The 121896-nt window shown below is 44.1% G+C and overlaps 5 protein-coding genes and 1 long non-coding RNA gene across 10 annotated transcripts in view; 1 reads left to right on the top strand and 5 right to left on the bottom strand.

Annotated features, from left to right (window-relative positions):
• LOC109896298 (protein O-mannosyl-transferase TMTC1) overlaps positions 1–46033 on the bottom strand; it is a 100178-nt gene extending 54145 nt beyond the window's left edge. Inside the window, exons 1-4 of the mRNA XM_031831833.1 lie at positions 45618–46033; positions 41454–41631; positions 30018–30091; positions 29713–29889 (exon numbers count right to left, since the gene is read on the bottom strand). Coding sequence (XP_031687693.1) covers positions 29713–29889; positions 30018–30091; positions 41454–41631; positions 45618–45910 — 722 coding nt within the window. The 5' untranslated portion in view covers positions 45911–46033. The remainder of the gene's footprint in view (positions 1–29712; positions 29890–30017; positions 30092–41453; positions 41632–45617) is intronic.
• On the top strand, positions 16807–19195 carry LOC109896723 (E3 ubiquitin-protein ligase TRIM39-like). The gene is made up of 2 exons (XM_020491040.2): positions 16807–16966; positions 17114–19195. Exon 2 carries the CDS (start codon positions 17116–17118, stop codon positions 18751–18753), a length of 1638 nt encoding a protein of 545 aa, XP_020346629.1. The 5' UTR covers positions 16807–16966; positions 17114–17115; the 3' UTR covers positions 18754–19195.
• An 11435-nt stretch (positions 46034–57468) lies between the features above and the next one.
• LOC109896300 (importin-8-like) lies at positions 57469–74952 on the bottom strand. Of its 2 annotated transcripts, none has more exons than XM_031831835.1 (25): positions 74791–74952; positions 73752–73833; positions 73298–73454; positions 72880–73038; positions 72506–72662; positions 72286–72375; positions 72081–72175; positions 71866–71950; positions 71567–71701; positions 71015–71114; positions 70757–70833; positions 70498–70614; positions 70312–70401; positions 69480–69645; positions 69209–69369; positions 68358–68483; positions 67458–67533; positions 66895–67020; positions 66653–66750; positions 66469–66564; positions 66019–66239; positions 65504–65706; positions 64510–64734; positions 64299–64428; positions 57469–64002 (listed from the first exon to the last, which is right to left on the bottom strand). In XM_031831835.1, coding segments are annotated over exons 1-25 (3057 nt in total). In that variant the 5' UTR covers positions 74875–74952; the 3' UTR covers positions 57469–64001. The 2 variants fall into 2 exon arrangements, with proteins under 2 accessions (XP_031687695.1, XP_031687696.1); XM_031831836.1 differs by having other exon boundaries at positions 63281–64002; positions 67467–67533; positions 74791–74921.
• Positions 74953–79737: 4785 nt separating this feature from the next.
• On the bottom strand, positions 79738–81240 carry LOC116375262 (uncharacterized). Of its 2 annotated transcripts, XR_004210992.1 has the most exons (3): positions 81164–81240; positions 80911–81094; positions 79738–80808 (listed from the first exon to the last, which is right to left on the bottom strand). It is a non-coding gene; the product is annotated as an uncharacterized LOC116375262 (long non-coding RNA). The 2 variants fall into 2 exon arrangements; XR_004210991.1 differs by having other exon boundaries at positions 80911–81234.
• Positions 81241–96395: 15155 nt separating this feature from the next.
• Positions 96396–104031, bottom strand: LOC109896725 (caprin-2). Of its 2 annotated transcripts, none has more exons than XM_031831837.1 (21): positions 103899–104031; positions 102862–103096; positions 102671–102733; positions 102486–102572; positions 101671–101906; positions 101443–101525; positions 101155–101295; positions 100999–101039; positions 100624–100857; positions 100435–100473; positions 100226–100354; positions 99944–100028; positions 99801–99853; positions 99544–99672; positions 99311–99430; positions 99063–99209; positions 98792–98942; positions 98402–98515; positions 98027–98067; positions 97841–97907; positions 96396–97735 (listed from the first exon to the last, which is right to left on the bottom strand). In XM_031831837.1, the coding sequence occupies exons 2-21, from the start codon at positions 103081–103083 to the stop codon at positions 97155–97157; spliced, it is 2763 nt and encodes a 920-aa protein (XP_031687697.1). In that variant the 5' UTR covers positions 103084–103096; positions 103899–104031; the 3' UTR covers positions 96396–97154. The 2 variants fall into 2 exon arrangements, with proteins under 2 accessions (XP_031687697.1, XP_020346632.1); XM_020491043.2 differs by having other exon boundaries at positions 98339–98515.
• Positions 104032–109049: 5018 nt separating this feature from the next.
• LOC109896726 (SIN3-HDAC complex-associated factor-like) lies at positions 109050–121669 on the bottom strand. 2 transcript variants are annotated; one of them, XM_020491044.2, is made up of 6 exons: positions 121380–121669; positions 113040–113167; positions 112354–112453; positions 112004–112115; positions 111616–111766; positions 109050–111307 (listed from the first exon to the last, which is right to left on the bottom strand). In XM_020491044.2, exons 2-6 carry the CDS (start codon positions 113165–113167, stop codon positions 111118–111120), a joined length of 681 nt encoding a protein of 226 aa, XP_020346633.1. In that variant the 5' UTR covers positions 121380–121669; the 3' UTR covers positions 109050–111117. The 2 variants fall into 2 exon arrangements, with proteins under 2 accessions (XP_020346633.1, XP_020346634.1); XM_020491045.2 differs by lacking the exon at positions 121380–121669 and adding an exon at positions 121269–121371.
• Between the last annotated feature and the right edge of the window lie 227 nt (positions 121670–121896).

A 121896-nucleotide genomic window follows, 5' to 3' on the forward strand; every position in this document is an offset into this window, starting at 1 on the left:
AGAGAGAGAGAGAGAGAGAGAGAGACAGAGAGACAGAGAGAGAGAGAGACAGAGAGAGAGACAGAGAGAGAGAGAGAGAGCGAGAGAGAGACAGACAGAGAGACAGACAGAGAGAGAGCGAGAGAGACAGACAGACAGAGAGCGAGAGAGAGAGAGAGAGAGAGAGAGAGCGAGAGAAGGGAAAGCAGGGAGAGAAAGGGGCGAGAGATTCCGAGAGTTGACGACGCTCACACAGACAGAATTCCGAGCACGGAATGTAAAGAGACACGTCGACCTTGGGAAACATTACGGATTTGAGCTCTGCTGAAAAGACAGATTTCGCGCTGTGTAGAGGAATGAGATGTAACAGACAAACTACAAACACAGAGACAGGTATGGTTGCGTTCTCAGACTTGGGCCTCTCCCTCTCCCCAAAGGCCTCATGGGTAAGAAGACATCACCACGCATCCAAACAACAGGATGTTCATTTGTCATGACAACTGTGACCGTGGTTTCAGGAAGGGATGAATGACGAGGTGGAGGGAGGGGGTAGTTTGGGGGTGGAGGGGAGAGACATTGAGATGTGGTTGATTGTTCAAGAGTAGAGTTGGCGCCACCTCCTCACACTGCTTAGTGATGCAGTGTGTGTGTGTGTGTGTGTGTATTGTCTGTCTTAGACATTATACACCAGGGATCAGTTACACACCATGGAAACATAGACAGACAACAGACACACGTCTCTATATGAAGCACACACACACACGGGCTTGCAGGAAAAACCCTCCAAAACCCCAAGGAATGAATAACATAAATAACCATCACTGTGTAACTACTCTCTGCTGGGTGAATAACAGTTCATTTACAACAGGCTATGCTCCAGGCGGCAGGAGCGTTGGGCCAGTAACCGAGAGGTCGAAACCCCGAGCTGCCCTTGAACAAGGCAGTTAACCCCCAACAACTGCTCCCTGGTCGCCGATGACCTGGATTACGGCAGCCCCCCCGCACCTCTCTGATTCAGAGGGGTTGGGTTAAATGTGGAAGACTCATTTCAGTTGAATGCATTCGGTTATACAACTGACTAGGTTTCCCCCTTTCCCTTCCAGTCATTTCTGTAACTCTCCTGCTCGGTAGTGGTATTTCTATCTTCTCCTCCCATGCCATTAAGTCTGTCATCCTCACGTGCCACTGTTATTTATGCCCCACTCCCCTCCCCTCCTATCAGCTCAGTGGGGAAAAAGGGCCTGGGGTAAAAGTGTTCTGTATAGGAGCTCTGGACCAATGGCAGCGCATCTCTACCTTCATACTGACCTTCAAACCAACCACACTGTGTTTAAGGTACAGAGGGAAGAATTATATTCTGTCACACACACATATACACACAGGTCTGAGTACTGCTCTCCACACATATACACACAGGTCTGAGTTCTGCTCTCCACACATATACACACAGGTCTGAGTTCTGCTCTCCACACATATACACACAGGTCTGAGTTCTGCTCTCCACACATATACACACAGGTCTGAGTACTGCTCTCCACACATATACACACAGGTCTGAGTTCTGCTCTCCACACATACACACACAGGTCTGAGTTCTGCTCTCCACACATATACACACAGGTCTGAGTTCTGCTCTCCACACATATACACACAGGTCTGAGTTCTGCTCTCCACACATATACACACAGGTCTGAGTTCTGCTCTCCACACATATACACACAGGTCTGAGTTCTGCTCTCCACACATATACACACAGGTCTGAGTTCTGCTCTCCACACATATACACACAGGTCTGAGTTCTGCTCTCCACACATATACACACAGGTCTGAGTTCTGCTCTCCACACATATACACACAGGTCTGAGTTCTGCTCTCCACACATATCAAACAGGTCTGAGTTCTGCTCTCCACACATATACACACAGGTCTGAGTTCTGCTTCCCACACATATACACACAGGTCTGAGTTCTGCTCTCCACACATATCAAACAGGAATGAGTTATGCCTCTCTGCATGTGGGTGGACGTGTTTAACTATGCTTGTGGAGACCAGAAAGGTGTGTGTGTACCTTTTCCTGTTCATCCCCAGTAGATGCGATGATACTCTGACACTTAACACGGTCTCATGTTACAATGGATTACGTTCTACATAGGGCTATCTTAGATGACAGCCCTGCACGAGGGAGGTGTGTGTGTGTGTGTGTGTGTGTGTGTGTGTGTGTGTGTGTGTGTGTGTGTGTGTGTGTGTGTGTGTGTAAGAGAGTACAAGGATGCAGGATTAATGGTTGATGAAGTGTCTGTTGGCTTGGTTGGCACACTCTCCTTTTCAGGGGCGACTGGACAAAGCAGTCTCCAGGGTCTGCCCTGTCTGACTTCTGTTCCTGTGGTGTGATGGGTGATGTAATGTGAAGGGCTACTCACACAGCTACAGTGGAGTAGAGGCCAATACAGGCAGGCCTTTGTCGCATCATGCAACGTGTGTGTGTGTGTGTGTGTGTGTGTGTGTGTGTGTGTGTGTGTGTGTGTGTGTGTGTGTGTGTGTGTGTTAATCTCTTGGTAGCCCTTCCCTGTGTCTGCTGCCTAATGTCTGCCCCGCCCCTTCTACCTGCCCCATCCCATTCCTTCACTACAGAGAGGGGTTCCTGCCCCCCTCTTCCTCCCCCATAGAGGCCCCTCCACTGCCTACAGAAACACAATCATCTCCCAGGCTATTCTCCTCAAGTGGGGAATAAATAAATAATCCCAGAACACAAACACAATAGAACAGGAGTCCAGTGAAACTGTCATCTGATTGGACCCTGCTGCAGGAAAGGACGCAGTGCTGTAGTAGCTTCTGTAATACATCTGAACACACCATCCCCCTGTGTCTGTTCAGCAGAGATGCAAACACACACACACACACACACACACACAGATGACAAGCGTGCACACACACACACACACAGATGACAAGCATGCACACACACACACACACACATGGATGACAGGCACACACACACAGATGCATATACGCAGAAGCTTTTACACACATGATTATTTAACACACACAGAAAAAGGGCACGGTCTCTGGTCCGGAGACACTGGCTGACACAGACTAGGTGCTGTTTGTACAGCAGTCATGCTCCATCTCTGTCCCTGGTCCGGAGACACTGGCAGACACAGACTAGGTGCTGTTTGTACAGCAGTCATGCTCCATCTCTGTCTCTGGTCCGGAGACACTGGCAGACACAGACTAGGTGCTGTTTGTACAGCAGTCATGCTCCATCTCTGTCTCTGGTCCGGAGACACTGGCAGACACAGACTAGGTGCTGTTTGTACAGCAGTCATGCTACATCTCTGTCCCTGGTCCGGAGACACTGGCAGACACAGACTAGGTGCTGTTTGTAGAGCAGTCATGCTACATCTCTGTCCCTGCTGCTTCTCTGTGTTGAATAAGTGATGTGTTCCTTGCTTTATAATCGTACGACGCGGAGTTCAAACAGGAGGGGAGATCAGAGACTGGGTGCTACGGCAACCACCCCGCGGGGCGGAAGTACCGTATGGTGAGAATACGTTTCGGTGGAGACCGGAAAGACAACGTCATGCAGTGTTAGGTCTTGTATTAATGGTGTGAGGTAAGGCATGGTCAAACCAGTGTTTGGTAACCTGACAGTCAACCAGATTCCTCAGTGTATCTTAATAGTGTACCTCAAAACACTTAGTCAAGGAGTAGAAGGAAAAGACAGATGGATAGGGAGTACACAAACACACACTATGAAATAGCTTTGGAGTGAAACACACAATAACCACACACACACACACTAACCACACACACACACTAACCACACACACACACACACAATAAAACACACACACTATAAAACACACTACAAAATAGCTTTGGAGTGAAACACACATTAACCACACACACACACACACACACTAACCACACACACACACAATAAAACACACACACTATAAAACACACTACAAAATAGCTTTGGAGTGAAGGAGGAACATAACGTGATCGAGCAGAGAAGGGGTGTGTGAAACCTATACACACAGACGCAATCTCACACACCCAAGAGACCACTTTTATCCTTCAAGAAAGGGATAAACTACAGCAAAGCAGTGTGGTTTGGATGCTGAATCATTGAGCAGTGACAGAGCAGACTATCCTGGAGGGAAGAGGAGAGGAGGAGAGGGGGATTGGGAGAAGTGGGGACAGTAATACGAGAGCTCTTAAATCCATGATGACTGTTTCCTTTGTTCAAATCCTGCAGGAGATGTCCTGACAAACAATCTCCTCTGTTGCCGTTGCTTTAAAAACACACTCCCCCCCCCCCGCCTTGTTCATTATGTCATAATCAAGATTAGGTTGCAGAGCTTTGAGAGCAGTGAAGCACAGAAATACATGTAACTGCAGCAGTACCCCAAACAACACTCATCCCCCTGCTAGATAGGGTCAAAGTCTGAATGATATAATCCCCAAGATAAAGATTAGGATTGGGCATCCTTACAGAAATACAAAATTGTTTTACTGTGTGTGTGTGTGTGTGTGTGTGTGTGTGTGTGTGTGTGACATGAGGTCTGCCATAGGCTTGACTGCCAATGCTGACCAGTCATTTATCATACACACACACACACACACACACACACACACACACACACACACACACACACACACACACACACTTCTTGCTTACCTATCAACTCTGCACAGACCTTTTAACGAGACCCTGAGGCCTATCAGTGGAAGTATAGAGGGGCATCTCTTCCTTATTAAAACACATCTCTCCCATGTTCCCTCAGCTTAGCCTCAATCTCACAATCAGCCTGTTTACTGAGAAACTTCTTGCTTTGCGTTTTTTTTTTTAATCACTCCAGTTCCTCACATGGGCTGGAACTGAATGCTGTAGGAGAACTAAATTGAGAGGGTAGAGTGATTACAGTCGCTCGCACGTACGCACGCACGATTCATAACAGTACACGTAGCGCTCTACTGCTAGTCAGTTCCATTATTGACCAATCAGCGTACATTCAGAGCTAACCTGCAAAACTGAAATTAACACAGCTTCATGACAAAAGGCCCACAGCCCCAAATCACGCAAGACCAGGAAATGGGTTCCGCTATGCTGAGCCTACTGCTTCACGCTCATGAGGACAGTGGGCTCCATTTTGGCTCTGATTTAGGCCATTTCCTCTCAGTGAGGAGGTCCTGTCATAGGGAGAGGGTTACTATGTGCTCCATTCTGTGGCTGCAGGATTCTACCTCATTCGTAAGGCTCCATGTGTGGGTGAGTGTGGGTTGGAACTTGAAAGAGGTGTTGTAGTTTGGTCGTAGGCTTGCCCAGGTAATTGGCGAAGGTGGTTGTGTATGAGAGAGGTTTTGTGTACACACAGTAGTGCGTGAGGGTGTTAGTGCGGATATACCTCCGCTTGCCGGGGAGGTATTGCTCCAGCTACAGTGTGTGTGTGTGTGTGTGTTTCTGTTCCCTGGGTTGTGTGAGGCAGCATAACAATGACAGCCCATCACAGCTGTGAGATAATAGGCAGGGGGAAAGAGTGCAGGGATACATGTACCAATCCCCTTCACCTCGTTCACCAGGGGATTTAAAAACAAAACGCTTTTCACATCAGTCTGATGTCCGCATTAATTCACTTCTGTCCATAAGCCACTGGAAAGCTCCTCGCATTTCATGGAAATATGGAATTAGATGCGAGAGAGAGAGAGAGAGAGAGAGAGAGAGAGAGAGAGAGAGAGAGAGAGAGAGAGAGAGAGAGAGAGAGAGAGAGAGAGAGAGAGAGAGAGAGAGAGAGAGAGAGAGAGAGAGAGAGAGAGAGAGAGAGAGAGAGAGAGAGAGAGAGAGAGAGAGAGAGAGAGAGTGAGAGAGAGAGAGTGAGCAACCTGCACATGTCCTCTCTGCTTATTGTTAAATGTATGGTTATTTTGACACTTGATTATTGTTGTCACTGTTGTCCCGTTGACAACATTGATTATTATTATGTTAATGATGCAAATCTCCAAAGTAAGCTTTGGCAATATGTACATTGTCACATCATGCCAATACAGCAAATTGAATTGAATTGAGAGAGACAGAAAGAGAGAGGGGCAGACACAGGGGCAGTCACAGGGGCAGTCACAGGGGCAGTCACAGGGGCAGACACAGGGGCAGACACAGGGGCAGTCACAGGGGCAGACACAGGGGCAGACACAGGGGCAGACACAGGGGCAGACACAGGGGCAGTCACAGGGGCAGACACAGGGGCAGACACAGGGGCAGACACAGGGGCAGTCACAGGGGCAGACACAGGGGCAGACACAGGGGCAGAGAGAAAGAGAAGGGAGAAATGGAGTGACAGAGCCAGTGAGGAGAGGTGACCGTGAAGGAGACAAAGTCTTGTTTAATACATGTCATGGAGAGAGAGAGAGAGAGAGAGAGAGAGAGAGAGAGAGAGAGAGAGAGAGAGAGAGAGAGAGAGAGAGAGAGAGAGAAGGTATTGTAATGCAGAGGATGGTGATGGTGCTGATGGCCAGGGTCAGCACCTCTCTAGTCCTCTTTAGGAATAGGAAGGCAGAGGAACGTGCCAGGAAAACCAAAAGACTTGGGCATTCAGGAAATGGTCACCCATGAATTCAACTGACAAATGTGTTCCCATCTGCGCCTGCAGTATGTCTTCCATAGATAGAACTCAGGGACTTGAGTTAGATGATTGCTAAAGCATAAAGACCCCTCCCCGTCTGTTTCCCTTTCTCTATCACCAGCAGGATTCTTGGGGGTGGGGGTCCTATATGCTCTATGCTTTTGCAATCATCTCACTCAGGCATGAGTTCTATTTACAGAAGCCATGTAGGCAGTCACAGTAGGTGCTGTTATGTGGCCGTCTAACTACAACGTCCCTCTATAATGTCTCTAATAGGTGCACACTGCTATGGTATAGCAGGTAGGCAATCATCTGAACACACTCCCCATCACACAGCACGGTTCACTCAGTTTCTCCTTTACCTACATAACCCACTTATATAATCATCTCCATCATTTCACATCTGCACTAACATCTTTAACAATGAACATTACACACACACACACACACACACACACACACACACACACACACACACACACACACACACACACACACACACACACAACTGTATAGAAAGGATAATGATGTTCTACAGAGAGGCAGTGTGGTACCAGAGTGGAAGTGAATAGGCTGCTAAGGAAACGGACAGGGCTCCATGCTGATTGTATTAGCATGTTAATAGTATTCAGTTCTATTTCAGCCTGCTGGTTATTAATACTGAGGCCCAGCGCTGAGAGCAGCCCCTTCATTAGTAACTCTGCAGATACCAGGGACCAAGATGTACTGACACACATGCGCGCATGGACACACACAGAGATGAATAATGACACACGCACACACACTCACGGATGGACAAAGACACACACCCGAATGAAGACAAACACACACACACCGACAGACATGCATCAAATCTTAAATCACACACACACACACTTTCAGTGTGCTTGACCTAGAGGAGAGAACAGATTCCTTGACATGGAGCAGCAGATGGTTTTCCTGCAGTGTGTTCTCTCTCTGGGATATGACTTATTCAGGAGTGACGGACAGTCAGCTCATCCACCAGGAGAAGACAGAGACCATCGGGGAGGTGAAGTGGTGGTCCAGACCAGAAAGACACAGGAAGAATAAGAGAATGAGAAAGGAAAAGAGATGGGGAGAGGTTCTCATGGGAATCTATAAGCTCAGCATTCAGATCCTGACTTTTTCGCACATTTTGATATGTTACAGCCTTATTATAAAGTTGAAGAAAGTTTTTTAAAACATTTTTTGCAAATGTATTAAAAATGTTAAACTGAAATATGACATTTACATAAATATTCAGACCCTTTACTCAGTAATGTGTTGAAGCACCTTCAGGCAGCTATTACAGCCTTGAGTCTTCTTGGGTATGACGCTACAAGCTTGGCACACCTGTATTTGGGGAGTTTCTCCCATTCTTCTCTGCAGATCCTCTCAAGCTCTGTCAGGTTGGATGGGAGAGGTTCTCATGGGAATCTACAGTATAAGCTCAGCCTTCGTATATGCACTGTACACCCAACACCCAACGCTCCACACACAAAAACACAGGTGCTCAGCTTTCCAAGCACATACTATTCGTACCAGTCGACAGTTGTGCATGGGAACGAGATATACGCTTCAACACTAACCCTCCCACTACACCCCCCACCTGGGACAGATGAGCCAATCAGCTGTGTAGGAATGAAAGAGAGACATTCTGGTCTGCTACAGAGCCTCAACCCTGGCCAATAGGATCAGTACAGTGCCTTCAGAAATGATTGATACCACTTGATTTATTAAACATTTTGTTGTGTTACAGCCAGAATTAAAAATGGATTAAATAGATGTAAATTTTTTGGGGCAAATTAATTGAAAATAAAATACAGAAATATCTCATTTACATAAGTATTCAAACCCCTGAGTCAATACATGTTACAGCTGTGAGTCTTTCTGGGTAAGTCTGGAAGAGCTTTGCACACCTGGATTGTACAATATTTTTATTCTTCAAGCAATTTTCAAGTCTTGACATAGATTTTCAAGCCAATTTAAGTCAAAACTGTAACTAGGCCTCTCAGAAACATTCAATGTCGTCTTGGTAAGCAACTCCAGTGTATATTTGACCTTGTGTTTCAGGTTATTGTCGTACTAAAAGGTGAATTTGTCTTGCGGTGTCAGTTGAAAAGCAGACTGAACCAGGTTTTCCTCTAGGATTTAGCCTGTTCTTAGTTTTTTGTTAAACTCCCTAGTCCTTGCCAATGACAAGCATACAATTCGAACTTCTACTTTTAAAAATCCATCTTTCCAGAAACAAGTCTCTCACCGTTGCCGCCTGCTATAAACCACCCTCTGCCCCCAGTTGTGCCTGGACACCATATGTGAATTGATTGCCCCTCATCTATCTTCAGAGCTCGTGCTGCTAGGTGACCTAAACTGTGACATGCTTAACACCCCGGCCATCCTACAATCTAAGCTTGATGCCCTCAATCTTACACAAATTATCAATGAACCCACCATGTACAACCCCAAATCCGTAAACACGGGCACCCTCATAGATATCAACCTAGTTTTCAACCTAGATCTCAGCGATCACTGCCTCATTGCCTGCAACCGTAATGGGTCTGCGGTCAAACGACCACCCCTGATCACTGTCAAACGCTCCCTATAACACTTCAGCAAGCAGGCCTTTCTAATCGACCTGGCCCAGGTATCCTGGAAGGATATTGACCTCATCCCAGTGGTATCGGATGCCTGGTTATTCTTTAAAAGTGCCTTCCTTATCATCTTAAATAAGCATGCCCAATTCAAAAAATGTTGAACCAAGAACAGATATAGCCCGTGGTTCTCTCCAGAACTGACTGCCCTTGACCAGCACAAATCATCCTCTGGCGTTCTGCATTAGCATCGAATAGCCCCCGTGATATGCAACCTTTCAGGGAAGTTAGGAACAAAAATACAAAGGCAGTTAGGAAAGCAAAGGCAAGCTTTTTCAAACAGATATTTGCATCCTGTAGCACAAACTCAAAAATGTTCTGGGACACTGTAAAGTCCATGGAGAATAAGAACACCTCCTCCCAGCTGCCCACTGCACTGAGGATAGGAAACACTATCACCACCGGTAAATCCACTATAATTGAGAATTTCAATAAGCATTTTTTTACGGCTGGCCATGCTTTCCACCTGGCTACCCCTACCCTGATAAACAGCCCTCCACAGCAACTCGCCCAAGCCTCCCCCACTCCTCCTTCACCCAAATCGAGATAGCTGATGTTCTGAAAGAGCTGCAAAATCTGGACCCCTATAAATCAGCCGGGCTAGACATTCTGGATGCTCTCTTCTAAAATGATCTGCCGAAATTGTTGCAACTCCTATTACTAGCCTGTTCAACCATAGATTGGAAAGCTGTCGCAGTCACCCCCCCTCTTCAAAGGGGGAGACACTCTAGACCCAAAGTGCTACAGACCTATATCTATTCTACCCTGCCTTTCTACGATCTTCGAAAGCCAAGTTAACAAATAGATTACCGACCATTTCGAATCCCACAGTACTTTCTCCGCTATGCAATCTGGTTTCAGAGCTAGTCATGGGTGCACCTCAGCCACACTCAAGGTCCTAAACGATATCATAACCGCCATCGATAAGAGACATTACTGTGCAGCCGTATTCATCGACCTGGCCAAGGCTTTCGACTCTGTCAATCACAACATTCTTATTGGCAGACTCAACAGCCTTGGTTTCTGAAAGGATTGCCTCGCCTGGTTCACCAACTACTTCTCAGACAGAGTTCAGTGTGTCAATTCGGAGGGCCTGTTGTCCGGACCTCTGGCAGTTCAATTCTTGGGCCGACTCTCTTCTCTGTATACATCAATGATGTTGCTCTTGCTGCTGGTGATTCTTTGATCCACCTCTACGCAGACGACACCATTCGGTATACCTCTGGCCCTTCTTTGGACACTGTGTTAACAACCTCCAGACGAACTTCAATGCCATACAACTCTCCTTCCGTGGCCTCCAACTGCTCTTAAATGCAAGTAAAACTAAATGCATGCTCTTCAACCGATCACTACCCATACCTGCCCGCCCGTCCAGCATCACAGGGCGGGCAGAATATGTGGACAACTACAAATACCTAGGTATCTGGTTAGACTCTCCTTCTTTTTAGACTCTCCTGTAAACTTTCCTTCCAGACTCACATGAAACATCTCAAAAAATTTTCTCATTTCAAAATTAAATATAGAATCGGCTTCCTATTTCACAACAAAGCATCCTTCCTCATGCTGCCAAACATACCCTCGTAAAACTGACCATCCTACCAATCCTCGACTTCGGCGATGTCACTTACAAAATAGCCTACAACATCTACTCAACAAATTGGATGCAGTCTATCACAGTGCCATCCGTTTTGTCACCAAAGCCTCATATACTACCCACCACTGCGACCTGTACGCTCTCGTTGGCTGGCCCTCGCTTCATACTCGTCGCCAAACCCACTGGCTCCAGGTCATCTACAAGTCTCTGCTAGGTAAAGCCCCGCCTTATCTCAGCTCACTGGTCACCATAGCAGCACCCACCCATAGCACGTGCTCCAGCAGGTATATTTCACTAGTCACCCCCAAAGCCAATTCCTCCTTTGGCCGCCTTTCCTTCCAGTTCTCTGCTGCCAATGACTGGAACGAACTGCAAAAATCACTGAAGCTGGAGACTCATATCTCCCTCACTAGCTTTAAGCAACAGCTGTCAGAGCAGCTCACAGATCACTGCACCTGTACATAGCCCATCTGTAAATAGCCCATCCAACTTCCTCATCCTCATCCCCATACTGTATTTATTTATCTTGCTCCTTTGCACCCCAGTATCTATACTTGCACATTCATCTTCTGCACATTCTACAATTCCAGTGTTTAATTGCTATATTATAATTATTTCGCCACCATGGCCTATTTATTGCCTCACCTTCCTTATTTGCACATGCTGTATATAGACTTTTCTACTGTATTATTGATTGTGTGTTTGTTGGTTCCATGTGTAACTCTGTGTTGTTGTATGTGTCAAACTGCTTTGCTTTATCTTGGCCAGGTTGCAGTTGCAAATGAGAACTTGTTCTCAACTAGCCTACCTGGTTAAATAAAGTGGAACTAAATTTAAAAAAAATACCCATAACATGCTGCAGCCACCACCCTGCTTGATATATGAAGAGTGGTAACTCAGTGATGTGTTGGATTTGCCCCAAACATAACACTTTGTATTCAGGACGTAAAGTTAATTTCTTTGCAAAATTTTGGGAAGTTTTACTTTAGTGCCTTATTGCAAACAGGATGCACATTTTGGAATATTTTTATTCTGTACAGACTTCCATCTTTTCACTCTGTCATTTAGGTTAGTATTGTGGAGTAACTAAAATGTTGTTGATCCATCTCAGGTTTTCTCCTGCAGCCAATAAACTACGTAACTGTTTTAAAGTCCCCATTGGCCTCATGGTGAAATCCCTGAGCGGTTTCCTTCCTGTCCGGCTGAGTTAGGACACCTGTATCTTTGTAGTAACTGGGTGTATTAATACACCATCCAAAGTGTAATTCATAACTTCACCATTCTCAAAGGTACATTCAATGTCTACTTTTTTTACCCATCTACCAATAGGTGCCATTTTTTCCGAGGCATTGGAAGAACCTCCCTGGTCTTTGTGGTTGAATCTGTGTTTGAAATTCACTGCTCGACTGAGGGACCTTACAGATAATTGCATGTGTGGTGTACAGAGATGAGATGTTAAAACACTATTTTTGCACACAGTCCATGCAACTTATTATGTGATTTTGTAAACACATTTTCACTCCTGAACTTGTTTATTTATTTAACAAAGGGTTGAATACTTATTGACTCAAGACATCAAGACATCAGTTTTTCATTTTGTATTAATTTTGTAACAATTTCCAAAAACATAATTCCACTTTGAATTTATGGGACATTGTGCGTAAGCCAGTAACACAAAATCTCAATCAATTTTAAATTCAGGCTGTAACATAACAAAATTAGGGAAAAGTCAAGGGGTGTGGATACTTTCTGGAGGCACTGTAGATCAGCCAAAGGTAGAGGCCCAGAGGCTGTGATAAACCCTTACAAAATCCGATATATGCAAACACTCCTGTATAGCACAAACTGAAGTTCACTCACTCAATAACTGAACTTACTGTACATTGTGTGGTTGTGCAGCAGAGAAAAATGTTTGAGCAACTGAACTTGAGGCCGTCGATAGGATTACAAGTCAAATCTGAGATCGGCAAAGCGAGGGCGTGTTGAGGTAGTTAGTGGTTTACTGCATGTCTACACCAGGAGAAAAGCCATTACTGTAAGGCCACACACTCTGTTCTAATCAGTCGATAACGAGGCCGAGCCAGTTGTGTTAGTCAATTCTGTTTGGCCTCATTGTTTTTGAAATGAGCCTACTGGCTTCATTTGACTTGGACTCAGGATTTCTCTAAAACAAGAGGCCAAACGAGAATTCAATTAACTGCCAGAGTGAACCATCAACTCTCATCAATGACAAATGAAAGCTCACCGCCCAGAGAACTCTAAGCCACTCAGGGTCTGGTTTGGGTACACTGAAAGGTGTATGTGTGTTATAGTATTATTTTCACCACTGAAGTAATACACATCTCAGCTCCACAAACTGGGTGGTTCAAGCCCTGAATGCCGATTGGCTGACAACCGTGGTACATGACAAAACATGTATTTTTACTGCTCTAATTAAGTTGGTAACTAGTTAATAATAGCAATAAGGCACCTCGGGGGTTTGTGATATATGGCCAATATACCACGGCTAAGGGCTGTGTCCAGGCACTCCACGTTGCATCGTGCATAAGAACAGCCCTTAGCCGTGGTATTTATTGGCCATATATCACACCTCCTCGGGCCTTATTGCTTAAGTACACCTCTAAGAAAGGATATCGAAAGGAAGAGCAGAGAGGAAGAGGAATAGCAAGATGCGGAGGGAGGGGAGGGCAGAGGGAGAGAGATATACTCATAAATCTTTGAGAGCTATGTACACATAGGCTCCCTAGTTGCTAATTAGGAACGTCTAGAAGATACATTGAGCAGATGCTCCGCTGAGCTACGAAAACAAATCTCTCTCTCTCCCTTTTCCTCTGGGTGTGATACAGTCAATTGTGCTGAGTCACAGAACATTGTCTCAAAAAGGCATAATCACACTCACACCCCAGGTCATTAAGATTTGATGAGAGCGGGGTCTCTATCTCTGCCTGTCTGTCCAGGTGTGTTGTTGTGTGAGCAGCTGGGCAGGCACAGTCATCTAATATCCATAGAGTAACCGAGAGATGGCAACTCCATCACTCAGCAGGCACCACCAGTCCCTATCCATCCACTTTACATTTAGTCACCCACACACAGACACTGACTTCGTTTACAGTGAAGGGGAGGGAATAGAAGAAGAGACAGGGGACATTTTTACAATACACGACAAACTAATAACCCCATGACAATTCATAGACAGATCTAATGCATAAAGTATATCATATTGCAGATTTCTGCCGAACCCCTTTCAGAAAACACTTCAACCTTGTGCTCAATAGAAACAGTAAAATCCCTTTAAACCTCACGGTGCAGTAGAAATGGTACAGCAATATCGTACAGGGAGGACTAGTAATGCACCTTTTGAAGGAAAACTTTCAAGTTGAACACTGGAGAAAAATCATCTCTATCTTATAAAAGAAAAAGCACGTGTCATGTTTTAACAGATTTCAAGCTATTCTTATAATTTAAAGTTAACTTTTGTCTCTGAAGTGTCTAAGGACACTTGAGAGTTCATCCATATAAAGGGTTAACTCCATCCCGCTTACTGTTTCAAAGTGCATAGCAATATTGTGTGAGGCAGAAAGACATCATTTTACTCTGTGAAACTGAGACATACAGTACATTGTGTACGGGAGCATACTATCTCAATCTCTTTGGAAATCTCTTAAAACGCTAAACTTGATCAACTTTTAATAATACCGACAGAAGGAACAAAGAATATAGCCACAAAGAGGTGAGTAGAGAGATCGCAAGGACGTTTTATGTATTCTCTTGTCTTCTTAAATTTAGAGTAGCTACAGTATTTGGGTTAAATTATCTTTGGTAAAAATGACTCATTTATATGCCATGTAAAGAAATAACTTATCAAGATTGATCCCATATGTGACCCCATCAGAATAAAACCTCTCAACTGGAAACTATATGAAAAGCAGTACCACAGGGTACTCCAGTAAATGCCTTATTGTTTCACCTCTGGTCTCTGTCTAGATACGGAGACACCTCCAGCAGTCGCCTGTCTGAAGAGCCGTTCCTGTTCTCTGTCTGTCTACATGTGCTTACTGAGCCGGTCACCACTTCCTGTGGACACAACTTCCGCAACGCCTATATCAGCGGGTATTGGGATGCCACTGACCTATGTAAGGAGTAATTCTACAGAAGACCTGAGCGTCGTGTCAACACAATGTTGAGTAGTTGTAGAACTTTTAAAGATTTAAATCAGAGGTAAAAATGAGTTCTCTGCCAAACCTGGGAAGTGTCCTGTGACATCTGCACTGGGAAGAGGCCCTGAAGTCCTGTCTGGTGTGTAAGACCTCTTACGGCGAGACTCACCTGGTGCCTCAGAGAGTCTCAGCCTTAGAGAGACACTGTGGACACTGATCAACCCTGTGGAGAACCTCGAAGACAGGATGTGTAAGAAGCACGACAGACCTCTAGAGCTGTTCTGTAGGACTGACAAGATGTGTGTGTGTGTGTGTGTGTGTGTGTGTGTGTGTGTGTGTGTGTGTGTGTGTGTGTGTGTGTGTGTGTGTGTGTGTGTGTGTGTGTGTGTGTGTGTGTGTGTGTGTGTGTGTGTGTCAGTTCTGCACAGACCACATGACAGTGTCCCTCTAGAGGAAGAGAGTGGAGAGAGGAAGGCTCAGCTTAGGAAGACTGAGGTAGAAGTACAGCAGATGATCCAGGAGAGACTGCAGAAGATTCAAGAGATCAAACACTCAGTAGATCTCAGCAAGAGAGATATTTACATTGATCCCCCCCCCCCCCCCCCCTCTTTGTTTTTACACTGCTGCTACTCGCTGTTTATTACCTATGCAGTCACTTTACCCCTACCTACATGTACAAATTACCTCGACTAACCTGTACCCCCGCACATTGACTCAGTACCGGTATGATTAGTATTTAAACTACTGTCCTCTGAAATCTTACAATCAAATAAAACATTTGACACGCTGATTTCTGTCTTAACCTTGCAAATAAATGATTGTATTTACTGAAAAGGAAAACTTTCAAAAGGATATGAACCTGAATAAAAACAGGTATGTCGTTGCATATGTCGTTGTCCATATGTTTCTATGTTCAACATTCCATAGGCTAAAGACAATGGGGCATATACACTCCAAATCCTAAGTGGATGATGCATCCCTGTGTATATACTGTTATGATCGCAGATCTTCTGTGCTGAATGGAAAAGAGGAAGAGGAGATCCCTTCCACCGAATGAATGTCCGTTAGTCATGTAGAGAGAGTTGGGGTGCACGTCTGGAACAGAGAACAGGCCGAGGCAGGAACTGAACACCGCATTATCGTCAATAACAGTCTATCTAGAGCTCATCTCCATGTGGACTAAAACACTTTAGTAGAGGTCAAAGCAATGACGGTGGATAAGAACAATTAAAACAGTGAAAGATCATGTTTAACCTCATGGCGCAGTAAAAAGAAAGATACATCACACAGCACTATTGCACAGGAAGGAGCTTAGTAATGTAATTGTACTTTTCAGGGAATCTTAATGAGGGAGCTATATGTTTAACAGCAGAACAAACTGTCTCAAACTTTGAATTGCTCTTTAGGAGACAAAAAAAAAACACACACCAGTGAAAATAACACAAAAAGCACTTTGGTGATCACTTAATTTACTATCTAGACTGGTGAAAATGATGAAAACCTGCTCTGTTTTAACTGTCCTCTCGGAGGTCACTCTGTCTTGGTTGACTTAAGATAGTAAAATAACGTAACAAGAACGTTTGTTATCACTACATCGTTTATAGCTGAACAATTACGCGGACTAAATTGACCTGTAAATGTAGATTGCTGTCGATTTCAAGCAGTCCCGATGATTGCTCTTTTGGTCTAAGTGTGGAAGAGAACTTGGGAGAGTTCAGCCGTGTAAAGGGTTAATACTGTTCCAGGAAGAGAAACGCTGCAGAGCAGAATCCGGTGGGGAGGAGCACTTCAACTTCACTTTACTGAACTGAAACTCAAGTGGTGAGACGTACAGTATATTGTGTACGGGAACAAACTCTCTCGAACACTTTATAAATATTTCTAAAAAAACAAGCTTTTAGGCCTAATTTGACCCCACAAATGGAAAGAACAGAGACAGCACCCACACTCACATAAACACAGGTGAGTAGAGAGATAGACATGGACAAGTCAACCTAAACTCAACCGTGTTTAAATATGATCCAGTTTCTTTATCTCCAGTATGTTAATATCAATCCCATAAGAATTCCAGGAAATGCTTTATGGTTTCACCTTTGGTCTCTCGTCTAGATATGGCCACCTCCAGCAGTCTCCTGTCTGAAGAGCAGTTCCTGTGTTCTATCTGTCTGGATGTGTTCACTGAGCCCGTCTCTACTTCATGTGGACACAACTTCTGCAAGGCCTGTATCACAAAGTACTGGGATACCAGTGACCTGTGCCAGTGTCCCATGTGTAAAAATACATTTGATACAAGACCAGATCTGTTCATCAATACGTTCATTTCTGAGATGGCTGCGCAGTTCAGAAAGAGTGTTAGGGAATCTAACAGCAACCAAGGCCTCCACCCTGACCTACCAGGAGAAGTGTCCTGTGATGTCTGCACTGGGACAAAGCTCAAGGCCCTGAAGTCCTGTCTGGTGTGTCTGGCCTCTTACTGTGAGACTCACCTGGAGCCTCATCAGATATCCCAAGCCTTAAAGAGGCACAAGCTAATTGACCCTGTGGAGAAACTGGAAGACACAATGTGTAAAAAGCATGACAGACCTCTAGAGCTGTTCTGTAGAAGTGACCAGATGTCTCTTTGTGTCTTCTGCTTGAAAGCAGACCACATGACTCATGACAGTGTCCCTCTAGAGGAAGAGCGTGGAGAGAGGAAGGCTCAGCTTAGGAAGACTGAGGCAGAAGTGCAGAAGATGATCCAGGAGAGACTGAAGAAGGTTCAAGAGATCAAACACTCAGTAGATCTCAGCAAGAGAGAGTCAGAGCGAGAGATATCAGACAGTGTACAGGTCTTCACTGCTCTGGTGTGCTCCATTGAGAGAAGTCAGGCTGAGCTCATTGAGGTGATTGGGGAGAAGCAGAGAGCAGTAGAAAGACAGGCTGAAGGGCTCATTAAAGAGCTGGAGCAGGAAGTCACTGAGCTAAAGAGGAGAAGCACTGAGCTGGAGCAGCTCTCACACACTGAGGACCACCTGCACCTCCCCCAGAGCTTTCCATCCCTCTGCACCCCTTCAGACACCAGAGACTGGTCTGAGATCAGTGTTCACGGTGATCTGTGTGTGGGGACTGTGAGGAGAGCTGCGTCTCAAGTGGAGGAGACCATTATGAGTGAAGTGAAGAAGTTGTGTGACGCTGAGCTGAAGAGGATTCAGCGGTATGCAGTGGACGTGACTCTGGACCCTGATACAGCACATCCCTACCTCATCCTGTCTGAGGGTGGAAAACAAGTGAAATATGGAGACACAAAACAGAATGTTCCTAACAATCCAAAAAGGTTTAATAATTACTGTGATGTCCTTGGGAAAGAAATATTCTCCTCGTGGAGATTTTATTATGAGGTGACTGTCAAAGGGAAGACTAAGTGGGATTTAGGAGTGGCCAGAGAGTCTATCAACAGGAAGAAGAAAAACATCCCACTGACACCTAATAATGGATACTGGACTGTACGGCTGAGGAATGGAGAGTACAACGCTCTAGCTGGCCTTGGTGTTCCCCTCTCCCTGAGAGAGAAGCCCCATAAATTGGGGGTGTTTGTGGATTATGAGGAGGGTCAGGTCTCCTTTTATGATGTGGAGGCCAGGTCTCATATCTACTCTTTCACTGGCTGCACCTTCACAGAGAAACTCTATCCATACTTCTGTCCCTGTAGTAATGATGGTGGTGAAAACTCTGCCCCTCTGATCATCTCTCCTGTCAATCACACAGCCTGATTAACAAGACTCTGAAATGTATTGTTGGAACGGGAACTATTTTTTCATAACAGATTGCATTTCTACATTTACAAATCAGTTTATTTAGTTAAGGTTCATTACACATTATTTGTATTTTGTCATTGGAATCTTAGAATCAGAATTGTATTTGATCTGTCTTAAGTATGAATAAATGTTCGTATTCAAAATGAAAAAGTACCAAATGTACTCTACACATTGCTTTGATTAAACCCATTTAACGCAAAAGCTGACATTTGAGAGTGAAAGCTAACTCTTCTTCACAGTCCAATGTTCTCTCTACTCTCTCTCTCTCTCCTCTAATCTGTAAGAAGGGTTCGCAAGAATTGATGGCAATGCCTGAAAAATAAATGTGTTGCCTTTAAAATGTTTAATTATGAAAAAACAAGCTTTCTTTACTGCTAACAAAGATGTTCCTTAAACATGCGCCATGTCTTATTTCAACACTGCAGAATCAACATATTTAATTTCTATGTTCAACAATGTATTGGCAAAAGGCTGTGGAGGCATGGACACTAAAGATGAAGTGGGTGTTGTATCACTGTGCATAGATCATTATGAAAATAGAGAGGGTTTAGAGTACGGTTTTATTTTGACCAGCTGTTACAATGCTTTCCCCGAATGTGTCAAATGTCAAAACGTCTGGTAAGACGAGGGGTGGGGGTGTGTGTCTATTTGTCAATAACAGTTGGTGCGCAATGTCTAATATTAAAGAAGTCTCAATACGGAAGTGGTCAGATGACGCAGATGCTACACTACATGACTGTTTTTACTAGCACAGACTGGAATATGTTCCGGGATTCATCCAATGGCATTGAGGAGTACACCACCTCAGTCACTGCCTTCGTCAATTCGTGCAATGACGACGTCGTCCCCACAGTGACCGTACGTACATACCCCAACCAGAAGCCATGGATTACAGGCAACATCTGCACCGAGCTAAAGGCTAGAGCTACCGCTTCTAAAGGAGTGGGACTCTAACCCGGAAGCGTATAAGAAATCCCACTCTGCCCTCGGACGAACCATCAAACAGTCAAAGCGTCAGTACAGGACTAAGATTGAATCTTACTACACCGGCTCTGATGCTCCTGGATGTATTTCAAGGCCTACTTTCAAACTCACTGCCTCTTTGCTTGACATCATGGGAAAATCAAAAGAAATCAGCCAAGACCTCGGGGAAAACATTGCGGCCCTCCACAAGTCTGGTTCATCCTTGGGAGCAATTTCAAAATGCCCGAAGGGACAATGACCCCAAGCATACGTCCAAAGTTGTGGCAAAATGGCTTAAGGACAACAAAGTCAAGGTAGTGGAGTGGCCATCACAAAGCCCTGACCTAAATCCTATAGGAAATGTGTAGGCAGAACTGAAAAAGTGTGTGTGCCAGGAGGCCTACAAACCTACAGTTACACCAGCTCTGTCAGGAGGAATGGGCCATAATTCACCCAACTTGTTGTGGGAAGCTTGTGGAAGGCTACCCAAAAAGTTTGACCCAAGTTAAACAATTTAAAGGCAATGCTACCAAATACTAATTTAGTGTTTGTAAAATTCTGACCCACTGGGAATGTGATTAAAAAAATAAAAGCTGAAATAAATAAATCATTCTCTCTACTATTATTCTGACATTTCACATTCTTAAAATAAAGTGGTGATCCTAACTGACCTAAGACAGGGAATTTTTACTAGGATTAAATGTCAGGAATTGTGAAAAACTGACTTTAAATGCATTTGGCTAAGCTGTATGTAGACTTCCGACATCAACTGTATATACACTAGGCGGTGTCAGAGGCACCCAAGTCATAGACTGTTCTCTCTGCTAATGCACGACAATTCTAGGACCAAAAGGCTTCTAAACAGCTTCTACCGCTAAGTCATAAGACTCGTGAACAATTCATCAAATGGTCATCCGGACCTTGGCAGCAGCTAATGGGGATCCCTAATAAATACAAATCCCCATATTTGACAAAAGAAAAACACTGAGCAGATCTCCCAATTAGACATGCCCTGATGGCCTACAGAGTCATGTAAGGGAACACCCCCCTGAAATGCACTGTGCATTTGCAATATGTTTCAATGGGCATTTACAATCACGGATTTGTCATGCTCAAAAATACTGCAGAAATGCGAAATTGACTGGCCCGATGAACTCAGGATGGCCGGGCAGTGTTTCTGGTTCCTCTCCATCGCTCGTTGGTGTTGATTTCAGAATGTCATTTTGGTGATGGTACCTCACTGTTTAAACATATTGCAAATGGACAAAGGTCAGCCAGCAAGTCACCGTCCATCAGTCAATTAGATATCATTCTGACACTAAACTGATACAAACTGACACCACACCCACTTTTCCCAACTCGTTTAGAAGCCAACTATCACATATTTCAGAGCAGGCCCAAAATTCACAGCGCCTTCTGTTCAAACCATAATAAAAACGTAAAACACGTAGTTACGTTCTAGCTGCGGGTCCAGTTCAGCCAGTATGTGTAGGCCTAACTAAGGCGACCCCGAATCCCAAGTTTTGGCTCGATAGGTCATTCGGTGCCCGGGCAAGACCTTAATTGGTGCTGAAAATCCCCCTTTTTCCATGCCTTGCTACGGGGTCCTTGAATGAGCTATCGGACAGAAACGTTAGGGTCCGTCTCTATGGGCCGAGGCGGTTGATAGGCACCTAGTCTTGCGACTCTGGGACATTTCTAAATGTCGTCATTTTCGTGATGTCAAAATTAATTGAAGTTATTGCAAATGTTTCTCTGTCTGAGAACCGTCTAGAGCCACATAACTCACCACGCACATCGGCCTGAGCTCTAGAACAGATTTCTAAAGTTTCAGAACTCTAGATCTGACGGTTCTTTAATAGTTTGAACAAAGGTAACTATTGCAGGCTCTGTCTGTCTCTACGCACCACACTGTGTCCCTCTGTCCTAGCTGTCTGTGTGTGATTTTGTTCTTGGAAATTTTATGGGAGACATGACTGATTTACAGTTCGTGGGGGTTGCCTAATCACACATATGAAGTTTTGAAAAGATCTGACCTTTTTAACCCTTCGAAAGGGGTGACACCATTTAAGGCACTTTTGGTTGGCACAGGAAGCTATAAATAAACAGATATCCTGATTGGGGTATGCTTTTACAGAATCCTGAGTTTGAAGTGTTTACGTTAAGAACCGACCGATTTACACAGGGTTGAATGCACTATTATCACAAACTGCTGGTTGGGTATGGAAAAACACTTTTAGGGGGATTTTAACCACTTCCGGTTGGAAGCTTAGAATCAACACAGGTAGACCTCATAGTGGCCTGATGGATTGTCATCGAAGACAGGTTCATAAGACATTCATAACCCACATACGCTTCAGGTTGAACTTAGGGGTGCAGGCAATGTATTCCTATGGGGAGAGAAGTCATTGAAAACTGTTTGATGTAAACACCTTCTTTTAACTGTTAAGGGTTAATGCCACATGGTCAAGGTTAGGCTTGCACAGATCGGGAGTTGTGCTAATTGTGCTTCTAACCCTAACTGTTCTCCCACTGTCACCCAAAAGCACCTGCAATTTAGGGCCAGGCTTCATTATGGGCCTAGTTTTTTCATGGTCGCTGAGCTCAGACCGAGGAAGCTACGGTCTTGCGGGGCATCTCGTTGAACTCGGCTCAGCCGAGAGATTATGATAATGCCATTGCAGGCTCTGAGTGTCTTTAAGCACCGCACTTTGTCACTCCATCCTTGCTGTGTGTGGGTGTGTGTGTGTGTGTGTGTGTGTGTGTGTGTGTGTGTGTGTGTGTGAGAGAGAGCTTTTCTTTGACATCTGTGGTGAGAAATTACTGATTTACAGTTCATGAGGGTTGCCTAATAACACATGAAGTTAAGATCAGACCTTTTTAAACCTTCCAAACAGCACCTATGACACCATTTTAAGGCACTTCCGGTTTACACAGGAAACTGAAAGTGAACACATATCCTCCTTTGGGTAGGCACTTATAGAATATTGAGTTAAGTCTTTATGTTAAGAACTGACTTATTTACAGAGGGTTGAATGAGTGTGTGTTATTTCAGAAAATCACAGAAATCTCGCATAGCTCGGAAACACAATTCAAAAACATTCGTCTGAACACGCTGCAACTGGATCTGTAACTTAAAACAAAAAATTTTAAATGTTGGAACATCACCAATTTGACATTGTACGATTCCTCTTAAATTACGATAGATAAATGGCTGGTTCTTTTTTTATTGACACCGTAGGTTCATTTACTTTGACGTGAAGCGGGAAAATTATTGCTCTATTTTCATTTTTGACCTTTAATCCCAGAAAATGGCCATAACTCAAAAACCGTTGAGGCCTGGGCGCCATCTCGTTCGGGGCCAACTGCCCATTATGCTAAACCTATGCTCACCAAGTTTTGTCTTCAAAGACTTTTCCGTTTAGGAGATAAGACCATGTCGTGATTGGTGATGTTTTGTTCATTTGCAATATGATTCCACTCGCCCTCTTGTGGGATTTACCGGGACAGCGGAAAAATTATCCAAATTTGAACATTTTATAAAACGGAAACCGAATGTCTGAGAGACTTCGTTTGATGACTTCCTGGAAGATTCGGCCCTGCTGCACAGCCCGACACCGTCAGAGAATTTTAGAAACGTTGTCGGACATCGAGTAAGGGGACCGTACATTTGCAATGTGGACGATAATGTTCCCTTAATGTAAGCTACCCAGCAGGGCGCGCACACTCACTAACGCTATCTCCAGTGCTCCATTTCATGGGGACAGACAGACTCTCTTCAGAGGCTTCTTCACGTTCTAGAAGTTTCAAAGGGTTCTGTCTGAGTAAATAGAATCTTCAAAGTATTTCATCTCAAAAGAACTCAATGAAACATCAAAATACATATCTCCAACACACATTTACACAAGGACACACACACACTTCAGGGACTTATTTTATACTCGGTCTCATCATAACCATCATTTCCATCAACTTTTTAAACAAACTTTTTTTTTAACACACATAAAAACACACCAACAAAATCCCTTGGGAACATTGTGCCACATGCACCGACTACAAAGACTCCTGTGAGTGGAGAGAAAATGTGTCACAATAGAAATCGTGTGAGTTCCTCTGTCAATTAGAGGTCTCTTCAGAAGTACAAGCAAGGCAGGGGGAGCAGAACACCTACGGAAAGAGATCCTAACAAGAAACACAACTGACAGTTGTGAACCTCCCCTGAGGGACAAAGCCCCAAATTGAACACACTCTATCATGAATACAGCAGATACACACAGGCACACACAAACTTGCATTAAGTTGTGTAGGTATGCAGGTTTATGGAGAGATCTACTCAGAGTTGAACTCTCTGGTCAGCCATATGCTTTCACTCATACCGTACAACACACACACACCCCCTCTGGACCCGAGCTCTCTCTGTCTGAATATTTTTAAAGCAGAGGGCCCCAGTCAGAAACACATAACCCAGTGTGATGGGCCCCTCATATCTCCTAGCCCGTCTGTAAACATGCCTGGAGGAGATGACATTATCAGGCAGAGCTAACACAGACCTAATGGAGCTGGAGGAGGGCTAACTCACAGGGCAGAGACACGTCCCATAAACAATGTCTACGGCTGTGTTTCAAATGGCACCGTATTAACCATATAGTACACTCTCTGTATATAGTAGACTCTGCTTATAGTGAATGTGGATATAGTGGTCAACTACTTATAGTGATTAAATTCTCCTGCACGGATGTGAACACTGTATGAGGAGTTCTCTGTATTGCCATATGCAGGGCACTTTTCGCAAGGCATACACAGTACATAATGCTTGGATGCTTGGAATAAGAGCATGCAGTGTGATAAAAGTACTGTAACTGTAGTGTGAAATACTGTGCTCTCAACCCAGACAGGGTTAAAACATCTGTTCTCCCATCTGATTGGCTGCTCTCCAGTTGTGTGGGCCGGCGATAAACGGGTGCCAAACAAATTAGGCAGGAGAGAAATAGCTCACCCCAACAAAAATCACCAGACATCTTTTTGATGAGGCATTTACAAAACAATCTCCCAATTAGTGTTCAAGCCTCTGGCCTGTGTGTGTGGGGGGGGGAGGGGGGATTGAATATTTGAATGACAATGCAGGGCAATCGTCCATCTAAAAACAGGTCCTCGCACCCCACTGGGCCAGATACACCGGAGAAAGACGTGATGGCGATCACTCTGACATTATTTTGCTCTCTTCATCTTCATCTTTCTCTCTCTCTTATTCCCTCTGTAAGAGAGAATCTCTCACTCCCTCTCACTCACTCGCTCTGCCTTTCTTCTCACTCTTTTTCCGTCACTCTCCGTGCCTCCTCTCTGTCGCATGCTCCCTTTCTTTCTTTCTTTCTTTCTTTCTTTCTTTCTTTCTTTCTTTCTTTCTCTTTCTTTCTTTCTTTCTTTCTTTCTTTCTCTCATCCCTCATAGTCTTTCTCTCCTCCCATTGTCATGTTGGATTGTTTAAAATCCCAGTTCTGGACCGCTTATCACCAGAGTATGTGAACGGAACTGGAGCGAAGCGAAGAGTGCCCAATTTGACTGGAGCGCGGAGTGAGATTACAAAAAGGTTGGAGGGTCGGCCTTCTCGCCTGCTTCAATTTTGCTCCAGTAGCGCTCACTTCATGAGCTCAGGGCATGCCTGGCCCAGCATGCATGTTTAGTCTGCTTGTGTGCTGCTATAGCCCCTTACTTTAACTACTGTCATGGTGTGCTAAATATTTCCCATAAAGAAACTGATAAAACACACAGGTGCTAAATCAAGGTGACTTACAAAGATGAGGACCAAGAGCAAGAGAGGGATTGCGGCGATGTAATGTCCATAACTAAAGAATCATTGTCTAATCTGAAAAGACACCTATCCTGAAAGCATGATGGTGTACTTACTACGTGCGCATGCTAAAAGAAAGGAACGAGGTGAGTAGCTAATTAAGTGCAAAGTATTTACAAACTAAAAATCTGATCTCTTAAAAGTTTTGTTCATTTTTGTTCGATTATCTATACAATAGGCCATCATTGATTTTGGCCCAATAGGCCTGGCATATGCCCCCTTTCAAGGAGCTTTCTGTTTTGATTGGTTTATTTGGCCTAAAAACCTTTTTGGCCTACCTATAGGCATTTCTATAAAAAACTCTATCTCCGCCCAGCTTGGCAAGAGTGCCCAAAAGGGTGTTTAGCATCTCCAGTGGCTCTGCGAAGGCGGAGAGGATGCTCTCTGCTACTGGCCTGACCATCACATGAGCCTGAAGCCACAAACTGGTTAAACTCGTGTTTCTAAAAATGAATTCAAAAAGGCACTGAGCCTAATAAAACATTTTTCATTTAAATTTGGATTTAATGATTTAATACCACAAAATGTTGTTTAAATTGGGAAACGCTTTATGTCCCTACCAGCGTACTGTGTCGCACTTGCAAATGTTTCACAATGTATTTCTTTGTAGGCTATAGCCTTGAAATCATACAGCCTGATTCATTCCTCTTCGTTCCCTCTTAGGCTCCCTGTCTGGCTCCTGACCTATTTAGAGTGTTATATGCGGTTTAATATGACATGTAGCCTATTTGAAATGATGACATTCACCTTTTCATGTTTATCAAAATAGCCTACTTTTCATTCCAATCATATGGTTTGGTTTCAATACTTCAAAACCAAATGGTAGGTCCAAGCAGTCACAGAAATACATAGGCGTTGTTTAAATTGTGATTTTAATGAATGGAGCGAATTTGTGGCGTCAGTCTTTCCCCCTGTGAGCACAGACTGGTTTTTAGCAGCAAGGTTGGAAAGGACTAGGAGCGGTGAGCGAGCAACGCTCCGTGAGCGATGAGCGGGATTTCCCACCGCTCATCACCGTTCACATACCCTGCTTATCACAGACAGGTCTCCAAACAGGCAAGAGAGCTGTGGCCCAAGGGCTCTCATTACAGAGAGGAGACAGAGTGCACACACACACACACACACACACAGAACGCACGCACACACACACACACACACACACACACACACACACACACACACACACACACACACACACACACACACACACACACACACACACACACACACACACACACACACACACACACACACACACACACACAGTGCACACACAGTGCACACACAGTGCACACACAGGCTCACATACTATCTCTGTCTTTCTCTCCCTCCTTAATTCCTTCCCTCTCTCTCTCTCTCTCTCTCCCTCTATTTCCCCCCCCACTCCCTCCCCCAGTTCTATCAGTTAGTCCAGCCTGTAGATACATGAACAGCTGTTGGTGTTTAATTAAGGCCCAAATTAAATCAGCATCTATTAAATCTTCCCAGCGTATCAAAGAGCCAGGCACGGGACATGCGTGGGGAGAGATCTAACGCACCCCCAACATATCCCTAACCTATCTCCAACGCATATCTAATGCATGTTGACAGTCCAGAACAAAGGGCGACCGGAGGGAAGGGGGGGGGGGTGAAAATGGACAGGAGAGTGAGAGGGACAGAAAGATAGAGCGAAGGAGAGAGGAAAAGCGGGGGTCTGGCTTGAAATGCTATTGGATCTTCCTCGCTGAATTCCGGAGATGATCCGCATTTCCTGTTCCCTGGCACCAGTATCAAAGACAGTACAGTGAGGCGAGAGGCCGGAAAAGAGTGCGTATTCAGTGAATACTCTCTCCCTCTCCTCATCCTCTCTCTATGCCTTCTGAAACACATCCGTACACATAGTCTCGGTCTCTCCCTGCAACAGGGCCTGTGGAGCTCACAGCAGACACATACAGCTCTTTTCTGTTCGGTCCCTTTCTGCTGGGTTCATTCACAGATCACAGCTTCACTCACTCACACACACACAGTCTGAGGTCTCCCAAACCGCAGGCCCCGTAGCAGATACTGTAGGCCTTCAGAGAAGAAATATGCTGTGCATGCGGTCAAATGAGAGATTCCATCTACTGCACTAACACACACGCCATCCATCAGAGAGCGTTCTTGTCACCACTAGTTGAGACACTGATAGGGCTCTGGGCTTGTATTTGAGGCTTTAACATACTGCAAAGGATTACACAAAAACACACACACACACACAACCATTATTCTTTCACATCTGTCTCTCTCCCTCCCCTCACACCAATTCATCCCTCCCTCCTTCCATCTCCATCATGTTGTGTTGTGATGTCATAGCCACACCATAGAGATGGTGGTGAGGTTGGTGTTTGGTGAGTGGGGGGGAGGGTGAGTGAGAGAGTCCAAGCTCAGCGTCAGTGCTTGGTTTGGGGTAGGACTCAAGACTGCAGTGCCTAGTGGTGGTGGTTAGAGGTATGGAACTCCACACATGAAAGAGGGGATGGAGAGAGGACTGAGGCCCAGGAGCGGTTTTGGTGGCTGAGGACAGGGAGCAGGGATCGGGGTTGTGGCCCAGGCACGGTGCCTGATTGTGGATATAACTCTGGGCGTTCCCTGGTGGGTGGAGGGAATTGAAGTTGTGTGTGCAGTTTGTGTGTGTTTTCTGGCTGGAGACACAGATGCATTTTACTGTGCCATGTAAACACACAGCCAGGCCGGGCAGCAGGCCAACACAGCTGTTCGGGTGTGTGTGTGTGTGTGTGAAGATGGCTTGATTGCCTAAGAAGACCATTGTCAGCTTGTGTGTGTGTGTGTGTGTGTGTGTGTGTGTGTGTGTGTGTGTGTGTGTGTGTGTGTGTGTGTGTGTGTGTGTGTGTGTGTGTGTGTGTGTGTGTGTGTGTGTGTGTGTGTGTGTGTGTGTGTGTGCGTGTGTGTGTGTATGTGTGTATGTGTGTGTGTGTGTGTGTGTGTGTGTATGAGCTGGTTATATGCCAGCCAGTTCATTTGGTGGATCAACCACCTAGAGAAACAGAATAACGTGTGTGTACAGTAACAGTATGACCAAATGTTGGTATGGGAATGTCCTGGTTTCTGCCTCTCTGGGGTGTATATTACAAAGGATTGTAACACAGGATCAGACAAAGGGAGAGACGGGTGAAAACTACTGCTACATAGACAACTTTGTGTGTGTGTGTGTGTGTGTGTGTGTGTGTGTGTGTGTGTGTGTGTGTGTGTGTGTGTGTAGTCCACCCTGCCTAAGCCAGGTCCAGATGTTTTGGGGGGCCTCCACCCCATTAAGTGTTGGAATGTGCTGGAATTAGCCTGTGTTCAGTGGGCTGGCCTCTAACACATTAAAGGACTTAACAGTGAGGGGGGACGTTTGTGTGTGTATTAGGGGGTTGTGTTAGGGTAACTGCCCCAGGCATCTGTCATTGAGCCATGTGGCTGTGGGACTTGAGTGTGTCTGTGAGAGTGTGTGTCTGTGTACGTCACTATCCATGTGTGTCTCTGTGTGTAAATGTGCCCCTTAGTAGTTGGATGTTTTTCTTTGTGTTTGCTCATCACACCCGGTCCTGCCAGAAATCTACTCTTGGCATTGTCTCTCCCTAAGCCATGTCCTGTGTCTCTTGTTTATGTCTTCCTCTGGATGGACATGCTAATCAGATATAACCTCTTAATATATCAGTGGAGCGCTCAAAGTGTGTGTGTGTGTGTGCTACCGCTGACTGACAGTCCTGGACTACAGGCCTCTCATAGAGACTCACTGCTAAGCCTCTGTAATAGCCTTCAGAATTGTTGTAGTATTACAACAGCTGTACTGGTCTGATAGTGAATGAGTGCACCACTAACCCCTACTGTGGGCTGATGAATGGTGAACAGCACTACTGCTGCTACTTACTTGTAGCTTTGTTTTTTTCTCTCTCTGTTGCTCTGGACTAAAGCTGCCTGCTAAATAGTTAGTGGTGACTTCAATGTTGACTCCTATAGCTTTAAGACACTGTTCTGTTGCTAAGTTGTAGTACAGTGTTGTTGTTTTGCAGGAAATACAGTGTTACTTGCTTTATTGTTCTATTCCCGACACACACACACACTCACACACACAGACTTACAAGAGGAGGGGCTTGCGGCAGAGCACCAGGGCATCGTAGAACACACACACCCCGAAGACGGTGATGCCCGTCTCCTTGACCAGCATGGCACAGGTGCCCAGCAGCAGACTGGCACCCAGCACCCACACAGACACAGTGGAGGGCAGACAGTCTGCAGAATCACACACACCCACACTCCTGGAGAGAGAGAGAGAGAGAGAAAGGGGGAGATGCTATTAAGTAAAGAGAAAATGCCTCCCAGTGTAAATAAAACTCCACACAATCCGCCCTCCATAGTAGTGACAGAGAGAGAGAGGGTTTCTCACCTAATATAGGAGAGAAAGGCCAGGAGGAACAGCATGCAGGCCAAGACATCCGCCCTGCCCACGATACCAGACACCTGAAACATACACAAACAGAGTTTACATTAGTCCTGTGGCTCAGGTGACCCGCACAACCTGTAGACGAGTGACAGAGTAGAGTGGGTGTCCATAGGGAAGTCTATTTTGTTGCTAGGTTACACTGAGACACATAACTCTGTGTTATGGTACAGTCTGTCAGAGAAAGGTCCAGAGACAGTTCAGGGCAGGTTGGAGATGACAGTACGACATTATTAATTTCTATATATTTACCACAAAGTGGCCTGATGTTTGAGCCTCTTCCCCAAGAGAGAGACCTAGTTAGGTGGTAATACTTAAAGGTGTGATATGTTAGCTGGTGATATGTTAGGTTGTATTATAGTTCTGTTTGGGTCTGGGGTGTGTTAAGTTCTAGTGAGGTCTGCAGTTTTTAAGTCTCTGCTGCAGAGAGGTGGTTAGTCAGACTGGATGAGCACACTGACATGTCCAACTGGGACTGAGATAAAGAACACACACACACAGAGACATAGACAGAGAAAGACAGAGACAGAGACAGAGAAAGTCAGACTCTAAAAGATGAACTGGGTCAGATAGGAGTTGTGAGATCATAAATCTCACAACATAGGAAGACAGGGGGATGGAGAGAGGGAGGGGAGAGGAGTGGGATAGCAATAGATGAGGAGGACAGGAAGAAGTAGATTGATTGCCACCCTCCAGAGAGTCTGTAAATATAACAGTTGGGTCCCAGAACCTTTTAATCTAACTGGCAAGACAGCCAACCTCTGTCACTGTGTGTGTGTGTGTGTGTGTGTGTGTGTGTGTGTGTGTGTGTGTGTGTGTGTGTGTGTGTGTGTGTGTGTGTGTGTGTGTGTGTGTGTGTGTGTGTGTGTGTGTGTGTGTGTGTGTGTGTGTGTGTGTGTGTGTGTGTAAAGGTACAGGGACCTCGGTTTGGTCTGCACTGTGAACCCGAATGAATAAATACAAACTATATTTAGAAAGGCCTACACTGCATTGTAGACATCTTTCGTAATTCTGAGCTAAAAAAACAACAACAGTTCAGGCTATTCCTAAAAGAAAACTAGAGCCTATGTGCACGTTGTAATCACTACTATAGGCCAAAACTAGTTTTGTGCGATGGCGTGGTCGTTAAACCAGGAGTCTCCATCATCCTTTAAATCTCCAGTTTGGGAACATTTGGGCTTCCCAGTAGATTAGAGCGGTGATGGGTAGCAGCCGCCAACACATCAAACACATTGACACATTTATGCAGACGTCACCCCAGTAATCCTACCTCCTGAGCAAGATGGAAACGTAAACAATATCATAAAAACACAACTTAATCTCCCCTCTGCATTCAAGCAGCCCTTCGCAGCTAATTCTGACCAAAGAAGTTACAAGAGCGATAGGTAGCCTATGTTAATAGCCGTGGATATGAGTGCATTATTGGTGGTTGAGAAGAATGGGGGGGGGGGGGGGGGGGGGGGGGAGTATTCAAGTGCTCGAGTCAAGCTACGAACTTCGCCCCCATTTCAGAAAACAGGTAGTATCCGCTCTATATAAGCAGGCTAAAGCCAGAGTTCTGAATGAATTGGCCAATGACCCTGTGTTGCGCTTACTGCAAATGGATGGACCTCCAAGGGCTACTTAACAGGCAGGTTCCCAATGGCCCAGAATAAAGCAATAACATTGCAACATGTGTAATGGAAAGAGATATTTTCAAAAATATAGACAACATTTTTATCCATTTGACAAGGGTGGATTTTTATTTTGTCAAACTTTCTTTATTGTGACAAAATGAAGGAAATTATTTATATTTTTTTATACTGTATATATAAATTATGTTTGGAGAATAGTTTTGAAGGTACACGCGAGGTCATCACGTAACTATAAACTCCACTTTACATTTAATTCTAAATGCCTGCTGCTTACTAAATACATTTTTTCCAACTATATATACAGTATATCACAAAAGTGTGTTTACATTTTTGTAAATATTTGAGTATATATTTTCATGTGACAACACTGAAGAAATGACACTTTGCTACAATGTAAAGTAGTGAGTGTACAGTTTGTATAACAGTGTAAATTTGCTGTCCCCTCAAAATAACTCAACACACAGCCATTAATGTCTAAACCGCTGGCAACAAAAGTGAGTACACCCCTCAGTGAAAATGTCTAAATTGGGCCCAATTAGCCATTTTCCCTCCCCGGTGTCATGTGAATCGTTAGTGTTACAAGGTCTCAGGTATGAATGGGGAGCAGGTGTGTTAAATTTGGTTTCATCGCTCTCACACTCCCTCATACTGACTGGTCACTGGAAGTCCAACATGGCACCTCATGGCAAAGAACTCTCTGAGGATCTGAAAAAAGATTTGTTGCTCTACATAAAGATGGCCTGGGTTATAAGAAGATTGCCAAGACCCTGAAACTGAGCTGCAGCACGGTGGCCAAGACCATACAGCGGTTTAACTGGACAGGTTCCACTCAGAACAGGCCTCGCCATGGTCGACCAAAGAAGTTGAGTGCACGTGCTCAGCATCATATCCAGAGGTTGTCTTTGGGAAATAGACGTATGAGTGCTGCCAGCATTGCTGCAGAGGTTGAAGGGGTGTGGGGTCAGCCTGTCAGTGCTCAGACCATACGCCGTACACTGCATCAAATTGGTCTGCATGGCTGTCGTCCCAGAAGGAAGCCTCTTCTAAAGATGATGCACAAGAAAGCCTGCAAACAGTTTGCTGAAGACAGGCAGACTAAGGACATGGATTACTGGAACCATGTCCTGTGTTCTGATGAAATCAAGATAAACTTATTTGGTTCAGATGGTGTCAAGCGTGTGTGGCGGCAACCAGGTGAGGAGTACAAAGACAAGTGTCTCTTGCCTACAGTCAAGCATGGTGGTGGGAGTGTCATGGTCTGGGGCTGCATGAGTGCTGTCGGCACTGGGGAGCTACAGTTCATTGAGGGTACCATGAATGCCAACATGTGCGGCAGGTTAGAGCGTTGGACTAGTAACCGAAAGGTTGCAAGTTCGAATCCCCGAGCTGACAAGGTACAAATCTGTCGTTCTGCCCTTGAACAGGCAGTTAACCCACTAAGAACAAATAATTATTTGTTCTTAACTGACTTGCCTAGTAAAATAAAGGTTAAAAAAAAAACATACTGAAGCAGAGCGTGTTCCCCCTCCCTTCGGCGACTGGGCCGCAGGGCAGTATTCCAACATGATAACGACCCCAAACACACCTCCAAGACGACCACTGCCTTGCTAAAGAAGCTGAGGGTAAAGGTGATGGACTGGCCAAGCATGTCTCCAGACCTAAACTCTATTGAGCATTTGTGGAGCATCCTCAAACGGAAGGTGGAGGAGTGCAATGTCTCTAACATCCACCAGCTCCGTGATGTCGTCATGGAGGAGTGGAAGAGGACTCCAGTGGCAACCTGTGAAGCTCTGGTGAACTCCATGCCCAAGAGGGTTAAGGCAGTGCTGGACAATGATGGTGGCCACACAAAATATTGACACTTTGGGCCCAATTTGGACATTTTCACTTAGGGGTGTACTCACTTTTGTTGCTCGCGGTTTAGACATTAATGGCTGTGTGTTGAGTTATTTTCAGGGGACAGCAAATTTACACTGTTATACAAGCTGTACACTCACTACTTTACATTGTAGCAAAGTGTCATTTCTTCAGTGTTGTCACATGAAAAGATATACTCAAATATTTACAAAAATGTGAGGGGTGTACTAACTTTGTGATATACTGTATATTTATGTCAAGGATTGTCCTGACTTTCAAGAATACCAGAATTTATTTTCTGGTTGGATGGCAAGTTTCACCATCCACTTATTTCAGATGTCCAATAGTGCACGTTTCAGCACGGACCATGGCGATATGTTGGCGCAGGATAATTATTAGAACATGGCTAATATTAGTCAAATACTGCATTCCATACATGCTGGCTTTCGCCGAATATACCTGGGACATGAAACAGGTGGGAGGACATACAGTCTGTCACAAATGTATTAATGCACAATTTGCCTAAATGGGTAATGGAAACACTTCAACCACAAACATTGTATTCGACATTGTAGGTTTTTGCAACAAAAGCTGTTTGTTTGTTTCTGTGGCGTCATTGTGTCCAGCTGTTTTTAAATCGACAAGATAGTTAAATGGAAACGTACCCTAGCAGACAATTCATTGTCACATCTATTTTCTATGCAAACGTAAATTACGAAGAAAAAACTCAAATCACTGGACAAGTTAATGGAAATATAGCTAGTGACTGCCCATTGCATTACCCAGGAGTGGGAAATGAGAAGTAGCCTGCCGTGCTACAGACACGCCTCCTTTATGAGAGTCACACAAGAGCGCATATTGTTCTCTACCTAAGAAAAAAATTATAGCATAATAAGACTGAGCCATGTTTACATATTGACTTCACTCGCATATTTCACTAATTTGAGTGTTTGAGTAATCATTTGTTTTTATTTAATCAAATACAAGTGTTGGTATTATTCCTGAATGTGCTCTCATTAGTCATTTTTTTTGACTCATGATCATATATGGAATCAGGAATACCAACACTTTGTATTTCCTAAATAAACAAAAATGACCTACAGTAACTGTTGGTGTTTCATTTTCCTGCTGTAGAAGCTCATCAGTAAAGCAGGGAGAGGAGCCCAGTATTTTATATATTTAATTCATGAGGAAGAAGACAAGAGTCTTCCACCCTTCCCTGTCCTCACTCTCTCCCTTTCAACTTCTTCTTCCCTCCCACCCCCTCATCCATTGCCCTTCATCCGTCACTTCCCCCCCTCTGTTCTTTCTCTCCTTTCATCTTCCTCTATCCATCCCTGCCTCCCACTGTGACTGAAGGTGACTCAGCAGTGTCATCTCGGTAAACACACACACACACACTTTAACAATATATCTCAACTCAAAAACACTCCCAGCCCTAACACTCACTTAAAATATCTAAATGACCTACCCCATGGAGTACCAGCTGTGTGTTTGTGGGCACACGTGTGTGTGTGCAGTGAGAAACACATATCATGGTACATTCTGAGCCACACCCCTATAGGGCTGCAACTGTTTCTAATAGAATGTGCTTTAGAGACACACCCTGCCCCTTGGAAAGGTCTAATGGGACATTTGGTACTGATTTACACTGTGTGTGTGTGTGTGTGTGTGTGTGTGTGTGTGTGTGTGTGTGTGTGTGTGTGTGTGTGTGTGTGTGTGTGTGTGTGTGTGTGTGTGTGTGTGTGTGAGAGAGTGTGTGTGTACACGTGTGAGTGTGTGTGTACGTGTGGGTGTTTGTGTATTAGCCTACATAACCCCACAACCCTTCCTGGTATGAGGCACGGCGTGAGGCGAGAGGGTTCCTCATGACCAACTCAGGATAATGCTGTTCCCTTAGGGGGGGGTTGAGTACTTTATCCTGATCACACACACCCCTATTACAGTAAAGTACTACCCTACCACACACCCCTATTACAGTAAAGTACTACCCTACCACACACCCCTACTACAGTAAAGTACCACCCTACCACACACCCCTATTACAGTAAAGTACGACCCTACCACACACCCCTATTACAGTAAAGTACTACCCTACCACACACCCCTATTACAGTAAAGTACTACCCTACCACAGTAAAGTACTACCTTACCACACACCTCTACTACAGTAAAGTACTACCTCACCACACCTCTACTACAGTAAAGTACTACCCTACCACACACTCATATTACAGTAAAGTACTACCCTACCACACACCCCTATTACAGTAAAGTACTACCCTACCACAGTAAAGTACTACTTTACCACACACCTCTACTACAGTAAAGTACTACCCTACCACACACCCCTATTACAGTAAAGTACTACCCTACCACAGTAAAGTACTACCTTACCACACACCTCTACTACAGTAAAGTACTACCTCACCACACCTCTACTACAGTAAAGTACTACCCTACCACACACTCATATTACAGTAAAGTACTACCCTACCACACACCCCTATTACAGTAAAGTCATACCCTACCACACATCCCTACTACAGTAAAGTACTACCCTACTACACACCCTTACTACAGTAAAGTACTACCCTACCACACATCCCTACTACAGTAAAGTACTACCCTACCACACACCCCTATTACAGTAAAGTACTACCCTACCACAGTAAAGTACTACTTTACCACACACCTCTACTACAGTAAAGTACTACCCTACCACACACCCCTATTACAGTAAAGTACTACCCTACCACAGTAAAGTACTACTTTACCACACACCTCTACTACAGTAAAGTACTACCTCACCACACACCTCTACTACAGTAAAGTACTACCTCACCACACACCTCTATTACAGTAAAGTACTACCCTACCACACACCCCTATTACAGTAAAGTACTACCCTACCACACATCCCTACTACAGTAAAGTACTACCCTACCACACACCCCTACTACAGTAAAGTACTACCCTACCACACATCCCTATTACAGTAAAGTACTACCTCACCACACACCCCTATTACAGTAAAGTACTACCTCACCACACACCCCTATTACAGTAAAGTACTACCCTACCACACCCCCCTATTACAGTAAAGTACTACCCTACCACACACCCCTATTACAGTAAAGTTCTACCTTACCACACACCCCTATTACAGTAAAGTACTACCCTACCACACACCCCTACTACAGTAAAGTACTACCCTACCACACACCCCTACTACAGTAAAGTACTACCTTACCACACACCCCTACTACAGTAAAGTACTACCCTACCACACACCCCTACCACAGTAAAGTACTACTTTACCACACACCTCTACTACAGTAAAGTACTACCTCACCACACACCTCTACTACAGTAAAGTACTACCTCACCACACACCTCTACTACAGTAAAGTACTACCTCACCACACACCCCTATTACAGTAAAGTACTACCTCACCACACACCCCTATTACAGTAAAGTACTACCCTACCACACCCCCCTATTACAGTAAAGTACTACCCTACCACACACCCCTATTACAGTAAAGTTCTACCTTACCACACACCCCTATTACAGTAAAGTACTACCCTACCACAGTAAAGTTCTACCTTACCACACACCCCTATTACAGTAAAGTACTACCTTACCACACACCCCTATTACAGTAAAGTACTACCCTACCACACACCTCTACTACAGTAAAGTATACCCTACCACACACCCCTATTACAGTAAAGTACTACCCTACCACACATCCCTACTACAGTAAACTTAATTTTGTAACTTATTTTGTACATAATGTTGCCGCTACCATCTCTAATGACCAAAAATAAATTCGAGGCATCAGGACTGCGGTTATTCACCATGGACTAGCAGAATCCTATTTTTCCTTTCACGACTCTGATGAGCCCGACGTGAAGGATACACTGCTTCCTCGGGAACAGACCCCGATCCCCATGATCAGAGTGAAGAGGAGGAGGAGAAAGAGGGGCCGAAGGTCGGGCTGCTATCTGAGAATTCGTAGGCGAACGAATAAACCCCCACTTCCTCGTTCTTCCCTCGTTCTGCTAGCAAACGTGCAATCTTTGGAGAATAAAATCGCCGAGTTATGCGGAAGATTAATCTACCAACGGGACATTAAAAACTGTAACATATTATGCTGGACGGTTATAGGATGTACCGGCAGGATAGAACAGCAGCGTCTGGTAAGACAAGGGGTAGCACTCTATGTAGCTTGTGCATGATATCTAAGGAAGTCTCAAGCTATTACTCACCTGAGGTAGAGTATCTCATGATAAGCTATAGACCACACTACCTACCGAGTGAGTTTTCATCTCTATTCTTTGTAGCTGTTTACATACCACCACAGTCAGAGGCTGGCACTAAGACAGCATTGAATGAGCTGTATTCCGCCATTAGCAAAGAAGAAAAATGCTCACCCAGAGGCGGTGCTCCTAGTAGCCGGGGACTGTAATGCAGGGAAACTTAAATCAGTTTTACCAAATTTCTATCAGCATGTTAAATGTGCAACCAGAGGAAAAATAACTCTGGACCACCTATACTCCACACACAGAGACGCATACAAAGCTCTCCCTCGCCCTCCATTTGACAAATCTGACCATATTTCTATCCTCCTGATTCCTGCATACAAGCAAAAATTTAATAAAGAAGCACCAGTGACTCGATCAATAAAAAAAGTGGTCAGAGGAAGCAGATGCTAAGCTACAGGACTGTTTTGCTAGCACAGACTGGAATATGTTCCAGGATTGCTCCGATGGCATTGAGGAGTACACCACATCAGTTATTGGCTTCATCAATTAGTGTATCGATGACGTCGTCCCCACAGTGACTGTACGTACATATCCCAACCAGAAGTCATGGATTACAGGCAGCGTCCGCACTGAGCTAAAGGCTAGAGCTGCCGCTTTCAAGGAGCGGGACTCTAACCCGGAAGCTTATAAGAAATTCCGCTATGCCCTCGGACGAATCATCAAAACAGGCAAAGAGTCAATACAGGACTAAGATCAAATCGTACTACACCAGCTCTGACGCTCGTCGGATGTGGCAGGGCTTGCAAACCATTACAGACTACAAAGGGAAGCACAGCCGAGAGCTGCCCAGTGACACGAGCCTACCAGACGAGCTAAACTACTTCTATGCTCGCTTCGAGGCAAATAACACTGAAACATACATGAGAGTACCAGCTGATCCGGAAAACTGTGTGATCACGCTGTCTGCAGCCAATGTTATCTACGCATAGTCACTTTAATAACTCTAACTACATGTACATACTACCTCAAATAACCAGTGCCCCCGCACATCGACTCTGTATCAGTACCCCCTGTATATAGTCTCGCTGTTGTTATTTCACTGCTGCTCTTTAATTACTTTTATCTCTTACTCTTATCTGTATTTTTTTTAAACTGCATAGGGGCTCGTAAGTAAGCAGTGCCCTGTTGTATTCGGTGCATGTGACTAATACAATTGTATTTGATTTAAAGTACTACCCCACCACACACCCCTACTACAGTAAAGTACTACCTAACCACACATCCCTACTACAGTAGTCAGTAATTAGCCTTGTCCAAGCCAGAACGGACTGGGCCCATCCTGTTTCTGTAGCATCAGGCAGCTTGATGTACAAGTACACCCCCTGGGCAGGACGCTAGTCAGTACCATACTACTCCTCTTTAACCCAGCACCAAACATGTCCATAAACCTATAGTGATAGACGGTACCTCTGACAGTGGTGACACAATGGTGACACAATGGTGACAGTGATACACTGAACTGACTGACACAAAGGTGTTTCAATAAAGCTATTGTGTTAACCAGAGCTGCTGTAATAGTAAGTATGGCTCTCCCACCTCTCCACTGCTGTCTTCTGACCTGCTCTGCTCTACACACACTGGGCTCTGTTCACTGGCACAAACACACACACACACACAAAACACAGACTACCTCCTTCTAGCCAATTACATACTTTTGCAGGAATTTGAACACAGCTGTAGCTCCCCCACTCTAAACTTAACACGTGGAGTAGAATATACAATACGGCCCAAGGACACAGACCCAAACACATATATCACAAACACACACTCCCTCAGGTCTGCAAAATATGTATTTTCTTAATATCATGGTGTTAAAAGTCAGGAGAAAAAATATTCTATCTACAGTATAGCGTCCCTCACCTCTGTCTGGCCGGTCTTTTCCCTACAGCTAAGACACTCAACAACATCTACTTCGCCATGCCAACCATGTGTGTGCCTAAGTGGACAGTGAGTCACGCAGACGGTCAGTGGGATCCCCACATGACCTGACCAGTCTCTCTCAGCAGGAGAGTGGGATGAATAGAGGGCTTTCAGCCTTGAACAGCACCTCCATTCACTGGCTGCAGATCTGAATGACTGCATCTTTATGGCGGCCATATTGGATAGGGAGAAAGGGACTGTGTGATGCCAGGAGCTCCACAGAGAGGGAGGATGAGGGATAAGCCACTTTTTAATCTCTGTCTTATTGTGGTGTATGTGTGTGTGTGTGTGTGTGTGTGTCTCCTCATCAGTATAAGTGAAGTGAACTCCAGCTGGTCCCCTGGCTAATGATGTAACCGGTTTACTGCACTGAGTTCATCAGATTCTGGTACCACTGGCACAGTCACTCACTGCAGAGACACAGCCCCAGCCCTCAGAATGACTGACTAACTACTTACTGCATGACTGCCTAGCAGACTGACACTGGGTGGAAATTGGACTGAAGATGCATGCTAGGGAGGCAAGTGGTGGTATGAGCTAGGAGGCTAAAGACTCGAGTGGCTGTGGATGTGATTCGAGTGGCTGTGGAAGTGGACAGGGGTTATGAGCTGGAGGTTGGTCCATGATTAGTTTATGGTTTAGGGAGAAGGTTGGGCAATGAAGCCTGGGCTGAAGCTCACACTGGGGACAGATGGAAGGAAAAAGGGAACTGCAGGATTGACACTAGAGAGACTAAGGCTGATTGGGATGCAAGACACAGACTGGGAGCAGCCCTGGTCTCGTCTCTCCTCTCCATTATTATTATTATTATTATTCTCTCTCTCAGGGGCCCAAGGGAGCACCCTGTTGAGCTCTATAGTGTAGCTCAGCTCTCACCCCTGCTGCTCTTTATTCAGCTCCCTCTTGCTCTCTTTCTCTCCCTCGCCCCTCCTTTTATCCTTCGCTCTCTCCACCATCTCATACATTCCGCTGCCTCGCCCTCTCCACATTTTTCTCCTTCGCCCTTTTCATCTCTCTCTCTCTGTTTCACTCAGTTTCTCTGCAGAGCTCTAACTTTAACACAGCAGTCTTTCTTCTACCTTCACCTGTGAGAATGAATTATAATTCTCCTCCACACAGGATTTGCATTTGTAAAACTTTTTTATTTATTTTACCTTTATTTAACTGGCAAGTCAGTTAAGAACAAATTCTTATTTTCAATGACGGCCTAGGAACAGTGGGTTAACTGCCTGTTCAGGGGCAGAACGACATATTTGTACCTTGTCAGCTCGGGGATATGAATTTGCAACCTTTCAGTTACTAGTCCAACGCTCTAACCACTAGCCTACCCTTGCCTCGCTACTTTTCAAACATTCAAAACTAAAGTCATGGAGCTGGAACCTGCAATACGAAAACAGGAAGGTTGCCTTTTCCGGACTTATTGAACAGGGACCTGATTCACCAGTAGCGAGATGAGTGAGAGCACAGTTAGTCACAGATTACCATGTCAGAGGATGACTGCATGTGTCACAAAGTAGTGCTACTCTACAGTATGTGACAGAATCCATGTCATTGGTTTTACACGTGAGGGAGGAGTCATTAAGAAGAAGCATGTCTGTTTCCTGGGGGGGGGGGGTCGTGTGTGTGCGTGCATACTCACAGCCTCAGTGTGTATGGGGTGCACAGCGAAGAGGAGGGCGGTGAGGAAGGCCAGACGGGGGTCGTCGAACACGCAACGATCGCACGTGTGCATGAGCAGACAGGTCACGGCACAGTGAAGACACACGTTGACCACATGGAAGTAGAGGGGGGTCATTCCACCCAAGAGGATGTTCAATCTGATGGAGAGAGAGAGAGAGAAAGAGAGAGAGATTGTAATTGTAATCACCATTTTGTAATCAAAATCACCAGATCTGTAATCAACCACATTTTACCATCCTAATTAGAGAGAAAAGAGACTTATTCAAACTAAAACCGCAGGATATGAAACATTCGCTGCTAATGTATCACAGCCACACTGTGTCCGGAACTATGACCCTCCTTTACAGTTTCATCCATCACCAATGACTACAGTCCAATCACGGCTGGGGTCACTTCCATTCGACCGGAGTCAATTAAATTCAGGACGGGTATCTAACTTAAGGTAATTACATGAATTGAATACAATTAAATTCATTTTTGTTGAGGATATTCCCTTCCCTTAATTACCCGATTTTAAATGGATGAGCCTAACCCTAATTATTTTTCACATGATTGAAGCACAGCATTTTGAAATGCACAGAAACACATATAATCTGCCTTTAAAGAAGCTTTTTGATGGTGTAAAAAGGCTGAGATAAAGCCATTTGGAATCTTCATAGAATATATCTCATATCTGCATATATTAGTCTTTTCAAATTAAATTTTTCCCCCACCCACACAGTTATGACACAATAGTAAAATCTCCATTACACACCCAGGTACAGAAAACCATTAGTTCAGGTTACATAAAAGCATTTCTCCGTGAGATTGTAATTACGATTCCTCCCCCGTCTCAAAGAGAAGAATCCCAACCCCAAACCTCCATTATGAATTCAATTACATTATTACACCATCTCCGTAAAACAGCCTGTTTCTCTCGTCATTGAACAAGCACAGTCCGACTACTAATGTGAAGAAACCCACACATTTCCAGGGTGAAAGACATGGAGAATCTGAAACTGAACTAAACTAGACAGAAGGGAATCTGAAGAGAATGTAACACGGGTTTTAATGGGGGAAAGACCATAGAGCTGATTGTCACACATAAGCGATAATGGGGATGTCTCATAAAAGCCAACGTCCAATCCATTAAGTGATGATGAAAAGCAGGCTCCACCCCTCCTATATCCTGTGTTACATCATAGGTCATACATAGTGGATGTTGTAGGATAGGCCTTCTCAGTGTGTCATGGCTGATGTGCACTCTGTTATTAAAACTAATGCTAATGCATTAGATGCATTAGACCAGAGGCTGGACAGCGGACAATTTCCTGACAATGTGATCTGACCAGGAAAAACAAGGCCTTTCTTATACCCTACGACTAGGATCTGGAGGTTTTCCACACCACATCCCCTGACCAGAAAGAAAAACTCTAGGCCCACCACTGTATAGGTGTCATTTTTGTTTCACCGTTGCCTAGCTACAGCACTATAGTCCCTGTATTGTGATAGAAGTGTTGAGCCGTGCAGGTAGAGTGGTTACACTGGTCAATGCTGAAACAGACAGGTGTCCAGCTCCCAAAGCACACAGCAACTGTCCCCAGGCAGCCTGGCTGTGTTGGAGGCGACAGGGAATATGACAGAGGCTTCAGCAGGTTATGTGTCTTTACACTGTTGTACCATGTTTATACTATGTCCTCTGGGTGGGATTCAAGAGGGGGGGGGGGGGGGGGGGGTGCTGGACCATATGCTGTGATGTGATCTCATAGCCTGTTCTTCTGTTGTTATCGGTTGTTATGACCCTCTCTTTTCATCCCATTCACTTCCTCCCTCCTTCTCTCTACCTACCTATATACCTACCCCCTCTCCCTTGGTCCCCTCCTGCTCTCTCCCCAAAGCCATTGTTCCATTAATAGGCTACTTTAAAGTGCTTCAGGGGTGTGTGTCCTTCACCTTGAGGACCGTCTCAGAGGCCCGACAGTGATCACGGACACAGAAACACACTGCTATACTGAGCACAGAGCCCCCACAGGCACAGTTGTGTATGTGTGCGTGCGTTGGTGTGTGTGTGTATGAGGTGTGAGCCCCTGCATGTCGAAATGACAGATATACCTAGCAGATCCTCAAGGGCATAGATGTGGGAGTGTGTGTGTGTGTGAGTGTACATATGTACCACTGACCCATATACAGTACATGCGTATAAATAGGCACTTAGTCTCCCATAATAAGGAAGCATACATGCAAATGTGAGTCAGATTTGCCCCATTACGTCTGAACTTAAAGCGAACACAGAGGAGACCAGACAAAGTACTGAGGTGTCACTGATACACTGAAAACTGATCTCCTCCCTTCTCTCTGTGCCGTGCGTGAGCGTACACACCACAGAGAATGCATCTGGCCAGTTTTGGGCTATGTGTAGATGGAGATTCAGCTGCTTGGCTTGACAGCAGTGTTTAGGTAACCAACTGCAGAACCAGAAGGAGAGCGCGATACAACCAGATGCTCCATCAATCGCCTCAAAAGAGAGAAACCCATTCAACGCCTCAGCACATCAGCCTTCCCTCTCCCCCGTAACCAGCACACTAAGTATTCAGCACACACACACACACACAGCAGCTGACAAACTCTCTGTTGTCATAATCAGCATCTCGCGACTTCAGCTCTGAATGTGCCCTTTTCAAAGAGGATGTTGATACCTACACGCTCAACACAGGAATGTAGCGCAGAGAAGAAAGAATATATATTTTTAAATTTATTTTCTGGCGCATCGTGCAGTGTCAGGGAGGAGCAGCACATGGTTGGCATGCGGTTCAGGCTCTGAGAAGAGGTCAGAGGATACAGCGACAGAGTGACAGTGGAGATGTCTTACTAAGCAATCAAAGTATTAGAATAGATAAGTTCCATACATAGGACGGTGTGAGTGTATCCACAGCCCCGTGCAAAAAAAAGTAGCACAAAGCTTTACCAGGCAGAGAATCGGTCTATCCTGTGGTTTTCTACCGCCTGATGGTTCATATTAATATTCCAGGCTTTTCATATCTATTGTTTATATTTCAACTGTATTGCCCGCTGAAGAAAACCAAGCAATTTGTGCCCTCGCTGATTACATAAAGACCTGCTAGGCATGTTTACTAGGCAGCCATTGTAAATAAGAATTTGTTCTTAAAAACGGACTTGCCTAGTTAGAATCAAGGTTAAATATCAAGCCTACATGTGCTAGATAGAAACAGAGCCTATGGTTTGTGTGTAGTTTTCATATCAACACATCTTTCAAATAGTCTGCAGTATGTTTTTTCATAAATTTATGAAATTTGTAGGCTATTAATGTTTCTGGTTGACTAACGCTTGAGCCGAGAGCCAGAACCCTCCCGCGTCCCATTGCGCTGCCTGTGACACGCCCTCTCCAGTGTGTGTACCCGGAGAATAAAATGACACTGGCTGGAAAAGTTCCCTTGAATGACGACTGTTTGTTTAGTTGATACAACAACATTCAACACTCATTTCCCAAAATGTGGCCGATAAATGTTCTGGAGTGTCAAACATATCCGCCAAAAATACATTGAAGTGAACGTGAGTGCGAATTCAGGGATTCCACAGTAAGCAACAAGTGTGGAGGCAAAAAAACGGTCAATATCTGCCCGGTCCAACTAACATACTGTATGTCGACACTGGGCTATTTGAAAATGTTTCAAGTAGCATATTCTAAGATCAAGGAGCACAAATAAAAGCGGATGTTCTTGCGAGCGAGCAGTGTTCATGGCACGCTTCAGCAAGTTTAGCTAACTGCGCAACCGGACCGCGGTAGCAGTCTGTTTATAACCCATTAGGCTACATGCATGTTTGTTTATGGTAAGTGCAGATGTGCGTCGTTCATGACCGCAGGCGATCGAAGTAACCTACAATGGGCTAGCCTATGACGTCAGCCTATTTCTGGGAACGGATACATGGTATTAATTGTATCCGATCACAGGTAGGATAGCTGACGAGGCCAGCGCATTTCTGGACATTGCCACCAACTTCTGCAACATTGTTTCTCATTCCAGCCCGAGACCCAACTGTTCAAGTAAACTACATAGACTTTACAACCGATGCTGGGAAGATAACCACAGAGAGCTATAGGAGAGAGGGGAGAGAGAGAACTTACTTGAAGGTGAGGATGCATAACGGTCTGTAGGACTTGTGGCTTGTGTTGTCCGCCATCCTCTTGCCCCAAAAGTCGTTGGAGAAGATGCTCTGCAGGCTGGACCCGGGCCGGACGTCGGGGTTATTGCTGATAGCCCACACATCGTCGTGCACGAACTCCCCATGCAGAGAGTTACTGTAGCACAGCGCGCACAGAGCCAGCAACACGGCATATCGACCCGCTCCTCTCCCCGCTTCTAACGGGACCGACAGGCGGAGCCGACCAGGGGTCTTCTCTCGTCGGTGTACTGTCATGTCGGCCCTTGCCTGGCAACAAGCCGCTTGGGTCTGGGAAAAAGCCGGGGTGAGTGGGGAGCCATATCCGTTCCACTAGACAGGCAGGTAGCGACTGTATTGCCTACTGTGGGCTGCGGGGACAGACTATGGAACAGCCAGCGAAATGAGAAACCTCCTCTTGACGCATGCGCACGGCGCAGTACAGGCCTTCGCAGAGCTAGAGAGGTTCATTAGCACCATCTAGATCGAAAATCAATAGCGCGCGGCGTACTGTTTCAGCCGACATGACCTTTATCTTTAGACTAGGACAATAATAAACGAATGAATGTCTAGGACGGGGCATGCGGGGACGCGCTAATAGAGTGAGTTAGATACATGCCTGTGTCCTGTCAGTCTGAGTGGGAGAGATGAGAAAACAAAGACCTTGTCTGTCTCTGTGAGCTCGAGGTCACTGACTCTTACCCTGCCTAGCAGGTTATTATACACAAAAAAATAGGGGTTCAACAAGGGTTCTTCTAAGATCCTCAAAAAACCTTAGGGTTCTTGGCACTGAAAATTACCCCCAAAAGATTATTCCAAGAACCCCATAGGAGGTGGGGTTCATCGAGGAACCTCCTTAGTTGTTGGAGGTTCTTGCAGGAACCTAACTGCCAAACTTAAACATTTGGATTGAAAGGACAGCAGGTGCAGGCACTTAACTGAAAATGTAATGATCTCCTTGTGATCTACATTAATATTGTTTTAGGATGATACTTGTGCGTATCTTTCTAAAACAGGAAATGGACACATTCCAATGGATAGCTGTATTGGGTGCAGATGACTGAACTGCTCACTTCAGTGTCTGCAGGTATCTGAGCAAAATCTGAGCAAAATCCAAGGTATGAATACTGTCATGTGCATGTTTTGTTAATCATCTGTATAATTACTCTTTTTTGGGATTCACGGACTTCACCCTCCCTACACCTCTGATGAATATAACAGGAAACCTGTTCAATCACCATGCACTGCAAAATCATTCTGGCTATGGATACGGAGAACATCAACACATTAACATTAACAGGCCAGAGGATATACCCATTGGACTTGGGGCTCTGATGGGAGTTTACCTCGTATTTACATGTTTTATTCTGTTTGCCACTAAAATCATAATAAACACTGACAACTAAACTATTGTGTTATTGTTGTTCTTGTTATGCATATTATTAATAATATTCATAGGGTAGGGGGGTAGATAAAAAATGAAAAGGTTTTTCAAAAAGTTCTTTGACAATCCATTAAAAGGGGTTCTTCGGCGAACTTATAGGGGTTCCCCCACAGTTTCAATTTGAAGAACCCCTAAATAATACTCCAGGAACCTTTTCTTTTTAGAGTGTTGTCGTGTCTTTGGCTATGCCGGAATAAGTGATATGACATGCTATTCTATAAAATAATTTCTCCGTAATTAATATTACCTGATTGAGCTAATCATGTAAATGTAATTAACTAGAGAGTCGGGGCACCACGAAATAATATTTATAGAGCTGTTATCTTCCGAATAAACTCTTAAAGACCTAGTAATATTTTACATCAATAGCAGTCAATATTAATCGTCACCTTAATTCAGTTTCATCTGAAAGTTGTACATTCTTGGTTATCTGCACAAACCCTGGCTAACAAGTTGAATCAGCAATACACAGAATTACACATACACATAATTAATCATAACTTGATTACAAATTACGTCATAAAGGAAAACGTCCTTAGCGGGCGGAACAGATATGACAGCTGGTTACACAAAAGAAAAGGGTCTGGGTTTGAGTGAAAGAGCGGGAAGACTGAGGAACAAAGGGCGAAGCTGTGCTATCGTAAATACAATATCTTATGCATTCTAAATTACCGACCATTTGGAAAAGGAAAATGCAATAAATATTTACTCTGAGTTGCGCTTCAGTAGGTTGGTGGTAGATGGAAGGCCGTGTTGCCCAACCGAGTCCTTTGTCCTTTGAAGAATGTCTCTGCTGGTAAATTGGATATGTTGTAGTAACATCGTTGTGTGGTAGACGGGCTCCTCTGTCTGTTCCGTCCTAACCTGCATTTGCAGCTGCTGTTGCTAACTCAACGGCTAGGAGGTATCACTTCTGTAGTGAATAAGAGTTCAAAGTTCATACCATTCGCAACCAAAGCTCACGCTGATGTTGGCTTCGTTCTGTAGTTATTATCTGAACCATTCTGACATCAGACCGTCGTCCTCACATCCTCAGAACAGGAGGCTATATTGTCATTAAGGCTTTATATAGGAAGGGAGAAAAGGGGTGTGTTTCATAGTTTACAACCTATGTCTCTTCACGTGGGCGGGCCACTGAGCCGGGCCTAATTCACTCATGAAAACCCAAATCTTATATTTTAGAAGCTAAAATCACATTTCATCCCATCACAAATAATTTCATATTCAAACATTTAGATTGAACAACAATTCCATGTGAATCTGATAACTCTGATGTGTAGACTTTCCACTGTAGAGTTTATGTCATCTTATCATTGATGAGAATGTCTCAGATGACAACCGAACTGACATCATATTCATTAAGTACCAACACATATGTTCAATTGGTCGGATTACCAGAATATAGATAATTTCCCCCCACATTCTGATGTTCCCAGAATCTCTATGTTAACCAAGGTGTTTGCAAATGTAACATCAGTAGCGTAGAGAGAGGAAAAAGGGGGGAAGAGGTATTTATGACTGTCATAAACCTACCCCCGGGCCAACTTCATGACAGTGTACACTGAGTGAACAAAAACATTAGGAACTTGCTCTTTCCATGACAGACTGACCAGGTGAATCCACATGAAAGTTTATTGATGTCACCTGTTAAATCCACTTCAATCCGTGTAGATTGACTGCCAGGACCTAGGATCAAGAGAGACACTCAAGGGTTTTAGTACTATATCTCTTGACACAATGATGAAAATAATCATGGCCTCTAAAACTTCAAGCTGCATACTGGACCCTATTCCAACTAAACTACTGAAAGAGCTGCTTCCTGTGCTTGGCTCTCCTATGTTGAATGGCTCTATATCCACCGGATGTGTACCAAACTCACTAAAAGTGGCAGTAATAAAGCCTCTCTTGAAAAAGCCAAACCTTGACCCAGAAAATATAAAAAACTATCTGCCTATATCGAATCTCCCATTCCTCTCAACATTTTTAGAAAAAGCTGTTGCGCAACAACTCACTGCCTTCCTGAAGACAAATAATGTATACGAAAAGCTTCAGTCTTGTTTTAGACCCCATCATAGCACTGAGACTGCACTTGTGAAGGTGGTAAATGACCTTTTGATACCATCAATCACCACATTCTTTTGGAGAGATTGGAGCTCAAATTGATCTACACGGACAAGTTCTGGCCTGGTTTAGATCTTATCTGTCGGAAAGATATCAGTTTGTCTCTGTGAATGGTTTGTCCTTTGACAAATCAACTGTACATTTCTGTGTTCCTCAATGTTCCGTTTTAGGACCACTATTGTTTTCGCTATATATTTGACCTCTTGGGGATGTCATTCGAAAACATAATATTAACTTTCACTGCTATGCGGATGACACACATCTGTACATTTCAATTAAACATGGCGAAGCCCCAAAATTGCCCTCCCTGGAAGCCTGTGTTTCAGACATAAGGAAGTGGATGGCTGCAAACTTTCTACTTTTAAACTCGGACAAAACAGAGATGCTTGTTCTAGGTCCCAAGAAACAAAGTGATCTTCTGTTGAATCTGAAAATGAATCTTGATGGTTGTACAGGTGTCTCAAATAAAACTGTGAAGGACCTCTGCATTACTCTGGACCCTGACCTCTCTTTTGACAAACATATCAAGACTGTTTCAAGGACAGCTTTTTTCCATTTAAGTAACATTGCAAAAATCAGACATTTTCTGTCCAAAAATGATGCAGAAAAATGTATCCATGCTTTTGTTACTTCTAGGTTAGACTACTGCAATGCTCTACTTTCCGGCTACCCAGATAAAGCACTAAATAAATTTCAGTTAGTGCTAAATACGGCTGCTAGAATCCTGACTAGAACCAAAAAATGTGATCATATTACTCCAGTGCTAGTCTCCTTACACTGGCTTCCTGTTAAGTTAAGGGCTGATTTCAAGGTTTTACTGCTAATCTACAAAGCATTACATGGGCTTGCTCCTACCTATGTTTCCGATTTGGTCCTGCCGTACATACCTACACGTATGCTACGGTCACAAGATGCAGGCCTCCTAATTATCCCTAGAATTTCTAAGCAAAAAGCTGTAGGCAGGGCTTTCTCCTATTGAGCTCCATTTTTATGGAATGGTCTGCCTACCCATGTGAGAGACGCAGACTCGGTCTCAACCTTTAAGTCTTTATTGAAGACTCATCTCTTCAGTGGGTCAGATGATTGAGTGTAGTCTGGCCCAGGAGTGTGAAGGTGAACGGAATGGCACTGGAGCAACGAACCACCCTTGCTGTCTCTGCCTGGCCGGTTCCCCTCTCTCCAATGGGATTCTCTGCCTCTAACCCTATTACAGGGGCTGAGTCACTGGCTTACTGGTGCTCTTCCATGCTATCCCTAGGAGGGGTGCGTCACTTGAGTGGGTTGAGTCACTGACGTGGTCCTGTCTGGGTTGGCGCCCCCCCTTGGGTTGTGCCGTGGCGGAGATCTTTGTGGGCTATACTCGGCCGTGTCTCAGGATGGTAAGTTGATGGTTGAAGATAACCCTCTAGTGGTGTGGGGGCTGTGCTTTGGCAAAGTGGGTGGGGTTATATCCTGCCTGTTTGGCCCTGTCCGGGGGTATCATCAGATGGGGCCACAGTGTCTCCTGACCCCTCCTGCCTCAGCCTCCAGTATTTATGCTGCAGTAGTTTGTGTCGGGGGGCTTGGGTCAGTTTGTTATATCTGGAGTACTTCTCCTGTCTTATCCCGTGTCCTGTGTGAATTTAAGTATGCTCTCTCTAATTCTCTCTTTCTCTCTTTCTTTCTCTCTCTCGGAGGACTTGAGCCCTAGGACCATGCCTCAGGACTACCTGGCATGATGACTCCTTGCTGTCCCCAGTCCACCTGGCCGTGCTGCTTCTCCAGTTTCAACTGTTCTGCCTGCGGCTATGGAACCCTGACCTGTTCACTGTGATTACTATTATTTGACCATGCTGGTCATTAATGAACATTTGAACATCTTTGCCATGTTCTGTTATAATCTCCATCCGGCACAGCCAGAAGAGGACTGGCCACCCCTCATGGCCTGATTCCTCTCTAGGTTTTTACCTAGGTTTTGACCTTTCTAGGGAGATTTTCCTAGCCACCGTGCTTCTACACCTGCATTGCTTGCTGCTTGGGGTTTTAGGCTGGGTTTCTTTACAGCACTTTGATATATCAGCTGATGTAAGAAGGGCTTTATAAATACATTTGATTTTGATTTTGTAGATGAAGGGGAGACAGATAAAAAGAAAAACGATTTTCAAGCCGAGACAATTGAGACATGGATTGCGTACACTTTAAAAAGAAAAGATTCATGGAGTATCCTTTAGGGGTTCTTCAAATGGAAACTGTCAGGGAACCCCTATAAGTTCTTTGAAGAACCATTAAGGGTTCTTCAAAGAATCCCTTTCAATGGATCCTCAAATAACCTTTTGAAGAACCTTTTGGGGAACATTGAACTACACTCTAAAAATAAAAGGTTCCTGTAGTATCATTTAGGGGTTCTTCAAATTGAAACTGTGGGGGAACCCTTATAAGTTCTTCAAAGAACCCCTCTTAATAGATCCTCAAAGAACCTTTTGGGGTTAATATCTGAACTATCCCCCTCACCTATTATTATTAATAATAATAATAATAATATGCACAACAATAACACAATAGTTTAGTTGTCAGTGTTTATTATGATTTTAGTGGCAAACAGAATAAAACATGTAAATACGAGGTAAACTCCCATCAGAGCCCCAAGTCCAATGGGTATATCCTCTGGCCTGTTAATGTGTTGATGTTCTCTGTATCCATAGCCAGAATGATTTTGCAGTGCATGGTCATTGAACAGTTTTCCTGTTATATTCATCAGAGGTGTAGGGAGGGTGAAGTCTGTGAATCCCAAAAAAGAGTAAATATACAGATGTTTAACAAAACATGCACATGACAGTATTCATACCTTGTTTTTTGTGGTAAAATACTGTTTTGATGATGGTTTTCATTCACATATCTTGTCCATAATGTAGAGGCCTATGGGATATTCATTGAAGAGGCAAGGGAGGATGGTACATGTTATCTCCATAACATACCAATAGACATACCTTTGTATGCCTCATCGCCTGTATACCTGCAGACACAGAAGTGAGCAGTTCAGTCTTCTGCACCCAATACAGCTAGCCTTCAACATATTCTCATAGCCTGTATATTCCTACCTCAGTTGATTGATATCCATTGGATTGTGTCCATTTTCTGTTTTAGAAATATTTGCACAAATTTGAAAATACAATATCAATTTAGATCATACAAGGGACAAACCTTACCTTAAATCGAGGGCATCTTTATATTTTTCATTTAAGTGTCTGCACCTGCTGTCCTTTCAAATCCAAATGTTTCAGTTGGGCAGTTAGGTTCCTGCAAGAACCTCCAACAACTAAGGAGGTTCCTCAATTAACCCCTCCTCCTATGGGGTTCGTGCAGGAACCTAACTGCCCAACTGTTAGTGCCAAGAACCCTAAGGTTCTTCAAATAACGTTGAGGATTATAGAACCCTTGTTGAACACCTCATTTTTAGAGTGTATATGTGCCATTCAGAGGGGAATGGGCAAGACAAAATATTTAAGTGCCTTTGAACGGGGTATGGTAGTAGGTGCCAGGCACATCGGTTTGTGTGTGTCAAGAATTGCAAAACCGCTGGGTTTTTCATGCTCAACAGTTTCCTGTGTGTATCAAGAATGGTCCACCACCCAATAGACATCCAGCCAACTTGACACAACTGTGGGAAGCATTGGAGTCAACATGGGCCAGCATCCCTAATGAGGAACACTTTTGACACCTTGTAGTCCATGCCCCGATGAATTGAAGCTGTTCTGAGGACAAAAGGGGGGCAACTCAATATTAGGAAGATGTTCCTAATGTTTTGTAAGCTCAGTATAGACACTGGTAATAAGCATGTTTACTAGAGAGATAACCATAAATCAATAAACTATGATGATGGTTACGATGTGGGATATTGACCTGACCATAGCAGGTTATGATGAGTATAAGATTTAATATTCATCCACTTCCTTGTAGGCTACTGTACTAGGCCTACTGAAAATCAATGAATTGAAAAAACATCCACTAGGTCAGTATGTTAAATCTACACTTTCCAAAAACACCATACATAAAAAAATGATCTTTCAAAGCATCACTTTAATCATTTCTAAATAGGCTGGTGTTGAGTTTGCCCTCAGCAGGTAAATGCAGGTATAGTGCCAGCCTGGTCGGTGGGAACGGCCGTTGTGTTGTATGATGATCATCCATCCAGCGGGCCCTGCTACAGGCACACCAGCTGGCCACTGCAACCCCACACCACTCCTGCTGCTGTCCTCCACAGAAACCTGTACAGTCAAGACGGCTAGTAATGAAGGGCTACATTCATATGCAGAAGGTAAAGGTGAAGGGATCGTCCAGTCCCAGTTCAGAAACAGCGGCTACTCTCAGACAGCTCAGAACCAGTGTCAAAACCATCCCTGCTGGCGCAATATGACTAATGGAGACAATTGCATACAGGTGCTTGACTTCCAAATGATGTAGCACTTAAAAATAGAGGTGTGTGTGTGTGTGTGTGTGTGTATGTCCGAATATGTCCGTCCAGTTAACCATAGTCGTCCCTCTTGTGGTTTAAACTACTCATTGTCATTCCTGTCCTGTCCTGCCTGGCCAAACACCAGCCGACCACCAGTGTCCATGCCAATGACCCTCTCCATAAAGTTGCATTGGCAAGGCAGCATCATCACCTGTTGATGAAGAGGAAGGGTTATACTTCTACAATGGCCTATTTTTTTTTACCACCATCTGTTGGGAGGGAAATATGCCAACACAATCACATCCAGTATGAATTTGTTTGGGTTTGGTGTTTAATAATGCTAACAGTGCTTTAGGATGAATCCAACTCACACAGACCGATTATATATATGAGAAACACAGATGAGGATGGACCCACACACACACACTTCCCTTAAATATCCAGTGTTCTCACTTACATTAACATATCTGTCAGTTCCTGTCTGACGCCTGAGACGACTTTAGCTCTCAGACAAATGAAGGGTAGAGAATTAGGTCTCTTTGTGCCCTGTGGGGATGGTGGGCACAGAGTTTGTGTGTGTGTGTCAGTTTGTGTGTGTCTGTCAGTGCAGGGCAGTGGTGTGTATGTAGCCTACTCTATGTGTGTGAGGCTGTGAGCAAATCCAGCGCCACAACCTTGACAGACTGAGCCAAGGGTAGGATGTTTTTTTCTCTGTCTCTGTTTTAGAGGCTTCAGGACAGGACAGAGCTGAAAACACAACTGCACTGAAGGTCAAGCACAGATGGACCAGACTAAATCATTTCTTATTCAAGCAGTGTGGAGGACATCCATATAGCTGCTTCCCATAATCCATCAGGTTAGCCATTCTGATCAAATGCATATACACACACAGTGGCGATTTTAGCATGTAAATCTCTGTGGGGCAAAAGAATAAAAGAATGTGGGATGCATGCCAGCAAAGCCACTACACAATACTAAACAATGCATTAATTGCAATATAACGGTGAGAAACGGTACCCACAAACTGTTAGGGCCTACATAAAGCTGTCCCAACAGCAGTCCCAACACCTTACCACTGCTACATCTGGCAATCAGCGGAGCCTTGCCTGGCAACGAAACTGTTCATTCAGCCTCGTTTACTGCCTTTACAAAAAACATAGCTGATATGGCTGACTTGCTTAAACAAATGTGGTTTCTACTGACAATTGAGATGTACAAACTATGGCATAAGGGGACGACGAGCAGACAAGAGGCAATCCATCAGTTTGAATAAGACATCAATGAGCAAGCTAGGACGGACAATATAGTAGTCAATATAACTATTTGTTCAGCACTTTTGAAATGTACAGCGACAGAATTCAGAACATGGTCCATTCTTACAGTGTTCTCCCTGTACACCAAATCAGAACTGTAGGATAAATAAAGGGGGCATATAAGCAGACAATGAAAGCTCTTACAATATTCAATGATTACATTTCTCAAAAACAGGTTATAGGCTACATGTGCATCACCAAGTCAGAATAGTAGGTGAAATTAACCTCTTGAACCTCTGGGGGCAGTATTTCATTTTTGGATGAAAAACATTCCTGTTTTAAACAAGATATTTTGTCACAAAAAGATGCTAGACTAGGCATATAATTGACAGCTTTGGAAAGAAAACACTCTGACGTTTCCAAAACTGCAAAGAGATTGTCTGTGAGTGCCACAGAACTAATGCTACAGGCGAAACCAAGAAGAAATTTCATACAGGAAGTGAGCCAGATTTGAGGCGCTGTGTTCCAATGTCTCCTTATATGGCTGTGAATGCGCAAGGAGAGAGCCTACACTTTCTGTCGTTTCCCCAAGGTGTTTGCAGCATTGTGACGTATTTGTAGGCATATCATTGGAAAATTGACCATAAGAGACTACATTTACCAGGTGTCCGCTCGGTGTCTTCCGTCGAAACTATTGCGTAATCTCCAGGTGCGCGCATTTTTCCATTTTGAACAGAGGAGAAACCAAACTGCCACGAGTGACTTATCATCGAATAGATATGTGAAGAACACCTTGAGGATTGATTCTAATCAACGTTTGCCATGTTTCTGTCGATATTATGGAGTTAATTTTGAAAAAAGTTTGCGTTGTAAATGACTGAATTTTCGGGGGGTTTTCTTAGCCAAACGTGATGAACAAAACGGAGCGATTTCTCCTACACAAATAATCTTTTTGGAAAAACTGAACATTTGCTAACTGAGAGTCTCCTCATTGAAAATATCCGAAGTTCTTCAAAGGTAAATGATTTTATTTGAATGCTTTTCTTGTTTTTGTGAAAATGTTACCTGCTGAATGCTAGGCTTAATGCTATGCTAGCTATCAATACTCTTACACAAATGCTTGTGTAGCTATGGTTATGGCTATGGCTCCCGGATACGGGATTGCTCGTCGCAACAGGTTAAGAGGGGTAAATAGACCAAATTATTATGGTGAGGCACATGGGCTACTAACAGCTTACTACACAACATACACTTAGTACCACTTTCTTAGTTACAGTATACATATTTCCCTGGCATATTACATAATTTATGCAGCAGCATACAATACATTTTTGACTCACCTTGCTGTGCTGTGCTCACTTGAACAGGAAGGTGGTATGGCGGTCCTTTGTGGGCAAATGTTGTCATCAAAGTCTGGCATTCTCTGGATTTATGGTGCTTTCAAGACAACTGGGAACTTGAAGAAAAAAAACAAGGTTGAATCATGAAGACGTCAGTGATCTTCAGGTCGTAGCTCTAAAAAGAGGCCAGAGTTCTGGATTTACAATTCCGAGTTGGATGACCGTTCAAAACGTATTTTCCCAGTCGGAGCTTCCCAGTTGTCTTGAACTCATTGAAGTTGTTTTGAGTGCGGCACAAATCATGCTTCATTAGCAGCATGGCCAATGTTGAATGTTTATAATTTTAAGCTTGGAAAAGAGAACTTTAATCCCAGACTTGGGACCACATAGGCACTCCAATGAATAGAAGGGTAGAGATTGCTTTGCAACGCTTGCAGTTAGCCACGGTCACAGATTCCTTCCAAACCACTCATTGTTGAATTTGCGATTTTCAACTGGTTGCGCATTGTTTATGTCCAATGGCCGATGAGCACCGATACGTATTATCTATAATTTCTCGTCATTATTTATCTTAATATGACAAGGATTAAAAAGGATTTGCCTGCAGATTGTCGACTTGATTCATGATGATGACTGCTAGCTAAGATTTAGAAAGTATGATGTTGACATGATCAGTCCAATCAAAGCTACTGTAGATTCTTTGTGATTTGATGTCATTTTATCTGTGGCCAATGACCTACTAATGTAACTCTATGGCAGCACCCAAGGGGCTTGAATTTTGTCCCCATGAGTAACACAACACTGAGCCAATCACAGCACAACTGGAGAACATTACCAACACCTACGCTCCATATTTTCCACTGGCCACTCCCACCACAGAAAGCACTGAGCTAGGCTGAAACACCTGCATTTTGGAGCTGCATTTCTCAAGAAAGCAACCTAGAGACTATGTTTTTATGCAGCTTTATTAACTCAATAATGAGGAGTTTGTTACTAACACTCATTCACTGCAGCAGAGTGTGTGTAGCAGTCCCTGGATGTGGCAAGTCAGCAGCTACGTCGGTGGCGGTGAGAGCAACACAGACTGACAACTGTGACTGCCTACAAGACACTCACGCAACACTGCACCGCGCTAAATTACACAAACACACACAAAAGTGTTTCCACTCGTGATGAAAACACATAGGCTATGTGCTTTAAATCAAATCATGTGCCGAACACAAGTGTAGACTTTGCCGTGAAAGCGCATTTTTAATAGGGTATGAATAACATGTTTGACAAATACACTTCAGTTGCCCTTTCTACTACTTCGAGAATAGCTTTCTGTCACTACAGCTAGTGGGGGGTACTAGGGAGGGGGCTCTGATGGCACAGTAGGGGGTTGGCAAAGGGTACACTGGGGCACACTGATCACTGAACCATGTACACACCGCCAGGAAACAAACTGGCGTGCAACACCTGCAGACAACCACCTCCTGTGCCCTGAGTCCAGCATGACAGGACCTGGGGAGGAGGAGGGGGTGGGGCGTGCCTACTGGGAAAGACATGCTAAAGGGCAAAACAACTAAGTTGTCAAGTACTCCTTCCCTTACTCTCCTTCCTCCCCCTCTCTTGCTCTCTAGTCATTGCCAGAGGGTTGTGCGGTGACAGGATATCCTATCAGGGATGGGACAACTTTGATGGTGGTGGGGGGCCACAACAAATCTGAACTCATGAGAGCCACAGTTGCTCGCGGGGTGTAGAGAATGTTCGTTTTAGAGAAACTGCTGCAATCCTACACATTTTTGCCATGGGACAGAAGATTTAGCAATTTTAACTCATTTCATGCAATTCTGCTCATTTTGCCATTGGGCAGATAGGAAAACAGGCTGTTTTACAGCTAATTTCCTGCAAGGGTACACATTTTGCCATAGGGTGTAGAGATGTTTTGTGTCGAAATTGCACCTTGTATATTCTAACTTGCAACAGTTGAGACCCAACAGGAGTTTCTAAAAAATATTTTATTTTAAATGTGGTGGGGCCCGTGGGCCGCCAGTTGTCCATCCCTGACTTATAAAATGCATATGATACTGTTGCTGTATTCACATCATCATGAAGGCTGTTCCGGGCCATTTCTTCACCCAGCAGCTGGCGTCTAGCCGGCTACACGGATCAAGGTCGTCTTCTCGACCATTTGTTTCACCCATTAGCCGCTCGCTATTCACCTGGGTATAAGTATCCATTTTGCGCACCAATGTTCGCTCTAAACTTAGCCACGAGACTGCCGCGCTGAAATGTTTTCTTTGTATTCGTCTCGTGCAGTTGAGGGTAGGTGTACCCGATTCATCTGCCCTCTGCGCCGGGTAAGCGAACTGTTGCTATTTTCAATAATTGCATGTACGTTTGTTCAGAAGGTACAAACTCCGAGGGCCCAGAGAGCATATCAAGTGCACTGTAGGTTTACCGCTGGCCAATCGAATGGCTCAGATGACGGTGTCTGCCGCAATGAAGTAGGCACAAAACATATATACAGAAAAGTTGATACTGTGAGATTTCAAAACGTTTAAAAACCATGACTAGAGAGAGACTGTCAACGAATACAGCAAAGAGCTGCTGTTTTTATGAATGAGTATATGTTTACGTTTCTACTCAGCACTGTCAACTGTATTCAGCGCTACAACAAGCAGTGCACCAGTAATGAAGGAGTAGGAACGTATTTATTAATAGACTTATTATTATTAGTGGTTTGGGTCTTTTTTTAATATCAAGGAATATTTCACTTTCTCTGTTCATAGGAGTAACTAAATGAATTTGTGCACGAGGCAGAAATAATGCCGTGTGCGACTGGAGTTGTCGTCAGCTGGAAGACATTGTCCCTTTTTGGTCAGTGTCAGTGGAGGAGAGAGAGAGGAGGGATGCTCCTCACTCAGCTGTGCCGCACAAGTAATACAACAATGGATCTATTACCAGTGTGATCATATAGCCTACCTAATAAAAAGAAAAAATACTATTATTTTAAACAATGTCCGGAAGAACAATGCACTGGCAGGGCAATTCAAGCAAAGCCAATATGCAGTGATAATGTATTGGGCTTATAGCTTTCTGCACAAACCTCTGCTACAGTACTGATTTTAATTGGTTAATGTTGCATAGGCGTACGTTTTTTTAAGTCATGTTTAAAAAAAAATTAAGCGGTAGATCTCGGCTTGCATTTTGATCTTGACTCAGAAAAGGTTGCTGACCACTGTTCTACAGTTTTCCCTGTTAACACTATTGACTCAACATTAGCCACTTTCAATGCAACATACTGAAACAAAACAAACTATGCGAGAGATTTTGCTTGTAGGCAGAACGCATCGGAGTAGGATTCTATTGCATTGAGAGCGACACTGCTGTATGGTGCAGCATAAACAATCAGAGTTGCAGTAGGCCTATATGCAAATAGACTATTGCCATATATGGATCTGTGCCATTTACTTTGAACTGGAATGTGTTTACAGCATGAGCAGTCATGAGTAGATGAACTTGTGAGATCAAAGCAAGAGCTGCATGTACATTTTGTTCATATCCTCTGATAGTTAGTGAATTATTAGCCCAGTTATAGATTATTTATAGTCAGCAATAGGGGAGTGATTGCTTCCTACAAGAGCACAAAACGTGTACATTTCTAGACACCTTTGAAAAGCCAGTCAGTTAAAGAGCTTTTGTTTTGGTCTTAAATGGGCAGTGTTGTATTTTGAGACAGGTTTGAATAATCTAAGTAGCCAATAGGCAGAGTGTAGCATAATTCATCTGATTCTCTGTAGTAATGGTAGGAGAATAATAATGCATTTGATTTTGTAAAGTGGTTACTTGCATCAAACAACACAGCAGCATTTTCAATCACCTTGTCTGAACAACAAGTGATTAAAACAGGTTAATGTCAAGCCCTGCATGTTTTTTTCCAAAAGTCTCATGGAATGTAGGCCGACATTGAACACCACACATAGGCTGCTACTGTCGGCTGAATGATATAACATTTTAACATGGAAATAGCTGTTCTGGGATGCATTTTCTCCATAGTTTTTTATGCCAGTCCTCTCTGGTAGGCCAACATTATGATCAAGTAGCCTATTTGGCCACTGTTAAAACTGTAACTTAAAGAGGGTACAGCCTCAGTGTTCACAGTAAACGCCCTGGAAGTTGTACAGGACTTTCAATGTTTGCGTTCAGCAGACCTGAAATTTGCTCAGTGACGGGAAAAAAATGGAGGGAACATTGCTGCACACCATATATTCACCTCACCATTCTGGGACCAGGAGAAAATCAAACATCTGCTCTCTGTGGTCTCTCCGACTATAAAGAATGAAACGGTTTTACCTCATTCATTTGCTTGTTTTATCCCCCATTGGAATGGTGCATCTGTGAGTGTTCAAGGTGGCTTTCTGTGCGCTAATTGCATTCAGAATGCATGGTGCACTCACCAACTGCCGCACCGCTCAGCAGGGCTAGGCAGGCCTAGATTCCTGTGGGCGACGGAGCGTGTCGACCACAATAGCCTTTATCCATCGGTAATGATACGGTGACATGTTCGAGGCGAGTGTAGGCCTCTCTCTTTCTACAATAGCGTTTGATTTCATTACCTTAGGCTTATAGGTCGGTGGCTGATTGCCACTAAATGAGCCTGCCTGGCAGTTATGCCCCCGCCAGGCCCATCGCAGCACGAGGTGGTATTCAATCTCACAGGTGTACTTGAGGATGAGTAGCTCATTAGAAGGAGAGGTGATTATAATACTACTACTCAGGTATGAAGAGCTTTGGGATGGAACCATCTCATATATGTCCTCTGGAAATAAAGTTCTTTAGTGTGTGGAACGCTCTCGGAGGTTGCCTTATTCCTCTGAACGGGAAAGTTGACAGTGAATCACAGACCAGCCCAACTGGAGACCCGCTCTCTTTAAAAAACCCTTCGGGATTCAAGTGGAAGGGGCACAAGGGTGGGAGAGTGGCGCATGATTCATGATATGCAATCAGACTCCCTCATTACCAAAGCAAATGCAATTAACTGGAGTGTGAGAAGGGGTTGCAAAGTAGCCAAGACCCCCATTAGGAATCAAATATCCCATTACTAATGCAGCGGTGGAGGGGGAGTAGTCAGCCGGAATGGGGCTTGAACCAGTGACCTTGTATTGTTACAATGCGAGGCAGCACACTTCAACCTGTGCCATAGAAGTCCACTCCTCTTAGCAGAGGCCAGTTTAATAGGGAGGCTACACTGCTTGTGGATGCTCCCTAAACTTGAGACCAGCATCTGGGAAACTTGAGAACTGTTTAAAATATATATATATAAATATAAAAATTCCACTACAGTCCTCACCATCCGTGGCGGAGTCTGGGGACCTCTGACTCACACAGGGCCGATAGAGACACAGTCAGCACTGTCAGTCTGCATCTCTGTCTCAGCTTCACTGGCGGATGGAGATGGTCCCTGTGTGCCCTGGACACACACGCACACAGGAGAGTTGTCTGTGTGAGTGTGTTTTTGGGTGGCTATAAAAGGGCAGGAAACTACCACATGACACAAAATTCACTTCACCTGAACTTTGCCTACCCACATCCATCCATCCATCCATCCATCCATGTAAGTGATTCTGACAGAGGCACACACTGCAGAGACCACAGGCAGTTAGCTGCCCCAGAGAACAAACACACATCACAGTACTCCACTCAATAGTTAGCTGGAGACTTCCGCTACCTTTTTAACTGTGAGCTGAAGTTATTCGGTTGCTGAACTGCAGTGAGGTCTCTCTCTTTGACTCTGCCCTTGTTTGCCCTTCTCATACTCTGCTTTAGTGAGACTATACTATCAGATCTGATTAGCTTTGCCCAGCACACCACGGTCTATGGCCATCATCATTACCTCCACTCTGCTCCCCAGGGGGAAAGAGGCCACCAGGCAGACTGGAAGAGAGGCACCCTGACTGGGACACAGGGGCCAGAGAATCCCCTGCATTATTACCAGGGCAGTAGACTAGAGTTAACTCCGTCTCTCTCTCACAGATTAGTGTAACAGCATCCTAGCATGGCCTGGAAGTGTCAGGTATACGCAACATCACCTACATTAAACAATCATACCGACCAATAGAAATGAAGAGAGAGGGAGGGTGTTTGTTGGAGAACATAATTCACTGTGGTGCTTAAGTGCAGAGGCAGATTGCAACAGAACATTTTCTGTAGAGAAACAACTCCAGACACTAGTCAACAACATATAACACACACCCTATGTTGGTTTCACTGCCCGCAGAGTTCGACAGCTCTTCAACGCTTGGCTGCTCCTTACTGTCCTGCACACACACAGTCTTCAGTAGAAACTGCAGTGGGCTAGAACATACAAACTGCAGCCGAACACACACAGAATACTAACACAGGGAGAGAGAGAGAGAGAGAGAGAGAGAGAGAGAGAGAGAGAGAGAGAGAGGGAGAGCAAGAACGCCGTTGCCGCACCAAAACCCATCCAAGCGTCCCATCTGAAACATCAGGATCTGACTACCAATCCTGCAAGCAGAGCCCTCTGACTCCACTAGAGAATCAAATACTGACTATAAAATGCAGAAAGAAGCCCTGTGGTATTTGGACATCTCAAACATTCCAGAGGAAACTCCTTTCACAGTTGGCTCCTCTTTCTGGACAGCTGGGGACATGAGAAAAATAACTGCCGGGCATAGAGAGATTCCCAGCTGTGATTTGAATTTGATACCCAAGTCCAGATAGTTGGTAGACTGGTGAAAGCCAGATTCCACCATGTTATGCCCTCTGTCTTGTGTCAGAACCATGGAGGATGGGAGGAATCCATTTTGAAGTATCTGAACATGGGCCCTGAGAGAAGCCTGTAAATGATGTTATGAAAACATATTTACTCCTGCTGATACTGTTCACCTACATGTTAGGAAGAGACGTACAAAAACATGCAGGAAGAGACGTACAAAGACGGAACGTTTCAGCTACCGCGATATCCTCTATGTGAAATCAATATAAAATCTTTACCACACACACACACACACACACACACACACACACGGCTAGATGTTACATGAACGTTTATGATTTTCTTAAGTTAAATTAAAACAGTTATATAAAACAAAGACAAACAAACACTCTCCTCCCAGCATCTTGCCCCCTATTACAATTCATCAGTGTGAAAGGAACCCCCCCGTGGGTTAAAGGTCACTGACCCCTAACCCTTCACCCCAACATGCCTGTCTGTCCGTCCATTAGCACCACAGCTTTGGTTCAGACTAACTGACACATGGTTCTGATTGATGCCATGGCAACCAAGGACATCTGCCCAGTCCTCTCGAGACCAAACAAAAGTCAGGCTATAGAGAAACAGAGATTTTGTGTACAATACTTACATTCACACAGTTACAGAATCACAGACCCAAAGACTGTACTGCACTAGAAGATGAATTCGCTGGTCAGTGATACAGAGCAGGACATCAATCTCACACACTCTCTCTCTCACTCTCTCTCTCTCTCTCTCTCTGGGGTGGGTGTGGTCCAATTACGGTCTGAGATGTGAACCGTAAAGTGTGTAGTGTAAAGTCCTGGTGTTATGGTCTCTGGTGGGTCTCCACAGAGTTCAGTTACGGTTCTAAATGGCCCGGTCTTGGTGGGATCAGTAAAGTCTAGATAGATCTGGTCTGAAACAGTTCTTGTTGTGTTTTAAATCCACTTCAGATCAGGCCAGAACTCTGCTGCTACTCCTCCTTCCATCCAGGCCTCCAGCCATGTCTCTTACAGCTCTGAAACAACATGACACAGTGTTAGGACTCAACGTACTGGAAAATACAGCATGCTTGTCAAAATACATGTTTAAATCAACAACCTTTTACTGTTGTTGTATTTTACACCCTGCATCCTTATTCTTCAGCCTCACCATCTCCCAACCCATTGGCCCTTGGCCTCCTGTCCTCTCTCTCCTGCCCATTGGCGCTCTCCCCTCTTTCCCAATTAGCCCTCGCCCCCCCCCCATCCTCTCTCCCCATTCGCCCCCTGTCCTCTCTCCCCATTGGTCCCCCGTACCGCTCTTCTGCCTCACCATTGGCCCTTGGCAGCGGTGCTCCTCCTCTGCTGGGACAGGCTGTAGATCTCCTGCAGCTGTTTCTTCTGGTCATCACTGAGGGGCGTGGTCAGAGACTGGTACCAAGGCTGGTCAGTGTTCTGGACCCCTATAGTACACACGGGATAGAGTTTAGATGCCTCTGTGTGTGTGTGTGTGTGTGTGTGTGTGTAGATGTGTAACCACTTACGGAGTAGGGCAGCGGTGAAGAACTGGTACTCGTCCTCTCCATTGTCATAGTCCAGAGGCGTGTTGTACTCCTCCAGGGGTGTCCTCTCCAGCCCTTCTTCATCCCAGTAGTCTTCATCATCCTCCTCCTCCTCATCGTCCTCGTGGCCTACGCGTGTGCTAGTCTGCTGTTGCATCATGGCGTTACAGTTCTCATTCACCTCGTCCTCATCACTAGGGATCTCCTCTGTGGACGCAACACACACGCAGACAGACAAACAGAATGAATAGAAAAAGATGACCCGTTGACCTTTTTGTAAGGCACAATTATTCTTAATGCCATTTTAAATATGCCAAATTACAGTAACAGCTGCTTAGCTAACATACATAACAATTTACTTCATCCTAACCTCCCCTGTACCCTGCTGTTCCCAATAACACTCCTATATTCCCAGAAGGTAAATTAATTCAAATGAAGCGAATATGGAGACTAAATGTGACAGAAGAACACTCAAAGTCATTCCCGTTGAGCTAGTCTCATCTACTACCTTTGTGTCTGACTGCACAACAACACTACAACCCCCAGAAGCACTCTGAATATTCTGGAACTCCAGGTTCATCACACTTGACTGAGGAATGCCAGCACAGCTGCCCTGCGGCATGTAGGGAAATGTAGTGCAACTAATATGACCTGAAGGCAGAGAGAGAAGTCAAGCAAGAGAAAGAGAGAGAGGTCCATAGGTGTTGAAACCTGGCCATTGATGTGTAAAGCAACACACATGAACAGCTGAGGACTGATTCCCACCACATCCATAGCTAGTGTTAGTAGTGTCTTAATCTCCTACCATTGACATTATCCCTGGCCCTACCCAATGGCTTCCCAGAAGCGGGTTTGATTCAACAGTATTAGCATCTCTCCTTTCCTTTTCTCTCCTCCTCTCTTGCCTGCTCTCTCCATTCCCCTCTCATTTGTTCTGTCTCCTCTCCTCCTCTGTCGCCCGTTTTCCTCCTCTCACCGTTCTGGTCTTCCTCCGGTACCCCAGGACAGGCCAGAAGATCTGGCTTGTTGAGGCGGGAGGAGTAAAGGTGTTTGAGCCCCAGGAAGAGGAGCAGGACACTGGGGACAATCTGAGCCGCTATCCCGTCTACCACCACTGGCCTGGAGGGTAGCTCCATCAGAACACTCAGTCCGATGATACACATCTTACGGTCATGGAGCCTGGGAGAGAGAGGAGTGGAGGGAGGGAGAGAGAGAATGAACTACAGGTAGGTGGTGAATTAATCATGTACAGTGTACTGTAGTAGGTATAAGTATTGCATGTCCCTTATGTTTTTACACTGCTATAGGAAGAACACAGTGTGACTCAGTGATAACTAACAATATAGTTGATGAAGTGGACCGTATACAGTATGGGTCTAGTAGTATTTAGGGACCATGGTTTAGGGCACGTTGTTTATCCACGGTGCACTTTATAGTGGGTAGTGTATAGGGCGTAGGATGTAGGGCGTATGGCTTAGTTTATACACTTACCCCAGGAAGAACTCAGTGTCATTCATCCACTGGTTGATGAAGTGAGCGGTGATGGGCTGTGGGGTGTGGGGGAAGTGCATGTTGTCCAGCGTGTGGATGAGCAGGGCTGGGTTGTAGTAGAGAGCAGCGATGGCCACCTGCAGACACATGGTCCTCAGCTCACTGGACTTCACACCTCTGGTTAGCCGCTCCAACACAGCCTCCACAAACAACGGGATACACTGGAGGAAGGGGGGAGAGAGTGAGAGAGAGAGAGAGCAAACAAGAGATACAACTGTGCCAAATCACATGCGGGTGAGAGAGAAGAATCAATTCAATATTGATAGCAATCATCCCTCCCAACGGGAGATTGAGGGTATGAAAAGGAAAGACCGTGCAAACTGATTTGGGCTGAACTGGGACCACTTCTACCCTTTAATACTACCCAGAAGCCTTCGCGGTCCCTCTCACCTGGTCGATGCCCCTCCCCCGACACTGGAGGACGATGACCTCTAGCAGCTTAGCAGCGTGACACTCTGCATCCTCACCTGCATCACTGGTCAGCACCTACAGCACAGGAGTCAAAGGTCAACATGGGACACTTCATCAAACTCTACCTGAACACACACACACACACACATATGCTCACGCTCACCTTTTTGCACATGTTGTATATGACCTCTAAATATTTGGGGTTGGACAGGAGCATGTCTGTATCCACGGTAACGTAGTTGTGCAAAAGAGGCATCATATCTGAAAGCGAACAGACCGTGATCATCAGCATGTTTGGCCAGTATCACCATCATGCTATTCGACATCACATTCACTGTGATATTCAATGTTCACCAAGACAGGTGTGTAAGCCCAATATTCTCACTCAGTGACTCAGTACTCTACCCGTGAAGTAGTCAAAGCAGTCGTGCTGGAAGACCTCGTAGAGAACCGCCAGTAGCTGCCACATCTGAGGGGAGATGGTCTGGCAGGTCAGCCCAAACCCCAGGGACAGAATCTCCTCGTAGAACTCTGGAGGGGAGAGAGAAGAGGAGGAAACAGATCATCGAATTGATGTTTCCCTTTGAGAGATAAACAATCTTCCACAGTGACCCCCCCCCCCACACTCTTCTTGAAGGAAACTAACATTATACAAGTTATCACATAACACATTCATTAACATAGAGCTGTATTTTCACCCTACACACACACACACACACACACACACACACACACTGCTTGGTTATCTGGGATTTGGGAAGCACAAGGGGACATTCTTTTGATAATTAGACCGTGCTCATTGTGCGACGTATATTAAATGGACAAGGTGTTATACAAGACGGGGGGGGGGGGGGGGGGGGGGGGTAGCTCAATGGAACTCAAAGGTCACACAGAAGAATAGACACACACAGCAAACAAATGAGTATGTGTGTACACACAAAAACAGACAGTGACGTGAGCACACACACCTGCCATACCTATGATGGGCTTCTGCAGCACCAGGCCTATCACCTGTAAACAGATGCCCTCCAACTGCTGAGTGATCTGAGAGAGAGGGAGATGGAGAGAGGGGAAGAGAGAGAACACGATAGCGAAAGAACGAGAGGCAGTCAAGAGGGTGAGAGAGGAAAGATACAGGCAGAAAGAGAAAGAGGGATATCAAAAGGTCAAAGATCTATTGATCCCAGACTAACATCGGTCTGACATAGGGAGGGCACAATTACCGTATAACCAACTGTTATGGATAAAATAACAGTCATAAGCGGAAAATGTGGAACGAACAGCTGACTGAAGACAGAGTGGCAGGGCAATCGTACGGTTGAGTGTTTCTGCGGTAACATGGACTCATAACAACGTTATGAAATGTACATTGTTCATTCAAATGATGTTAACTGGTGTGGCTCATGTATTTCTGTAATGTCAGTGGAGTTTAATCAATAAATCACAGCACATATTGATGGGTACACTTCCTGTTTGTACTTCTATGGGTGCACTCGCAATGGCCGCCAGTCCACCCATCACACCATCATTGACTTGAATGGGGACGCCCGTTCTATTCATTCTATTTCTATGGCGGCACATGTGGTCAGGAGCGGAGAGGGAAAACGGTTATTATGGAGAGCACAGTCATTTGGCTGGCCAATTACTGTCATCCAAAATTCCATGACCGTCACAGCCCTAGTCTGACATACAGGATGTTCAATAACACTGTGTGTTCACACAAAGCAGGGGAGAGGGAGCAAATCAATCACCAATCATCACACATTCAACTGGAGCTTCAGAGGACTCGATTTGGAATAGGGTGAGCGCGTGTGTGTGTGTGTGGGTGTGTACATCTGTAGAATGCGTGAGTATACAGTCTGTCTCACCTCCTTGTGGTCCTCCATAACAGTGAGTATGGTGTCTATGGTGCTGAGGATCCCCAGAGCCATCACCGTCTTGTCTTCACTCTCCTCATACTCTTCACTCTGTAGCACCTTGGTGAAGATCTCAGCCTGGAGACACACATATGCAGGGGGTGTTAAGGCTTTCGCATTTTTCGGTTTGGCTGTGCTCGCTTAAAAAGACCTTCGCTTGAAAAACGAGGGGGGGGGGCAACAATAGTACTGTTTGTCCATCTTGAGACGCCGTAGCCAAAATAGTCTGAATTCAACAAAAAAAATGTCATGCCTAGGAGATCTTAGTCATGCAATTTTACATCTAACTAAGATGTTTGGTGCAGTATTTCTTCGCTGCCGAATTCGGCTTGCTCGAGAGAAAAGTGTTCACGAACAGCCAAAAAACAACCCTAGCCGAAGACCAATCAAACAAAAACGTCACAAAATGTTGTCACAATATATGCACAAACTGTTTCAGATAGGAAGCATGCGGGCGCCTTTACACACACACACACATACACACAGAGACATACACGCAGAGACAGACACAGAGAAACAGACACGCAGAGACAGACACAGAGAGACAGACAGACACACACAGAGAGACAGACAGACACACAGAGAGACAGACACAGAGAGACAGAGACACAGAGCGACAGACAGACAGGCACACACAGAGAGACAGACAGACACAGAGCGAGGTTAGATGCACTCTTACATCTCACTCTTTATGTAGAATCATACTGGTGAAGATAGTATACATACAAAGACTCTTTCTCACACACACACACAGAGATCCTGTTAAACAGTAGAGCATGCCAGTGGAGGCGTAGGGGGCGTACCAGGTTCTGGGTCATGTCGACGGCGATGACAGCCACTTCCTGGTTGTACTCGCAGATCATCTTCTGAATGACATTAGTGAGGTCATCGTTCTCCGTCTCCTTGATGACGTGGAGAAGCTCCTGCATGACAGGCCGGATGTAGGGCCTGATGTAGACCTTAGCTAAAGAGAGGGAGAGAGGGTTCAGAGTGTGTGTGTGTGTCTGTGCTAGCGACGCTTGTGCATTTGTGTATGCATGTGTGCATGTCTGTGCGTGTGTATGAACCCCAGACCTTGCTCCTGGTTGCTGACCAGTGTCTGCAAGGCGATAGCAGCCTCCACCTTGACGGGCATCTCCTTGTCTGCTACCAGGCCCTGTTTGACCAGCTCCACCGCATTCCTCAGGACCAACTCGTTATGGAAACGCAGCGGGCTGAACGAATGCAGCACCCAGCACGACTGAAGACAAACACAGGGTCACAATCACTGATCTATATTCCACGCGGATGGGCATCGCTATCAGTGTGGAGTCGATCCACATTATGTACAAATCAGCACTGTCCACTTCCAGTCACCAAAATGTGCAGTGGTGCTTCCCAACACGATCACCAGCCTGAAGAGGGCCAGTAAGTAAAATAGCAGGGGTGAGGAGGGTAAAGAAATGCAGAAAGCTGAAGGGGGATGTTTAATCCATATACAACAGGACTGAGGGACCATTCTGACTCAAGTGGATGGACTGTATGGAATGTAGCACCCAACAGGACTGGAGGTATAAAGAGGGAAGGAGACATTTTAAAGATCGAAGAACTGCTCACACACACTTCTATTTGTTTTATTTTACCTTCATTTAACTAGGCAAGTCAGTTAAGAACAAATTCTTATTTTCAATGACGGCCTAGGAACAGTGGGATAACTGCCTTGTTCAGGGGCAGAAGGACAGATTTTTACCTTGTCAGCTCAGAGATTCGATCTTGCAACCTTTCGGTTACTAGTCCAACGCTCTAACCACTAGGCTACCTGCCGCCCTACATGTTCTTACACACCCATTCTCAGCTCCATGAGAAGGGTTGGGTTAGAGGGGCCCTGGAGTGAAAGCGCGTGCGTGCGTGCGTGCGTGTGTCTCACCCTGGCCCGGAGGTATCCCAGAGGGGAGTTGAGTAGAGGGAAAACGTAATTCTGTAACATCAGCTCCATCTGCTCCCTGTACACCCTCTTCTACAGGACGACAACAGGAAGAGAGGACTCAGTCACAGAGAGACTAAACAGGCATAAAACAAGAGGGGAAAGTACAGAGACACACACACTGCTGACCTTCAGTAGGAGTTCGGCTAGTGAGCCGATGACATGCAGCGCCCCATCCTTCCTGCGGGGGTCAGCAGAGGGCTCCATCATGATCTGGTGGCAGAACTCCATCATCTGGGGAAGAACCTGGGAGGGGAGGGGGGGGGGGGGGCAGAGCAGTGATGCAAGTCATATCAGAAGACTCAGTTAAGGAAAGGAAATGAGGAAAGTAACCTACTTAGGACTGTTGGGTAGTTTTTGTTTGGTTCTAGTGTGGTTCTCCACTCACCTCCTTCCTCTTGCGGGCTGCTTTACACAGGAGGCTCTGGGCGGCGGTGGCAGGGAGGGCATGGTCATCATACACATCTGGAACAGAGAATGAAACCCAGCCAAGATCACAATTAACCTTATCTCTATTCTGTGGAAGCCATACATTTTCAACCTAACATGTCATTATGTATAAAGGTAGAAAATGTATACTGACCATACAATGTCCCATTACCTCCAAAACGACTAACTGATTGAGTTATAGAATGTGTGTACTCACTGAATTTCATGCGGATGTACTCGTATGGATCCTCCTGCCACAGTTTCTCATCCTCGTCTTTGTAACACATTAGAGGGAAGATCACCTCTTGGCTGATGGTCTGTGGAACGCACAGTACACACACACACACACACACACACACACACACACACACACACACACACACACACACACACACACACACACACACACACACACACACACACACACACACACACACACACAGGTTAACTACTAAAAGTGGAATTGTAACATTGTTTTCAGAAGCATAGCAGTATTCTGATTAGCTCAATTACTAAGTATATAACACAGCAGATATAAATGCTGACATAAAGATTAGACAAATTTAACTTTGATCATCACCTGCCACATACTGTAACTCAATCCAAAATTGTAATGTCACAACCTTATAACAGACCCACCACCGGTATAACAAGGTGTAATTTCACACATAATCCCACATTTGTGATGGAAGAGACCTAAATATAAATCAAATCCATGATTATCAGCGTGTCACAGAGATACAGGTGTAGTGGTGTCTGTCTGACCCGCCTGCATGTGTGGCTTCATGTGTTTCCAGGTGAGGGAGTGAGACAGGCCCTGGTTCAGGTAGTTAAGAGACTTCTGGAGGACGTGAGGCGTGACATACTGCTTCTGTCGGTGTTGGTCCAGCACCTTCAACAGGACCTGAAGGAGACCACCCAGAGACGAGGTCACACCAGATCGTACGGGGTCAGACTAAACAGAAGACTACTGCTGCTCACACACACACACACAATTGGTAGATGTGGACTAACAGACATCTATACATTCAAGCGGGATGTCATATTTAGAATGTTACAGACTCTTACCTGTTGGATCCCTACAGCGTACGTCTTCAAGAAAAAGTCTGCAAACTCAAAGTACTCCTTTGTCACATTGCCTGGGCTTCCGTACCTGCCACACAAATATAGAACAACATGGTTAGACTGAAAAAAAGGCTACGATCCACAAACACACAAACATCTTCACATCAACATACATCCAAATTCATCAACACACAAATACATCTCCCGTGTCCCCTCACCTCTCGAACAGTCTGGTGATGATGTGTAGGGCCCACTTCTTACTCTTCCACCACACCAAGTCAGGACGGTCATCCTCATCCACTTCCAACGTCTCCTAGCAACCACACACACACAACAGAGGTTCGCCACTCCCTTTCAATAAAAAAAAGTAGGTTGAAGAATTCGCAGAAGGCTGGCAGGTCTACACAATAAAGAAGGACATACTGGGGGGACATCTCTGTCCATAACAGCTCTGAGGAGCTCCATCCACTGGGTAATGACTGTGTTATTAATCAGCTGGAGAGGCAGGGAGTACTGTAGGAGCAGAATAGAGAGACACTGGTATTAGTATCACACACAATTGCACACGCATGCCACATGCAGTCAGTCACAGACACTTGAGCACGCACAGTCAGTCAGTCACACACACAGTCTCTTCTCTCACCTGTACGAGTGCGTGGAAGATCTTGAGGATCTGTTTCTGTATGAGGACAGAGAAGATGGTGCCGTCAGGCAGTAGCTGGGTGACGAGCTGCTGTATACGGGGCAGGAAGATCTGCATGGCTGCTAGCAGCGGATCCCTCTCCTCCGCCTTCTTATACCTGACACACACACACACATGATATCGTCGACAACAGGCTGGGTGCAATGACTGAAAAATGTAAATGAAATAATAATTTATATCACTCAGCTTATACACCAGAACTACTAAACTAGGACTGAAAATGGTGGCTCAAAACACCGCATCGTTACGACTTGATCACTGGTGAGAGTGACGGGTCCTCAGGTGGGACAAACAGCACCGGTTGGTTGACTCACTCGTAGGTCTTGACAAGCTGGTAGAGGGCCAGCAGGCTGCCGTACCAGCTGCCACTGTTCTGAGACTGCAGATACAGGCCGATCTTATCCACTATGGCCGTCCAGCGCCCAGGGAAGTCATGCTTTATGATGGCTCGCAAACACACTGTCAACTGGGCCCTGGGAGAGAGAATACACACACATACATCAGCATTGTATTCTTTCTATAACATGCCATCACTAAACGATCCTCCCATCCCTCTTCATTGGGCACTTGTAGTCACAGATGATCTATACGGTCAAGTGACCCGGTTTCAAAGACTCTAGGTAGATCAGAGCAGAGGACCGGAGCAGGGCACCACCTGCCCTGAGTATCAGGCTAAGAGGTAAGGGTTAGTGGGTTAAGGGAGGTAAAGGAGATTAGGACAGCAGGACCCACCGGATGGACTCGGGACACTGGATGATGGCCTCCACGATGTGGTCTCTGATCTGCGTGCGGTCGTTCTCGTGGATGTTGAAGGGGAACACCACCTCCCCTAGAGAGGGCTCGCGGTCCTGCCAGTACTGGCTCACCATGTTCTTTAGGTAGATGGCCGCTGGCAAACAGAGATCACTCAGACTGGCAAGACTGACACAATTCTACCTTACAATTCATTCATGTGCCAGTTTCCCGGACACAGATTAAGCTTAGTCCTGGACTAAAAAGCATGCTTGAAGAAGAACCTTCATTGAAAGTGATCTTTTGCCCAGGACTAGGCTTAATCTGTGTCCTGGACACCAGCCCAAATGAAGGCTATTATCAGAGTTGTTTATAGCTGTTGCATTGGTCCAGTGATGTTTTAAAAACAGCCAGATGCAAGTCTTTATGTCATGTTCTGAGGCAAGGTTCTCACCTGCTTGTCGAACAGGGAACTCCACCTGTTCAGACACAATGATCTGGAGCAGAGTGGGGGCGAAGTTGATGATCTTGTACGACTGGAACACACAAAATAAGACACTGCTTTAAAATGAGCTCAACCCAAATCGGACCACATAAAGTTAAGCACCTGACTTCTTCAGGTGTCAGCGTCACATCTACAGCGCACAGTGAGCACAGTGGTCAAAACAATTATATGATGACAGAGCAGAGTGTAAGGAGGTGGACTCCCAGGTTGTTTGTTGATGTCAATACTAACTGAAGAACAAGGAAAACGCAGAGCAGGTGAAGCATGCAGCCTATTCCCTCCTCTCACACTCACATCAATCTTGCCAGACCAGTTATCAGATTTAAGGTTGTAAAAAAGAGCCAGGGTCTGTCAAAGTTATAACCAGCAAACAACAATAAAATAATGAGGGATATTTTGAACCGAATTCTCTCTTTACCTCGCTCTTTCTTTATCTCCCTCCTCTCCCTGTCAGTGTTCTGTCTCCAGCAAATGCTCCTAATTTCACTTGGTTGAATCACTGACTGACAGGCATTTCATACAGACACACCAATCATTTGTCCCGGTTAGAATTCACCGGTCAAATCCAATGAACCATAGAAAATGTAAACTTTTACTATCGCTGGCTGAAATTGCTGCAATTGTTACAATGTTTCAACTCGCGCGCGACGTCTACAATTCCAATCCAATCGGACACTTGCTAGTTACATTGTTTCACGAATAGCTCCATCTCCGGACTGCTGCACAGTGGGCGCGCTCTCCCTCACAATTCTATTGTTCTCCGGTGCAACAGTTTGTGTTGCAAGTTACATTACATATCAATCTACTGTTTCGTGTCCTACACAATAAAGAGATAGATGCAAACATAAGTTATAGAAGGACTAATCATTGATCCCGAAACACGGCCTTATTGCGATCCCAAATCATAAACACGGACAACCCTTTCTGGAAATGGGTTCATGCTGACCAGATAACAAAAACAACAAAGTTATTTTGGGCATCCACCCACCTGATTGAGTTCGTTTTCAGCCGCTATCCGGAGGTTGGGATCTATCGTCCCTTTCAGGGCTTGAATTATCCGATTGGGATCCATAATGTCAAATCCAGGTCTAATCGAGTGGTAATTTCTATGTTTCACAATCACATATATGAACTGCTTCAGATTCGGCAAAGCGTTATGGTGCTGCCCTAGCCCTGCCCCATTTTACCGGCAATCAGCAGGCGGTGGACGCAAAGCAATGTAAATAGTGGCGATTTACGGTAGCCCCTATTTCTTCTTCTCTCTGTATAAACAGTACAGAGATTAGTCTTTACTGCCACCTTAAGAACTGGAGTGGTCATGACTGAAAATATCCCTTCAGTCAATCATTTGTGGTAACCTTAGATTTGACGTGATGTTTCTTAACCAGAGGCGTAGGCAAGGGTGGGCCCACTGGGGAGCCAGGCCCACCAAATCAGATTGAGCAACAACAAGAAAACTGCTCTTTTACTTGTCAGTGTTTCAAACAGGCCATTAGTCTTTTTACATAAACATGCAAACACCATCACATATAATTCATAGCAAGCTGTGCACTGAGTTAGTCCGATTGGATGAAATAACAGAACAGATTAACACACGGGATGGGTTGCCAAAAAGAGCCAACTGAAAGACACACCCCCAATAACGGTTTATGGCAGTGGGTCTCCTTGTCCATATACTGCTTTCAAGGTAAGGACACAAACATTTTATAATTTGGGTAAATCCTGCTTACTCTTCAGGAGGGGTTGCCCACCCCTGATCTGTGTTTCCCAATTGCTGGGTATTTGAAAATGTTCTTGTTATAACAATGAATTTCTCTAAATCACCAAACCTTCAAGAGAAATCTAATGAATATCAATATTCAGGTTTATGCCTACTGGTTAAAGATCCTTGCCATCATCTTACTCTAGAAAATGTGTTTGAGTTGCCTAGCATGTCCACAATATTAAAATGTCAAATTATATTTGATTCCTGCAGCATTTCATATCCAATGCTTATTTGTAGGACTTGTTCAAAACTGCCCATGAATGGCTACAAAAATATACTGAACAAAAATATAAATGCAACATGTAGTGTTGGTCCTATGTTTCATGAGCTGAAATAAGATTGCAGAAATGTTCCATATGCAGAAAAAGCTTATTTCTCTCCAATTTTGTGCACAAATTTGTTTGTCCACCAGAGCTTTTGCCAGAGAATTGAATGTTAATTTAAATTCTATTCAATTCAAGGACTTTATTGGTATGGGAAACATATGTTAACATTGATAAAGCAAGTGAAGTAGATAAAACAAAAGTGAAATAAACAATCAAATGAACAGTTAACATTACACTTACAGAAGTTTCAAAATAATAAAGACATTTCAAATGTTGTAACAATGTGTAAGTACAAAAGGGAAAATAAATAAACAAATATGGGTTGTATTTACAATGGTGTTTGTTATTCACTGGTTGCCCTTTTCTTGTTGCAACAGGTCACAAATCTTGCTGCAGTGATGGCACACTGTGGTATTACACCCAGTAGATATTGGAGTTTATCAAAATTGGGTTTGTTTTCAAATTCTTTGTGGATCTGTGTAATCTGAGGGAAATATGTCTCTCTAATGTGGTCATACATTTGGCAGGAGGTTAGGAAGTGCAGCTCAGTTTCCACCTCATTTTGTGGGCAGTGTGCACATAGCCTGTCTTCTCTTGAGAGCCAGGTCTGCCTACAGCGGCCTTTCTCAATAGCAAGGCTATGCTCACTGAGTCTGTACATAGTCAAAGCTTTCCTTAAGTTTGGGTCCGTCACAGTGGTCAGGTATTCTGCCACTGTGTACTCTCGGTCTCCAAATAGCATTCTAGTTTGCTCTGTTTTTTTGTTAATTCTTTCCAATGTGTCAAGTACTTGTCTTTTTGTTTTCCCATGATTTGGTTGGGTCTAATTTTGTTGTTGTCCTGGGGCTCTGTTTGTGAACAGAGCCCCAGGACCACCTTGCTTAGGGGACTCTTCTCCAGACCTCACAACCATAATAGTCAATGGGTTCTATAACTGATTCAAGTATTTTTAGCCAGATCCTAATTAGTATGTCGAATTTTATGTTCCTTTTGATGGCGTAGAAGGCCCTTCGTGTCTTGACTCTCAGCTCGTTCACAGCTTTGTGGAAGTTACTGTGGCGCTGATGTTTAGGCCGAGGTATGTATCGTTTTTTGTGTGCTCGAGGGCAATGATGTCTAGATGGAATTTGTCTTTGTGGTCCTGGCGACTATCATTTTTGGAACACTTATTTTTTGTCTTACTGAGATTTACTGTCAGGGCCTAGGTCTAGCAAAATCTGTGCAGAAGATCTAGGTGCTGCTGTAGGCCCTCCTTGGTTGGTGACAGAAGCACCAGATCATCAGCAATCAGTTGACATTTGACTTCAGATTCTAGTAGGTTGAGGCCCGGTGCTGCAGACTGTTCTAGTGCTCTTGCCAATTTGTTGATATACATGTTGAAGAGGATGGGGCTTAAGCTGCATTCTTGTCTTAGCCCACGGCCCTGTGGAAAGAAATTAGTGTTTTTTGCCCATTTCAACCGCACACTTGTTTGTGTACATGGATTTTATAATGTCTTATGGTTTTCCCCCAACACCACTTTATATCAATTTGGATAGCAAACCCTCATGCTAAATTGAGTCAAAGGCTTTTTTGAAATCAACAAAGCATGAGAAGACTTTGCCTTTGTTTGTTTGTCAACTAGGGTGTGCAGGGTGAATACATGTTCTGTCGTACGGTCAATTTGTAAAAAACCAATTCCACATTTGCTCAGTACATTGTTTTCACTGAGGAAATGTACGGGTCTGTTGTTAATGATAATACAGAGGATTTTCCCAAGATTGCTGTTGATGCATATACCACGGTAGTTATTGGGATCAAAATGTGTCTCCACTTTTGTGGATTGGGGTGATCAGTCCTTGGTTTCAATAATTGCGGAAGATGCCAGAGCGAAGCATGAGGTTAAAGAGTTTAAGTATAGCCAATTAGAATTTGTTGTCTGTATATTTTATCATTTCATTGAAGATACCATCAACACCACAGGCCTTTTTGGGTTGGAGGGTTTGTATTTTCTCCTGCAGTTCATTCAATGTAATTTGAGAATCCAGTGGGTTCTGGTAGTCTTTAATAGTTTATTCTAATATTTGTATTTGATCATGTATATGTTTTTGCTGTTTGTCCTTTGTTATAGGGCCAAAAAGATTTACCCATACATCTCCATTTTTGGATAGATAACGCTGTGTTGTTTGTTTAGTGTTTTCCAATTTTCCCAGAAGTGGTTAGTCTATGGATTCTTCAATTACATTGAGCTGATTTCTGATGTGCTGTTCCTTCTTTTTCCGTAGTGTATTTCTGTATTGTTTTTGTGATTCACTATAGTGAAGGCGCAGACTAAGGTTTTCTGGGTCTTTATGGTTTTTGGTTGGATAGGTTTCTCAATTTCTTTCTTGGTTTGATGAAGAATTCAAAAACCTAATTGTCAGTGTAAATTTTCTTTGGTTTTCTGTTCAAAATGTTTTGATTTCATAGGGAAGCTGCTTAGATTTTCTCTGTCAAGTTTACACCTTCACTATTACAGTGGAACGTTTTGTCGAGGAAGTTGTCTAAAAGGGATTGAATATGTTGTTGCCTAATAGTTTTTTGTTAGGTTTCCACACTACATTCCTTCCATCTATAGCATTTCTTAATATTATTCAGTTCCTCTGGCTTTGATGCCTCATTATTAAGTATTGATCTGTTCATGTTGACTGCGATTTTGCTGTGATCTGATAGCGGTGTCAGTGGGCTGACTGAACGCTCAGATACTCCGGGTTGAGGTCAGTGATAAAGTAGTCCACAGTACTACTGCCAAGTGAGGATCTATAGGTGTACCTACCATAGGTGTCCCCTCAAAGCCTACCATTGACTATGTACATACCCAGCGTGCGACAGAGCTGCAGGAGTTTTGACCCGTTTTTGTTGGTTATGTTGTCATAGTTGTGCCTAGGAGGGGGCATATAGGGGAGCGAATGCTGTCACCTCCAGGTATTGAGGGTGTCAGGTTCTTATCCGGTTCTGGCATTTAGGACGCCACAGAGTAGTACATGTCCTTAGCTTGGAAATGATTGATTTCCCCCTCCAAGATGGAGAAGCTGTCTTCATTAAAGTATGGGGATTCTAGTGGGGGGATATCGGTAGCACACAGGACATTTTCCTCTGAAGATCATTTCCTTTTGAATTTCTAGCCAAATGTAAAATGTTCCTGTTTTGATTGATTTAAGAGTGAGTTAGGTCTGCTCTATACCAAATTAGCATACCCAGAGTCCCTCCCCTGTTTCACACCTGGTAATTTGGTGGATGGGACTATCAGCTCTCTGTAATCTAGAGGGAAACCAGTGGGTCCGTCTCCTCTATACCATGTTTCTTGTAGGATGACAATGTCTGTATTTCTGATTTCTTTGAAATCCAGCTTCCTGCTCTTTATGCCAAGGTCAGATGACCTCAGGCCTTGGATATTCCAGGAGGAGATAATGAAGGCTTTATCTTCCATAAAGTGTCCAATGTTGTTGGTCGTGTGGTTTGGGGGCTGTTGATTGGTTGGGTTGTGGGTGTGGGTGTGGCTTTTGGTGCTGTGGTCTGGATGTAAGTCCTCTCAGCGTGGGTCCCAGTCGTTTAGAGAATTTGTCAGTATGTCCAACAACGTATAACCATGCCAGTCCAGGACCTCCACACCTGGCTTCCTCACCTGCGGTATCGTCTGAGACCAGCAACACAGACAGCTGATGAAACTGAGGAGCATTTTACCCTTTATTTTAGCCCATTGTTAAGAATGAGAACTGTTCCACTGATCATACTAAAATAAATAGATATCTCCTTAAGACAACTAGACATTAAATCTGCCACTACACCCAAACCAACATTTTTATATATTTATTGTGTCCCCCCCCCCCCAGAATCAAACTTACACTTTTGGGTTCACAATCTGTTTCACAAAATGTACATAGCTACAAATCAGGTAACCCTACCAAACGTCCCTGCTGAAACATACTGTAGGTCTGGTGCTGCCTTTTCACTGTCAGAGCCTAAATGCCAATCTCTAAATCGACTTTAGTACATGCTGTCAAAAGGTTGCCTTGTGCAATGGGGACAGGAGTAAAAACAACCTAATATGTTGACAATAATGTACATAAAACACTTTTCACAGTTTTATCAACTGAATGGATAACGTTCTTGATCTCCATTGAACTCCAATCTTGAGGGGTGTTTTTTTAAAACATCCAACCAATCCCTTACATAACTAGACCAATCATATGCGTCAATGTGCCGCAGTTCACAGTACTGTGGCAAAACGAGAGGTTACGCACGTGATGTTAAATTAAATTGCAGGCGCAGATGCTCCGATTTCAAAAAGATTTGGAGCATAGATAAAGTTAACTCGCCAACTATACAATGGACGACAAAGTTAAATAAAACATGTACTTTTCAATGCGTGAGATAAGGTGTGCGGCGAGTGCATGAGAAAAGTGTGAAATGCGTGTCTCACTGCCAATGCATAGTTGGCTGGTCTGCATTTAGCAAACAAGACCGCAAATAATCCTGTGCCTTTATCAGTCAACAACTCGTATTTAGCTTTAAAAATGCTAAATTCTCTAAGCGCAAAATGTGTAGTACAGCATGAGACGAGATATAAAAACCTGCACATTTCCTCTGCCTCTGTTTTCCAGGAAATGTCCTGCAACATTCTCTCAGCCCTTATATATTATATTCTCGCCTGTAAAGTTCGAGAGAGGAAACTTTCCTGATTCAGACGCTAGTTTCTGCCTGAAGTAGAACTCAATGCAATTTAACGTCGGCCTTCCAGTCAACGCTCAGCCCTACTTTTAAGTAGGCTACACTTAATTTAACATGGGTAGCCTTCACAAAACACATTTATTAGGATAGTTTAGTCCTCAACTTTCAACATTGAGACATTTTCTTTGACGACAGCGTGGTCCTCGGGGAACCGATCTATACATGCCTGTAAAATAGAATGGTGGTGGGGGAGTTACTATTATACTTTGGCATAATACGGCATATACACATTGTGTTTCTGGTTGTAATGTAGACAACCTGTACGTACCATACTCAATGAGTGACCGGTCTGGTGAGTATGCAGTCCATGGAAGAACTGCGACATTGTCACCTTCCAGGAATTGTGTGCAGATTCTTGCGACATGTGGCCGTGCATTAGCATGCTGAAACGTGAGGTGATTGCAGCGGAAGAATGGCACGACAATGGGCCTCCGGAACTCGTCACGGTATGTCTGTGAATTAACGCTCTAATCAATAAAATGCAATTGTGTTTGTTGTCCGTAGTTTATGCTTGCCCATACCATAATCCCACCACGACCATGGGACACAACATTGACATCAGCAACCCACTTGCCCATACACGTGGTCTGAAGTTGTGAACACAGGTGTACCTGTTTAATGATTTATGGTAAAGGCATTGCGTCATGCTGTGTAATCAGTTTCTTGATATGCCACACCTGTCAGGTGTATTATCTTGCCAAATGAGAAATGCTCACTAACAGGGATATACATTTGATTGAAGTCTTGTGCATATGGAACATTTCTGGGATATTTATTAGCTCCTGAAAAATGAGACCCAAACACTTTACATGTATATTTATGTTCAGTGTAAATACATCTAAAACATCACACAGCCCACATATCAGTATATACACTCACAAAACAATCTAGGTTAAATAGGGGAGCAGTATTGTGCAATGAGGTGTTTTTTTAATCCACATTTGCTGTCCACTTGAGCAATCTGAGATGGAACGTAGTTCCTTGCAATGATGGCTCTAAATAATACTGTACGTTTTCTTGAATTTAGGGACTGTGAAAAGATCCCTGGTGGCATGTCTGGTGGGGTAAGTGTGTGTCAGAGCTGAGTGTAAATTAACTATGCAAACAATTGGGAATTCAACACTCCCAATTGAAAGAAAAGTGATGCAGTCAATGTCTCCTCTACTTTTTAGCCTAGAGAGACTGGCATGCATAGTATTGATATTAGCCCTCTGATAATACGGATTCAAATGTGCCTCAGTTCTGGGCCAGCAACAGTTTTTCTAGGTCCTTTACAGCACCTGACCATATAACTGGGCAATAATCAAGATAAGATTACATTAGAGCCTGCATGACTTGCTTTGTGGAGTCAAAACATAGCATCTCTTTCACCGACAGACCTCTCCCAGTCTATACAACCATTGAATCAATATGTTTAAGTAATTTAGTCTCCTCAACAGAACCATTATTAATGATCAGATTCAGCTGAGTCTAGAATTTAGGGAATGATTTGTACCAAATACAATGCGCTTAGATGTTTCAGACTAGTTTATTACTGGCCACCCATTCTAAAACTGACAAACTCTTTGTTCAGGGTTGCAGTGATTTCACTAACTGGATGCTGAGCGTATAGGGTTGAATCATCAGCATACATTGACACACAGGCTTTGTTTAATGCCTGTGGCAGGTCATTAGTAAAAAATAGAATAGAGTAGAGGGCACACCACACTTTACATGTTTAACATTAGCGATGCATCCATTAAAGAGAACCCTCTGCTCTATTAGATAGATGGTTCTGAGTCTATGATATGGCAGAGGTTGAAATGTCAAGTATTTTTCAACACGGTGTGGTCAATAATATCGAAAGGCTGCACTGAAATTTAACAGTACAGCTCCCAATCTTTGTGTTTAAATATTTAAAAAAACACTTTTACCCCCTTTTTCTCCTCAATTTTGTGATATCCAATTATGATCTTGTCATTGCTGCTACTCTCACGGCTGGTTGTGACACAGCCTGGGGTCGTTGAAAATATGTATTTTCCAGATGTAGAAATTCAGAAGCAAAAAATGTGCCTGATGAAAGTTGAAAAGAAGTCATTTATAGACATCAAGGCCATGATTGGTTCAGCTTTGGTCCGGAAGTACCAAAAACCAATTTTCAATTGATGTAGAAGTCAAGGCCATTCCAGAACTGCACTACACAAAAAAAGACTTCCAAAAGGCGCCAGTCCTTGCTTACTGAGGTGTAGACTAGAGTGTTGCCTTGAATGAATTCCCATCTGTGGTAAGCATACAGTTTGCAAAACATAAACTATGCCCGGAAAGGACCGAACAAAGATGTTTGCTTACTGGGGTGTAGCCTACAATGTCAGCCAGCAATGGAATTTTATGAATGCACACCCATGTGGTAGGTCCACAGTTTGTAAAACAGGTCATTGCATTGGCTTTATTAGTCTTGATTGCTGTGACCAATCAATTTGACTGTCTCATCTCTGAATATCAGCTACCCAACTTTATCAGGAGTTATCACAAGCCTGTTTGCAATGTGTTTACACAACGGAAAATGCAATAGTATTTTCTTTTGAACTATGATCAGCTTGTCCAAAAAAATTCTGCCACAAACTTGAAAGCACTAAATCATGCCAATGGGGTAAAACTTCTGGACAACAGTGATTGTCCATTTTACTTTGACATGTCGTATTTTTAGGAGATGTTAATTAACATGACAGCGCTTTTTAAAATAGTTTATTGTTGTTGAGGGCCATTTAGGTTAGGCTATTTGATCAGAGAAAGCTTCATGATGTAAAAAGTGTCCATCTCATTAAATGTTCATACATTTTTATATCCATCCTGTAGGCTACAGAAAAGGACACAAACTTTCTTCCATATCCTAAATCTGCTACATGATTTCTGTACTTTGTTTGGACTGCATGTTGGTGGAGCGCTGCAGAGATGCGTGCTGAGAATGGTTATTAAATGGCGGCATCAGGAATCACCTAAAAAAGCCCATATGCCACTGGTTGAGAGTTTTTGGTCAGAATTATGTGAGGTTGTGTGTTGTTGGTGAGTCTTGGTCAGTTTAGCTCAGAAAAGGCCGCCCTTGTCAATCTGCTGCCACAGGCGGCAGCCTAGTCCTACCTAAAGAGCGGACCGGCCGTGCGGCTACCATCCTCAGTAGCTTTCTATCTAAATTGTCAAAACCAGGGGTTTCTCATTTATGGACAATACATTTTTCCTCCTCACCCAACCTAACTTTGCAGAATTTTAAATTACAATGCTTTTCTTTCATTATTAGGTATTTTATGCATGAATATGATGGCACAAAGTTTGTTGTGGCCATTTCATTACTATGTTTGCCAATGAAATAGTAATTAAAGTAATAGGCACCATCAAAAGGTTGATAAATGAGCAATCTGATTCGATGTAAAATATTTGAATTAGTCTGTCCATAATTTAATTTAAAGTATTTGAAAGCTTTTTTCTATTTTTAAATGTTCTTGTAATTTCTTGGCTTAATACAATTTATTTTGTTTAGTCATAATTTGTCAATACAGTAAGTTTGCCAATCAGATGTGCAGCCAGACTTATCCATCACTTTTTGCCTCGTCCCTCAACCAGACAGCTTTTGCATTATCAACTAGTGCTAGTTATCACTTGGTGGCCTATAGCAGCACCCTAAAGAAGAGGCTTTAGGTGAGGCAGGTGAACGTTCAACCACAACACTTCAGCTTTAGACATGAGATCCTCTAAACTTCACAAGAATATGACTCTGAAAATGCACAACAACCATAGGCATTCCTGTTTGTTCTCGAGATGTTATATCCCGGTATTGCTACTGCTGTATCAAACGGATTATTATAGTGAGACTCAGATGGCCAATATATTAATGTTACTGATTTCATAAACCTTATTTCTAAGGCTACATACAATGAATAAAAATATAAAACGCAACATGTAAAAGTCTTGGTCCCATGTTTCATGAGCTGAAATGAAAGATCCCAGAAATGTTCCATATGGTGAGGAAATGGAATCAATTTTAGAATAAAGGCTGCAACGTAACAAAATGTGGAAAAAGTGAAGGGGTCTGAATACATTCCGAATGCACTGGAAGAAGGGATGACGTGACTAGGAAAAAGGATAGGTAACCAGTAAGAGCAGTATATGTGATGAGTTAAAAAATAGTGCAAAAAGGGTCAATGCAGATAGTCTGGGTAGCTATTGGTTCAATGTGCTATTAAGGCTTCAAATAGGAATGATTGGTGTCACCATTCATATATACAGTCATTGGAGTAACTTACTGAAATGACAATATACCTAATATCATCCTGTCTGGCCAAAGGTTATGTAATCTATATAGCAACACAACTTTTATAGGCTACTTGAATTGATTTTGGCAAGACAACTTCAAAATTGTTCCAGTCAGTTGAGCATTGCATCTCAACCAGAACCCAGGAGATATGCATTGGACACAGGCTTTTGTGCCCTGTAAGCCTAGCCTACACACTGCGAACTGGGCATTTCTGAGAGGGTAACAGGCAGAATTAATTGCAACCATACAGAGCAGAGGTGGCACACCACAGGTCCCAATGGTGAAGCAAGTGATTGTTCCTGGGGCCTTTAGTTTTTCCCTGATCTGGTAGCCTAACCAGGTTATCTGATCTGGTAGCCTAACCATTTGACTGTTGTAAAAAGGTTGAATATGGGCAATGATGGGACTAGAGTTTCTAATCAGGCCACGTGGTAAAAAGAGAAACTCCCAGAAAAGCTCCAGGGCTTGGGGAAGATGGAAAGCCTGTCAAACTCCAGCAACCTTATGTTCATGTGATTTATATTTAAGCTGGAGGGGTTGCACAACTAAATGCATTTAACAGAAATGTGTCGTCCGCATTTAACAAAACCCCTCTGAATCAGACAGGTGTGGGGGCCTGCCTTCAATTGACGTCAACAGTGCCCGGGGAGCAGTTGTGGGGGTTAACTGCCTTGCTCAAGGGCAGATTTTTCACCAATTGTATTTCAGTCATGCTTCAGTCACCCTCACTTGACCTAGCTAGAGCTGTGGACTCTCTCAGCACTAGAGATGTGTTATTTTGCAGAGCTAAGGAGAAAGGCCATCTATATTGCTCAACGGTGCAGTCTCAGCATTGACAAGGTGACAAGAGGAAACAGAAGACTGTAGTCACATCCACTTTTGGTGAGCGTAGGCGTGAGCAAGATAAGGATGTTTTTTGAAGGAGCATCTCCTATCCAGTCCTTGACACTTAATTTAGTTTTACCTTAACTAGGCAAGTCAGTTAAGAACAAATTGTTATTTATAATGACAGCCTACCCCGGCCAAAGCCTAAAGTAGTTTTCCCACCCAGCGTTGAGTCAAGGACAGCCAAGTTCCTGGTCATGGATGAGTTTTAGCGTATTCAGTAGTTGGTGAGCAAAAAAACCCGGCAGAACACAGCTGTTCTGAGGCTGAGCTGCATAGCCTACATGTGTACTGTAAGATAGTCAGGATGGGCCTCTCCAGGTTTATTGGACCCTCATTGAGAGAGAGAGAGGCCAGTAACTGAAAGGTTGCTGTTTGACACCCCGAGCCGACAAGGTGAAAAATATGCCGACGTGCACTTGAGCAAGAAACTTGACTCTTGATAAGAGCATCCAAATGACTAAAATGTCAAATATAGGAGGGTCATCACAGTACTTGGCACAAAGAATGCTGGTTAAAACGAGATATCCGAATATAACTCGTATTACAATTTATCAAAACTTTTATCAAAACAAAAGCATAAATGTAAAGGAGTCCTGAAGAGTGAAACACCCAGATTGTACAGACATGAACAGGTTGGAGGACGAATATATTAATAAGTCCCCTTGTCCGAGAGACTTACATGGTTATCAAAATGTCACACCAGGGTAAGCCTAAAGGAGAAAAAGCCCTTATTTTAAGTGTTACTAAAATCCCCTATGGGAAAAATGAAATGGAACCATTTCCCTGTTTGACCTCTAGGTTTATCTGAAACCTTGTGGGTTTGCTTTAGGGACAAAATGGTTCAAACGATTTGTAAGTCACTTTTCATTACTGAATAACATCCAAGTGCATGATATAAATAAAACAGCCCCAAAAGACAGGGGAATAATTATAATTTAATTATATATATAATTATAATCATTATAATTTAATATAATTGTTGATTTCCAGGTTCTCAACTTAATGTTTTCAAGCTAACCATGTCAGAATCAGATCAGTGATTCTAATCAGAATCTCATCATTATGCTGCTTTCAAAGGTTGATAATTATTCTATTCCAGTGAGAATACTGTTGTCAGACATCTCTGCTGCTGCACGGCAAGCAGTACCGGAGTGCCAAGTCTGGGACCAAAAGGCACCTTAACAGCTTCTACCCCCAAGCCATAAGCCTCGCCAGCCCAGGACCTCCATCCGGCTTCTTCACCTGCGGGATGTCTGTCACGAACCGGCTCATAGCCCTTAACAAAAGGGATTCAACATGAAGGTCAATGAATAACAAATATTTTTAAACTAAAGTAAAACTATAAACAAGTAACCATGGTGTGTGTGTGGTCAATCATATACGTGAGTGGTTGCGTGCATAGATGTGATGAGGTATGTTGAGGTGCCAAAGCAAAAAAAAAAAAACAGCCACAACCAAAATCCAACAGTGTGTCTGCGTGGCCGCAGAGAGTCAATGAATGGGGGAAGGTGTACTCATCCCCAGGGGACACCCGAGCCCATGTGTCCCATTTAGCTGACAGCCCTCCCAGCTCCACCCACCGATATCCTATTAAGACAAACTAAGAGAATGTCAGAGTGGGAGGGTCATCACCCCCATAAATCCAGGGAACACCAACAAAACAAGAACCATGCCCAACATATTCCAAAGTTGAACACGTCACTAAGCCTAACAGGGGAAAAGACAGGCTATAGCTCCTGGTAACAAATGACATTCCCCTGCCCAAATCTCCCACTGAGGTACATAGCAGATTGTACTCACCTAATCAGACCGATGCTCTACTTGCTGTTGGTATAGGAGTTTCCTGCGTAGGCAGGGGCCTGGAAACTAACCAACGTTACTCTCCAACGTAGACCACCACCTATCCACCAGTAGCAAGTTAAAAAAAAATATATACTGACACCAGGCCTACCAAACTACGCAATTCAAAAAAGCTGTCACGAGACAAACAAAACACCTACAGAGTTATCACTTTAACTCCACATTTTCTCCCAAAGAAATGACTCACACCAGTGATCTTAACACGTTGCCTGGATATCACCGGACAACCAAAAACACTGCTATGTCTCTAAGGCACTACACCGAACACTTATGACTAGGCAGTGAATACCAACCAAAACACATCCCAAATAGCATTAATCCATCATAATGCAACAAAATACTATCCACCAAAATGTTTAAGAACCAACCTTAAGATCCCGGATGAGCCCCCACATCACAAACCGTCTCCTAACAAAAAATGGAGACAACGTGGAGATTGAGGAGTAACAAAAATATTTATTAAATATATTAAGTACACTACAAACAAGTAACAATGGTGTGTAAGTGAGTGGTTGCATGCATCGATGTGATAATGAGGGGTGTTGCAAGCTTCCAACAGTGTTTATGCATGGAGAGTGTCTCCTCAATGAGTGTGTGTGTGGCGGGGGGGGGTATTTATCCCCAGGACACACCCGAGCCCATGTGTGTCCCATTTAGCTGATGACCCTCCCGGCTCCGCCCACCGACATTCTTTGAAGGAAAACAAGAGCAGAGAGAAAGAATTCAGCAGACAGAGTGGGAGCGTTGTCACAGTTTGAGACCAGGAACCCGGACAGCTGATGAAACTGAGGATAATTTATTTCAGTAATAAAGCCCTTTTGTGGGGAAAAACTCATTCTGATTAGCTGGGACTGGCTCCCCAGTGGGTGGGCCTAGCTGCCAAATGGGTGGGCCTATGCCCTTGCAGGCCCACCCATGGCTGCACCCCTGTGCAGTCATGTGAAATCCAAAGATTACAGCGTAATTCATTTATTTAAATTGACTGATTTCCTTATATGAACTGTAACTCAGTAAAATCATTGCATGTTGAGGTTATATTTTTGTTCAGTATACATACACTGAAGATCTTATATCATGGTCACACAATATCATGCAGTTACAGTGTTAGACACTCCAGGGAAACCATCCAGGCTTTAGTTCTTGCCCAGTGGGCTACTAAAGCCCCTGATTGGTTGAGTTATGTTTGTTAGTACTGGGCTGGAACAAAAGCCTGTACAGTCCCCAGGAACAGTACTGCGTTAGAGACTGGCTGCCTAGAGAAGGGTTTGAGCAGCAGCAGTAACCCTGGTGTGTCTGGGTTGTTCATTTTGCTGTTTTACTATAGGAGGTGGTATAAGTGAGGGCCTCATGGTGTCAACTGACCTCGGCTATTACCACCAGCAATGGGACTTGGCTACGTACTGTACACTGAGTGTACAACACATTAGGAACATGTTCTTTCCATGACAGACTGACCAAGTGAAAGCTATGATCCCCGATTGATCACGGATTCTACCAGTGTGGATGAAGGGTAGAACACAGGTTAAAGGAGGATTTCTAAGCATTGATACATGGATTGTGTATGTGTGCCATTCAGAGGGTGAATGGGCAAGGCAAAATATTTAAGAGCCTTTGAATGGGATATGGTTGGTGCCAGGAGCACCGGTTTGTGTGTGTGTGAAGAACTGCAACTTGCTGGGTTTTTGACGCTCAGCAGTTTCCTGTGTGTCTCAAGAATGGGTTAGCATCCAAGGGACATCCAGCCAGCATTGGAGTCAACATGGGCCAGCATCCTTGTGGAATGCTTTTGACACCTTGTAGTCCATGCCTCGACGAGTTGAGGCTGTTCTGAGGGCAAAAGGGGGTGCAACTCAATATTAGGAAGGTGTTCCTAATGTTTTGTACACTGTTTTGTACTTGACAATAATTACAGTTGTCAAACACAAGTATGAACAAAATCTAGTCTGGAGTTTGAGTCTCAATGGATAATTGACCCTTAGGGCTGGATCAAAAGCCTGGGCAGTGGTTCCTCGGGACCAGGACGGAGGAAGAGAACGTTACATGAACCCTTGGTCACCTTATCAGGTAGTGGCAGAGGAACCATCCGTTTTCCTCTTGGCCATCAGCATAGCATTGATCTTAGCAGCCATCTCCACGCCTTCCCATTTGTCGTAGGCTTGCCCCTCTGCGATGTCCGGGGCCCCTGGAGACCTGCTCCAGGGAAACAATAGCTGAACTGGGACACTTCATATTGAGAATAGTTATCCAAGACCTAGGGGCTAATTTATCTGGCTGGCTAGCTTTTCATCTTGCTCAAGCCAATTTTGCAAGTCTGGGTTGGAGGGCGAGCTAGTGTCTGTTAGGTGAGGTTCTGTTACAAACAATATATACATTTACAATAGGCATATACTTAACATTGACCACCACAATAATACATTACCTACATTTTACAGTATACAATGTGTAGGACTCTGTTAAACTAGTTTTGTTGGTGGAAAGAGGTATAATAAATGCAGGTGAGAAACCTTTTATAGGAATGGCCTGCCTCTTTCCAGGTGGTTGTTATTGGTTTTTGATGGAGGTGTGTGGTGGCCAATAAGGAACAGGCTCCCCTCCAGGGTAGGGGGTAAGTGAGATGCAGTACTTGGCCGTGTTCCCCTGCTCAGACATTGCTGACGCATGCCAGATCTTACAACGCCTAGATAGGTCATTTACATATCAGCTAACCACATATGTTACAGCAATCTGGTGCCCGACGGCATAGTTGATGACATGGCATGCAACCATTAGTTCATTCTGATTCTCCTACCACACTCTGCTTAGACTTTGCTGACGACTGGCAGATTTTTCAATGCATGGATAGGTATTTTATATGCCAGCGTGCCACATTTTGGGCACGTTCCTCTGCCCAGATGTTGCTGACGCATGCCAGATCTTACAACAATGTCATGTCTCTGCTGTGTTTTATATTACATGATACCCGGATAGGTATTTTACGCATATGTTATAGCAATCTGTCAGTCGATGGCACAGTCAATGACGTGGCACTCAATCATTGGTTGATGCACGCAACGTCTAAGCAGGGGAACACGACCAATATGTTGTGCAGCATTTTTAAAACCAAGTGGCAAGGCGGTAATTACCAGTTGTGAAGTTGTAAATACCAGTTGGATGCATTCGTGTGCTTTGAACTCACTGAGAAACACAGATTAGCTAATGGCCAACAAGTTACGTCAACAATGAGCTAAAAGTACAGCTATCATGCTAGTAAACAAATTTATAGTGTTAAAAAAACAGATAGCATTTTAAGTTTTGTTACATTTAACTGCCCAAAATGATTTTAGAGGTCATTTCCTTAGTCTGGAATGCATCCAGGTCTGAGCAGTGGAACACCACCAGCATTTGAGATGTACTCTGTACACTATTCAAATGTATTCTGACACAGGAAGCTATTCAAGTAGTGTGTTAATGTCACATGTCATTCATACCCTATAAAATGTGATTTAGTATTACAAATACACTGCAGTGTAATGTGCTCAACACCATATAAATGCACTGGAATAAGACAACACAAGTTTGAAGAAAGTCTATTGAAGCACTGATGATCCATTATATTAACCAGATCCTCAAGTGGCCGCTCTAACAATGGAAAGAAATGTCTTAAACATTGGAAGGCAGTCGAGAGGCGGCAAGGTCACGTGGGACCATTGTAGCCAATGAGAGGGCAGATACGTGTGTGAACAGGCAAACTCCAAATTTGACACTCATTGACCTCCATACAATGCCAAACATTTTCTTTTTTTAAAGCCATCTGCTGCAGAAGACAGATTTGGGGACCAGTTATCCCTGTCGCTTGACCACTTCCTCTGAAGTATTGCAAGAGTTCACCAAAGCTATTGTACTTTTAACGTACAAGGGATATGCTAGTGATGTTACACACTTGTTACTTTAGTTTAACGGTGTAATTATACCTGTAGGAATAGCCAACTACTCTTAGACAGCAATAAATTCACTGTAATCTGTAGGCTGAGGTGCTAATGCAAGGAGTGATGTCATTTGACAAACGTGACAAACCATGCAGAGGTGACAATACATCCTTTGGAAAAATAAACTAATACACTACATTTCAAGAAGATGCATGTCGTTGAGTAGAACTGTAAAGCATCTTAAATGCATTTAACAATTGAGATAAAATGCAATTTTTTCTTTACTTTTACTTTACTGACTTTATTGTCCCCGTGGGGAAATGTTGTTGCAGTGTCATGTACACGTTTAAAGTGGTATTTAAATACAAAGCAAATTGACAATACAACGTTCATAACAGTTACATACCAATAAAAAGAGACTAGCCTGCTGGCCTTACTGGGTCAATAGGAACATTAGCACAAGCTATTTAGGAGGGATATCACATTTGGCACAAATTATTGTCTAATTCTGTTTTTCCTGCCGAGGGGTGTACCCTATACCTGCGCCCAGAAGGGAGTAGTTCAAAGTCCGGGTACAAGGGGTGGCTTGGGTCTAAATTTTTGATTTTGTGAGCCTTGCGGAGGGCCCTGACCTTAAAGATATAATCCAGGCCTGTCTGTTTGACTCCAAGTTCCTTGCTTGCTGTGGTGATAATCCTTCTCAGCATATTTCTCTGACTGACAGTGGCATTGCCAAACCAACAAACTATACAAAAAGTTAAAATAGTCTCAATGAAAGATTTGTAAAACAGAGTCAGTACAGTACAATTAACATTAAAAGATGCCAGCTTTTTGAGAAAGTACAGTCTCTGTTGACTCTTTTTGTAGATCAGGTCTGTATATTTACTCCACTGAAGCTTATTGTCCAAGAGGACAGCCAGATATTTGTTCTGACCTCTGATAGATGTTATAGAGGTATTTGTTGTACTCTTCCTAAAGTCTATGCACATCTCTATGCACCACTCATTTAGGACCGTGCCATGGTGTGCCTCGTCATCGTGCAACAGGCTGATCAAGGCAGTGTCATCAGCGAACTTAACGAGGTGTCTGTCAGGATGGGAACTAGTACAACTATTAGTGTACAGGAGTGGGGACAAAACACGTCCCTGAGGAGAGCCTGTGTTGGTGTTGCGTATGTCCGACCCACTGTGACCGTTCGCTTAGGAAGCTGGGTAAAGCCCCGCCTTATCTCAGCTCACTGGTCACCATAGCAGCACCCACCCGTAGCACGCGCTCCAGCAGGTGGTCTCACTGGTCACCCCCAAAGCCAATTCTTCCTTTGGCCGCCTCTCCTTCCAGTTCTCTGCTGCCAATGACTGGAACGAACTGCAAAAATCTCTGAAGCTGGAGACTCTTACCTCCCTCACTAGTTTTAAGTACCAGCTGTCAGAGCAGCTCACTGCACAGATCACTGCACCTGTACATAGCTCATCTGTAAATAGCCCATCCAATCTACCTCATCCCCATACTGTATTTATTTATCTTGCTCCTCTGCACTCCAGTATCTCAACTTGCACATTCATCTTCTGCACATCCTACCATTCCAGTGTTTATTTGCTGTATTGTAATTCATTTTCCACCATAGCCTATTTATTGCCTTACCTCTCTTATCCTACCTCATTTGCACATGCTGTATATAGACTTTTCTACTGTATTATTGATTGTATGTTTGTTTACTCCATGTGTAACTCTGTGTTGTTGTATGTGTCGAACTGCTTTGCTTTATCTTGGCCAGGTTGCAGTTGCAAATGAGAACTTGTTCTCAACTAGCCTACCTGGTTAAATAAAGGTGAAATAAAATGTCCAACAGCCACAAGGGAGAGAGGAGGGAGGGAGGGAGACTCTGGCGGACCCGGGCTGGAGGGAGACTCTGGCGGACCCGGGCTGGAGGGAGACTCTGGCGGACCCGGGCTGGAGGGAGACTCTGGCGGACCCGGGCTGGAGGGAGACTCTGGCGGACCCGGGCTGGAGGGAGACTCTGGCGGACCCGGGCTGGAGGGAGACTCTGGCGGACCCGGGCTGGAGGGAGACTCTGGCGGACCCGGGCTGGAGGGAGACTCTGGCGGACCCGGGCTGGAGGGAGACTCTGGCGGACCCGGGCTGGAGGGAGACTCTGGCAGATCCGGGCTGGAGGGAGACTCTGACTCCAAATTATTGGGGGTGCCTCTCGGGCTTCATCGCCGTTCCTCCATTCTCCTGTATTCCTCCTCGCACTGTTCCATCGAATCCCAGGCGGGCACTGGCACTCTCTCTGGATCGATCGACCACCTCTCAGGTTGTTACCCACTCATCCTTCTCCCGGGTCCATTCTTCCCCAAAGCGCTGTTCCTCCTTATCACGCTGCTTGGTCCTTTTACGGTGGGTTATTCTGTCACGTTCGTTGAATGGAGGAGACCAAGGCGCAGCGTGATATGAATACATGTTACTTTAATAATGACGATGAAGAAACACAAACTACGAAAACAACTAAACGAATGTGAAGCGAAATATAGTGCTGACACAGGCAACTAACACATAGACAATAACCCACGAAATACCCAAAGAAGATGGCTGCCTAAATATGGTTCCCAATCAGAGACAACGAATAACAGCTGCCTCTAATTGAGAACCAATCTAGGCAACCATAGACATAAACACCTAGATGGTAAACAACCCCATAAACATACAACACCCCTAGACAGTACAAAAACACACACATCAACCATGTCACACCCTGACCTAACCAAAATAATAAAGAAAACATAGAATACTAAGGTCAGGGCGTGACAACATGGGGTCGGCAGGTAGCCGAGTGGTTAGAGCGTTGGACTAGTAACCAAAAGGTTGCAAGATTGAATCCCCGAGCTAACAAGGTAAAAATCTGTAATTCTGCCGCCGAACAAGGCAGTTAAACCACTGTTCCTAGGCCGTCATTGAAAATAATTTGTTCTTAAGTGACTTGCCTAGTTAAAGGTCAAATAAATATGGGATTTGGCACCCTCTAGATGTCTGTAGACCATATTGAGGAGAGTAAGAATGGCGTCAACTCCTCTGCTGGGCTTATAGGCAAACTGAAATGTGTCGAGGAGCTTCTGGGTGAGGCTGAGAAAATGACTTCACAATTTAAGGCTTTTCAGTACTAAGAATGTCAAGGCGACAGGGTGGTAGTCATTCAGCACAGTTTTTCCACAATACTGGCACGTGTTGCTGGTCGAGCGAGGATTGGAAAATATCTGTATCACCAGCCAGTTGTTCAGCACAGCACACTTATTTTGTCTGGGCCTGGGCTTTTGTGTGCTTTACATCCCCTGAACTTCTAAACAGCCTTTTTAACAAACCTCTTAAACATTTAACGCTTCCATTTGTTTTACCACTGAACAAGTTGTCGCATTCAAATCTTAAGAAAACATTTAGTTCATTAGCCATGTTCTGGCCCTCATGTCTCCCACGGTCAGCACTGGTTCATTAGCCATGTTCTGGCCCTCATGTCTCCCACGGTCAGCACTGGTTCATTAGCCATGTTCTGGCCCTCATGTCTCCCACGGTCAGCACTGGTTCATTAGCCATGTTCTGGCCCTCATGTCTCCCACGGTCAGCACTGGTTCATTAGCCATGTTCTGGCCCTCATGTCTCCCACGGTCAGCACTGGTTCATTAGCCATGTTCTGGCCCTCATGTCTCCCACGGTCAGCACTGGTTCATTAGCCATGTTCTGGCCCTCATGTCTCCCACGGTCAGCACTGGTTCATTAGCCATGTTCTGGCCCTCATGTCTCCCACGGTCAGCACTGGTTCATTAGCCATGTTCTGGCCCTCATGTCTCCCACGGTCAGCACTGGTTCATTAGCCATGTTCTGGCCCTCATGTCTCCCACGGTCAGCACTGGTTCATTAGCCATGTTCTGGCCCTCATGTCTCCCACGGTCAGCACTGGTTCATTAGCCATGTTCTGGCCCTCATGTCTCCCACGGTCAGCACTGGTTCATTAGCCATGTTCTGGCCCTCATGTCTCCCACGGTCAGCACTGGTTCATTAGCCATGTTCTGGCCCTCATGTCTCCCACGGTCAGCACTGGTTCATTAGCCATGTTCTGGCCCTCATGTCTCCCACGGTCAGCACTGGTTCATTAGCCATGTTCTGGCCCTCATGTCTCCCACGGTCAGCACTGGTTCATTAGCCATGTTCTGGCCCTCATGTCTCCCACGGTCAGCACTGGTTCATTAGCCATGTTCTGGCCCTCATGTCTCCCACGGTCAGCACTGGTTCATTAGCCATGTTCTGGCCCTCATGTCTCCCACGGTCAGCACTGGTTCATTAGCCATGTTCTGGCCCTCATGTCTCCCACGGTCAGCACTGGTTCATTAGCCATGTTCTGGCCCTCATGTCTCCCACGGTCAGCACTGGTTCATTAGCCATGTTCTGGCCCTCATGTCTCCCACGGTCAGCACTGGTTCGTCCTGCCTTTATGGGGGGGGGGGGGGCACTAGCCATGGATTTAATCCCTTGGCCAGGCCACCCTTGAGTTCCCTGAGGAGAGGGTCCCCTCCACCCTTTGCTTGTATGCCTCCTTGTCCACCAGTATCGGTCTTTTGATCTCACGTTGTACATCTCTTAAAGCCTGTCAATCACCCTCAGCATAAACTGCCTTCATTAAGTAGTGATTTTAGATTTGATACCCAAGGCTTGTTATGGAAGACTACAGGTGTTAGTAGGCATAGCCTACTGCTGACAATGGATGGACCAACCACTACAAGTGAAGAAAGAGGTAGTGCCATGCAAAAACAGTAGACAACCCTGTTCAACTGCTGAAACATTTTTTTATTTTTTATTCAGGCACATTGAGGGATCACATCTCCATAGGCAATACGGCCTTTAGTGTTCAGAATCAGACACCATAACCCCCCACCCAACTATTTTACCCAGATCACCCCACACAGCAAGGCAGCACAGAATGCATTTAAAGTGCTTAGCATTGTCAAGTACAGTCCATTATAATTCATATTTCGCCAACCATACATTAGCCATTCAATGAATTTACTCAGTCATTCAGAAAACAAACAAAAAGCCACCAATTCATAACATTTCATTTAAGGTCTTAGAGACCTGACACATTGTATCTAAAGCGGTCCTGCTACTAGAACTAAAATTGTGACACCCAATACAGCAGCAGCAGTGTATAGTAGAGGCAGCTTTCTGAGTTTGTGTGTAACAACTATTCACAATCTAACAGTTTTAGTCAGAAAATGGAGTGTCGGTCTCTAAGCACCACACCCAAAAACCAAACATTAATGGGAAAATTCTCACATTATGGGTCATGGAACGTCAAGCCAGCAGGAAGTCTTCCCCTCTGCCCCTTAGTGACCCGGAAGTAGTTAGTGGTTGCAACAATGAACACACCCCATACACTCCAGGACTGGGGTAGGCAATGAACCCAGCACTGGGTGGGTATGCAGTCTGCCACATGAAATGGAAAATGTCAGTGTCTCCTTTTTAGTGCAAAGCAATAGTCTCTCCTCCACTTGTATCCTCCATGTTGGCTCATGAGGCCACAATAGCTCAGTCCTGGTAGAGCAGAAAGCCAGAGAATGTGCTGTACTTCCAGCTGCTGCCATAGATGGAGCCGCGGTGCAGCCGCAGCCACACCTGGTCTCCCTGGTACAGCTGCAGGATGGAGTGGTTGCTGGCCGTCTCGTGGTCCGGAGCCCCGTCGTTGGCGTACGCTGACACCATCACCTCGTCGTTGCGCATCAGGTTGACGTAGAGCGGCACGTTGACCGCCAGCTTGAGGATGTGGAAGAGGAAGACGTATGTGCCGTTGGCTGGGCAGGTGAAACGACCCACGTTGGTGTTGAACATCTCCCCCAGGTTGCTGTGGAGCTGGTCAAAGGCGATGGGCTGGTCCAGGGTGCCCGGGGTGTAGTTGGCTGTGCGGGCTGCTGTGAAGGCCACGCGGAGGTGCTGGGGATGCTGGGGGAGCGGGTACATGGGTACGTGCATCAGGGTGTGGGGGGCATGAGGGGTCACCTGGGTGGTGAGGTCCATGCCAACACCCTGCAGCGAGTCACCGTGGGCGGAGTCCACCAGGGAGTAGTTGCCCTCCCGGTCTGGGCTGCTCACCTGGGAAGAATCACTCCAACCTGTTGAGGAGGATCAATCAAAAGCCAGTTAACTAAGCCCCCCAAAATACCCAACCAATCAGAGATTGTGTTTTGTATCAAGCTAGAAGAATGAAGTGAACTTGCCACTATTATTGTGCCTTTGTCCTGTATTGCCTCCACCGCGCCTGTAGCTGTGTTGGTAGCCAATGTCCTAATGGTGAAGAACACACCATTACACGAGTCAAAACCTCAACATATCACTTCAGCAATCTATACTAATGTACATACAATATCAGATTGTGCGCACAGAGTCGGGAAGCAGTGTCTTACCCGAGCTCCGTACAGGTGAGCCTGGGGGATGAAGCTTCCTCCTGGGGAGAACAGACCAGCCCGAAACCCATCAAACCCAAGGGGAGGGGGACAGATGAAAATTGGATTGTGAAGGCTAACTCAAAACCTTGTAATATTATGATAATGTCATGTGGAAGCTTGTGAGGCAAGGGAATGGAGTTCCCTTGATCCAATCCATTAAGGTTTAGAAGCTCAATCTGAATCAGTAGGAGACATGCATAAGCAGAACAAGATAGGATAGAGGGAAAGGATGAAACATAGGATTGAGGGATGAGAGAAGAGGATAAATACCTCTGTGCCCACCAGAAGAGCGAAAGTAGGAGTGTGCCAGCCCCTTGCCACCACGTGCAATACCTCTAACAGATCCTCTGTAGTATGATTGGTCAGAACGGCCCATGGTGCCACCCGATTGGCCAGGGGACAGGAAGATCTGCCCACCACTACCTACCAGACATTCAGACTGGTTCACTGCCCAAGGGAGAGAAATAAGAGTAGACTTGGTCGTATTCATTTGGAAGAAAAAAGACAAACAAGGGGTTTATTCATTAAGTCTTGCAATGGAAACTGTTCACCAATAAGAACCAAACCGGATGACAACGGGGAGGTACCCAACTGAATTTGTCCAATAGAAACTTGGTTCCTGTGTATCGAATACACCCCTGGATTTGCCCAATGAACTAATTTGAGTTTTCCGTTGCAAAACATTTTTTATTTCCTGCCCTAATGAACACAACTCTGGCATACCCGACTGTAGTTGTTCGTCCTCCGACGGAGCAAACTCCGGTGGGGTCTGGGTGCTGGTGGTGACATAGCACAGGCCGTTGGAGTCCGAATAGGGGATAATATCGGATTTAAAGTCTACAGTCGGAAGTAAGGGGGCGTTCACCTTGAAGACCTTCAACGACAAAACAGACCCAAGGCTCATACTAAAATGTCTCTCAAAGACTAACGGAGTGTATTCAAAGCCTCTTGCCCATTCTATGACCACGTTAAAAGTATGGTAGGGTAGACTTACCGAATGCATGGTCTGGAAGGGAACAGGGGGCGCCATGGTGAGTGTACGTCTGCTGGGAGGGGTTGAAAAGGGCTGCCCTTGGGTGGGGGTACAAGGAGGCACCACCCCGTTACAGGGGGATTGCTTACCGGATTCAGAGATGGGAGTCTGGGTACAGAGAGGGAACACTGTCAGGGGAGACTTAAAATCAGAATAGTATGCACTTTAGGCTTGCCAATCCTACATGTTCAGGGAATGAGTTGTTTTACCCGAGCAGATGTCTTCTCGTCCAGGGTGATGGAGATGGAGGACTCCCTACGGTAGAGGGGAGGAGGAGCTGGAGGAGAGGGGCAGGCAGTCTCACTCTCAGACAGCAGCAGACATGGATCCTGGAGAGGACAACCATTGTGCTTTATAAAAAGCTTCATAACAATTGTGGATCTAAAAGAAGAAAATGTAATTGTTTCAATGGGTCTCATTTAACAGATAGGAGAGTTCTTACAATGGCTATGACGTGAGCCAGGTCCTCTGTAGTCAGGTCCAGGTCACAGCTCTCTAGACAACCCCCGTCTCCATTGGTCAGACTGGGTTTGTCATCAACAGGGAGGAGTTTAGAAAGCAATGGAGTGGACTGAGAGAGGACAAAAAGATGTATCTTAAAATACTGACTCCAACAGTCAAAAGCTTAAATAATGGAGCCCTGGTCAAAATTTGTGCACTAGAATATGGTGCCATCTCACACACTTCTCCAGATCTTACATGCAGTGTTTTAGGGAGAAGGTCCACTGGGCTTCTCCTCGAATCTCTCTGTACTGTTGAGAATAAGAGGTAAAACATATGTTGAATATTCTCTGTTCTGTTAGAAGACAGCCACTTAAATAACAACTGTTGTGGTAGGCTACCGAGTGGAGAGGGGGATCCAGAGGCATGCCGGCCCAGTCTAGGATGGCCGTTAGTGGGTGATCCTTCCCCATCCAGAAGAGAATCCTGGAGACACGGGATTAATCCAGGATTGTATTTATTAGGCATCCAACAAAAGACAGACTTAAACAGGGAGGGACTACATGGACTTAACGTTTATTTTTGTTTTCGTCACAGCGTGACGTGGTAAACCTGACCCAGGTGGAACATTGGAAATGATCGATGGCTTTTCACCTGGAAATGACCTCTGAGCAGTACTGTACCTGCATGAAGCTGAAGGAGCCTCTGATCTTGGTCATCAGGTCCTCCAGCTGCTGTTTGCGCAGGATGGGGTCCTTGGGCAAGGAAGACTGGGAGTTGAACACCTCCACAGGGGTGTCCACACGAAGTGCCTGATGGAAATTACAATATGATGGAGTAATAGGGACAGGTCCATCAAACGTAAGAGATGCAAGGATAAGAGTCTACTCACAGCTGTGGCGTCCCGCTCCCTTTTGGACTTCGCTCTTCTCTGGGAAAACAAGAGTCATTGAGTTGTATGATTGATCTGAACTAAGATCAGCTGGCCCAATCCCAGTGTTAACCTGGACCATTATTAGAGGTCACAACTCGTCTCAAGTTCCAACTGCCCTGAGAGTTCAGGTATAAGAGAATAGCTCACCTGTTTGGGTTCGGCATTTTGTTTCTTGGAGGTAACTGGAACTTTGGAGATTAACACAGCCGCCCCTCTCCATGGTTTCTGGATTACAGGCTGAGTGGAGTCGGACTCCATATCCCATGAGTCCGGTGGCTCCTGTTCCTTCATAGCCTGGAACTCAGCCTTCCAGTTCGGAGTAACGGGAGCGTCTCGACACCCATTGGGGTCTGTGTCAGGCAGGTAGTGTCTGTTAAGAAACTGGCATCACCCACAGACTATCAGCACAACAGTACGATATCCACAGTGCATTCAGGTAAATAGCTTAAAGGAGAACGCTGGTTGAACGTTGATAAAGCAGTGGCACACAACTTGCAGGAAATGCATGTTAGTGGTTCTTACCTCTCTGCTAGGCACGTCTTTTTTGTTTGACATCATTAGGGCTGCAAGGCAAAATAACATCCAGCTAAATGACAAAATGTTGTATACATTCATTGTTCTATACCCAGTCTGATAAGTAGCTTTTGAATAAGAATAGTTGCACTGTTGTAGAGTTACTAGAGAGGCTGGCTGTTTCAGACACCGTCTTCTTGGTCATGGGATCCTCCACTTCCTTGGGACTCTTGGTCGGTGGCGGCGGTACACAATCAAAGTACCCACAATCCATCAGCGTCGCCAACTTAGCCTTCAGGACCTTATCTGCAAACATTCAAATGCATGCATTTTAAACATGGCAGCTAAAGTAGTTCAGCAAATGGCAGAGAAAGTTGAGGATACCAGTCATAGTAAATGTAGTGTCTGTGCAGGTGTTTAAAAGGGTACAGGACAGGTAGTGTTTAAACTCACAGGTGGTTCCGGCTACGGCTTTATTTTTCCCCTCCAGCAGGTCCAGGTAGACCAGGGCTGCTCTGTCCATCTGATCCTCCAAACTGGGACACAGTAGAAGGGGATCAGACTAGTCTTCAATCAACACAGACGTGTGAGTGTGTTTCATAGTAACTTATGCTGTTGTCCCTCAAGTCCAACAGAATGTGTGTGTGGGGTGTATGGTGCACACATCTATTTCCCCAGTACCTCACATTGTTGTCCCTCTTCACCCCCAGTAGTTCAGCAAGCTCAAGCAGGCTATGTAGCTCTGCAACCTTGAGCTGGGGGTTGCGGGCAGAGAGGAGGTCCTTCCTGATGTGCTCGTGCTGCAGCAGGGTCTGCAGGAGGAACTTAACCTGCAGCACTATGCACAGCCTTCTCCTCTCAACCTCCTGCTTGACCATCTGCTCCTTCCTCAACGCCTTCTTCTGGGCCTTTAGCAGCTAAAGGGGGGTGGTTAGATGGATTCTATGGACCAATCCCAATAATACTCCTACACCTAGGCCTGATCACTAGACCTAGGCCAGTGAACTTGCTATTGTGGATTTCAGATGTCTGAATGGGTGTAAGTTAAAGTCCATTATGTTGTCTTGCAAAAATACAAGATGATTCATCATGAATCTGAAGAAACAAGAATCTGTTGACCAGCTAACAGTTCTACATTACTGACACTGTATCTGACCATGCACTTATACCCAGACTCAAGGAATGTCAAACTTAACCATGAAAGCAATCAAGGCATTCAAGCAGGAGAATGGAACAGCGGTGTGCTAATTCCCAACTGTGCAATGGGCTAAAGCCTCCAATCCATTGACGAGGCTGGATTCCAATCCAATACGTCACACCCTTTCTACCATCATTGACCTATTATCAGAAACTTGAAATGAATGGAGAAGCGCTATTCTGACTACGCATGAGAAACTACGCCTGGTCTACCAAAAGGAATGCATGTGCTGCTCTGCCCATCCCCATTCATACACACAGCAGCACTACGATAAGCAGTGGCAAACAGAGATCCTTACTTCCTGTGTTAGGCCACCAAGGGTCTTGTGCAGCTCCTGGGCAAACTGCAGGTTGTGGATCACTTCGTCATACTTCTCCACTGCATCCTGACACACATTGAAAGAGTTCAAAAGGCAACATCTCAATCGTCTGGTTGAAAGAAGTGTACTGCTTTTATTACCACAGTTGGAAATCCTGTCCTTACTATCTGGTCTTGATTGAGTGATTCCCCGTGTTTCAAACGCTTCCTGTAGTCTTCCAATTTAATCTGTGGATACAAACACTTACAATGTCTTCATTTATAGTAGCATGCAGGAATCCCTGAAAGGAATGGCCATGTCTCCATCTACTCAAACACCCACCAAACCCCTAATCTTGTCAAGTAATCCATCCTACCTTCTTTTTCTCCAGGTTGCGGATCTTGTGCTTGAGGCAGATGAGGCCGTCCTCGATGTAACTCTCGTAGCCCTGGTAAATGGTGGTGGAGGCTGCCAGGGCCAGCTGGAGAGGACTCAGTCCACCAGGGGAGCCAATCTTGGGGCTCCCCTGCCTCCCCTTCTCTGAGCACTCAGGTGAAGGAGAGACATCCCGGGCTGGGGATGGAGAAAGCTGCACCATGTTCAGATTCTCACTGGAGGGGGTTCAACACAGAACAGGTAATGTCACGACTGGTGTCGATTGGATGTAAATGTTGACCATGAAACGTGTGATCTTCTTGCACCATCACTATCAGATGTTCCTTTAAAAATGGGCCAATTTAATTTCTAATATAAAGGATGTCCCCCTCCCAATTATCCTTTCCTACTTTCCAGTTTCCATAAATGTGCTGATGTTCCAGTAACGCGCTAGCCTCAACCGCCACTGGGTGATTGCCAAACCCGTGATAGTGCATTTTTGTCCATTGCACAGCCGGTGTGATTACGTATGGCGTTGATGGATTTTAATGAGGGAATCGTGAAACAGCAGATAGAAATCACATAGCACCCGACAACGTTACTAACAAATCGTTAAAACAATGGTTATTTTAAATGGATTCCCAAACACATACCGAATGTGTGCGCATTTTGTGTCGCCGACGGGATTCATCTCATGCTTAAAGTTGCGTATTTTTTTACAATTTGTTTGGGAAACATAAGGCGTGCACATTCTATGGAATCTTCTAAAAAGATTCCATCTTATCAGTATCACATCCTTCAGACCCCGACGTGCCCCGCATCTCTTCTTCAAAAGCCTACTCTCTACAGAGCACAGATGCCCCAAACACATCCTAAACCAAAATTCTAAGACTGCAGAGCAACTCGAATACTGCCATTTCTTAAGCCATCATTATACAACTAGTATGCAGTTCTTGAAAAATGTGTAAACATTAGAAATTGAAAACCCACGTCGTCATCCTTGTTTAAAGTGCCACGTTCAGAAAACAGCTGACTAACCTCGTGGCTGGTTGTGTTGAAAATGCTGTTGCTGCAAATCCCGATTCCAGGCTATCCAAACACCAGATAAAGTACTGGTAGACCTCTCTAACCCGTACAAACAGTGATGTAAGTTTACAGAGGGAAACGTGTGCGAACTCATGCCTTTATATAGGCCTACCTTTCTATACCCAAACATTGAGGGAGTTCGATTAGGCGTAATTGCTATGGCCCGTGACTTGAATGTGCAAAAGCGGGGAGGAGCAACAGTCTCAAATTGAACAGTAATCTGTTCCGCTCGGTCATGTTGTCAACAAGGCAGCATACATCGTTCAGAAACATGCATCATCTATTTTCTACAAAATATATGTTCGAATTTTCAAGTTTGTTTTAATTGGAAATGCAGATAAAGCATTTTTATCAAACGCTTTAGTGCAACAACAAAAACAATTACTTTTGCATGTGAAAACATAGTCCTACTGCTCATTAGTCCTACTCCACCTGCTTAACCCACCCATTTTAATTTTGAGCCCACTTCGCTGTCGGCCAAAATAGGGGACCTGGCTCACGCCTGGGAGGCAGTCTGGTTCCAAAACGAAAATAATCAAACCCGGTTCACCGGGGATATTCCGGGGCATTAATCGAATTCCCTTATTGGGACCGCTGGGGTGCAGAAAATCGACGTGACATCATATGGCACCTGATTTGCACGCGCATCCACATCCAACACCCCGATTTAGGGCTGGGCGATTAATCGTATAAACTGTTTATAGGACCGGTTTGGATTTTTACAATTTTAATGTTTAGTTTGTTAAATGTCGTAATTGAGTAATGAAACTAGAACAATTATAACTGAGAACTTACTAGCACAGCCAAAGACACTTTATTGTATTTTACTCAGTGTTGGGACCATAGACATTATTGGGACAGTTTCTGAAGCGGGAGAAAAAGCCTAGAAATCGGTTCAAAATAAGAATTGCCATTAAATTAATACAAAATACATTGTCACAGAGGGACTAGTCACCGAAAATTTGCAAGATCGAATCCCCTAGCCGACAAGGTAAAAATCTGTCATTCTGCCACAGAACAAGGCAGTTATCTCGCTGTTCCTAGGCCGTCATTGAAAATACGAATTTATTCTTAACTGACTTGCCTAGTTTAAAAAAAAACATGAAATTAAGAAAATGAAGGACTACAATGAAATGCTGGAATTGAACAAATAGCATTAGTTCTAATCCAGAGTGAGGCTACAAGAGGATTTTGATTCCAATAAAAAGTTAATAGGATGCTTTGTCCAATTTCCTGTAATTCTGAACATTGTTTTCATGTCTTATGAAGTGTTCATACATTGCCTTCTGACTGTATGCATCCCCCTTGACTTATTCCATATGTTGTGTTTGTCGGAATTCAAAATGGATGACATAAAAATCTCACCCAACACATTTTTTAGAAATTTTAGCAAATTTATTGAAAATGAAATACAGAAATATCTATAAGTATTCACATCCCCAAGTCAATACATGTTAGAATCACCTTTGGAAGTGATTACAGCTGTCTTTCGGGGGTAAGTCTAAGAGCTTTTCATAACTGAATTGTACAATATTTTTACATTATTCTTTAAAAAAATTATTCAGGCTCTGTCAAGGTGGTTGTTGATCATTACTAGACAGCCATTTTTTTATCTTGCCATAGATTTTCAAGCAGATTTAAGTCAAAACTGTAACTAAGCCACAGGAACATCAACGTTGTTTTGGTAAGCAACTCGTATATTTGGCCTGTTTTTCCTTTTCACTCTGTCATGTAGGTTAGTTTGTATTGTGGAGTAACTACAATGTTGATCCATTCTCAGTTTTTGCCGATCACAGCCATTTACCTGTATTAAAATCACCATTGGTCTCATAGTGAAATCCCTGAACAGTTTCCTTCTTCTGCAACTGAGTTAGGAAGGACATCTGTATCTTTGTAGTGACTGGGTATTGATACGTCATCCAACGTGTAATTAATAACTTCACCATTATCAAAGGGATATTCAATGAATGCTTGACAAAATGAGAAGAAAAAAAATCCAGAAAATCACATTGTAGGATTTGTAATGAATTTATTTGCAAATTATGGTGGAAAATAAGTATTTGGTCAATGACAAAAGATTATCCATAATTTGCAAATAAATTCATTAAAAGTCCTACAATGTGATTTTCAGGAGTTTTCTTCTCATTTTGTCATAGTTGAAGTGTACCTATGATGAAAATTACAGGCCTCTCTCATCTTTTTAAGTGGGAGAACTTGCACAATTGGTGGCTGACTAAATACTTTTTTGCCCCACTGTATCTGGCAATAGCTATGGTGGACAATTCTGCAGTCAGCATGCTAAATTGCACACTCCCTCAACTTGAGACATCTGTGGCATTGTGATGTGACAACTGCACATTTTAAAGTGTCATTTTATCCCCAGCACAAGTTGTACCTGTGTAATGATCATGCGGTTTAATCAGCTTGTTGATATGCCATACCTGTCAGGTGGATGGATTATCTTTGCAAAGGAGAAATGCTCACTGACAGGGATGTAAACACATTTGTATTCAAGAAAAACACTTTTTGTGCATATTGAACTTTTTTTTTTGTCAGGTCATGAAACATGGGAACACTTTACATGTTGCGCTTATATGTTTGTTTAGTGTAACTTAAGCACATAGTTACTACTGAACTTATTTGGGCTTACCATGCAAGGGGTTCACTACTTAGATGCAAGACATTTTAGCTTTTCATTTGTTACATTTCTAAAAACATAATTCCACTTTGACATGGGGTATTACGTGTCGGCCAGTGACTCAATTTTTAAAATTAGGCTGTAACAAAAATGTGGAACAAGTAAAGGCGTGTGAATACTTTATGAAGGCACCATATCTAGGGGGCCTGACTTGCAGGGGGGGACCCAAACTCTCCCCCCTTCCTTTAGGTGATCAAAATAACCCTGTGTAGCACACCACCCCCCACAAGGTTCAAAATAACAGTACACAATCTTAATTTTTACAGATTTAATTAGACACCAATTTAAGATTACCACAGATATAGTTCCATAAAACTACACATTACGTTGACAGACTTAGGCTACTGCAGTTCAAATAACGAAAAATAAAGACAAACACCCACAGCGACATACATAAGACATTGTCAAATACATGCATATTAAGTAGGCCTAGTGTTAAAATACATTACGGTGGCCCTCAAGTCGAACATCTTGATCAGCCTGTAAAACCAAGAGTATCCACCACCTTTCCTAGGTACTTCACCGTTGCTTGGGCAATTTCACTCAATACTACCACATCATCCAAATATGCCTCTGAATTTTCCAGAACATGTAGAATGATTTGCATAAACCTTTTGAAACTACCACAACTACCGCTGGCCAGAAACATCTGTGGAGGCACCGTAGAAAAGAGCTGGTCAACAACCTAGACAAGGCTGGTGAATCATAAAAAATTTAATAAAAATATCCCTTAAATGCATATGACATTTGATTACCGTTAACTAAACGGCTAGAGACTAACCTACTTCACACAATACATCATTATTCAAAAATGTATATGATCTGAAAAAACATGGTTTGTTTGAGGATGATGACAGATGGTTTTACTATAAAAACACAAACCATGTCAAAACAGGGCATCTTCTCGTGGGCAATAAAGGAAATATACTTGAACTTTAAGATTCTACATGGTTGCTACAAAATTAGCAACAATCAGTGTTCATCACTCAGGCTATAGCAATGATTGAGCCTTTAAATATGGCCTCCAATTAGAACGTTTAGTTAAAAACAACATTGTAGTTAAATACAAACAATATAAACATTTGGGCTACACACCACAGCCATTACTACATTTCTATACAAGCATCTTTTGGACTCTGTTGAACCAGTTTGGTTGGTTGAAAGAGGCCTAATGAATACAGGTGTGCACCATTTATACTAGGAATGGCCCTGCCTCTTTCCAGGTGGTCTTTATTGGGTTTTTGATTACTCCTGACACACACACACACACACCTTTATAATACAGTAAGATAGTAATATTCTATGGCTAATATAGAACGTCTTCATGATGGCTGGTTTAGACAGTATAGTCGAAGTACAATCATTGTACTCGTCCTCTTTCAATTTCATTATAGTTAAAGTTGTACTTTTTAGCCATGCTATTGTATCCTTGGATTAAAAGGGACAAAGCTTCAAGAAGGTTCATGGCTTGTGTGTAAAGATACATTTATTTCAAAACAATTAGGCATATTCCAGAGATTGAGAAAAATGGGACTGATACCCAAACTAGACAAACTACATTTAATGAACAAGTTTAAATTAAAATGTGTATAAAAATACAAAATGTGTTTGGAGAAATAATTGGGACTTTCCAAGTCAAATAACAGTGCATATCTACCACATGCGAGTAGCACTACCACATAAAATAAGCACATTTTACAGTCGTATAGGAGAATTACACCTAGTTTGGTTACAAACATAATCTATGAATAATAGTATAGTTTTGATACAATCCATATCACAGTATATGGCAACATTTTACATAATGTGAATTGAATACTATTGGCTCTCTACTTTAATAGGACAAAGGTTATGGCAGTTACAGGAGAAAGTTATAAAATAGTCAACCAAAAAATTGATACAAATAAATTAAACAGAGCAATGACCACTTTCCCTAACATTCAATCAAACCTGAAGATGAGGAATCTAAAGGAACATCATTTTTTATATTAGTCCATGTCTGATGCCTTTATACATAAATACATTACAAATAGGGTTCTGTAGTAAAGCTTTGATCAAACCATGGTGACCATCTGTATGTTGAAATAGCTGCCATCATACAGAGTACAAAACATTAGGAACACCTTCCTAATATTGAGTTGCACCTCCTTTTGCCCTCAGAACAGCCTCAATTAGTCAGGGCATGGACTATACACGGAGTCACAAGCTTTCCACAGGGATGCCGGCCCATGTTGACTCCAATAGTTCCCAGTTGTTTCAAGTTGGCTGGATGTCCTTCGGTTGGTGGACTATTCTTGATACACACGGGACACTGTTGAGCATGAAAACCCCAGCAGCGTTGCAGTTCTTGACACAAACCAGAGCACCTGGCACCTAATACCATACCCCATTCAAAGAAACTAATCTTTTGTCTCGCCCATTCACCCCCTGAATGGCACACATACCCAATCTATATTTCAATTGTCTCGAGGATTTTAAAAAAAATCCTTATTTAACCAGTTTCCCCTTCATCTACATTGATTGACGTGTACTTAACAGGGGATAATAAGAGATCATAGTTTTCACCTGGTCTGTCTGTCATGGAAAGAGGAAGTGTTTTGTACACTCAGTGCTAATATTAACCAGATGCAGAGAATAAAATATGGTAAATTGAACATGAGTTCACACAATAATGAGTGTGTTAATTTGGCATGTGAGCTTTCACGTCTCGATACTAGCAGAACAAATACATGGCCAGAGCTCTACAATCCCCCCCCCCAGTATGCAATGTTGATACAGCCTCTAGTCTATTTCACTGACATGGAGAATAAAAAGCTTAGAAATTAAATGTCAGTTTCAGAAAATATTACCATGGTTTAAGAATATTTAAATGACATGAACAGTAGTGGATAGGGCAGGAGGTACAGAACTTGAAAACACATTTCTTGAAATAAGTGACGACAAAAGTAGCCTACATGAGGGATGTTGTAGGGGCTTTCTCGGTTAACGGCATGTACTGACAATTGTATAGAACCACCCTCAATATCCATGACAGTCATGGGACATATATAACAATACTAAGAAGAACATTTTTGCGATCTATTCATTACATTGTAGCCCCCCCCCCCTTATATACACAAAAATATTCAGAACTGTACAGTATTTGCGCCAGAGGCCAAGTGGCAGACGAAAATGGTGTTATTATTTCACCACTAACATCTTGCAAAAGATGTAGACGGATTTGTACAACCGAATCGTGCAGGACTCAAAAAGTTCTGGAAAGGCATCAAACTTATAGCACAATTAAAGGGCATCAAAATTCTCAATAGGAGAAAACCAGGGAAGCTTTTTGGTTGGCCCACTCGCCAGTCTTTTCTTGACATCATAAGAGGATCCATAGGCCTCGTTCCATTTAGCACCATAGCCCCTTCCCGGAACCCTGTGTGTGTTCAAAGAACTAAAAAGGAATAAATAAGTGTCCACTATACCGTCACCTTCAGATATGCTCTAAGGGGCTAGGAAACTAAATGGAACTGGTCTGTAGACTGAGATAGGAAGTGTTCAAAAAGTGCTGCTCCAAGGTCAGTTTGTGGATTTTTAGCTTATATATTGGTTCAGGTGAGGACTGGCGATCGAGAGCGCTATAGGGGCACACTATAGGCTCCCTCAAAACGTTTGAATGTGCTTTGTATGTACATCCAAAGACACGGAACAATATCACTGGCCTTACATATTACAATATCAAATGTTAAAATGTGCACTGGAAAGAGTATAGTATTAATATATCAGAGAGTACACCCGGTGCACAATCAAGGCTGGATATGACATTGGTTGTGTAGACGTGTCCCTTTAACAAAGAAACCTCTAAAGAATAAGGCTCTGGTCAGATTTTTTAGAAACATTAAAAAAGCTGAATTGCTTCCCACAACTCTGACAAATTGATTTTGCCAAATTTCTACAGCTTTACCCTTTATTAGGAGTCTGATCAATGACCATGTTGATTAAGGAAAGGACAAGCTAAATAAAAGAGAGAATAAATCCTTTCAGAAAGTGACCAGACCCAGTGTGTGTGTATGGGGTATAGGACAGGAGAAGGCAGAGTGTAGAAGGCTGTTCTCGATCCTAATGGATATGGCTCTATCCTACTACAAAAAGGTACAGTTCCAGAGGTCTCCATTTCTCATACAGCTTTAGTGGATCCAGCATTTTATATTGAAAACAAATTGTGAATATTCACAATCTCATAGCACTCAGAGAGAAAGGGGGGGGGGGGGGCAAGAGTCCATTGATAACAGATATAAAATAACAAACCTTGCCCTCCTGGTACAGAACGCAACATTTTAGAAGTAGTCCAGCTGCCCTTGAATTGAAAGCAATCCCAGAAGACTGTCTTGTGAGCGCTCCAGAACTTCATAAAATCCCAACGGTCTCCACCTGACTTCTGTAGAGTGTCTGAGACATTATGACATCAAATCCCCACTGTTCCTCCGCCCCTCATCTTTGACCTGGGGGAGTGAGTGGGATGTTCGGTGGCGTGGGGCTCATCACATTCGCTCTGCTCGCCTGTGCTTGCTCCTCTGGCTCATGCTGTTGTTTCTTCTGGCAGCAGGGCTTATAGAGGTGGGGGTCTAAGAGTACCTCTCCGAAGCGTCCCTTGTAGATGATGCCACAGCACACCTTCTGCCTAAAACCCACAGAGGACAGTCAAGACAGCAAAGCACTATAGTGAGAGAGTAAACCAAATCAAACAAATGTGCCATGAAGGAGGATTAAATGGGGCTATGGAGTTAATTATGCATTAAAATGAGGAAATACAGCATCTGAACCAAAACTGGTCGAGTATAACATGGGTTGCATTCATTTGGGTACACCGTAGCAAGGCATTTTGCAACAGAAAAATGGTTTCTCATTGGAAAAGTTCAGGTAGTTCCTCATTCGTTTCTGTCCGTTTGGGGCCTGATAAATGACCGATTCCACCATCCTAGCCATTACCTTTTCCAGTAGGTGAGGTCCAGGAAAGAGAAGACTGGCGAGTGGGTGGCACCAGGTGAGAGTTCCATGTCCGAGCCCTCGTCTGATTGGTTGCTGTAGCTGGGAGAATGGGCAGGGGAGGCACTGGAGGTGGTGCTGTGGGCGTCAGAGTCTGTGGGGGGCAGGGCACAATCAGAAACTCATCAACTTATTCATAACATGGTTCAGGTAAACATCTGTAATATTTATTTTGGAATTAGTCCAGAAATATCAATCAAGGTCTCTTGTTTCACAGCCCTTTAGGTAGGACAAATAATGGAGAGAAGAGTTGAGATCCATTTACTTTTGAAACCCCAAAGTTTACAATGCACAAGGCAGCATAGCCGAGCACAGAGTATCATCTGCTTACTGCGTCTCTTGAGCTCCTTCTGCACTCGGCTGATCTGACTTGGCCTGGCTCGCCTCTTCTTGGACCTCACTGTCATCTTCCAGCTTGACCCAGAACCTTTAGCATCAACAACCTGTGACACAGGAGAGAAGGGTTGAGTGACAGATGGGTGGATGTCTGCTTCCAAGGTAACTGCACCAATGTATAGAATGGCCTATAGGGCAGCAAATAAACAATGTACTGTATCTAAGTAAAAGCGGTTATTATATGCCTACAGGTGTTGCGTCTATTACTGGGAGTGACTGTGTTGTGTAAGACTTATATGGAATACTGAGAGTGGATGGGAGTATGGATGGATTCTGAGGCCTTACATGATTCCAGTTCTTTATGGAGCCAGCTGGTAGTTTCTTCCACCTTTTCACCAGGAGAACACAGGCATTACAGATCTCCCCAAAACGCACCTCACTCAGCCTGGAGGGAAAATTATAGGGGAGAAAGAATGAATGATTACAGCCTTGAAGCTCAGCGTATGGTTATTTTATCCCTGCTCCAGTCAGTGCGAGTCGGTCAGAGCTATTTTCTGCTAGAACGCTTCTCCTGTTGACTTACTTCACCGGTTACCATAGCAATGAACCGACGCATACTGGCCCGGCCAATAGCGGAGAGGCAAAGTGACAAGGTGAGGACGTAAAACTCTTTCCATTCTGGTTTCATACAAAAATACTTATTTAATGAGATGAAAAGGGAAATGTGTCCTAGTTTGATAATTGAGTCTTTTACCTCAGGAGTTTATTTAAGTTATTGCACTGGGAGTTAAAACAAAACTGTTTCCAAAACGGAATGAACATCTAATTGCATTACAGTGACTTATAGTCATGAGAATGAACACTGACAAGAATCCTAAAACAATTACAATTTCTGTATTGTCCAAATCTGACAGAAAGTCTGAAGGCCTCAGACCTCTCTACCCCCAGAGTTGAGCTGCAGAGGGAGGCTGAGAGCTAGATCTGCCCAGGGTCTGGGTCTGAGCCAGAGTATAGAGGAGTGGTCCACTCACCCAAAGCAGCTGTGAAAGTCCCTCTCATAGCGCTTGCTGTCGGTGAAGCGGGAGCTGGAGGACTTGGCCCGACAGATACAGCAACCGTCTAGGCTCCGGTACATCTTGGGCTTGTGGAAGCCAAACATCTGGAACACACAGGATGGGGGAAATGAAGCAATGATAATTTACATAGATATGTTTGTAAAAACTGTGGATATGATATGTAATCTGGCCAGGATTATGATGACACACCTGTCTATTTCATGGAGGATAGCTTACTCACTGATTCAACACTATACAGGTAGGTTGACTGTTTTTATTCAAAGGTCCACTGTTCATAAGAGTTAACAGTCCTAGAACCATCTCATGAGAGTTCAGTTCACAACAGCATGGAATAACAGTCTTCATAATTCACACACGGCTGTAAATATATAAGGACTTTTATTTTTTCTAATTTGAAAAAAAAGGACAGTTTAAAAACAGTCCTGCGACTCCTGTCCACCCAAACAAATGAAACTCTTGAAGAATGACTACACAATTGGCAAGTAGTTTCTTACATGTCAGTCAGGAAGCTAGCTGCCGGCAGAGACTTCTATTATGGTTGTTGAAGGGTTCTGACTAGAACTTCTAAACCAGCTGATATATAGATTACGCACACACACATTTCAAGTCAGAAGTTTAACTACACCCAGATTGGAGTTATTAAAAAAATTGGTTTTTCAACCACTCCAAATGTTTTGTTACCCACACTATAGTTTTGGCAAGTCTGTTAGGACATCTACTTTGTGCATGACAAGTAAATTTTCCGACAATTGTTTGACAGATTATTTCACTGTATCGCAATTCTAGTGGGTCAGAAGTTCACATACACTAAGTTCACTGTGCCTTAAAACAGCTTGGAAAATGTCATGGCTTTAGAAGCTTCCGATAGGCTAATTGACATCATTTGAGGTGTACCTGTGGATGTATTTCAAGGCCTACCTTCAAACTCAGTGCCTCTTTGCTTGACATCATGGTAGAAATCAAAAGAAAAATCAGCGACAACCTTGGAAGAATGCTTGGGATCATTGTCCATTTGGAAGACCCCTTTGCAACCAAGCTTTAGCTTCCTGACTGATGTCTTGAGAGGTTGCTTCAATATATCCACATAATTGTCCTCCCTCATGATGTCATCTATTTTGTGAAGTGCACCAGTCCCTCCTGCAGCAAAGCACCCCCACAACATGATTCTGCCACCCCAGTGCTTTACGGTTGGGATGGTGTTCTTCTGCTTGCAAGACTCCCCCTTTTCCATCCAAACATAACAATGGTCATTATGGCAAAACAGTTCCATTTTTGTTTCATCAGACCAGAGGATATTTCTCCAAAAAGTATGGCATTTGTCCCCACGTGCAAACCGTAGACTGGTTTCTTTGTGGCAGTTTTGGAGCAGTCGCTTCTTCCTTGCGGAGCGACCTTCATGTTTATGTCAATATAGGACTCGTTTTACTGTAGATAGACACTTTTGTACCCGTTTCCTCCAGCATCTACACAAGGTCCTTTGCTGTTGTTCTGGGATTGATTTGCACTTTTCGCACCAAAGTACGCTCATCTCTAGGAGACAGAACGTGTCTCCTTCCTGAGCAGTATCACGGCTGTGTGGTCCCATGGTGTTTATACTTGCGAAGAGGCACTGGGTTTGAAGGTAGGCCTTGAAATACATCCACAGGTACACCTCCAATTGACTCAAATGATGTCAATTAGTCTATCAGAAGCTTCTAAAGCTATGACAATTTTCTGGAATTTTCCAAGCTGTTTAAAGGCACAGTCAACTTAGGGTATGTAAACTTCTGACCCACTGGAATTGTGAATTATAATTAAGTGAAATAATCTGTGTAAACAATTGTTAAAATTACTTGTGTCATGCAAAGTAGATGTCCTAACTGACTTGCCAAAACTATAGTTTGTTAACAATACATTTGTGGAGTGGTTGAAAAACAAGTTAATGACTCCAACCTAAGTGTATGTAAACTTCAACAGTGGAATATACACTGCTCAAAAAATAAAGGGAACACTTTAACAACACAATGTAACTCCAAGTCAATCACACTGTGAAATCAAACTGTCCACTTAGGAAGCAACACTGATTGACAATAAATTTCACATGTTGTTGTGCAAATGGAAGACAACAGGTGGAAATTATAGGCAATTATCAAGACACCCCCAATAAAGGAGTGGTTCTGCAGGTGGGGACCACAGACCACCTCTCAGTTCCTATGCTTCCTGGCTGATGTTTTGGTCACTTTTGAATGCTGGCGGTGCCTTCACTCGTGGTAGCATGAGACGGCGTCTACAACCCACACAAGTGGCTCAGGTAGTGCAGCTCATCCAGGATGGCACATCAATGTGAGCTGTGGCAAGGTTTGCTGTATCTGTCAGCGTAGTGTCCAGAGCATGGAGGCACTACCAGGAGACAGGCCAGTACATCAGGAGACGTGGAGGAGGCCGTAGGAGGGCAACAACCCAGCAGCAGGACCACTACATCCACCTTTGTGCAAGGAGGAGTAGGAGGAGCACTGCCAGAGCCCTGCAAAATGACCTCCAGCAGGCAACAAATGTGCATGTGTCTGCTCAAATGGTCAGAAACGGACTCCTTGAGGGTGGTATGAGGGCCCGACGTCCACAGTTGGGGGTTGTGCTTACAGCCCAACACCGTGCAGGACGTTTGGCATTCTCCAGAGAACAGCAAGATTGGCAAATTCGCCACTGGCGCCGTGTGCTCTATACAGATGAAAGCAGGTTCACACTGAGCACATGTGACAGACGTGAGTCTGGAGACGCCGTGGAGAAGGTTCTGCTGCCTGCAACATCCTCCAGCATGACCGGTTTGGCGGTGGGTCAGTCATGGTGTGGGGTGGCATTTCTTTGGGGAGCCGCACAGCTCTCCATGTGCTCGCCAGAGGTAGCCTGACTGCCATTAGGTACCGAGATGAGATCCTCAGACCCCTTGTGAGACCATATGCTGGTGCGGTTGACCCTGGGTTCCTCCTAATGCAAGACCTCACAGACTGTCCAGGAGTTGGCGGATGTTTTAGTCCAGGTCTGGGAGGAGATCCCTCAGGAGACCATCCGCCACCTCATCAGGAGCATGCCCAGACGTTGTAGGGAGGTCATACAGGCACGTGGAGGCCACACACACACACACACTACTGAGCCTCATTTTGACTTGTTTTAAGGACATTACATCAAAGTTGGATCAGCCTGTAGTGGGGTTTTCCACTTTAATTTTGAGTGTGACTCCAAATCCAGACCTCCATGGGTTGATAAATTTGATTTCCATTGATAGTTGAATGTGCTGACAAAATCACACAAATTATGTAAAGAATAAATTATTTAATGAGAATATTTCATTCAGATCGAGGGTGTTATTTTAGTGTTCCCTTTATTTTTTTGAGCAGTATATATATATATATATATATATATATATATAAATAAATAAACAAACACAGTAGGGTTTCACATTTTTGGGAATATTCATAGGTGGAATATATGCAAATTCATATTAATACCATTTAAATGACGATGTTTTATGCACTGGATCCATTTACCATATGGAGACAAACAAACCTTCTCATAAGTAGACATCATTGCAATAGAAATAAAATGAATAGTTTAGTTACAAATTGAACTTGATTCAGATGAGTTGACTCTTCACATGGGATGATCTCACTGAACAAAGGGGAATGTTGAATGATCCCCATGATCCATCACATCTCCCAAAAACGTTTAACATACATCTGTAAAATGATAGTCTAGAAACTAAAGCTTTGGTCGTCTTTCTCTCAGGCTTCCATGTCTTCCCCCTGGACGTCCACCTCTTTAACAGACTGAGGCCTCCTCACTGTCCCTTTCCAACCTTGAGGATGGCTCATTGTCAGGCTCAAAAAAGCCTCAAATTTTCCCAGATGGCCAACAAATTTTCAACCCTTGTATTGGTCAGCCTGCTCCGTGCTTTGGTGTGTGTCTTCTAAAAACAAAGACCAGTTGCTCGCTGAGGCAGCTGAGGTTGGTGGGATTTGGAGTTGGAGGCAACAGGGGAAAGAGCCTCAGAGCCAGTCCCTTCCACCAGGTGGCTGATGAGATATGTTGGCAAGACTGCCATATTGCATCTCCATCCCAAAGCCCTTGCTTGGAAGTGTACTTCGCCAGAATGCCAAGACCCTTGCCCTCATCCAGACCAAGGTGAAGAAACACAGTAGCGATGACACCATAAGCCTTGTTGATCTCTGCACCAGACAGGATTTTCTTGCCAGCATACTTAGGGTCCAACATATACGCTGCGGCATGTATGGGCTCCAGGCAGAAGTCTTCACGCTTAATTTCTTCTGTTACATCTGCAAGCAGAGTCTGAACATCAGACAGGATGGCATTGTCTCCCTCAATCCGTGCAATGGCTACTGCTATAGGTTTCAGGAAGTTTGCTGCTTACAACTCTCTCCCAAAACACATCATCCAGGAGGATCCTCTTGATGGGGCTGTGCATATTGGCAGACTGATATAGCCATTTCTTGGAGACTCCTTCCCCTCCAGGAGACTGTCAAACATGATGACACCACCCCAACAGGTGTTGCTAGGCAGCTTCAATGTGATCTTATTCTTCTCACTTTGCTTGGTGAGGTAGATTGCGGCTATAACTTGATGACCCTTCACATACCTAACCATTTCCTTGCCTCTTGTGTAGAGTGTATACATTGTCTTCAGTGCCATGTCCTTGAGGAGCAGATTCAATGCAGGAGCAGCACAGCCAATGGGTGTGATGCGAGGGTAGGAGTCCTCCACTTTAGACCAAGCAGCCTTCATGTTCGCAGAATTGTCCGTCACCGGTGCAAATACCTTCTGTGGTCCAAGGTCATTGATGACTGCCTTCAGCTCATCTGCAATGTAAAGACTGGTGTCTGTTGTCCCTTGTGTCTGTGCTCTTGTAAAATACTGGTTGGGTGGAGATGTAGTCAATTATTCCTTGCCCACCAGCATTCGACCACACATCAGAGGTGTTTACTATACAGTCTGCTTTCTCTATGATTTTCTTGACCTTCACTTGAACTCTGCAACCAGCCAATGAGTAGATAAAGCATGTCTGGTTGGAGGGGTGTATGCTGGGCAAAGAACTTTCAGAAATCTCTTCCAATACACATTGTCTGTGAGCATCAGAGGTGAACCAGTTGCATACACAGCTTGAGCAAGACATTCATCAGCATTTCTCTGACTACGTTCCTCCATTGAGTAAAACAAACTTCTGATTCCAGGAGGACCATGAGCTGTTGCTATCGTTAAGGTGTCTGTCGGATTCATCATTTTCACCTTGAATAGAAGTAGAGGGACTTTGTCAGAGGTTGCTTGTTGTGAGCACTGGGGGAACTTTATGCACTTGGCCAGATGATTCTGCATCTTTCTTGCATTCTTCACATATGATTTCACACAGCATTTGCAAATGTACACAGCTTTCCTTCTATATTAGCTGCAGTGAAATGTCTCCACACATCAGTGCCTGTGGCATTTCTGTAAAAAGACAAAAAAAGTTTTAATAAACTCAAATACAATTCCATGTACAGATAAATAGTTAAGCAGTTAGATTAAACAACTCCTTTGTAAGATAAATGTTTTAATGAAACATGCATGGAAACCGGTGAATTAACACTTATGGTTTCAGGCTCAAGCAAGCTAAAACCCACATGGTAGAAAAATCTAACTAGCAGAAATTGTTAAGTTATAAATGATCAACACACACTTTGCTAGTTAAGAAAAAAAATGTCAAAATATATTCACCCCACCCAGTATAGTAATAAAAACTTACCAGAAAGCATGTAGTCCTCCAGTGCAGTAGTGTGGGCTCAATAGCATATCATTAGTGTGCAAGATCTTGAGAATCAGCTGTACATGTGATGGAAGAATGCACTGTGCATGCAGAGGGTTGCAATTGAGGATAGTTTAACCAGAATATGCCACAAGACCTAGAATTGCCTTGTGTATCCCACGACAAAAATGTACTGTTATAACCTAACTTTTTGGATAAATTTTTGCAAAATTCCCTGGCTTAACTTCCCATGGACATTTTCTGGAATGTTTCTGACCCTTTGCAACCCTACTACTAAGTCTTCATAACTTTACTATAAAGAGTGTAAGTAGGCTACTGAGAGAAAGTGATGTGGCACTCAGTGGTGAGGCTGAGGCATGTGCAATGCATGCAAGAGAACGCAAAGACAGAGAGAGAGGACGCACTCAGAGGTTAGTACAGTGGATCCAAAACTTGGGAGTCAGTGCCTCATTTGGGGCAGTCCCCAGAGAATCGAATAATATTCTCAAAAATGTTAAAAGCTTAAAAAATGGTTTTAATTTAAATACCTTCGCATATAGGCAGACATTAAAATGCAATCAATACAGTTGTATAAAATGTAATAAATTCTAATTTCATCCGATGCTAAAGTATGAATAATTTTTCACATTTCCCAGCTGAACATTACAATTGTATTGTAAAGGCTGTATTTGTAGATTGACTGAGGTGAAACAACCTACAGCAACCAAGATAATGGCCGGAGTCATTTTTGCTGTTCTCCAAACAGCATTCTGGAGTGTTTTAGTTGTATAGAAAAGCAGTACATGGATATGGCCCTGTTCATGCATTACTATGAACATAATACACAGTCATAGGCCTGCGTCACACAATGCTGTGGAGACGAGCCCCCTTAACGCTAGCATTGCATCCCAGACAGAGAGAACTAGGATATCCGTCATCACGTCAATGAGACCAGAACAGGACAGCCTGGCCATGTACAGCGACGCTGTTATGCAACCGCAGTGCTGATGCAACGAAAAGCCATGTGGTCCTGACTCCCTATGGCAGGGATGCGGGCATGTGGCAGCATCCATGTGATGCTCAAATGTCAGTGGTCACAGAGCCGATTATGGTATGAAAATCGATAAAAGGGAGTTGAAACACAGCCTCAATCACGATGTATCATCATGCAAAAATGTTAAGCTAAAGACGGTGAATTGAATAGCCTACTTAGAAACAACAAATATCACACAGTAAAAGCCATAAATATGGTCAGTGGGACTGGTCGTAAATCTTGAACGGCACAAACGATTGTATAATACCAGCTCTGACGTAGGGCCTATTGCCTAACTTGAAAATGGCAACATGCTTCGAAGGATGCAGGCGGGCGGCATGGAGCCGACTGTACACTGAACCCGGGGTGTGCTTGCGAAATTTACTACGATCAAAATATCTGCTTTGAATCGTTTTTTCATCAATAATTAGATCAAATGTAACAACCACTGCATTGTCGACTGGTTTAGTGAATATATTGTTTGTTTGTTTAAAAGCCCTACATGCGTCGAGAATGTACATCGATCATTACCACCCACTGAGAAAGCATGGTCCCCTCTGGTTCCCATGCAGCATCCATATTAAGACACAATTTGACCAGCTTACGAGTACGAATGCTGCTTCAAAGAGTTCGTAAAACAACTACTTGATACAAAGTGTCACTTAACACCGCATCTTTCTGCATGACTAAGTCTCTGTTTCCCGAATAATTATGCGTCAATGGGAAGGTTCCAAACTCATGGCCGGACTGTAAACATGCACATTTTCAGAGAAGCTGTTTGCTACTTACATTTAGGAATTGTATTAATACAAGTGTGAAATAAAGGATAAGACCTGAACAGTCCATTCATGCAAACAAGTTCCAGGGTTGAACAATATTGAAAGGAGACCCAGTGGCATGTTTGGCGCAGAGCCACACACCCACATGTCACTCAAACGACACCCAGTCTTTCACTCAGATTGGAATTGTCATTTGATAAATCACAACGAAATTGTTAACTCGTAGTCAAGTAGCCTACACCGTTTGCATGTAAGGTTTTGTTGATGCGGCAGTATGGGGTATTTTGAAAACGAAACCAGCCTACATATCAATAAGTTACCTGAAAAAACAATACATCTAACTAATTAAAACAGTGCGGGTTACAATGGTTGAGTTGCACAGAAACAAACATTTGTAGGACTCTAGTCCTGATCTAGGAATGTGAGCATTCCTTGTCACCGGACACCAAATGCCAAGCAGAAGAAAGGAGCGCGCATATTAACACGAATACAATTCCCAGTGCTTGTCATTGGCTGCCAAACACTGAAGTAAAACACATTAGTTAACTCGTCAAAAAGTTCAAAACAATTTAGGATATTAAAAAAGGGTTTTCATAGCTTACCGATATATTTAACCACGTTAAATAGCCTACATCCTCGAATAACTTCAGCACATAGTGTGAAGATTGTTTTAAATATAATTGGTTGTCTGTTTGGCAAAGTAATGTCCTTACCTTGAGTTACAGTCAATGACGAATGAGTTGTAAAGATGATAAAAGACGTCGTTAGTAGGCTATTTAAACGCATGTAACAATGAATACACCGTTCGGATGTTTCCGTTTTACTTGCGTGTCTGGGGGAGAATCTCAAATGTATTTGCTCGCGTCCTCTCTCCTCACCTCCTTTTCAAAACCCATTGGAGGAAAATGTCGGAGGGACGAGACCTCTGGCTTTCTCATCCAATGGGTTTTGAGGAGAGCAAGAGAGGACGCGAGGAGTGCACATTTGCGATTCTCCCAGGAGTATTATAAATGTTTACGCATGCGCGTTTGGCAACTCCACCATTTTCTGATTTTCTTCAATCAAACCAATTTACATACGAAACTGACGTTTGGACTGCGTCTGCATTGTTTTGCCCATACAAGGAGGGGAATTACGCGGGAAATGTGTGTGTGTGTGTGGGGGGGGGGTCCAGTTGAAATCTGTGCGCTGTGAATCGAAGAAAGGAGGCGTGACTACTAAAAAATATAG

This window comes from Oncorhynchus kisutch, linkage group LG9 (assembly GCF_002021735.2).
Source record: "Oncorhynchus kisutch isolate 150728-3 linkage group LG9, Okis_V2, whole genome shotgun sequence".
NCBI lineage: Eukaryota > Metazoa > Chordata > Actinopteri > Salmoniformes > Salmonidae > Oncorhynchus > Oncorhynchus kisutch.

Coding starts and splice junctions, on each gene's coding strand:
- LOC109896723 (XM_020491040.2), top strand. CDS start 17,116: ATGGCCACCTCCAGCAGTCTCCTGTCTGAAGAGCAGTTCCTGTGTTCT.
- LOC109896725 (XM_020491043.2), bottom strand. CDS start 103,083: ATGGTGCAGCTTTCTCCATCCCCAGCCCGGGATGTCTCTCCTTCACCT. Junction 98,516..98,791: donor GGACGAACAACTACAGTCGG/GTATGCCAGAGT, acceptor TCCCTTGGGCAG/TGAACCAGTCTGAATGTCTG. Junction 97,908..98,026: donor CTCACCTGTACGGAGCTCGG/GTAAGACACTGC, acceptor CTTCACCATTAG/GACATTGGCTACCAACACAG.
- LOC109896726 (XM_020491044.2), bottom strand. CDS start 113,167: ATGTTTGGCTTCCACAAGCCCAAGATGTACCGGAGCCTAGACGGTTGC. Junction 111,767..112,003: donor GAAGGAGCTCAAGAGACGCA/GTAAGCAGATGA, acceptor TGCCCCCCACAG/ACTCTGACGCCCACAGCACC. Junction 111,308..111,615: donor GACCTCACCTACTGGAAAAG/GTAATGGCTAGG, acceptor TGTGGGTTTTAG/GCAGAAGGTGTGCTGTGGCA.
- LOC109896300 (XM_031831835.1), bottom strand. CDS start 74,874: ATGGATCCCAATCGGATAATTCAAGCCCTGAAAGGGACGATAGATCCC. Junction 73,834..74,790: donor CTGAAAACGAACTCAATCAG/GTGGGTGGATGC, acceptor TGTGTGTTCCAG/TCGTACAAGATCATCAACTT. Junction 64,429..64,509: donor CTTCACCGCTGCCCTACTCC/GTAAGTGGTTAC, acceptor TGTGTACTATAG/GGGTCCAGAACACTGACCAG.